The 144,179-nt window shown below is 46.0% G+C and overlaps 1 pseudogene; it reads left to right on the forward strand.

Moving 5' to 3' along the window:
• Window positions 1–55,057: 55,057 nt before the first annotated feature.
• On the forward strand, window positions 55,058–100,952 carry LOC144105158 (uncharacterized; annotated as a pseudogene).
• Window positions 100,953–144,179: the final 43,227 nt, after the last annotated feature.

Here is a 144,179-nt window from a genome sequence, read left to right on the forward strand (position 1 = left end):
TGGTATAAAAGCGCAAAAAACACACTAAGCATGCTGACACGACCTCGGGGCCCCGTATGACGAGTAAAGGACAACAAGTTCAAAACCCTTTAAATAGGTCTGTCACCTCCAGAGTGCTCTCGTACGGTGAGGAAGGTTAATTCTTTTTTCGTAAGGCAGATTGATGCCGCGCTGATGCAAGTCTCAGCTCGCGCTATTTCTTGCGCTTCTACAATTTCCCGGGTGAGCTGATCTTTGTGCTTGTAAATAACAGAGCATTCATTGAGTAGCGCCCTGCACTTGCAGGACCTGCAGTGTTCGGCTAAATGGCCTTCAATTGCCAATTGACGTACCTTCCTGCGATATTCTTTCGGACGCTCGTTGAGGCACCTTCCTGTTTGGCCTATGTAACTGTCCCCACATGTTAGAGGGATCTTGTAAACGACTCCTTCAGAACAGGCTACGAATTTGTTCTCATGGATGATTATGCAGCCCGGCTTCGCTTTCTTGACATGACAGGATTTTTTACAAAGGGCAGAAAGTTTGACAGGAGCGGAACATACCACTCTGACTTTCGCACGAGCTCCGATCTTTTTGAGGTTGTGTGAAACGGCATGAAGATATGGTATCACAGCAACCTTGCTTTTCTTGAGCTCCTCCTTTTTCTTGGCCTTGAGTCGATCCTTTTCTTCATCACTCAGACGGGCCTGTACTTTTTGTTTCCTGTGCAGGCCTTCAGCAACCGATACCCACAAGGGATCCGGATAGCCCGCTGTCTTTAGGCGCGTGACCTGCATACTGAAGCTTCTGTCCATTGCATGATGACACGACTTTCTGAGAGCATCGGTGAAACAGTGTTGCACAATGGCTCTCTTTACTTGTTTGGAGTGGGCTGACTGGTATGGCAGGAGGCCTTTCTTCGCTCTGGGTTCATAGCACCAACAGATGTGGTTGTCCTTGAAGGTCAGACGAAGGTCCAAAAACCTTATAGAACCTTCGCTTGGAAGCTCATGAGTTAGTAGCAGAGGCTGTATGCCTGTCATGAACTTCCTCAGTGTTCTATCAATGAGATCCTCATTTTGCGCGTCCAGTATAACTCACAAATCATCTACATCGCGAAACACTTTCGTCACGCCGGAGCCAAGTTGCTTCACCAGAGCCGAGTCCCGGCGGGCCAAACCCATGTCACTGAGAACCGGGGCGATACACGAACCGATGCAGATGCCTTGCTTTTGCAAGTGGATCGATTTGTCGTGGCAGACGAAAGTGAATGTTAGATAGAATCGCAGAAGTTCTAAAAAGGCAGACGTGTTCACACTGGCGGCGTTTTGAAACTTTACCGGGCCGTGGCGGTCTATGCACTCTTCTACGCAGGACAGAATATCATGATGCGGCAAGGAATAATATAAATCTTATAAAGCCCAGAGCTTTCTGCAACCGTCCGTTTGTAAAAAAAAAACAATTACTGACATGGAATCCATAGCCAGAGAAGCGTCTTCAATTGCTAACATTCCCAGGTTACTTTGTAAGCACAGCGCAACACACTTCTGCCACGGCCCCACCTCCGAAACAATCACACGTAAAGGGCAGTCAGCCATATATGTTTTTTCGCAGAGCAAAACACTTCCAAACAATCTGATTTGCTTTTCCCAATACTCTGCACTAAATGGTCGAGCTGAAGGCGCTTGCAAAGCTTTTTTGCTTTAGTTTTTACTTTGGCAAATGATACATGAGAACACCAGTTGAAAACTGACCCCAACGCACGAGAGGCTTTTTGTTTGAAAATACGTGAAGGTAACACAGCAAACCCACCTTCTTTGTCTGCTGGGAGAAGACAAACACCTTTTTCCTTCAGAACTGAGGAAATCGGTGACAAATGAACACGATGTCGTGGTCTCAGTGATGAAGAAAAGAATCGGCTCAATGTCAAGAAAAAGGAGGAGCTCAAGAAAAGCAAGGTTGCTGTGATACCATATTTTCATGCCGCTTCACACAACCCCAAAAGATCCGAGCTTGTGCGAAAGTCAGAGTGGTATGTTCCGCTCCTGTCAAACTTTCTGCCCTTTGTAAGAAATCCTGTCATGCAACAAAGCGAAGCCGGACTGCATAATCAACCATGAGAACAAATTCGTAGCCTGTTCTGAAGGAGTCGTTTACAACATGCCTCTAACATCTGGTGCCAGTTACATAGGCCAAACAGGAAGGTGCCTCAACGAGCGTCCGAAAGAACATCGCAGGAAGTTACGTCAATTGGCAATTGAAGGCTATTTAGGCGAACACTGCAGGTCCTGCTAGTGCAGGGCGCTACACAAGAAATGCTCTGTCATTTAAAAGCACAAATATCAGCTCACCCGTGAAATTGTAGAAGCGCAAGAAATAGTGCGAGCTGAGAAGACTTGCAGCAGCGCGGCATAAATCTGCCTAACGAAAAAGGAATTAACCTTCCTCACCGAACGAGAGCGCTATGGAGGTGGCAGACCTACTTGAAGGGTTTTCATTTTGTTGTCATTTACTCGCCAAACGGGGCCCCGAGGTCGTGCCAGCATGATTAGTGTGTTTTTTGCGCTTTGATACCAGGTTTCTTCTTGTTCACTTTCATCGAATTTAGCCGTGTTTATGTTGGCTTTGTAGTTTTGTTTTATGCGTCTTGTTTTACACTGAGTCTTGGCGTGTTCTGTTGATGTTTCAGGTTTTATTCTCATGGTTTTAGCCCTTTTAGTCCTCCTTTGTCATTTCCCTGGCTTTGGGACGTGGCCTTCCGTCATACTTTTTCTTCAGTGATATGTTCGTGACTAGTTTAGGTTTTAGCTTGTGTCGTCCCGTCTTTTACCTCTTGTTTTTTGCCAGTTAGTCATCTGAGACAGGGATGTTCCACGTGCTGCGGTAGAGCTTAGTGCACTCGTCATGTTGTTTGCCTCGTGCGATATCATGATTTGCCACTTCGCACATCGCGTCCATGTGCGTCACTGTTTGATTATTGTTCACAGTTTGGGCGTGTTGCTTTGTATAAATTCGGCATATTGGCAGCCAAACAATAAAGTTGTAAGTTGCCGCTTGTGTGTGTTTGTACTCTCCTGCTGTCCTGTCACTTGATCCGCGCCATTATTCAGTTAAGCATTTTGATCACCTTCAGACGGCCATTACGGCCGAAGCATTTGTCGCAGGATGTTACGGATGTTGCCAAACGATTCGTCGTGTTGTGATGCACACGTTTGTAAAACTTAATAAATGATATAATCCGGAAATAAACCATATAGAGCGAAGGATGCTGTTAATCGCAATGAGAGTGCTAAATCCGTGACGTAGATGGCGCTGCTTGCCTTATAGAACGTTTCGTTGATTGACGCAGCATTGCCTGATGCTATGAAACACTGCTATTTCTCGTGGCTGATTAGAAAAAATTTTATTTACATATGTACACATGCCAAGGTTACCGGATACATTTGACATTCACAAGTTGACATGACGCTCAGCATGTAAGGCGAGCCAATTAGAGTGCCAAAACATCTTTGAATAACTAACAGGAATTTCTTGTGTGCGATTTAAAGCGGCGTGGCATGATTATTAACAGTGAGTGATACCGGAAAAATCTGACACGGAAAAAAAAGGGGGGGGGGGGAATAAAGAAGAAGACCCTAGCGCCAGTTTGGTCTAAAGACCAGAACAAGACGTTCATTGTTAACAGAAATGAATGGGCATGACCACTGCCGGAGAAACTCTTCCTCTCCCAAGAAAAAGAGCTCCTCTGACAAGAAACTGATCAGCTCCCTTCTAAGACGGCCAAGTATTGGCCACACAGCTCGGCGTCGAAAGCCACCAGCGACCGCGGTGCATCGATTGCGCCATAAACTAAAAAGACCTGCAACAATTAACAGGCGAGCAAAACGGCCGCTGGGGAAGCGGCCGCGGGAGACAAAGCTCGAAATGCCCTGCCCACGGAATCCCGCATGAACGGCGCGCCAAAAGACACGTGCTACCATGCAGGTGACTGTAGCATGGCGATTAGATTCCGGAAGCGGGCAATTCGGACAGGTACTGGAGCGTAAAACGCCCCACCGCTCCAGCCGATCACAAGTAGGCAGCACTGCCCAACCAAGTTTCCACACAAAGTCACGTAGATGGTCTGGGAGAGGCGTCGATGTTATGCGCGCCCATTGAACGCGGCGCATCGGTGAGCGGCGAGCCGCCGGCACAACAGGCAACAACAGCGAGCCCATAATATTCACGACACGGTCTGTAAGGATGTTGACGTCAGGTGCTACTGCGCTTGCATGCCTGAAAAAGGCCACTGCCGTAGTATATATAGCGGTAGGCTTCTCTGATTGAGGACCATGATTAACTGGGGCCGAGGGATCCAAAAAGCGCAAGGAAGGGCCCAAAAAGTACCGCGCCAGGGTTCGCGCCGGAGACGCGTCCCCCAGCAGGATACGCAACATGCACTTCAATGCTAACAGTGAGGACGTGATGGTCAACGTTGGGAAGGCAAAACCAACTCTCTCACGTGGTTTTCCAAGAACAGCACGAGGCACAAGCTCGGTTCCGCCTGACCAAAAAAAAGAAAAAAACTGTAGTCTGCACCCGCCTTATGACGCGCAGGGGTGGTTTAACAATGTGGCAAAGGTACCAAAAGGCACCCAGCACGACCGACTGAACCAGGTAGCGCCTCTCAAGCAGAGGAAGGTCAAAGGTCTGTGCCCTCTGCACACGAGCTGTAATACCCTCTACGACCGAAGACCACATACCATCCCATACTCCAGCACAGTCGTAGGTCACTCCTAAAATGCGCATCTGCTCACACCACTGCAAAGGTATTGTACTCGTTATACGTCTCTGAGGTGACCCTACAAAAAAGTAATGACTCTTGGAATAATTAGGAGCAGCCCCCGACAAGTAGGCGTACTCTCGAAAAACGTTTAAAACTTCGAGCAGGCTGCGTTCATCAGCTAAGTATAGCGTGATGTCATCTGCATAAGCAGTGACGCGTACACTCTCACTGCCTGGCAATGCCAGACCGCTAATGAGAGAATGGTGATTGACTGCCAAAAGGAAAGGCTCTAATGCTAAGACAAACAAAAGAGGGGAGAGCGGACAACCTTGACGGACGCCGCGGCCAACATCAAATGCGGTACTTTCCCAGCCATCGAGGAACAGAGTGCTTGAAATATCTCTGTACATCTCTTTAATAAGTAGCACTAAAGAAGGTGGGAAACCGAAAGCATCCAGTGTACCGTAAATATACTCATGCTCTAGAAAGTCGAATGCCTTCTCTTGATCTAGAGAAACAAGAAGACCCCGTGCGCGCCGCCGTATAGTATACTCTAGGATATCTCTCGTTACAGAAGATAAACTATGTATTTCACGGCCCGGAATGGAGCAAACCTGGTGGCAGGAAATGAGGGACGGGAGAAGAGCCCGTAAACGGCGGACGAGTAATTTTGCGAATACTTTATAATCTGTATTTAGTAAGGTAATAGGGCGCCAATCTGCCGGGCATGTCGAGAAAGAAGACTTTTTAGGGATCAGAACGATGCGGCCTCTTTTAAATGAATTAGGAAGGACATTCCGAGTGAAACAGATTTTTAACACTTCCTTGAAAATGGGGCCTACTATATGCCAGAATTGTAAATAGAACTCCACAGGAAGACCATCTGGCCCAGGCGTTGAGCCTCGTTTCATGGAATCTAACGCCTCCTTGATTTCATCTGTTGTTGGCGGAGCCATAAGGCCATCATGAAGTTCATCCGCAACCTGCGGCAAGCCTGCAAAAAAAGGGTGTGCGGAAACGTCATCGCGATGAACCAAAAAGTGCGACTGAAATGGACGAAAAACGCACTGAAATTCCTGCCACAGCAGGCTGGGCCACAGCACCGACGGAAGAGGTAAAAGCAGGGGCACCTTGAGCGCACAACAGCTCCTGGCGTGCAAACCGAAGCACCTCTGGATGAGAAGTTGGATTGCGCCGACAACGCCATGCGGCCGCTGTCAGAGAGGATGATCGTAAAAGACGCTGGAGACGCTCTGAAAGTTCCTCTTTCCATGCACACATAAGCGCCGATGGCGACGGGGTGCGCTGAGCTATACGGAGCTTCGCCGTCATAACACGAACCTCAGCTGAGACGCGAGCTCAAAGGGCTCGACCAGAAGCGGCGCAATGGTGACGCCACTGCTCCTTCAGACGATCCCAGTCACCAGGCATGGCCCCAACAACCGAAAACCGCAAGGCCCGCGTTAGTCCTCTCGTGCTGGCATCGTGAAGGATGCGTACATCCAAACGCCATGGTCTGAAAGGAGACACTGCAGCCGCCGGAACCCTGAGCGACAGAAGAAAGGGGCGATGGTCTGATATGTGTACTGGTGAGGATGGCAGCGTTATTACATTAGCAGCACCCACTGTCCTCGAAAGGCCCGTCGGTACGTACGCCCTGTCTAGCCTGCTTGACGACAATCCGCGACGCCAAGTCTACACAAAGACGCCGCCATGCAGGAGCTCATAAGCATCTGTTAACAGAAACTGGTTGACTAGGCGGCGCAACTCGCGCGCATTCCAGCTTGGTCTGCCTCTGCCAGGGCCCTGCACATCATCGACCGTATCGAGCACGCAGTTGAAATCACCCAACATCACAACGTTTCGTCCTCCAAGAAAATACACATCAAGATTTTTATAAAATGAGTTTACCAAATTAGAATGCGCAGGTGCGTAGATGCAAAGAAGTCTCAGACGAAGTGAGTTAAACGTGCAGTCGAACGCCAGCACGCGTCCAAGCGCATCGTAGGTAACATGATGGTCTCGCAGAAGTATTCGGTTCAGAACAAGAACGCCAACTCCGCTAGAACGCGTGCTAGCGTACGAAAAGAAAGCATCGATACCAAACCTACGCTTAAATTCCAACACGTCACTGAGGCGAAAAAAATTAGCTTCTTGCAGGCAGAGGATATCGCAGCCCGATGAAAGAGCGAAAGCGACCACCTCGGTCTGCTTCATAACATTGCGAAACCCTTGCACGTTAAGCGTGATGATGTTAAGTGTAGCCATTTTGGTAATGAAAAAAAAACAAAAAACAACGAGTTGTGATGTCTAAGCAATACAATGCGCGCTACGAACGGCGCCAAACCATCTCACTGTTTGCGTACAGTCGGACCAGAGGAGGCACGAGGCCTCCTTGCCCGACCGGAAGAGTTGTCCGAGTCCGTAGTCGACGTATGTGGACGCTTTAAGCTGGAGCTCAAAGCGACCATCTCAACATCCGAAGAGAGAGTACTAGAAGTGCTGGCGCTAATCCTCGATGCAGAAGAGGACGGCGACTGCACAGATTCCACGTCAGGAGATGGCCTTGGCTCCTGCCCAGGCGAAATATTTGTGCCGACACTAAACTGCGATGACGAAGGAGATGACGACGGCGGCCTCGGCTCCTGCCCAGGCACGATGATAGTCTCGTCGATGACGAGGTTGACTGAAGAAGCTGAGGACGACAAGCTGCTCTCGTCACCATCGGCCTCAGATACACTGGCGTTGTCGCTCAAAACCGCAACGCTGGCTGCGGGCTGCCGCGCAGGCTGCGAGAGCGGCCTGTCCCCAGCATCAGAGACCTGCAGGGGCGCAGTGGGCTCGGCCTCCGTAGCGGCAGGTACACTTGGAGAGACTGAGGCTGACATAGCAGGCACATTTAATGCCGGCTTGCGAGGTGCATCACTGGACGCATCAGCCGTAGGCACCGCTTCCTCCACCGATACATTCAGAGACGCCGAGGAACCACTCACAAAGCCGTTGGTGTCGGAAACGCCGCGTTCCTTGATGGCTTCATCGGCTGCCTGTGCAGCCGGTGGAGGTGCAGGTCGGGCCGCAGCCTCAGAGTACGAGGGCTTGATCGCGCATGCCTCGGTAGCGTGTGGATCACCACAACGTCGACACGGCAGCACACAACCTTGGCCTTGGTGCCCAAAGACGCCGCAGCGGGCGCAGAACGGAGCCGTGCACTGTGCTCTGAAGTGTGATGTCGAGCCACAACGTCGACAAACACGCTGCATGCCTTTGTAATCGCATGTCACGCGGTGGCCAGCGACCTTGATGTAGTTAGGCACGGGCGACTCGGGCTTCATTTCAATTCGGACATACCGCGTCCCGGTGGTGACAGTGGGACGCGACCCCATGATGCCGCGACTTATGTGCAGCACCTTGCCATAAGGAGAAAGAGCCTTGGCAAGGGCATCACTTGGTACTCGGGCGGGCAGAAAAAGAACAGTCACCTGAGTCACCTGGGGGCTGAGGGGAACGATGGGGACGCGTTCGTTGCCGATGATGAGGCAAGACGCATCAACGATTGCAGCCATGGCGGCTTCACTCTTTACGGTAACTTGGTAGTTGCGTCCACCGAAGTGCTGGACACAGTAAACTTCTTCCAAACGAACTACGGAGGCTGTCGCATCGACGACATCCTCCGGACTAGCCCCCTCAGGGACGACGACATCAAAGGCAAGGGCCTTTGTAGGTGGCTGGCTCACCATGTTGAGGCGCCCGCCAGCCGAAGGGCACCGGAACAAAAGATCACTCTTGGTGGTCGAATACCGGCCACCGACGCAAGCCGGCGGCCGGAACGCACTCCGGAACACAGCAGGCCGAGCAGTCCCAAAAGGCAAAGCCAAAAGGCCGAGGCGTAGCTAGCGCTCCCATACATATGGTACCTACCGCAAATGAAGCTGAACGTTCCGACGTACCAAACTTCCACCCTATCCTGCAGAACGCGCTAAAGTGCGCTCGTTGAAGCAAAAGCAATCCCGAAAATTATTTCTAATTTTAGCGTGAACCAATATGAGGGCTATAATACGCATTCCATTCCGCAGGCTGCATAGGGATATAAAATAAACCTGCAATTCAAGCGGAATGGGACGAGAAACATGTTATTGCTAGGAACTCTGAAGAGCCGAACTTAAAATTTCGAGGACGCTTAAGTTTCGCCTTTAAGAGGAGGACGCGACAGCGTGTTGCAGCATTGCCAAGGAATCCACGGAACGCCATCGTCCTGCGGTGGGACACCTTGTCCCGACAAGTTAAGGTAAGGAAACATATCTTCGTGGACACCGAAACCGCGCCGTAAGGCCAGGAACATGAAAATAAATTTTTTAAAGAAAGGAAGGAACGCCTGTCTCACATATCGCGGGGGACACCCGCACCGGGCCGTAAGGGAAGGAAAATACCTTCCCTTACTGCGCTCTTACTGCGCGTTTCATCTCCAACAACCAATTTTCATTTTCATTTTCCGTGCCCGCGCGTGTGTTTCGTTGCGAAAGTATGCTCCCGAGCACAGCTACAATCTTCGTAAAAAGCATACATCCCAAGGGTCTTTCTTCTGAGCCCTTCAGCACGGCTCCTCTTGCATATTCAGGAATCGTAATCTCACGAAGGCGGAAAGTCCTCAATCCTGCCAACCTTGTTAAAAGTGCTTAAGAGCTCCGCTATACGCCTTGGAAGCAAACCCCTTGGGCTGTATACATTTTCCAAAGACTCTATGCAGGAAAAACCAACGCATGTCCTAAGGCATGCATGATATACGCATGCACTCGATCCTCCGCGGTGGTGGGGTGACTACACCGTCCAGCTCCTGAGGCCAAGGCTACGGACTCAAATCCCAATCAATAATCGTGATATGATTGGCTGCGTGTTGCCCAGGGAACGGCGGGAGCGTCACGGAATCGCGGCGAGTGATGTGTGTGACGGATGCGGTGCAGTGGAAAAACTAGAGCACCTGCTCCTCCACTGTGCTGCGTTCGCCGATGCTCGTCGCGATATGCTTGCGGCCTATAGGGCGCTGGGCATAATACCTGACTCCCTAAAGACGCTATTGTGGCCGCAAGGCAGTGCGTGCACCCGTGAGCGAACCTTGGTGAGCCTCTGTGCGTTCCTCGAACAGACGGGTTTGACGTCCCGTCTGTTCTCCGCCAGGTAGTTGCACGCAGTGACCAAACGCTCCGCGAGTTCATCCTTGGACGGTTAACAACTGGACGCCCCACTCCAGTGGTAGTCAACATAGTGGTGTGCGTGTGTGTTTTAACTGCTCCATCATGAACTAATCACGCGAACAACCTGCACACATTTATTATTGTGTGAATAGTTTGTGTATATTACCTCTTCCCATATCCCCTCTTCCTGTCCCAGCATCTTTCATTTCGTTTCTCCATTCTGCCTTTTATCCCTTATTACCGCTGCCCCAGCTCAGGTTCTTCAGTATCGATGGCAGATGCTGGGGTTAGCAGAAATTTTTTCCCTCCTTGCTATTATTTTAATAAAACCACTTACTACTACTACTACTCAAATCCCGGCCGCGGACGACGCGCTGTGATGGAATGAGAATCGAAAAAAATTGGCAGTGGCTTAGCCCGGCGATGCAAGGACATACGTAGCGAAAGCTAAGGCATAGCATGGTTAGCCTTGGTTAATCTTGATTGCAAGTCCAGGATAGTCTGGTTGCCTAGCTATGTTCTTGTCGCATTAAAGACGACACAACTGTGGTTGCGGCGCACGCGAGCTCTCCTTTTCAGTCCTCCGACATGTTATCAGGCATGCGACGAAGCTAGCGAAGAGAGCGGCAGCGAGCGCAACGACGAGGAACGCGGTGTGACGTCATAACAAGCGGCGGCGGCAGTGAGCCGCGCGGTGTGACGTCATGCCAGGTGGCGCGGCGAGCGCGCGAAGCTCAGTAACCGTGTCACATATCTCGGTGGACACCCGAGACAGAGAGGAAAAATTTATTGAGGTCTCTTTAGAGATTGGCGGTTCGGTCTTCGTCTTCGTTGCTGTCGACGCTTGACCTCTTTGAGCAAGGTTGGGCCCCTAGTCCAGGGTTCCACTGAGCCTAGCTGCTTCGCTTGCGTGCTGCGCTAGTGCCCTTTCGGTAGTGAGCTCGCAGCTGGTGAGCCGGCTCTCCCATTGCTCCGCACTCGGGGTTTTGTGTTGGTGGAATGCGTAGTTGCGTTCGCACTACCAGGTGATATGGTATAGCGTGGGGGTTTCCCCGCACCACAAGCATGTGTCCCTGAAATTGTGTAGGATACATTTTGTGTGGGATGTGTAAGTTAATGAAAGTTTCCGTTTGCAGCCTCCGCCAACTAGCTGCTTCTTGCTGTGTTAGAGACGTATGCGTAGGAGAGTATCTAATCCTCCTTCCTCTGTGAAAATTGAATATCTCTGAATATCCGATCTCAACAGTATAGTGGTGACCCACGGTTTGTAGCTGGTCAGCTCGGTACGTGATATCGCGAGTTAAGCTATCCGCCTTTTCGTTACCCTCTATACCCGTGTGTGCTGGAATCCACATTATCCTGCGGGTTGTGGTATGCTTGAGATGCCCTACTTTACGGAGGATATTTACGGCGGCTCTGCAGATTCTACCTTTCGTGTAGTTTCTGCATGCTTCTTTGGAGTCCGTAATGATGTTTAGTGGCTTGTTTCTCCGGTAGCCTTCAGCCGCCGCCAGCGCCACGGCGACCTCCTCCGCCTCAGCTACCGTGGAGCTTCCGGTGGTTGCGCAGGTAATAAGCTTGCCTACGTTGTCTACCACTACGGCTATTGCTGTAATGCATGTTGAATGTCTGTTCCACGGGTGTAATGTTGCGTCTGTGTGCACCATGTTTTCGAGCTTGGCTACCCGAACCGCGCTGTAAAGAAGCGATAAAGGAGGGAGGGAAAGACCTGTACGGGTGTCCACCGAGATATGTGAGGCGCGCGTTGTGACGTCATGTGCCTCCTTGGAGTGCGGCTTCGGCAAAATCCCAAGTTCGCGGCGAGTAATGCTTTCTCTTTAAAAGCCGCCGCTCTGGCTCAGTGGTTAGCACTCCGCTGCTGATCCGAATGACGCGGGCTCGATCCCGGCTGCGGGGGTCGAGTTTTGATGGAGGCGAAATTCCAGAGGCCCGTATACTGTACAAGATGTCATAGCACTGTAAAGTACCCCAGGTAGACGAAATTTCCGGAGCCCTTCACTACGACGTCCCTCATAGCCTGAGTCGCTTCGGGAGGTTACATCGCGATAAACCAGCCAAACCCAAATAACACCCATTCCCGTAGGGATTTGATCCACTTTGGTAAAAAGCTGAGACAGCCGAAATTAATTCGAAGCACACCGCAAAGGCGACCTTTCCAATTCATCTCAGCTGGAGCACCCGGGTTTGGATGCTCGGCTACTGTGCCGAAGTGCCTGAGTTCGATCCCAATTGTAGTATTAAGTGGTTTCATTAAAAGAGTAAAAAAAGAAGGAAACGATTTTTGCCACCCCGGCATCAGCCAACTATACTGGAGCACCTGAGCTGAGGCAGCGGAAATAAAGGATAGCAGGCAGAATGGAAAAATAAAATGAAAGAGGTGAGGGAACCGGAAGAGAGCATATGTGGGAAAGGTAATATACACCGCAGCGGCCGCGTTTCGATGGAGGAGAAACACAAAGGCGCCCTTGTGCTGTGCGTTGTCAGTGCACGTTAAAGATCCCCAGGGGGTCGAAATTATTCCGGAGCCGTCCAATAGAGCACCGCTTTCTTCCTTTCTTCTTTCACTCCCTCCTTTCAATCAATCAATCAATCAATCATTCTTTATTTTTCCCAGAAAGAACTGGAATGGTCTCCGGGGCTAAAAGCTGGGTGAGCAGCTTGACGAGGCCCAGGAGACCGTTACATGGCAGAAACAGTGAAGTTGAGAAAAAAAAATAATGTGAATATAAAGCAATGTACACCATACGCAAAACTTGTTGCGGCAACATAATACTGTATGTAATGCATCATATTCGCCAAAATGAGCTAAAAATAGTTAAAAATAGTACAAGTTGACATAAATAACAGTACGAAATTGTAAACAAAGGAAGCACAGTAGAAAAAAAACTAAGTGTAAAAAATCTCGTGCACCTTTCAATATGTATGCTGCATCTCGCAGACAACAGCAAGACAAACTTACTCGCCTGCCACAACACCCCCACACTGACCAACATGTTTAAGACCAAATTAAGCAAAAAAAAAACGGCCGTGGCTTAGCTTGGTTAAGCCTGGTGATTGCGAAGCAATAGTGTGTTATTCTCGGATCAGCTGGTAGTATGGCTGGTGGTAGTCTTGGGTTATGCCAGTGTTACGGCTTACAGTGAATCATCTAAGAGGAAGTCAGCCGTCGAATCCGTGAATGCCGACAAACATTTCCCTCACCAGCGTGCCCCTTACAAAATCTTCCAGTTTCGATTTGCCGACGGTGCGGTAACACTCCATTTTCTCCGTGTCGTAAGATATGCCCACTCGGTGCTTGCAGTAGCGTTCGTTAAAGTACGGTAGCGTTACGCCGTAATAAATGTTGGGGTTGTTGTCCCCGTCCAAAATGCGATACAGTTTGTTGTACGTCTCCTCGTCGTGTTCACGATGCATTAGCGGTAGCTAGCCTCTGCCGTTTAGTCGCGTTCCAGCGTTCTGAACTAGTAGGAGACTCAATGTCGGGTAAACTCATAATTTCTTCCTTTGCTTCTGCTGTTTCCACAGAGGAGGTTGCACGTTGTCGCCGAGCTGCATACTGTGCACGCCGCTTAGAAAGTCGTTCTTCTTCCGTCTCCGTAGCTCGCTGATGCTTCCTCTTTGCATTCTGCCGAGCTGCCTTGTTCGTAGGCACCATCGTAACATCTGGCTGTATGACTGCCTTCTTCTTCTTCTTCAGTGATTGTTGGGAAGGATGAAAAGGAGGGAGACACGGGCTTGTCTCCTGGAGGACTAGCCTCCACGCCCACTGCCGGCGTGTCGTAGAAAGAGGAGGGGAGGGGAAAAAGATTGAAAGGAAAGGATAGGCGCGCAGCCGCAACCCTAAAACCCCTGACTGCCTTGGCGAGAGGAGCGGAGCTGTTTTATACAGCTGGTGTGACGTCACTCTGACCGTAGCGCCCCTGGTGAGAGAAGCGGGAGTTAGGCCGCCGTTGGTGGCTATCGCCTCACCCCGCGACGGCGTGAGATGGGGCCCCGTTTTTACACAGCTGGTCTGACGTCACTTTAGGTCACGTGGTGTGACGTCACGCAGCGAGTTGACGCTAAAGGTCAATGGTGCCTACCACCGCCTCTCCACGGAACGGGCTGAAGTGCGACCTAAAGTAGTATTGCTTCGCAATAATAAAAAAGGGCCGTCACCATCTAGAAGACGTTGCAGAAACGAGCGTTAGCTGCTTGGTTTACTAGATGAAGAAAGCGAATAAGGACGCGCCGCTCGTCTCGAGAAACGGAATGTAATACCGATTGAAACTGAGTGGATTGCCACCATGCTCGGCTACGCGTGCACGCACGCCGCCTAGCGAAACGATCGCCGCCTAACACCATCTATCAAAGAAATTATGATGCACGTCTACCCATTGTCGAGTTGCACCCCCTCAATGTATGTCCCAAACGGAATTTGCTTCGTTTGGGGGATCAAGTGGGCGTAGAGTTCGGCTTGCTGTGCAATATATGGTTGGGATTCAATTAGTATTGCATGTATACAATGTTTACCTATTATGCAATTGTGGTTTTATTTGCCTTCCAAATGCCGTGTACAACTAACTGTCCCTGGATGGGTGCCAGTTGTTGTTGGAGTATATATCGCGAAAGGAATGTACGCATGTATAGTGGTTCCGTAACGGGACAGTTTTCCTACCCGTTTTAGGATATTTTTTGGCGAGGGGGGGGGGGGAGGGGGAGGAATGAGACTCACAACCATTTTTAAAGGCCGGCATCTTGGATTCGAAAAACCGAAACTAACTATGCCCCATTTCGTCCGCTGACGTCATACTCATATAGTTTCAGCTCTATAGACAATATTGGACCGTGACGTCATCATTGGCACGCGGCAGGTGGTTGTGTCTACAATGCTTTTGTAGATGGCGCTACAAGTCTCAATGCGAGAAGCACTTTTATTTAGTTGCAGCAACAGATGGCGCTTTGATCTCAGTGCGGTTAAAGCCCCTTGATATACAAGTAGCGACACTCTCCTCCACTCCCGCGCTTTCCTCCTCGATTCTCCTCGCCCACTGGCTGCGCGCGCTGCGCATGGCACGCTTCGCAGGCCATCGCGCGCTCGCTGGCCCGATGCATTCGCTGGCACCCGTATTCGCACCTAAGTTCAGGATTTTTTTCTCGCTCTGTTATTAAACGAAACCACTAGGAAGGGATGCAACGTGCTTGACTCTACCATGACGCACATTCATCACCTTCTCGTTTCAGCAATGAAAGCGCTAAACGTGTGCGCTTGCGGCATGAACAATCGTAGCCTACTATATATAGCCCACATCGGCTTTTGATATATTCATACTGTTCACCTCAATAGGGCAGAGCTTTAATTAGCATAGTATTTACTTTAAATTTGTACATTCTTTAATATTTTTCGGCAAAGTGGCGCTCCGTTAAATGCAATTTCAACTTGCGCTGCATTTTCGCGGAAGTACTTTTTATGACATTACCTTTTTGCAGTCGAGCCAGGCAGAGATTGCGGTAATTCAGTCGGATGTCATTGTACGCGTGAAGTTTAAGAAGCAGGACAGTGGCCGAAAAAATGCTGCGAAATTTGCTTTAACGCGATTATGGATTTTGTGTGTGTGTGTGTGGGGGGGGGGGGGGGGCGGGGGGGGCGGCTCAGTCCTAAAAGGTTGGGGGCCTCGGTGTGATGCATATGCCGCGAATTTATTACCTGGGCTATTGAAATTTCACTGCTGCTTGAAAGAGAATAATTTTTTCTAGTGTTTTCGTGCTGTCAAGAGAGATATATTTTTATTGACTACTGTAGAAGTGACCGTAGCCAAGGGTTTGGCTTGAAATTTATGAAAGGTTGCTGACGCCAACGGATTACTAGATTAAGAGATGGGAAGGTACGTGATGCTCTCTCTGTGACTTATTCAGTGTAGCCCATCGAATGCATTCAGTTAGTGCTTCAGACACCCGTGGTGATTCAATATTCAGCGCTGTAAAGGACGATAAGAAAGGATCTAGCCATTCTGTGACTGAGTCAGCTTGAAGGAAACAATTCGTACTGTTTTAGAAACACGGAGTTACAGAATCTGACGTTATTTTGATAGCATATTTAAATGTAAATAGTAAAGATTTCGCCTATGGCGAATGAATGTCCGCCCTAAAAGGCATCTTCGCTTACTATTTCCTCACGTGCCGGTAGACCTTCGCGGTAGGCTTTCGCACTCGCGGCGGTCACACGAAGGCCTTCATCGCTCTTAAGATCCATAGCAAGTTAAGAAGATGATCAAATCCAGGGTTCGACGGAAACCCGTCTGGTCGGGTATGTTCATGGCGGGAAATCTTCAAGCGCCGACCAATCGTTAAAAAGATGACGTTTCGGCCCCGGCTTACGGGGGCCTTGTTCACAATGAAAGAAAGACAGGAGTGAAGGTAAGTTATATAGGTTTCATGGTATGACGCAAGCAGCGGGAGTATATCGGGGGTAGATTGCCTTCGTTGCGATTAAGCGTGTTTGCCGTCGTCTGAATATAAAAAGATTCTAGGTAAAGCCTTGTCGTCTTGTTCTTTTCTTTTCCGATTATCTTCGAAGTCACTGTTTACGAGCGTGCCCACTGACCTGGCCGTGAAGGTTTGCACAGATGCGCTCCAGGCGGATGCAACCCTACCGGAAAGAACACCCATTGAAGTTCCAGACCTCAGCAGACTTCTTCAGTTCTGCTTGTCAAACACCTATTTCACGTTCCAGGAGAGCATATATAAACAGGTTCATGGTACGGCTATGGGAGCATCAATTTCTGTGACCGCTGCGAACTTGACAATGGAGTCACTGGAGTCCCGCGCCCTTTCATGCTTCACGCCGCGCCCGAAAGTCTTTCTTCGTTATGTGGACGACTGTTTCTGCATAATCAAGAAATCGGCTGTGAGTACATTCCTTTTGCACCTGAACAGCATGGAACCGGCCATACAGTTTACCACGGAAGAGGAAGTAGATGGCCGTCTGCCTTTTTTGGACGTTCTGGTGAAACGCGACGGCCCTGGAATATCATTCAGTGTATTCAAGAAGGACACGCACACTGGCATGTACCTCAACTTCAGTTCCGTGCACCCGACCTGTCACAAGAGGTCCGTTGTTGCCTCGCTTGTCCGCCGATCGGAGAGCCTCTGCTCTACGCTGGAAGAGAAAAAGACGGATCTGGACACCGTTCGCCGTGACCTGATGGCTTCGGGCTATCCCAGTTCTTTTATACGAAAATCCGAGAATCTCCTAGCTCACCCGCCGCCACAACAACCCCAGCGAGAGAAGAAGAAAAGGATTCCGATACCCTACGTCCCCGGAGTAAGTGAAAGTTTATCCCGCATATTCCAGTCGTACGAAGTCGACGTCGCACATGCACCCACGCGGAAGCTGTGACACGCGATGGTTACAGTGAAAGACAAGATAAAGAAGAAGTTCCCGGGCATCGTTATATAGGGTTCCCTGCGCTGATTGCGAGCATGTCTATATCGGTGAAACAGGTGATTTCCGGAAAAGATTGCAGCAGCACCACAATGATGTCAAGAATAAGCGCGTGGCAACAAACGCACTGGCTGATCATGCTATCTCCGAGGGCCATGACATCGACTGGGACGGCTCGAAGATAATCGCAAAAGAAAAGAACAAGACGACAAGGCTTTACCTAGAATCTTTTTATATTGAGACGACGGCAAACACGCTTAATCGCAACGAAGGCAATCTACCCCCGATATACTCCCGCTGCTTGCGTCATATCATGAAACCTATATAACTTACCTTCACTCCTGTCTTTCTTTCATTGTGAACAAGGCCCCCGTAAGCCGGGGCCGAAACGTCATCTTTTTAACGATTGGTCGGCGCTTGAAGATTTCCCGCTAAGAAGATGATCAAAGCTTATTTTCGCGAAGTTTTTGTCCTTCTTTTCATACTATTCTTCCAATCTGTGGCGCCCAGATGTCATTCCTTTTTGCAATTCGCCAATAAAGCTTTTTCGTAAGAGCTGGAAAACCTGACAGCCGCAGCCATAACCATAGATCTGAGAGGGCGGCAGGGTTTTGTCAGTTCTTTCAGCTGCTTACTGAAAAAATCGTGCCACCCCAAATCAATTTTCAGACCAAGAGTACAGGTCTGGAGCATAGAATACACAGCCGCTGTGACACACCAACACATATCCGGCCAGATGCCATTTTTATTTCAGGTGGCTCCTGAAACGTTACACGTTACACGGGAAGCATACAGTAAAAATCCATGATGGTACACAGTTCGGAAAATGAAAATATTCGCATTAACCGCCGGTTAGAAGTAGCATAAGCTCGAACACAGTAACATGAAACATTGGATGGTGTTAGCCTCTAGACGATATGCGTGAAAGAGGAACAAATATTATTCAAAATAGCGCACCAGATGAAGGCAACGTTAAATTTTTACAACATAAATAACTGAAGGAAACGAAGCAGTTGATTTGTAGGTTCACAAAGTTTTGGACAGGTGATACAACAGAAAGCCGCGCGATAACACTCATGTAAATCAAATGAAATAAACAAGATTATCACGCAAAGAATTTGAATATCTTTATAAAAATATGACATACAATACTAGAATACATTCAGGCAACACAGAAAAGCATTCCAGTCGACGAAGAAATGAAAGCGTCATATGAATATAATATTAGGTCCCTTAATGTAGAAATGCAACGGATCGGTCTAAGGACAGCAAATGCGCATAAGTCCCGATAGATGCTGCCTTTATTGCTTGTAGAAGCCTGGCTGATGACACGCGCTGTATTGCTGCCATGTGCACCAGTAGCAAATGCTCAAACATTTTACCGTATTCCGGATACCGCAGCATGCATACCGACACTTTTGCTTCCACACTTGCTACTGGCCACGTTAAGTGCCCTCACAGAAGCCTCAGTTCGAACAAAGATTTGCGTTCGCACTCTCAAGAACATATGAACGATTTCAGGCAATATGTTATGACATGAAGGAAAAAAAGTTTGCACAGAAATACTCTGAAGTATTGGTCTCTCAGCTAGGGATGTGCTGACACGGTTGGCTAGCAGTGCCTCACTGTTTGCACGGAAAAAGTTTTCAGCTACTTTAATGACTTCAACCACCCCTGCAGAAGGACCGGTGAGCGACAGGTGCGATGAGGAGTAGTTCTTGAGCTCAATTAGTCTGCAGCTTGCATTATTAGAAGTTAGAGAAGCACTGCAGTTTTCGCAATGAAGCTTCTTTGTTATTTTGGAAATAACGTAGCCTGCTAGGTACACTAGCGACTCCTCTCCTTCCGAGCTTAAGTCTAGAAGGTCAGAGGGAGCTATGACGCTGCCCTCTTCACTCTGTTCTTTTTCTGCATTCAAGCCCACGAGCAAAAATCCTTCATCATCTGAGTAGCTACCGTACCTACTCGGCCTTAAAAACAGTGCTAGTGTCGCGCTCCTAAAGCTGCACTTGAACTCGTAGAGGCGTGGGATGGGGTTTTTTTGCCCGCAGAGTTGAGAACAGGTTCTCAAGTCCATCTTGACTGAACCTACTTAATAAAACATACTCGAAATCGCACTTCTTTATTAGCATGTCTTGCACTTCGAGTGCAGACAGTGTTGACAAAATGATGCCTGTTTGAACAGGCTTCCATATTGCTTTAGTCTGTGCACCAATACCAATTTTAGAAAACAACTCTACTGTCTCATTCAGAAATGATACGCCGTCCTTACAAGTTCCTCCATCTGCTTTGCTAAATGCGAGCTTGCTGATTCGTGATGTCAACAAGCGAAACCAGCGAAAGATCGTTGCGACAAACCATGCCGTCGAAAGAGCATTTTTCGATAGCAATCCTTTCTCTACCAAAATGTGCAAACCAGCTGATGTGTCGTTGTGAAATAAACTGTAAGCCAAACTAACTTTCATTTTGTCATAATGAGTAGGATCGACACATGCAGGATTCAGGTGAGGAGCAAGCTTGAGCTCAGATTTTGCGTCGCGCTGAACCAGAATCTTAATATATTCAATGTTAACAACGTTAGTTGGCAGGCCGTTTTTTTTTAACTACATCATCGGGAAGGTAAATTAACTGACCTTTAGTCAAGTGGTTCCTCAAATTTTTCAGTAAGTGGGGCACATCAGCAAAAAACCACAGCTTTCGTGTAGGATCACAGGGGTGAACACAGTTTGTATGCGGCCGGCTGTGTCTTCCTGCATGAATGCCAAATAGCCTCCAGAGCGCCAGGTTCCCGCCCCCCATGTCGGAGGTCACGGCATGAATTTTCAATCCCAGTGCTTCGCATTTCGTTATTACATTAATTATTTCTTCCTTCAGTGTTACAGCATCGAATGAATTTCCTGTTAAATGATAGGCAATCGTTTGTTTCCACCTAGCGGACAACCCTCCCAACATGAACACTAAGCCGTGAGTAGCTAGCGTATCTTCCGGTAGGGAACCGTCAGATAAAGGCAATGTCGGAGCACCGCGAACACAGCGGCATGAGTGATCGTAAACGAGCCCTGGTGTAACTTGCATTTCGTCAATCATTAAGGTGGCGTGGCGCTCTTCAGGCTTCATGAGGTCAATCTAGGAGGAAAAACACATAATACGCACCACAGGCTTAATACAACATCCACCACAGCCATATCTAAGCTATGATCAATCTTCAAAGCTATAACGTGTAGAGAAATATTGCAGCAACTTTTATAGTATTAAGAGAAGCAAAAGAATACAGAGTCGCTTTAATATATACTCGTAGTAAATCATAATGCTACTAAAAGGAACCTTAATGCCATTACCAATTCATAGCCCTCAATTACCTCTCATGTCTTACAGGCAGATTCAGAACCGTAGCGCTTTTATGTATGAGGCTCATGTATACATAGTTATTCAGTATACCTTCATTCTGAGAGGCTCGATCATGTCTTGAAGAAGCCCAGGCTGAAACATGAAATTCTCCAAATGGCGTTGGAGTGTGCGCTCGGACGGGAACGGGAAACCATGGTTTCTCAGCCGACTGTAGCCTTGGGACCCGCAGGACGGACGCAGCTTGAGTGACTTTACAAGCGTGCGCTGGCCTCCCAGCGCATCCCTTGTGCTGAAAGCCGCTCCATTGACCTCATCTGGTCGTCACTGAAAATATGTTTAAACTTTGACTTCAGCCGTTCTTTTTCTTCTTCACATTTAAGATATCTTCTCTTGGCAGCTCCTAGTTTCCTCTGCGACTCTTCATGGAGGCGCTCCAGTTTTGTTATGCGGTTTAATAGAGCTTGGTGTGTTGCTAAAAAAAATAAAATAAGCAGTCCTTCAGGCACCAGGGACGAATTTATGTATAATAAAAAAGCCACCTAAAGTTTGCAGAATCTCACAAAATCTTACAAGCATGCTCAAGATCAGATGCAAGAGGCTCAGGTGTCGCTATGCGGTCCGCGGAGTGCGTGGCTGTTTCCTGATCTGCCAAAAAAAGAAAGGCCTCAGACAAAGGTAACAACTTTGCAGTCAAACCTAACACTTACCGCCTGGAAAAGGCAGCTTTGTGGACTCATGAACTTCGATATCTTCGGCTTGGACTGAAATCAGGAAGCCAAGCACTGTTGAAATACCGATCTCCTGATCTCAAGTATTTATACCATTGCGAGCATTTTCAGCGAGCAATGTCTGGAACGGCAAGCATCTTGTGACCATGCAACTAATATGTTTGATAAAAAAATCAGTGCCTCTTCCGATCGTGTTCAAGGGTAGACGAAGCAGGACTTGAAGGCATGACTCTGCCATCAGGCAGTTCTCCAGCTGTCAAAAAATCTGCGTGAAAGGACAATGTCAGGCACTGCAAATGGATGCGGTGTGACCAATCTAGTACTAACCGTCAGAAATGCACTGCTCGCCACTGCCATTATGAATCGCGACATCTTCCTCGGGTGGGACTGAAATGGAAAAGCCAAAGCCTCCTGAAAGCCTGAAGCACCGGTTTAGGTTTGCAAGTAAGCGCAATTTTTCAAAAAAAAAGTATGCTCACAGGATGACTCGGCAGGCACTACTGTTGTGACGTTGTTCGCAGGTACGCATGCTGGAGCGAAACAAATATTTCAGATACACCGACAGCAAATTCAATTCCGGAAAATGTTCGCGAGTCATCGGCGCAATGCTAGGTTTTTACTGTGTATTTATGTAAAAAGTTAATGCTTTATTAGACATTTTCCGATCGTGCTGCAGAAAAATGCAACAAACATCACTCACCGCTTTTGTTTGGGAGTGGCAGCCTTATCGCAGGAGGCTTCCTTTGCTTAGGCGCACTCCGATGAGAAAAAATGGTCGGAATCGCATTAGCCTTTAATTTCTTCTTCCCGTACTTTTGCAGTATGAGCGGCTCAAACTGATCAGTATCGAAATGGAGCTGCAATATTATGCAATACTGTTAAGAAAACATGTGATAAAAAAATATACTCGCCCAGAAAAATTCCCAAAACGCTACAAAGTTAATTCCAATGTACCTCGATCGTGAGGTCTTTCTCTTGAATTAATTTTTAAAGGCATAGCTAATATTCGGCTGCTTAATTTATTCAGGACCACTAAAAAAGACACGTGATAAAAAGAGTTTCAGGGCTTTTAGTGATCAAATAAACCAAACTGATAACCCAAAATAAATATTTGAGGTCACGTGTACGCGAGCTAAGAAACTGCTAAATCACCCTAAGGCAGGCGATAGTATAACTCTGCTATAGTGCCAAACGGCATTGTTTTTTCAGACCACAGCAGAGCTCTGGGGAACACGGGAGATAGTCTGGCTTACACGCTGCGAAAATCTACATTCTTCCTATTCTGCGCCACCGTTAGAACCACGTGTATTTGCTGGAAAGAAACATTACGTCCGCGATGGAAACATTTTAGCGGGAAACCCACACCGAGACTCAGAAATTAAGGCGGCTATAATAGGCGCAGCACACAGCAATGCCATCAAATGGAAAGTATAACATGGGAAACGACACACAATGATGAGCGAATTAAGCAAGATTGTCAGCCTCTCGACGAGCTGGCAAGAAGTTTCAAGTATACAGACTAGTTTATGCACCAAGCAAAGCAGAGTACCTCGCAGAGGACGGTGTGGTTCGTCGGAGTGAAGTCCTTACGTCCGATGTTCTGAATCCACTTTTTTCTTTGACTGATGTCGCTCTTTCCTCGAGGAATCGTGAAAAGCATGAAGCCATTTTCACGCCGGCTTGTGCACTGAAATGCGCAGCAACCCGGCATAACGCGGCGCTAAAAGCACGGTTCGAATGAATGAAGCTCCACCCGCGACAGAGGAAGGCGGCCTGCACATGGCGCAGAAGAAAAACAACAACAGAAGCTAAGCGACGCTTTCGCGCGCGTTTCCAAGGCTACGGCGGAAGGGCCAATCATCGGTCAGAAATGCGCCGAGTGGAGGCGCGGGGGAGGACGTGCGAGGGATTGCGGTGTGGCGGCAAAGTTCACAGAATGGCGCTACATGTATATCAAGGGGCTTTAAGTGCGGTATGAGACCTCGCGAAATTTTTAAGCGTGATGAGTAGTTGTTGCCACAGATGGCGTTGTGATCAAGGGTAGTAGCAGACCCCACGAAATCTCAAAACGTGATGAGTAAGAGCTAACGCTCTTAAAAGGAACGTATTTCTAGTCTAACTAATTTTGACCATGTCATGGAATGCATACAGAACAATCTTATACGCAATATTTCATACAACACTACTGTACTGAAAAAAATAGAACGTGTGCGCTGCAATTTACGCATTTTGTAGCGAACTCTACATTGTAGACCAATTCGCAGTTTCTTGATGTTCCCATTGCCACCGTTGTCGCACCGCACCACGTGACCGCACGAAGTGGCAGGGTACGTGACAAACGTGACAACTAGGCAGGAAACCAGACTAACCTGGACTTGCAATCAAGATTAACCAAGGCTAACTAAGCTATGCCTTAGCTTTCGATACGTATATGCTGGCATAGCCGAATTAAGCCACTGCGAATTTTTATATTTAGTCACCTCTCGTTGTCCATTAAAAGTTCTTTCCATTGTTTTCCGGTCATAGTGCTCAAGTCTATATGTCGTTGCTCAAGGCTGTTTAATAGGTATGGTATACGATATTGCAATCTGTCAAATCGGTTATTTGTTCTAGAAAACGTCAATTACTATACTTCTTTTTGCCGTCTGCAATAAGTAGCTGAAATGATTTTTCGAGCTTGCACATTCGAAGAATATACTCATATGTGTGTTTTAAGCTGGTTTTGTACTTTATAAACAGATTAAATATGCATGCATAACATAAATCAGCTTAAGGGATTGGAACGAATCACGTGTGTGGGCATCATATGGGGAATTTCCATTGTGATTTGGCGAACAACTTTTTTATGTATTCAAAGTAGTCTGTGAATGTTTCTGTTTGTGGTTGTGGCGCGAATAAGATTACAGCAGTTTATATGCGGGAGAAATAATGTATTACATAAAAGAAGTTTGAGCCTGGGTGGAAACACCTACTGCAGACTGCGGATCATTCCACAGGCCCTAGACAATGTTTTAGCCAAGAGGCCAACAAGAGCTTGCGAAGATAAGTATTCCTAAAAAGCGACTCCTAGCGTTTGACCTCTTTCACAAGCTCCATTTTAAAGGCACCAAAAGATATATGCAAATTACAGATTATTTGTTTCTGCAGCGAGGCGAATAAAACAGATTTTCGGTTTCTGTGTATCTGCAGCGAATTCACTGTCATCCACTGAAAAAGTCTATTAAGGGTAGTATTAACTACGTTTTCAAGTCGTTTAATGTCCTTGGACTGAAAAAAGATGCTGTTATCGTCTGGATAAATAAAAAAATATGCTTTATTGTCAATGATTATTAAATCATAAATATATAGATACCATAATATATGCCCTCAACAGAGCGGAACTCTGGCCTTCACATGAAGTAAAGATGAATATTCGCCTTGAATAGCGACGGCCTGTTTTCTTTGTAGTAAATAGGATGTCGTTAATGCGAGAGGTGTTCGAGGAAATCCGTTATGTGGCATTTTTGCATAATAATGTAACATGAATAATTCTATGGAACCCCATCGAGAAGTCCACGAAAACGGTCTAGGTAAACATCGTTTCTTCAAATACAGTAAGTATGTATTTTTTTTTGCGCCAGCAGAGCCAACTCAGGTGACATCTGTTTTCGGAAACTGTAATGTTGAGGGGTTATTATAGAAAACCTGTCACATTACTTTGTCACCATCTGCAAATTACTTTTTCCAAAGTAGTCGATGATTTGACGCAATACCGTCTGGTTAGGAATCATGGTGATGAGGATTGCTGGTCGCTGGCCAAAGTCGAAAGAGGAAGTTCGACAAGTTAAGTTGTTGGGCGAGTTGGTTTCTATATTCCATAACTACAGCGCAACGAGCGGGACGTATAAGAAGGACACAGGTAAGGACACAACACAGCGCTGACTCACAATTGAAATCTTTATTAGCTGCCAGCCGGAATAAGCACCCGACTGGCTGCCAGAAATGGAAGGCAATGTACACTAGTCACAAATATATACAAAACTCGAAATAAAGCACATGCGTGTCAGCATTCGCAGTCGAGGTATCGTTTTTCTTTTCTGACAGCGATTCGGAGGGTGCGCTTATACAATGTTTTGGGAACCTTGCTCTCATCTGTGCTTCTAAAATTTCTCTTGTCAGCGAGTCGCGGTTCCTACCTATCACAACGCACTCGTAGTACAGTGGCTTGCAGTCATCGATGTCATTTTCGTCATCATCATCATCACGTTTGCAGTTTATGCAGTGTTTGGCTACGTGGCCTACTATGGAGCAAAGTGAGACATTATAGTCATGCTCCTTTAATCTTTCGTTTATACATGAGCCGGTTTGGCCAATGTATTGCTTCCCGCATGATAGCGGGAAAGAGTAGATGACTCCCTCCTGGCAGGGGACAAATTGTTTTGCATGCATTTTCAAGCAGACGCGTGGTTCACTGTTGGCCTAATTAACTTTCTTCACCAGGCTGGACAATCGAATAGGTGCCGAAAACACAACATCAGCCCCCACATGCTTTCCAATTCTCTTCAGGTTGTGCGAGACCTGATGCAGATATGGAACAACGGGAACTTTTCTCTTTTTCTCCTTGTTAGTTTTGCTATTGTCATCAGACCTCAACATTTTCTGCAGTTTTTCGCCGACTGAAACCAGCAGTTAAGGGTAACCAGCCTGCGTCCAACGGTCTACTTGGCTGTGAAAACTTTGCTCCAAGCTGTGTTCACATAATTTCTGTAAAACATTCTAAAAACTGAATGCACAATTGCTCTTTTCACGAGCTTCTAATGGGCTGTAAAATGTGGCAGGATTGTTTTTTCACAACGGGGCTCAAAAGGCCAACATACATGGGATGAAGTGAATTGCAGTGAGAGATCTTAAAACATTTTAAAATAGTTAAGCGGTACTTCGTGCGTTGAAATCAGCGGTTTCAGGCACTCAGGAAATACTGAAAAACATGAAGGAACTGCTGCTCGAATTCGAGGTTGTCACATTCTAAAAACACGAAGAAGTCTTCTACAATCCTAAAATGCCACAATCGCGGGACCCTACGAACCGCTCATTTAATATTTTGTCGCGCAAAGCCAGGAACATGTCACTAAGGATTGCTGCAAGGCATGAAACAATACAGATACGATCTTTTTGAATGTAAACATCACCATTCCATTGAGCAAAAGTGGTCTCTAGATAACAAGATTGCAGTGCGAGAAAGCTGCCTGTGTAAATCCCGCACTCATTCATGCAACGGCGCCATACTGGTCAATGAAGTGACTAACACAAGACATAATTTCAGCCTGAGGAATAGTGTAGTAAAGGTCTTTCAGATTAATAGAAAATCTCCAATGTTTCATTTGTAATTGCATTTTAGAAACTCTATTCCTTCGTCTGAACTTTTTACCCTGAAAGGGTTGTCAAATGTTAAAACCTTTATTATCCTTTCAAACATTTCGCGACATCTTTCTACCATGTTCAAGTTTCAGAAATTAATACATGAAACGGCCACTACGGCTTGTGGGTTTTTTGGTGTGAAAATCATCTGCAGGCAAATTTTTCGGCTACTTTGTATCACACTTGCTAGCTAGGTAAAATTTAGCCTATTCAGAAGTCTTTTCGCCTTAGTCTTCACTTTAGCCTTTGACAAATTGTTACATTTGTCAAACACGGCATTGACAGCATCTGATGCTATCGACACATACGCATCCTTGTCCAAAACAACTAAAAGCCGCCATCTTTAAAAAGATGAAAAGGCGATGAAAAGGGCAAAAGACGAAATGGCGTTTCGGGAGCACTAGGGCTCCCTTGTTCACTGTGAAGCAATCGGCGCACGAATCCGTTCTTTTGTAGCACCCAGTAGCGTTTTTAATTATTCAGCATAGATAGGATGTAGGATGTTGGAATGGAAGGCAGCCGTCGGTTTCTTCCTCAACTGTGAACTTTAGTAAGGGTTCAATGGCCTTCAGGTTGTCCAGAAAAAGGGCCATGTGCTTGCGCTCTAGGACACAGAAACAGTTGTCCACGTACCTTAGAAATATTATTGGTCGCGGCTGTAAAATGGTAAGGGCTTTCTTTCCGAAGGCTGCCTCCCATTGCTGGACACCACGGTAACGCGAACTCCGACTGGCCTTATATTTAATGTTTACTGCAAACCTACGCACTCTGAAAGATACATTTCAGTTCTGTGCACCCAGTCGCTCACAAACGGTCTGTGGTTGTCTCTTTGATAAACCGTGCCAGACAGGTCGGCAGTAAAGACACCAATCTAAAGAGAGAAATGAAAAGAATAGAGTCCGATCTGCGACGAAACGGCTACCCTCTTTCCTTCATCAGGAACACCGAAAGAAGAATGCCAGCGAAACAGCCGGCCTCGGATGAAAGCGAGAGCATGGAACAACCGAAAGAAAAACGAGCTGCTGACCCATACGTAGCGGGAATTAGGGAAGCGCTCGCACGTATTTTCCGTAAGCATTGTGTCAACATCGCGTACGTCCCCGCTGGCAAGGTGCGACCAGAACTGGTGAATGTGAAGGAAAAGCTCCCTCGTGAAAGAATTCCAGGCGTTGTGTATGAAATTGACTGCGCCGATTGCTCATCAATATATATCGGTGAAATAAAGGACTTCAGGAGACGCCTGAGAGAGCACCAGAACGACGTCCGAAACCAGGAAGTAACAACTAACGCCATCGCCGAGCACATGCAAGATTCCGGCCACCAGATTAACTGGGATCAAGTAAAGATATTGACAACAGAAAAGAACACATCAGCACGGCAGAATCTTCAGTCCCTTATCATACAGACATCGTCTAACACATTCAACAGGAACGACGGAACTCTACATCCTATCTATTCTAAATCATTAAAAACGCTACTGGGTGCTACTAAAGAACGGATCCGTGCGCTGATTGCTTCATAGTGAAGAAGGGAGCCGTAGTGCACCCGAAACGTCTTTTCATCTTTTGACTTCGGCCAGTGACCAACAATCCTCATTACTTTTTCCAAACCTTTTGAAAAAGGGGGCAGTATTGCTACTGGTCGGTAAAATTTTTGCCTTACCCGCCGCGGTGGCTCAGTGGTTAGAGCACTCGGCTACTGATCCGGAAAATCCGGGTTCTAACCCGACCGCAGCGGCTGTGTTTAGATGTAGGCGAAACGCAAGGCGCCCGTGTGCTGCGCGATGTCAGTGCACGTTAATGATCCCCAGGTGGTCGAAATTATTCGGGAGCCATTCAATAGGGTACCTCTTTCTGATTTAACTCCCTTCTTTATCCCTTCCATTACAGTACAGTTCAGGAGTCCGCCGATATTTGAGAGAGATGCTGCGCCATTTCTTTTCCTCAACAGTCAGTTAAATCCAATTTCAATTTTTTTCATCGGACTTACGCATCACTGTACCTTTCACAAGCTTCATTTTGTCTGGTGAAGCACCTGTAGATAACCATATATTAAACAGATGACTGAGAATTGGCATAAGAAGATTGAGCACAAACTTTATACGCCCAGTTTGGAGTCCATACATGTCACTTCCTTTACTATTTCTTAGTGAAAATGAACACTGAGAATGTGTCTTCTGGTGATGCTGGCTTGAGAAAAGCACTATTTCTAACCTCAGCGTCCAGGAGGCTTGAAGCAGTTTCGTAGTGGATGCTTTCGACTGGATTTATAAAACATTCATTAAACTTTTTCCCCAAGTCTTGCCCTTTGATTGTTTCATGAATAATTTTAATTCAAACTCTTCGTTTTCATACATCCGGTTTTTAATCGCAGTAAACTGCACGGCATGCGCTCAGATACAAGCTGTAACACTCTCCCGCCACCCTGATGCGGTCTATTCAAGGAAAAGGTTTTAAAACCCGTTTTAAAATTCTCTTCAGATGTGTACCCCGTTTCTGTGAACATGATCAACTAAAATTTGAAATCGAATTGAGAAATAAACACAGTCAGCTCATCATGCTTTTTCCTAGAAGGCTGTACATTGCAGTGCAAAAATGAGATATAAGTACTATCACCTGGGCCAGCGCTTTCTTTATACTTTAAAGTATAGGGGAGGAGCTGCCTGGGCAGATGATGTCACGTGGCGTGATCATCGAAAGAAAACAGAATGAACGATGTAACTGCTGCAAGCTTCCTGGGCGCTGAGGATAGAAATAGCGCTTTTCTCGAGCCGGCATCACCAGACGACATATTCTCAGTGTTCCTCTCACTAAGAAACAGTAAAGGAAGTGATATGTATGGACTCCAAATTGGGCGTATGAAGTCTGTGCTCAATCTTCTTATACAAAATCTGAGTCGTCTGTTTAATATATGCATCTACAGGTGCTTCTCCAGTCAAAATGAAGCTTGCGAAGGTTACAGTGATGTATAAGTCCGATGACAGAAATTGAATTGAATTAAACTGGCTGTTTAGGAAAGAAAATGGCGCAGCATCTGTCTCAAATATCGGCGGACTCCTGGACTGTGCTGTAAGGGAAGTGACAAAGGAGGTAGTGAAATCAGAAAGAGGTACCCTATTGAATGGCTCCCGAATAATTTCGACCACATGGGGATCTTTAACGTGCACTGACATCGCACAGCACATGGGCGACTTAGCGTTTTTCCTCCATGAAAACGCAGCCACCGCACACAAGAGGTTTCCATTTTGTGCGCAAATATTTTGCCTCCCCTCACCCATGCGTAGCACCAGTTCCCTTCCTTTTTCTTCCGTGCAGTCATCATGGTGACCCAACGAACGCTGTGGCCTATTGCGCCAGTGCCGTGTCTCTGCCAGAACGCTGTCTGCACTAATGCATGCAGGCCACATCTCTCTCACCACCACCACGTAGTAGCTCAAAGCGCGATTGAAGCGTCCACTGACCCAGGGATCCAGTTATGTGCCCTTCCTTTCCTCAAAATCATCGGCGTCCGAAATGTCAACGCCAGCGCCAGTGAACACAATGAATGCCCACAGCTTTGTCGTTGTATATCGTGGAATAGCAGAGATAATGCACATTCAATTTTTTTTTTTCACTTATAAAACTAGCCCTGTCAAAAATATATGCCGCCACCGGCTGGAAGACGTTGAGATATTGAGATGGATGGATGTATGGATGGATGGATACGGCAGAACCCTTTAAGTCGGGCGGTGGCTGAAGCCACCTAGCCATGACTTATGAAATTTTAATCTTATCTTGATCTTAGCCACCAATCAGGTAACCTTCGCTTGGTTACTTCTACCCGCTTAAAATATACTTTCCCTTCACTGTCCTTAAACCCCAATGCCTTGGATAAATCAGCCCCGCTGCTTTCCACTGTTGGGTGAAGCCTTTACAGAAAAGTATGAAGTGTTCAGCCGTTTCCTCCTCCTCTCCGAACGCAACGCACGTGTATCTCATGGTACCTGGCTCTATATGTCTTAGTCCGCAAAACTCCCGTCCTGGCGTCAAACAACAAAGAGCTTCCCCTACACTTATCATAGATATTTTCTTTGGCAATTTCCTGCTTAAAAATCCTGTATGTTCCCAGTCCTGATTTGGTCAGCATCCCTGTTTTCCACAGAGCTCTCTCTGTTTCTTTAACCTTTTTCTTAACTGATAATTGCTGATTTTCTCCCTACTGCTGTCCAGATATTTGCTTGTCAATTTTCTAGTTCGCATTCTTCATTTCGTATGAAAATTCCTTATATACAGGTATCTGAAAACTTTCCTAGCCTTCTGCTTTTCCCACATTTTTTATCAATCGCTCCTCAAATGCTATCTTACTGCTAGCTTCTCTGCTCTCGAACGACGCTCAACCCATATCACCCTGTACCTGCCGACTTGGTGTATTGCCATGTGCTCCCGAAGCTATCCTTCCTACGCCACGATGTTTAATTTCTAACCTTGCTTGAACATCTGGTCTCATGCAGAGGACCGTATTACCGAAAGTCAGGCTAGGAACCATCACCCCTTTCCAGATCCCTCTTACCACTTCATACCTAATGTAATTCCACAGTGCCCTATTTTTCATGACAGCTGCGTTCCTACTAGCTTTATTCAATACATATTTTTCACGTTCTGTCAGATACTCAGCGCCGTTTTTTATCCACACACCAAGATACTTGTACTGTTCCACTATTTCTAGCGTGAACGCCTGTATTGTGTGCTCGCCGACCTCATCATTAAATATCATCACTGCAGATTTTTCATTGCGCAGATGTTCCCTTGCTGCAGCGTTAGCTGTTTGGTAGCGCAATCTATCGTTTATGCTATGTATTACCACCTGATTGGGCTACTTTTTCATACCTCACACATATTTTAGACCAATTTGGGCCGAAAATTTTTTCGACTTTTTCGGGGAATGTTTTTTTTTTTCCTCATGTCAAGGCAATAGTTGCCCGGTCGCCATGACGTATGAATTTGTGAGCTGCCGAGTGCTGACATCACAGCCGCCATGTTAAGCCTAACCGTAAATAAATATAAACTTAATTAGGCGATATTGGTTGTCTAGCATGTTTTACTTATCGAGGCCGTTACGAATACTCAATTAGTTAGATCATGACGCCATCGGTCAGATGATTATAAGCTGTGAAGATGGACATTGTCCCAGCCGCCGGAGGGAACCGGAACATAGGACTGGTGAGCCCACCTGCACGGCTTGGTGGCTGGCGGCTTCGTGCATAGCGGCGTTAGCGGGGGGAGGTAGTGTGCGACTGCGCAGATCCAGGGCGGTAAGGGGATTTTAAACCGAACCTCTACCAGATGTAACGGGGACTTGGTTTAACGCTCAGGCGGCGGCGAAACCACAGTGGCGGCAGAGTCTCTGGTCTTATCAGGTCAGCCAGCGCTCGCTCTGAGCGATGGCAGTGAGGCTGGGACAATGCCCTTCTTCACACAGCAAATAAATTTTAGCATAACCATAACTATACATTAAGTTCATTAGTATTGGTGTCTAAGGTGTACTGCGCATCAAGAGGATTGCAAATATCTAAATCGTTTTATGATGACCGGATTGATGACTTAGTTATAGGCGATTAAAGATAGTCACGTGACTAGTTAATTATGGCATAAACAAATCAGTGACGCCCCCAATAAATCACCAGTTCTCTATACTAATCAGGTCACCACTCAGTCACCAGTTGGGTTGCTATATCGATTTACTATGGGGGCCGCCATCTCGAATTCCTCGGACAGAAAATTTCGCGCCGAAGGGAGGTGGTAGCTGACCCCCAGAAATCGAGAAAGGTGATGAAGTAGAGCTAGCGCACGTGAAAAGAAAGTATGATTCGCGATTGCGAAATCAAATTAGCGTTAGCTAAGTTCTTTCCACCTATGCTATCAACATATTCGGATACCGATATGTACATCGAAAAACGGCCATTCGTTTGGTACCACGCACATCTCTCTGCTACTATGGTTCGCCTGCCACGGCCCTCTGAAGGTCGACCCAGTACGGTTTCGAGGACCAAAGGTCGTCGGAACGAATCCCTCAAACATCATCATCAGAATCATTAGACTGACTACATTCACTGCAGGGCAAAGGCCTCTCCTATGTCTCTCTAATTAACCCTCTCCTTTGCCAGCTGCGCCCACACTATGCCTGCAAACTTCTTAATCTCATCCGCCCACCTAACCTTCTTCCGCCCCTGCTACGCTTGCCTTCTCTTGGAATGCACTCCGCTACCCTTAAGGACCAGCGGTTATCTTGCCTTCGCATTACATGTCCATGCTAAGCCTATTTCTTCTCCTTGATCTCCACTAGGATGTCATTAATCCGCGTTTGTTTCCGCACCCAATCTGCCCGCTTCCGGTGTTTTAACGTTACACTTATCCTTTTTCTTTCCTTGGCTCGCTGCGTTCTTTTAATTTATGCTGAACCATTTACGTTAGCTTCCATGTTTCTGCCCCGTAGGTAAGTAACGGTAAGATACAGCTGTTGTACACTATACTCTTGAGGGATCTATTGGTAAACTCCCATTCTTGATATGAGAGAACCTGCCATATGCGCTCCACCCCCGTCTTATACTTCTAGTTTTTTTTCCCTCTCATGATCCGGATCAGCTGTCACTGCATGCCCTAAGTAGACCTTTGCTACTTCCAGCCACTCGCTGCCAATTGTGAACTGCTTTTCCCTTGCTACACTGTTGAACATTACTTTAGTTTTCTGTATGTTAATTTTAGACCCAGCGTTGTGCTCTGTCTGTGTAACTCATTGATCATGATTTGCAGTTCACCTCCGGAGTGACACAGCAAGGCACAGTCATAAGCGCATCGCAGATTATTTTGGTATTGTCAGTAACTCTTATCTCCAGCTCTTGCCAATTAAGGCCTCAGCATACCTCCTGTACCCGCAGCGGTGGCTCATTGGTTAGGGCGCTCGGATGGTGATCCGGAGTTTCGCGGGCCCGACCGCGGCAGCTGCTTTTTATGAAGGCAAAACGCTTAGGCGCCCGTGTGCTGTGCGATGTCAGTGCACGTTAAAGATCCCCAGGTGGTCGAAGTTATTCCGAATCCCTCTACTACGGCTCCTCTTTCTTCCTTTCGTCTTTCACTCCCTCCTTTTTCTATTTTCTTACGGCGCGGTTCAGGTGTCCAACGATATACGAGGCCGATACTGCGCCATTTCTTTTTCCACAACCCAATTGTTATAATTATTATACCTCCTGTAAACAGGCGGTGAATAGCATTGGTGAGATCGTTTCTCCTTGCCTGACGCCCTTCCTTATTCAAATTTTGTTGCTGACTTCATGGAAGACTATGGTAGCTGTGCAGTTTCTATATATATCTTCCAGTATTTTGACATAAGGCTCATTTACTCCCTAATTGCGCAATGCCTCTATGGCCGTAGAGTTTTCCACTGAGTCAAATGCTTTCTCGTAATCAGTGAAGGATATATATATATATATATATATATATATATATATATATATATATATATATATATATATATATATATATATATATATATATATATATATATATATATATATATATATATAGTGGAAGCAGTTAGGGCTGCTCAACAGGCCAGTGAAAACTTGCACAGTGAAAAGGTCACAACTGGTTCGATTATCTAGGTTTATTCACCAACGGTTTCAGACGGTGGACCGTCCTTCATCAGGGTAAAGTCGAATGAATACACAGATGTGCGCATTTACGGTCCTAAATGCAGAGGGAGAGGAGGCACTTTCTCTCTCTTTCTCTATGTCGGCGTCCACTAAGGGGAAAGGAGAATGGATGCGAAACAAGTTAAAAAAGCTAGTTAAAATACAGAGGTGACAGACATGCAGACATAACTCACTCACCCTCATTTCTGAAACTGCGAAAATGTATCGAAAAACGGATCTGGTATGAAGCTCACGGAACAACACTAACACGATATTCAGAAGAGGGAAACGTACCCAAGGGCTTGAGGTTGCAACTAACCCCCGCGATGACCACCCTTAATGCTGACGAGGAGGCTGAGTGGAAAGGTATTCTACACGACAGTTCACTACGCCTTGTGGACCTAATTATACGGTACAGTCAACGAAAAACTATTAAATTGAAGCACATTGAAAAATGCACCCGTCTCGAACCGGATCTAACGGCGACAGAAATAACGGAGCTAAATGAATTCGAAGAACGAAAGACCAGAGAAACAGGCATGGAGAAGCTTAGGAAACTCCGGCGGGACGGTGTGGCACCAGCGCCCCGTTCGATAAACCCGTCTCCTACTAGAAATACGTTAGCCCCTGAGCAAAACTGCGCCTACTACTGGTCAGCCTTCCATTAGGGCTGACAACGTGGTGAACGTGTCGAGCCTGCCTCTCACTTCCTCGGAACGTGCGTTACTCGCTAAAGGCCTACCCTTCTGCCCCACGACCGGAAAATTCAATGAATTTCAATTAGTAGTAGTAGTAAAGACTTTTATTCGACCATAATTTATAGGCCGAGCATGTCGACCGCCTGGGCGACCAGAAGTCGCTGTTCTTCTTCCCCTTCAGCGCCAAGCCAGTCGAGCCAGGTGGTGATGGATAGAAAGGGTGGGGGGAAGGAACCCGACTGCTGAGCAGCCGGGCAATAGAAGAGGCAATGGGCCAGGTCCGCATAGATGCAGGGGCAGTTGGGACAGGAAGGGTCCGATCGATAGCGATAGAGGAAGAGGCGGGACGGGGTGATAACTGCATTCATCTGAATGTGCCGAAGAAGGCGAGACTCCGGCACCGTGAGTGATGGATGAGGAGGAGGGTAAAGGCGTTTGTCGAGGCGGAGCTCAAGGTAGACCTCTTTTATGGTGCGGCGAAGGGTGAGCCTCCCACCGTCCTCCGAGGGCTTGGGCCAGGGGATCAACGGTGCCCGGAAAAGTGTGTCGCGGGCGAGCTGATGGGCCAGCTCATTGCCGTCAATCCCTGAATGCCCAGGGACCCAGCGGAGGAAAACGATGGAAGGCTGCAGAGCGGAGACCGCTCGTTCGACCTCCTGTTGGAGAGAAGGGGTCAGGGTGCGTTTCTGTATGTGGTGTATAGCGGCTTGTGAGTCTGAATAGACTGTGAACTCTTGGAGAGAGGGAAGGAGGGCAAATGACTGGAGGGCATGCGCAATGGCGAGGACCTCGAGGGACAATGCGTCTGGAGGGTGTAGATACGGCCCGCTGGTGTGGGTTTCAGGAGCAGGGAGGTGTGGATGGTACAGGGCGTAGCCGCAGGAACCTCGAGGAGCCACGAAGGAGGCATCCGTGTAAGCTACACCCTGGGTATCAAAGAGAGGGGAATGGTGCTGTGCGGCCGCGTCAGCACCGCACTTCGAAGTAAAAATTAACAGTGAGATAAAATCTCTCCTCCAAAAACAAAAGATATCAGGATCTAGATAACTTCGCAAGGAACTTACGTCTGCGTGAGTATTTTGAAAACCGCGAAACGAACCGGGAAATCAACATACCAGGGACATCCGACAAGTCATGGACTCCAAACGAACACAGGGATAGACATTTGGATATGTACATCACTGCCGTTCAAAAGGATATCCTATCATCGTATTCAAAATCAAAACCAAGAGCGGTCAACAACAACCTCTCGTCCGGAGAACGCCAGGCCCTTAACTCTTTAAGTCGGCGGTCCGACATCATCATCAAGCCTGCGGACAAAGGTGGCGCGATCGTCGTTATGGACAAGACCGATTACTTAAATGAAGGTTTCCGACAATTGGAAAATAAAAAATTTAACACCGAACTCACCAGCGACCCCACAGAAGACTTCGAAGTAAAAATTAACAGTGAGATAAAATCTCTCCTCCAAAAACAAAAGATATCCCAGGACATGTTTAAAGCAATGAAGCCGGTCAAACTAGTCCCTGGGCGGTTCTACCTCCTCCCGAAAATTCACAAACTAAACCGTCCCGGTCGTCCCATTGTCTCAAGTAATGGCACACTCACCGAAACAATTTCTGGCGTTCTCGACTTTTTACTCAAGGACATTATACCAACTATCCCCGCCTACGTTCAAGACACTAATCACTTCCTCAGAGTGGTGTCTAACATTGAAATTCCCGATGAGAGCTTATTGGTGACAACGGACGTGACGTCTTTATATACAAATATCCCGCACTCAGACGGCATACGCGCGGCGGTGGATGCATACCTGCGGACGGATCCTCCGGTTCACCTGGATGGGGAAACTCTCGCAACTATTCTGGGTTTAGTACTCAGTTACAACCAATTTGAATTTGAGGGAAGGCACTTTCTTCAGGTGAACGGTACGGCGATGGGGACCAGGATGGCACCTGCCTATGCCAATATATTCATGGCGGATCTCGAAACACAATTTCTGGACACTCAACCTTCGAAGCCACTCCTGTACAAGCGTTTTCTGGACGATATCTTCCTCATCTGGCCTCACGATGAAGCTAGCCTATTATCATTTATAGGGAACTACAACAAATTTCACCCATCGATATCGTTCACCCACAGCATCTCCAAAACATCTATCAACTTCTTGGACGTGACAATACAGAAAAAAGGAAACGTACTTAAGACAACGCTCTACAGAAAGCCCGCCGACCGCCCGCAGTATCTACATTTTAAGAGCAGCCACCCGCACCACTGCAAGACGAGCATACCTTACTCTCAGGCTCATAGATACCGACGGATATGCTCTGAGCTCGATGACTTTGACGGCCATGCCGAACAACTGAAGACAAATCTCTTACTGAAAAAATATCCCGCTTCCATCGTGGAAGACGCTATTCGGAAAGCTCGCGGTCTAGACAGAAATAAAATACTGAGTCCCCAAAACTTCCAGCAAGGTGAAAGGCAAACCAACCTCGTTCTCACACATTCATCAACATGCCACGCGTGAACAAAATCCTCTCAAAACATTTTAACATTATCCAGCAAAGCAGTCACCTGTCCCGCATTTTTAAGCAGCCACCAAGAGCGGTATACCGGCGCAGCAAGAACCTCAAGGACATTTTAGTTAAACCCAGAACATCGCCCAATGCTAACCCAAACCCCGGGTGTCAGCCCTGCCGAAAACCACGCTGTAAGGTTTGCTGTCACATGCTGACAACAGGAATTGCAAAAGGTACCTTCTCTGACTTTACTTTCACAATCAAAGAAACTCTAAATTGCGACAGTGCAAATGTGGTCTACATGCTTCACTGCAGCGTGTGCGGCATGTAGTACTTCGGCCAAACTCCGTTCAGGTTGCGATTCAACAACCACAAGGCCCACGTTCACACACTGCCAAACCTACCCTTTTCTAAGAACCTATGTCTGCCACAGCACTAATTTGAAAGCATCCGGGTCATCCTCCTACAGTCGGGTTTTCAAACCGGCCGCCAAAGAGAACAAAGGGAATCGTATTTCATACATAAATTTCGGACATTAACCCACGGCATTAACGAGAACTTGGGCAATTTTGCCTTCCTCAAAAACCTTTCCAATTGAGAAAGAAGCTCCCGTCTGTTATTTTCCATTTGTTTTCCTTTTATCCTGCTCACCATGCGCCCCCGCCCCCCCCCCCCCCCTCTTCTTTACTCCATGCCGGTTTCCCTTTTTCCTCCTTGTCCTCCAAGCTCCCCTCTGGGAATTGTCAGCGGTGGGACGCGCGGCGCAGGCGCCCTCTGACGAACGGCCGGTGGTTGCTTTCTGCGGCGGCTAGTTGCGGGATCGGGTTTCGACACGGCGTCTGGACGACCGCTTTTCCGCCGCTGAGGCGACACGCTACCCTCGTAACGGTCACTGGTGCCTCTTGAACAAGGCGTAATGATGCGGCCTTGACAGCTGACAGTAAATTACTTTACAAGAGTTCTTAACATCTGCACCGCTGGGGGGCGGGTCATGCTATGTGCGCCTTTGTGTTTTGTTTCAGTGTATTCTGGTGTCTTCCTTTTTGTTCTTTTCTTGTTTTCTGTGCTTTCGTTATTTTCCCCTTGTGCTCGAACTTCTCGCTTCCGCAGAGGGAAACCTTTCTTGCTTTAGTCTTCTCGGCGAAAATCCAGCTCTGCTGCATGTCTGTCACCTCTGTATTTTAACTAGCTTTTTTTAACTTGTTTCGCATCCATTCTCCTTTCCCCTTAGTGGACGCCGACATAGAGAAAGAGAGAGAAAGTGCCTCCTCTCCCTCTGCATTCAGGACCGTAAATGCGCACATCTGTGTATACATTCGACTTTACCCTGATTAAGGACGGTCCACCGTCTGAAACCGTTGGTGAATAAACCTAGATAATCGAACCAGTTGTGATCTTTTCACTATATATATATATATATATATATATATATATATATATATATATATATATATATATATCATCAGCCTTACTACACCCACTGCAGGGCAAAGGCCTCTCCCATGTCTCTCCAATTAACCCTATCCTTTGCCAGCTGCATCCACTCTTTGCCTGCAAATTTCTTAATCTCATCCGCCCACCTAACCTTCTGCCGCCCCCTGCTACGCTTACTTTCTCTTGGAACCCACTCTGTTACCCTTAAAGACCAGCGGTTATCCTGCCTTCGCATTACATGCCCTGCCCAAGCCCATTTCTTTCTCTTGATTTCGACTACGATGTCATTAACCCGTGTTTGTTCCCTCACCCACTCTGCCCGCTTCCGATCTCTTAACGTTACACCAATCATTTTTCTTTCCATGGCTCGCTGCGTTGTCCTTAACTTAAGCTGAACTCTTTTCGTTAGCCTCCACGTTTCTGCCCCGTAGGTGAGTACCGGTAAGATTATGCTGTTGTACACTTTCCTCTTGAGGGAAATTGGTAAACTGCCACTCATGATCTGCGAGAACTTGCCATATGCGCTTCACCCCATTGTTATCCTTCTAGTTATCTCCCTCTCATGATCCAGATCAGCTGTCACTACCTGCCCTAAGTAGACGTATTCCGGGACAATTTCTAGGCTCTCCCTGCCAACTGTGAACTGTTGTTCCCTTGCTAGGCTGTTGAACATTACCTTGGTTTTCTGCATGTTAATTTTTAGACCCATCGATCTGCTCTGCCTGTCTAACTCGTTGATCATGATTTGCAGTTCACCTCCTGAGTGACTCAGCAAGGCAATGTCATCAGCAAATCGCAGATTATTTAGGTATTCTCCATTTATTCTTATTCCCAACTGTTCCCAATTCAGGCCTCGAAAAACCTCCTGCAAACATGCGGTGAACAGCATTGGCGAGATCGTGTCTCCTTGCATGACACCCTTCCTTATTGGAATTTTATTGCTGACTTTATGGAGGACTATAGTAGCTGTGCAGTTGCTATATATATCTTCCAGTATTTTGACATAAGGCTCTTCTACCCCCTGATTACGCAATGCCTGTATGACTGCTGAGGTTTCCACTGAGTCGAATGCTTTCTCGTAATCAATGAAAGCTATATAGAGAGGTTGGTTATATTCTGCGCATTTCTCTATCACCTGATTGATAGTGTGAATATGATCTATTGTGGAATATCCTTTACGAAAGCCTGCCTGATCATTTGGTTGATTAAAGTCTAACATTGCCCTGACTCTATTAGCGATTACCTTAGTAAATACTTTGTAGGCAACGGATAGTAAGCTGATCGGCCTGTAATTTCTCAAGTCCTTGGCGTCTCCCTTCTTATGAATTAAGATAATGTTTGCATTCTTCCAAGCTTCTGGTACAGTCGAGGTCATAAGGCATTGCGTATACAGGGTGGCTAGTTTTTCTAGCACGATGTCCCCTCCATCCTTCAACAGATCTGCTGTTACCTGATCCTCCCCAGCTGCTTTTCCCCTTTTCATTGCTTCTAAGGCTTTCTTTACTTCATCTTTCGTTACTGGCGGGATGACGCATTGCTGTGCACTGCTGTTCTCATTAGCGCTCCGATTACACACACACACACACACACACACACACACATATATATATATATATATATATATATATATATATATATATATATATATATATATATATATATATATATATATATATATAGGGGCTGGTAATATTCTGTGCATTTCTCTATCGCCTGATTGATAGTGTATATATGATCTTTTGTGCAATATCATTCACCGAAGCCTGCCTTATCATTTTGTTGATTAAATTGTAAGGTTGCCCTGACTCTTTTAGCGGTTACAGTAGCAAATGCCTTGTAGGCAACGGACCGTAAGCTGATGAGTCTGTATTTTTTTTAAGTCCTTGGCCTCTCATTTCTTATGAATTAAGACAATGTTCGCGTTCTTACAAGCTTCAGGTACGGTCGAGGTAATAAGGAATTGCCTATACAGGGGGCGAGCTTTTCGAGCACAATCTCCCCTCCGTCTTCAGCAGATCTCCTGTTACCTTATTCTCCCCAGCTGCTTTCCCCCTTTCCATTTCTCCTAAGGCTTTCTTTACTTCCTCTTTCCTAACTGGCAGGATGGCGCATTGCTGTGCTCTAATGTCTCTATCATTAACGTTCTGATTACGTTGGTTACTGTATAGACTTGTGTAGAATTCGTCGGTAACTTTAACTATCTTATCCATATTGCTAATGATATTGTCCTCCTTGTCTCTTAAACGGACACATCTGGTTTTTACCTATACCTAATTTCCTCTTCACCGCTTTCAGGCTACCTCCGTTCTTTAGCGCATGCTCGATTCTCTGCATATTAGACTTCCGTACGTCGGCTACCCACTTGCGCTTATTTATTAATTTCGATACATCTGCTAGTTCTATCCTGTCTGTAGGGTAAGACACCCTCATGCTTTGACGTTTCTTAATCAGATCTTTCCTCTCCTCAGATAGCTTGCCGGTATCCTGTCGTACCGTCCTACCGCCTACTTCTACCGCGAACTCTTTAATGATATCTGTCAAATTATCGTTCACTGTATGAACATTAATAACGTCTTCCTGAGTTAAAGCTGAATATTTGTTATGCAGGGATATTCTGAATTCTTCTTTTTTTCCTCTTATCGTCACCTCGTTAATGCATTTCTTCTTCACCAGCTTCTTTCGTTCCCTGCTCAAATCAAAGCGAATTCGAGACCATACCATTGTGTGGTCGTTACAACGCACCTTTCTGAGGACGTGCACATCCTGAACGATGCCAGGTTGAGCGCATAGTATGAAGTCAATTACATTTATAGTCTCACCATTGGGGCTCCTCAAGGTCCAGTTGTCTTCTCGCTTGGGGAAGATGGTATCCATGATCTGTAAATTATTTCTATCTGCAAACTCAAATAGCTCTTCCGAGCTATTCATAGAACATATCCAATAGTTGCCTACGGCCTGGTCGCCAGCCTGCTTCTTGCCCACCTTCGCAGTGAAGCCACCCTGAGTGCAGTGTATTGTGATTTTACTTGGTTCATTGCCCATTCCACGCCTTCATAAAAGCTTTCAACAGTCTGGTCGTCAGGATTGGATGTAGGCGCGTACGCCTGCATCACCTTCAGCTTGTATCTCTTAGTAAGCCTATTTACGATAGCTGCCGTCCTTCCGTTATGGGAAACAGGTCAGTCTACGCTGGATCTGGAGTTCGTCGACGGCGAATTGAAAGCGATGAAGTGACAATCGAACATGGCCTATCATATCACGAACTTGAGTCCGCTTGATTAAGAACTGCTGTACTATCGTGCTTCAACGAAACTCTTTCATCTGTCCATCTGTCCTCAACTTCGAGAGAGCCGATGACACAATTACTATTGACTATCTGTCATTTTCACTCCAAGGATTTCACAGTGAGGCTGAAGCCAAAGCGCTGTGGATGCGTTTCAAGAACATTATTTTTTATTGCTCAGATTCGTTTGTACCATTATTAAAGAAGAACAGGAATCAGCATAATCCATAGATTAATCAAGAGATCTTTCGTCCGAAAAAAAGATCAGCCATCAACGAAAGAAACTAAGAAGAGATCCCGTCGTTATATCAACTTTGTGAAGTCTCTTGCGTATTAAGCTAACAGAAGCAGACGCGAAATACTACGATGAAGTGCTGCCAAGTTTCATAAAAAGATCTCCTCATCGGTTCTGGCGTCATCTGTCACGGCTTGATCCTGTTAACCAGATGATTGTTGTTAGCAATGAAACCATAACTGATAGTGCACGTGTAGCGTCCAGCTACAAGCCTTTCACTCTGTATTTTCTGTGTCACCAAAACAGAATTCTGAACCCGAGGTACCGCCATCATATGTGCCATGTTCAGGAATGCCTGACATAAAAATAACGTACGAGGGAAGAGTGTCCCTCCTGCTCAATGTTGACGAAAAGAAATCGGTTGGTCCAGACGGAATACCGATTGCATTTTTAAGGAGATACGCGGAATGGATTGCGCCTTATCTCCTGGTTTTTTTTGATACCTCACTTAAACCGAAACAGGTGGCGGATGACTGGCATTTAGCTAAGGTAGCGCCAATACAAAAATCAGGAGATCGACAAAATGTCGAAAATTATCGGCCGATCTCACTGACATGCGTCAGTTGCAAGTTTCTGGAGCACATCATTTGCCAATCAATATACGCGTATAGGGAAGAAACAAATGCTTTTTTTTTCTAACCATCCCTGATTAAGGCAGAAAATTTCCACTGTGTATAGAAACGACGAACGGCACGAACCCAGGAAATAATTGATCTGGTTTAGTGCGGTCCGTACATTCATAGGTCCGTTGGGAATGGAGCACCGTGCACTCAGCCAGCTGTCGTTAACAGGCAAGTACTGATACCTGATATGATACATTGCACCCCCCCCCTTTTGGCGTTCGTTATTTTCCATTGGTAATTTGTTGAAAGTCCATGTTGTAGGGTAACCGCATTTGTGGCCTTGTGGGTCGCGTGGACCGCCTCGGCAGTGGAGGCTGTGCGGTCGCACTAGTTCCTGCAGGGTCCGGTGGCGATAATGGGACATGCTGGGTTTCATTTGGTTGGTTCTCAGCGGAGTTGTGGTCATCCGATGAAGATGAAGCTAATCGCTCCCTGGTCGCGAGCAAGTGCTGATGTTTGCGCCTCATAACGCTGTGATCGGCTTGAACAATGTGGGACCGTGGTCCGGCCGGTGCGATGACTTGAGGTTTTCTTGCCCATGAGGTCCGTCTTATGCGCACGACATCACCTTCTTCAAGGGGTGGCAGGTTCCGTAGTAGTGTCAAGACTGCTTGTGGTTGCTGGCCAGGATGATCGGCTGCGGGTGGAAGTCTGGCAACGGGGTGCGAAGGCTCCTTCCTTGAAGCAGCTCTCCAGGCGACCGGCCGTCTTCCAAAGGACTAGTTCTGTAATTTAATAAGCCAAAACAAATCCACATTTCCTTCGCTTGTGTTCTGATGGTATCCCATATCTTGAGAACATTGCGCTAAGTCTTTCGATGACAGTACACGCATTGAGATCGGGCAACTTCTCGACGTCTGGAAAGTTTGACATCGCGTCGTAAGCGCACAAATAATACTTTCCTCCGTACTGAAATATACCGACACCGAGTCGCTGCCAGGCTTGGGTCGGTGTTGAACGAAGCATTAGTGGTTCTGCTGGCTGACTGTAAGCGTACTTTCTGCAGAGTCAACATTTCTGGTTCCTTGCTTCTATGTCAGCCTTTATCCCAGGCCATTAAACGGGTTGCCTAGCTCTTGCTTTGCTCTTAGCGATACCAAGATGTCCTGCATGAATCCGCTTTAATGATTCAGCACGCATGCTTGTGGCAATCATCACTCTAGTGTCTTATATGAGTATGCCGTTTACCACTAGCAGCTTCGATGCAACTGAGTTTAGGCATCTTTCTAAGGGCGTTCCTGTCGAAATGCGTTGTATAATGGGTCTGGCAGCGGCATGACAAACGGTTGTTGGAAACATGTGTGCTTCATTTTGCAGATAGCCGCAAGCATCGCTGGCCCATACTTCCTGAGCAACGTTTCTTCTTCAAGCTTCCTTCGCGGAAACTGCACTCGCACTGGCTCTCCATTCAGTTCTTGCTGAGATTTAAGCCTGTTAATACTTAGTGGCACAGGCAGGGGCATATTGGTTTACATTCTTTTTTCTGGCTGCCCCACCATACTTTTTGTCAACAGATAGATGGCAATGCATCCACAGCCTCATATCCCGTCGATATCCCTCATATCGCCCTAACCTCCTGCAACCTCCTCTGCTACGGAAACAGAGTTACACATTTTTTGTTAGGTCATCCCACGCTTGCCATATGCAATCTGCAATTTAAATAGTCACCGCCTGGTTATGGCCAATCCCCCTTGTGGGTATGTGCCATTTTGTGCGGGGAACAACAACAACAACAATAACACGGATGGCAAGCGAAAGAAGAGGAGAAGGAAGCATGTTAAAGGTTCCAGATTGATTTCAGTCCATTTCGAACTATCTTTGCTGCTATCTGGCTCTCTGGCGAGTGCTATCCAGGCTGTTCTGTTGACGTGGCTCAGCTACCCAGGCTGCGGGGCAGTGGCTAAGTACCTGGCGGTGTTGCGTTAGCTTGCTAAATTTCTCCTTCTTTTTGTCTGTGCCTGTTTGCTCCTGTTCTGCGGTGATTGGGCGCGGGACGAGAGCTTAATGTCGACTTCTTCTCCTGGCCAGGGGTTTTCCCCTTGGTCGGCATCTCTTCCTAAAGACCAGCTCCCACTTGATCTCTTTTTCCGCAGCGGTGTTTCAAGCATTCCAGTCGCATTAGTGCCTTCCGATGGAGGCGCTATCCGACTGAACAACCCGGAGGCAGTGCAGGCGGCCCTTCAGTCCACATCGAAGCACTTTATGCACATTACCGATGTCCGGCAGTTCGGCAGGGGTGGTGTTTTGTGCCGGTCGTCGGATAAAGACTGTATTGAAGATCTTCTAAAGTGCACGACCTTCGCCAGCCACCCGGTGAGCGCATTCATTCCGCCTCATCTAGCATGTTCCAAGGGCTTGGTCCGAGCGGTCGACTCTCGATTGAGCCCTGCGGAAACGCTTGAGAACCTCTCGCCTGCGGGAGTGATTGCTGTCCATCGATGCAGCAGGCTGGTTGACGGAGTAAAAACTCCTACGGAGTCCGTCATTGCCACATTTGCAGGATTATTTTGCCCGTCAGAGATTAAGGTGTGGCCATTGGTTTTTCGAGTAGATGCCTTTACCTCTCGGCCCCTTCAGTGTCAAAACTGCTGGCGATTTGGCCACAGCGCCAAAGCCTGCAAATCGGCCTTACGCTGCTGTGCCTGTGGGGAACGTCATTGCAGAGAGGAATGTCTCGAACAGCAAGAGAAGTGTTGTTTGTGTAGCGGTGCTCATCCTGCTGATTCGACTGACTGTCCTGCACGAGCACAAGAAGTTCAGGTGCTCGAGCTTATAGACAAGCGCAGATGCACGCGGAGAGAGGCTTTTGCCGCAGTCAAGGAGAGAGCCTCAGCCTACTCTAGTGTGGCCGCCAAATGCCCACCCATAATGGATTCTAGTTTGTCCCAGGCTATTACAGCGGCAGTTGAGAAAGCTGTGGCAAATGCAATGGATCGCATTATGGAAACCGTGTCCACGTGCATTTCGCAGGTCATAGCTGCTCAGATGACCAATCTTCTGCAGGCGTCCACCACTCCGCTCTTGTCTTCTTTGGCTTCGGAAGCTACCCCTCCTTCTGTAGTAATCGATTCCGCTCCACAGGGCCAAAAACAATGTGAGCAACAAAAGACCTCTCAGCCCTCTCCTTCGAATAGCGTTATGGACGCATCCTCTATGGACTGTATTGATATGGAGTCTGATCTCCGCGCCCAGAAACGAAGTGGGTCTCCTCTGAATATTGCAGGTCCATCTTGCCCCCAGTCAAAGACAAAGAAAAGTAACGCAAGTCAAAACGCTAAGACCAGTATTCTAGAAAAGGCAGTCACGGCTGCGGCACTTCCGCCAAGATAGGGTTCTTAAGTGTACTTCAGTGGAATTGTCGATCAATATTCTCAGCTTCAATAGATTTAAATTGCCTATGCAATCAGCTTCTACCAGATTTAGTTGCTTTACAGGAAACATGGCTAACTCCAAATTTCAATTATCATCTCAAGGATTACCATCCGTTCCGGCTTGACCGGTCATCACGAGGGGGAGGGTTGTTAGTGCTTATATCTAAAAAGTTTTGCCACAGGGCATGGATTTCTTTTCAATATATGGACAATGAATGTGAAATCCTTGCGGTTGACCTCAGTCTCCCAGGTCAACAGCCCTTTACGGTAGCTAATGCATATTTCCCGTCTGGTGTGCGTGACACTCGGCCCCTTGACTCTCTCATGTCTAGTAGCCGATCTCAGGTTCTATTACTTGGCGACTTCAATTCGCACCATGTGACTTGGTGGTTTAAAACAGACAGCTTTGGTTCTAGGCTATTTGATTGGGCTTCTGGCAACAACTTGATCTGCAACAATTCCGGATTGCCTACGTTTGTTCGCAGTCAATGCCGCTCTGCCTTGGATTTAAATTTTTCCTCCCCAGGAGTCTCCGTTATGTCTTGGGCGCCTGTTGACTGTGCAACAAACAGTGATCATCTACCGATTAGTTTCAAGTTTGCGTGGAAATTAACTCTTCCTGAGCGACATCAGCGCACGTTAATAAATTACAATTGCTTTAAAGACACTCTAAAATCAGCCCTCCAAATCACTTCAGACACTCGCGCTCAGATAAGTGCCGAAAGCAAGCCTGCACATCTATGTTCAGTACTGGACCATGCAAGGCAAAAGTCTGAATTTTTGGTTAAGAAAACAAAGGCTGCAATCGCGAACAATTGGTGGAATGCTGAGTGCACGCGTGCATATAGACGACGGAAAGCAGCTTGGAAGAAACTTCTCATCAATCAATGCCCAAAAAATTGGCTGGATTATAAGTATGTTGCAGCAACATTTAAGCGCACTGTCGCCCGTGCAAAGGAGGAGTATAATAAAAATCATTATGATTTCCTTTCCCAATCGGGAAGTAAACGAGCTTTGTTTAATTTCATGAGGCGCAACAAGGTGATTCCTCCGACTGCCAACATTGAATCCCTCGTTCAGTCCCCTGCTGTCATCGCAAAGGCCTTAGAAGATATTGTGTGTGGCCTAGAGCTTCGCTTTACATCTGCTTTACCTTCTCCTACTATATTCACATGCACCTCAAGTGGTTTCACTGAGGTCTCTATGCCTGAGCTGTCGCAAATTGTTCTGCGCTTATCCCCAGCGGCTCCTGGCCCCGATAAGGTCACTTCATCTATGATCAAAATTTTGTTCAATGAATCTCCTAAAGACCTGTTGGCTCTAATTAACCATTCTATTAAAGGTCCTTGGATACCGCATGAGTGGCGTCTTGCTGAAATAGTTCCATTGCTTAAAAAGCAAGGGGAGGGCTTAACTTTAGACAATATACGCCCTATTTCGGTAACATCGAACCTAGTGAAATTGGTGGAAAGGGTCCTTCTCAGCCGTGTCATGTCATTCATTTCAGAAAATGCTGTATTGAATCCATGTCAAATTGGTTTCAGGCCGGGTTGTTCAATTTGGTGTGCTCATACTGACCTTGAGAGTCGTATTAAATTAGCTCGCAATAGAAAACAGTTTGCTGCGCTTGTCACCTTGGATGTCAGTAAAGCATACGACAGCGTGGAGCACTCGACTCTATTACTAAGATTACAGGAACTCAACTTCCCAAGCTATTTTGTAGCCTGGATTTCTGTTTTTTTAGAAAATAGAGAATTTTACTGCTGCCAAAATGGTATTTCCTCAAGGCGATTTCCACAGACAAGAGGTGTTCCGCAAGGATCAGTTCTCTCACCTGTTCTTTTTAACATTTTTCTAAGCTCAATTCCATGCATTCAAAATGTGAAAACTTATGTGTACGCCTACGATATTGCATTTTTTGCATCAGCAGGTGACATTCACACTCTTTATCGAACCCTGCAAAATTACCTCAATGTTCTTGACAACTGGCTAGGAAGAATTCATCTGTCCCTTAATGTGAAGAAATGCGCATTGTTAGTATTTCCAGTTTCTGTTCCTGTAAACGTCTGTCTGGTCTATAGAAATAACATAATACCTCAAGTTCAGACGGTGAAGTATCTCGGTGTAATATACGACTCTACTCTCTCCTGGCGGCCACACATTGAGCAAGTTTCTGCAAAAGGAGTTCGGGCCATTGGCATCCTGCGCAGGCTTTCTAGTGCTAGGTCAGGCATGAGAAGGCATACGCTTCTGATGATTTATAAAATGTACGTCTGCCCAATTTTGGAGTTCGGGTGTGTTTTATTCTCAGGAGCTCCTGCCTATAAACTTCGCCCTCTTGTGCTTTTGGAGCGTGAGGCGTTGCGCCTTTGTCTGGGGCTTCCAAAATATGTCGCCAATGCTGTTCTGCACCTTGAGGCGCGAATGCCTTCGTTATCAGCTAGGTTTCGCCTTTTAACAGTTCAAACATTTTTAAAATTGTGCGACTCACCTCTTCACGCTTCCAGTATAATATTTCTTAGTCAACCTTCCGCCTTTTTTAGTGCTGCCTGGTCTCGATTTCATACCCCCAGATATGTTACGTGCAGTCCCTCCTTGATCGCATAAATATTCATTTCACTGATGTCCGCCAAATATATAACAACTCCTCATCTGTCCACATTGAATTCGATGACATTTTCCCATCGAATGCAAAGCTTCAGCCCTTCCCGCTTCTTCGGGGTCTATTGCCGGACCACCTAAGGTCCTTTCCCTCTCATGTTCTTATTGCTACCGATGCCTCGCAGGATCGCGAAAAGGCAGGTGTGGGAATTTTTTCACCTTCACTGGATTGGTCTTTTTCTCTCAGTCTTCCTGACTTCACTCCAATTTTTCTGGCTGAATTATTAGCAGTAATCTTAGCCTTACGAAAATTAGAATCTACCGTCTCCCAGGTCGTGGTTATGACAGACTCTCTGTCCATTTGCTCTTCCTTATCCTCACCCACTGACTCTCGGACATTACGCCTATTTAAGTTCCTGATTCCGCTGCATCTAAATTCGGTAAGGTTGCTTTGGGTACCAGGTCACATGGGCTTTCACTTAAATGAGGTTGCAAATTCCTTAGCAAGAGCCTCTCTCAGCGGCCCAATTGTTGCTGTCCTACCATCGTGTGCATATACAGCTGCGGTGAGGTTTCGCAGCTACACAATATTTCAGGAATTTGCTGCCTCGGCTCTTACATCGTCTCCCGAATATCAGCATCTTCTGCATCCTTGGAGTAGCAAAGACTGGCGCTCACGCAGACTAGAGGTTTCTTTCACGCGCTTGCGTTGCCGGGTTCCCCTTCTAAATTTCTAACTTCACAGATCTGGCCTGGCAGCTTCCCCACTGTGCCCTTTTTGTGCCGAACCTGAGACAATAGATCACTTCCTGCTGTTCTGCCGCCGCTTTTCTCATTTGAGGAAGCGTCTTTTGCAAATTCCATTTCATCAACTGGGCTTGCCTGTGTCTTCCGCGGTTGTTTTTTCCATTGGCGCTTCTTTGCTTGGACGAAGCGACAGGAGTGTGCGCTCTGCTGTGCAAAATTTTCTTCAAGAAACGCAGTGACTCCCATTCTAATTTCATTTTCCCAATCTTAGTCAGTAAGACATTGCAACATTACAGGCATTGTGTACTATTATGCACATTAAGCAATTGTCCCGTCTTCGATCTCCAAGTTAGCTGGACCCCTTTCCTTCCCTCTTCCAATCTATCAGACTACATACTATTTCCACTGCTTTTCCCGTCAAAAATTTCCTGTATCCAGTAATTAACCGCCTGTGTCTTGGCCACTCCCCCGTAGTGGGTATGTGCCAGCAACGTCTGAGGCCTTCCTTCCTTCCTTCCTTCCTTCCTTCCTTCCTTCCTTCCTTCCTTCCTTCCTTCCTTCCTTCCTTCCTTCCTTCCTTCCTTCCTTCCTTCCTTCCTTCCTTCCTTCCTTCCTTCCTTCCTTCCTTCCTTCCTTCCTTCCTTCCTTCCTTCCTTCCTTCCTTCCTTCCTTCCTTCCTTCCTTCCTTCCTTCCTTCCTTCCTTCCTTCCTTCCTTCCTTCCTTCCTTCCTTCCTTCCTTCCTTCCTTCAGCAACGTGCAGTTGTGCAGGTGTGTTGGCTCGTGAGTAAACGTGCCTATTTGCAGTTCGCTCACGCCGAATCGCAACCTTCGCCTTCGGGATCGGATCCGCGTCCTTGGGATCTGCAGGCGAACGACAAAGCCACTCAGCATGGCGGTAAGTAGAAGACAGAAAGGAATAAAGAGGGGGGGAAACAAAAACGTGCAGAGGGCACTGAATTACATCACATGTTGGGAATGTGATGTCTTAAAAGCTTGAAGTCTGCTCGGCTTGTTTTTCCTGTATTTTCAATACCGCTAGCCGCGTAAACTGGGCCTGTGCTGCCACCGAGACTCCTCTTAGGTCGCCTTCACCGCAGATTTTCCACTACGGTGGATGCACTCGGAACCAAGCGCACCTTCCAACTGGCGTCGAGTCCGCCACCGCACCCGGCCATGTAACGTGGCCTTGTACACTTGCCACTGCCCTTCCATCATTGAGGAACGTTCTTTGTACTTTGTTAAAGGGAGGCCTTGCGTCTCTTAATAGAAATAGAAAATTATGAAAATAAAATAGACAGCAGTGTCAGTAGCTGGGAACTGTTCTGCAAAGAGAACCGAAGGTGGCTAAAGACCCAACAAGCTAAGGGGGGCTACACTTATGGCGAAACTTATTTCCCGCCGAATATTGTTTTTCTCCAGTGGGGCTTCTCATGCACTGGCATTTAAAATGCCAGTGCGACCCTGCATATTTCTAGGGGATGATAGAATGTTTGCTTTAGACAAGGTATTACGCGACACCATTAACCTCTCGTTCAGCGGAGACGCCACCGTACGGCGGAAAAGCCGTAGTTGGCGCGGCGTTACGTGAAAACCACAATTGATCAAGCGGGTCATGACATCCTGCGTTAATCTGTGGAATGTAAATTATTGAAACATGAAGAAATTGTGGTTAAGAGGACGGAGCATGATTGAAATATAATTATGACATTTGGGGACGTAAACGTAAATTAATTAGGCTTGAATGAAATTTAGGGTTATTTCTTGGGAATCGAGCCCACGACCGTTGGGTTGCGTGTCAGACAAGCTACCCCAGCGGCTTTGAAGCATTTTTTTAAATGTGGTATTTATTACAGTGAAGCAATGTTCTCTGTAGTACATGAACTATGAACAAAAGCACGAAGAAAAAAATTGCAAATCAATACAATGCGTAATACGGGACACCTAAACAACTCAGAACGAGAAAAGATGCGACAAAGGGCACATCACTGCTAGATTCATCACTACAGACCTAAGCAAGGATGCACTAGAATGAGGGCAACGAAGAGCACGTTCGTTCGACTTGATTGAAAGGAATCCTTGTGTGTCTTCTAGCTTACTACGCGGCATAATATGCCCACTGATGTGTGCTAATGCGCGTGTGTAATGAAACAAGAGGTGCTAATTAAGAAAGTAGCAAATAACGATTAATACTGTCGCGTCATGCAATTAAGGCCTAGTTTAAGTCTCCGTATGAGTTCCTAGGATTTTTATCTTAAGTATGTATTTTTTGTGTGGAATCTCTTATTCTCAATCACATCAATCCCCTCCCATTCTTGGGTAGATGGCTGAGCTTCCATTCTTACCTGGCACAAGGTTTGCCTTTCTTGCTTAGCAAGGGCTGCGGCTCAGGATGCCTGGCCTGGTCTTAAATATAAGAATAATTCTGGACCGTTCTTTTAGGCACCTCACTCCCTTGTTTTCTTGGTTATTCCTTCGAAAATAACTACCCTACCAAGAACAGTTAATAGTGCGTGTATTTTTACAGTCACGCTGTGTACATCTACGTTTGCTCTGTCGTAGTTTCAGAAAATGCCAACAAGTGCATATGTGCTGCTGACTGACTCATGATAACAACTCACGTTGTGATTGACGATGTTTTAGCAGTACCCTCGCGCCATAAAAATATACCACCACCGTCATCGCCGTCATCATCATTGAAGCGAAGGGTCATCTAGTTAAGGCGCTTTATTACGTACATTATTCAATCCAGTCGATGACATTAAAAATGAAAGCAGTGAAGGAAACGCATACACCACATGAAGTCCGGAGCTATAGGTGACGCCATGGTAGCGACTCATGGCCTCTTGAAGGGCTATCACGCGCTGCATTCTTGACGGGAGTGAACGAAGCTGTTGTCAGCTTTTAAACGGTCCCATTCTCTTTCCACAGTCTGCCAGAGCCCTTGAGCCGACACTCGCTGCAGGTTTTAGTTGGACAGGTTAATTTTACTTCACTTCATTTACCTTCATTTTACCCCACACGTGCTCGATAATGTTGATATCGGCTCCTTTCGGTGGCCATTGAAGGCTTCGAACGCCGCGATAGGTGAGCAGTTCGTCCACTTTCTTGGCTGCGTGCTGTTGTGCTCGCGCTTCCTTCTTGCTGTTGAGTCCGGCGAATTTGGACATGGGAAGGATTCCCTGAGGACCACCGTGAGGGTCGGTGAGCCCTCTGGTGGAGACGGGGCGGCTGGAATGCCTGAAGCAGCGACGATAATAGCGTCCCTACGTGTTCGAACAGGAATGCCGGAAGCCGCGACCACCATAGAAATCGTTCCGGTCCTCAGACGACGTAGTAGTAGATCAGTGTTGCCCTCTTCAGTCACGCTGGGGTTGAACAATTGCCCGAGTGCCGCAAGTTCGACAGAGATTCCGCGTTCCGGTCATCAGTACAAGATCTTTCAACCCCTGCTGGGAGACAGCCTGCATTTCTGTGTCACGCAGGTGCGTTCTGGGTCCACATGGGCGCGGTCCGGACACACGTGCGCGCCCTCCTGGAGGCCGCGTGGACGACAACGTGACTGGGTCCTGTTCCCTTTGCCTCGGCCGAGCTGCGAGAGAACATCAGGACGGCCGTGCCGTGTGTGGTACCATCAGTGCCATTCTGTGATTGGACATCATTCTTCGAACTGCACTCCCCAGCTAGGGATCTGGGGAATACGAAGAGTATTTAAGGAGCTGCTGGTTTGGTACCAGAAGAGTGCCCCCCCCCCTCTTGAGAGATACCCTTTGCTGGGAGAGACTCCCGACTGCTAAGAAGCTCTCTTTACTGAGAAGCACTCTCATTTTCCCGTACTTGTACATAATGTAAATAGTCCTTGTATAAAGTTTTCCAAGTTTTTTTCCTCCGACCGTCCTCGTCTCTTCTCCGGCCCAGTCACGCTACCTGAATCCCAACAACTGCTGGCAGTGGTGGGATGATGCTACCTGAATCCCAACAGTGCACAGGATACATACAGGTCGTGCTGGAAAATAAAATCGCCGTCCGGGAATGGACCGTCAAGTCCATATGAAATCCGCTCCAGAATTTCGCAGTACTTTTCTGTTGTAATGCTGCCGTCTATACTGAGCAACATGCCAAGTCCGTCGTCGGAAATAGCGCCCCATACATTGACGGCGCATCGCCCACTGAAAGTAACCTCCTGCACATAGTGGGTGTCGTACATTACGTTGTCTGGGCGCCAGATGCGACTTTTGACATCCCAAACAATGGAAAAAGTTGATTCGTCACCGAACATGACTTCCTCCCGCTGGTCTACGCCTTAAGAGGCGTGTTCACTGGAGAACAACATGCGCGCAGTTTTGTTTCTGGTGGACAGAAGGGGTTTTTGCGCCGACACGCGGCTGTGGAGACCACCTTCCGCAGGCCGCCGTTTCAGTGTTGATACGCTGGCGGACACACCGGCAAAATCACCCATTCCTGTGGCAGCTCCAAAGGGCATTACATGTCCGGCAGCGAGAATCACCTCGTCTTCGGAACTTTCGGTTACCCTCGGTCAACGGGCATGAGGAGCATCAGAGATTCGCCCATCTTCTTTATATGCTTGTATGATTCGGTTCACGGTGTGAGTTGACCGTCCCACCATTTCCGCAATTTGTCTTTGCGACTACCGCTTCACGCAGAGCTCGAATATACGCACACGTTCGCCGCTCGGCACCCTGGACATGGCGGTGTCTCCCACACAAGAAAGCGTCGACGATTACTGGAGCGCGGCGTGCACCGCACACATCTGCAACAAGTAGTATTTCGGAGCAGGCGGCTTCTGCAGACTGCCACATGTGTAATATCATCCTTATCCCAGCATGAATATGTTAAAAAATTTCATTAGACAAATATTACTAGTTCTACTTAAAGGTAAAACGTTTTAAAGGCGCAATGTGTAGGAATCGCAGACGGACTTTTGTTGCAAGGCGTACCGTCTGCTACCATGCCGCTGCAGCAGACGACGGTGAACCAACTGGACAATGCAGCGGGTGCGCTGGCACCGAATCCCCTTGAAAGAAGGTCTCGAAACGAGCGGTTTGAGCGTGGCGTTTAAGTTATAACCTAAATCAACATCGGCGCACTGGTTTCGTAACACATAAATATCGCATGCCTTTACGCTCCAGCCACTCGGCGCAACGGCAGTTACCCATTTTGTTTGAAGACGAGGCAGACGAACTCGGCAACTTAATAAGGAGTGCTCGACTCTTACGTCGGCTGCCCGTTTGGCAGGGCTAGGCGCAAGCGTCAAATTCACTATCCTACGTGCCGTTCTGCCACTGCTGGTACAGTGCCATGATGCTTCTGAGCAAATTAAGGGCGAAAAGGCAAATCCTCCTGCTATTTGAATGCGTTTATTACGCGTTGTAAATGCTAATATTCTCACGCAATGGCGAGATAATCGTTGGACAGCTAATGACTGGCATGGGAGAGGGCAGGTAGTTCTGCGGAAGAGTCACCCGAGCAAAGAAACCGCGTCCAGGCCTCCTAGGTGGCATGCATATACAGGCTCTTTCACCTTTAAAAACGTATAAAAATATAGGTTTTTTAGTTGAGAGCTTTTTTCCCCACAGCATGTAAGCGGTGTAGTACATTCGAATGCACTTAAGGCGTGATAACTAGCAGGCTGCTTAACTATTTTTAAATATTCGACTCTTCAGTTATACCTGTTACGCTCTTTAATCATTCGTAGGCTGTATGTAGCCAACCGTAAGTAATATCCATATTAGTTCCTTGACTTTTAAGAACGCAATTACCCAGAGCGCTGTAGCCCAACAAATTTTGGCTACTTCGCCTATTTACGTGCTGTGGAGACATTGCTTTGCCAGAAATCTTTTTGAAAGCGCATGCAATTTGGCGCGATGTAGGTAGAATTGGAGGGGCAACAGCGCCGACAACAGTCCCTTTTAAAGGGGCAACAGTCCCTTTTAAAATCATGAAGTCTGCTTGATCTTGCGACCCCAGACTGACGTATCATCTTTGAGGAGAAGCTTAAGCACCTAGATACACTTGCCAAGGTCCTTAATGAAGCTGCGAAAATGCTATACGAGCCAATGGTAATACATAGCTGTTTCTTTAAGCCGGTAGCGGCATAGATGACCAGAGCTCGTAGTTTTTCAGGGGCGAGCCGGATGCCTTTTTTGTTGACGTGTTCAAGGTATGCCAATTTATGAAATGCAGAAACCCTTCTTTGGTTCTAGCGGTAGGCCTGCTAGATACCAGGTTTAGAAAAATAGCTTGAGTCGGGTATGGTGTTCGTCTCAAGCAGCCGCACAGAATATATGTTGTCATGGAGGGAAACAAGCGCCATTTTCTCCTTTTGGGGGCCGATGACGTTTCTATAAGGCAATTAAGCCTGACTGGTGTATTTCAGAGGTCGAACGAAGTATTACTCAATTGGTTTAGGTCGTTCAAGTGAAGAACCCTTCTCCGCGTCTTTTGGGTCACGCGATACGCGTCATTGTACTTTTTAAGGCGCCAAAACCACACACACACACACACACACACACAAGGGAATTGTACGGGACAGAGCGCCAGTACGCGTCAGTAGCCGTGAAACTGTGCGTTCCTTTCAAGCTGTCCAAAGCGGGACGATGCAGGCTATACACAACACGAGTGCTGCTCTTAGGTTTTATACTGTCCGTGCAAAACCAGACTGACCAGCCTTTCTTAAAAATACGGCTTGTGACTAGTAAGGGCTGCGGGAAAACAGTCAGGCTTCACATATCCAAACAATTTGAGTGAGCAAGGGAGCAGCTGCAGGATGCAGACGCGTCTAAAGGGCCTCGTCTTTTTTGTGCAGGCTTTTGCTGCATGCGGCGGTCCCTCCTACGAAGATACAGCTTCACCGGAATTACCCTGTACCTTCCACCATGGTTTGCGTGCACCTGTCTTGACCATAGTCACAAGTCACAGTTCAGCGTTGAATTCAAGCTTTGCGAACTTATTAGAACATTTCCGTGCGTTTCACGGACACGACAGAGTGACATCGACATCATTGGACGCATCGGGAAACGCCCCCCAGGCGTTCTTCGTCAGTGAGCAAGGGAGCAGCTGCAGGATGCAGACGCGTCTAAAGTGCCTCGTCTTTTTTTGTGCAGGCTTTTGCTGCATGCGGCGGTCCCTCCTACGAAGATACAGCTTCACCGGAATTACCCTGTACCTTCCACCGTGGTTCGCGTGCACCTGGCTTGACCATAGTCACAAGTCACAGTTCAGCGTTGCATTCAAGCTTTGCGAACTTATCGGAACATTTCCGTGCGCTTCACGGACACGACAGAGTGACATCGACATCGTTGGACGCATCGGGAAACGCCCCCCAGGCGTTCTTCGTCAGTGAGCAAGGGAGCAGCTGCAGGATGCAGACGCGTCTAAAGTGCCTCGTCTTTTTTGTGCAGGTCAGTAACAAGCAACGCCTTGCATTTAAAAGTGATTCTTTGTGTTTGGTTGTGCTCCCTTGCTCAGAGGTGCTATGCGAGTGTGTTGCGGGTTGCTTTGACTTATTTTGCCTACTGGAGTTCTTGTTGAGTGGGGACGTTGAAACCAATCCAGGCCCCACCTTGTCAGTGTCTGATCAGTTGGAAACCATTATTGAAAATCAGAAAGTGTCTGCAATTGAGCTGAAATCTATCAGGGAGAATTTGGACGGTCATATATGAGACTCAAACCGGAGGCTGGCTTCTATTGAAGAAAAAATAGAATCTTTCACACAGACAATAAAGAGGGTAGAGGAATGTGAGAGTACTGTTCTGGAGCTGCGTGAACAAATTGCATCATTGTGTAGCAAGGTTGATGACCTGGAATATCGCTCTCGGCGTAATAACTTGATTATCTTTGGGATCAAGGAAGACGGTGCAGAAACCCCGAAGAGCCTTAGGGATGCTGTGTTAACAGAAGTGTTTGAAGAAAAACTAGGTATTACCGTCGGGAGCGTTGAACGCATACACCGCTTCAGCAGGCAATTAGAAGATAAGGATCGACCAGTGGTAATGCGGTTCTTCGATTTTAATGAAAAAATGAACCTTCTTAGGAATGCGAAGAAGCTGAAAGGCTCAGGTATGTCACTATCTGAGGACTACCCGTTTAGAATTCAAAAAGTACGGAAGCTGCTGTGGTCTACCGTTAAAGATAATTGCAGACCTGAGGATAAGGCTTACCTAAAATTTGACAAGCTAGTTTTGAACGGTGACACATACGTCTGGGATGACGAAAGGAATGAAAGACGGAAACTTACCATTTCAAAAGAACGCACGGAAGATTCCGAAGGCGAATATTCTGGCAGTGTCAGTGTTGCCTCAACGACACGTATTGTCACATGGAATCAGAAACGAAAGACTTATAAATGACTAGCTGATAATACCAGACTATTACGATTCGTTTCCTTTAACGCTCAAAGCATCGCAAATAAGACAGCCGAATTCGAAGCACTCCTTTACGACCTGGACCCGCACATTACGTTTCTGACAGAAACCTGGCTTCATTCTGAAATCCCTGATGGCTCAATTGTTCCCCCCGCCTACAGAATATTGCGATGCGACAGAGCGACACGTGGAGGTGGAGTCGCGATAGTGCTTAAAGAAAGTATATCTTCTGTGATGCTGCCGGGTATTCCTAACCACGAAAGTCTTTTTTGCAAGATTGATTTCTGTGGCAACACTATTGTATTAGGCGTAGTATATCGACCTCCTAATGCGGATGTCACCTTTCTTGAAGAGCTGTGCGATTACGTTCAACGCTTCCGGGGCGACCGAGTGAAGTTGATTTTAGGTGGCGATTTCTACTTGCCTGATATAGATTGGATCCACATGAGTGCTATGCGTGCCAATTCTGGTCATTCTGAGCTCCTTTTGGACACTGCTTTCACATGTAATCTGACCCAGATTGTTGACAGACCAACCAGGATCTGTGCCTCTGCATCGCACATTCTTGACTTATTGTTCATTAGCTCTGCCCTTATGTGTGTTTCTGTTGATGTTTTGAAGGGTGTATCTGATCATAATCTTGTTTCCTGTGTTTTTCCCTATCGGCTTATGTTGACAGCAAAAAGCGTCCCATTGTTGTGAAGAATTTTAATTGAGCTGATGATGTAGGAATTTTGGATTTTTTAGAGACCCACCTTGACAGCTTTAGGGCTGAGGAGAATGTAAATGTGTTATGGTGCATGTTTAAAAAGATATGCCTCGATTGCTTGACAATGTACGTTCCTAGTGTTATTAAGAAAAAAAAACATAACCCATGGATTACGCGGGAAGTCATCCACACCAAACGTAAGCTAAAGCGAATGCGGCAGTCAAGTATTCGTAATAAGTCCTAATAAGAGTATGATAGGCAGTCTATTAAGAAATAAGATCAAGCAAGCTAGGGACTCCTTTTTTAATGTTACGCTTGGGCGTTTTCTCAGTGAAGCACCGGAAAAGTTCTGGCGATACATTAATGCTAATAAACAACGCAATGTGTCATTAACAGTTAATGTGTCTCCTCTAACAGGGTCAAAAGATATTGCTGATGTGTTTAATGAGTATTTTCAATCAGTGTATACCTATAAAAACTCGACTTTTCCTTCTAAGCCAGACGGCTACACTTCTTTAATGCCAGATGTTACTATCTCCCGCGAAGGTATTTTGAATCTTCTTCTGAAGCTTGACGTTAAAAAGTCTAGCGGGCCTGATAACATCCCTTCAACTTTTCTCCGCCGTTACGCAGAATGGTTATCGCATTACCTGGAAGTTATTTTCAAAGCCTGTTTGTCTCAGTGCGCAGTCCCATCAGAATGGAAAACCGCACGTGTCGTACCCGTTTTTAAAGGCAATGAGCCATCTTGCGTATCTAATTATCGCCCAATATCTTTGGTCTCGACCAGTTGCAAAATGTTCGAGCATGTGATCTGCCGAGCTTTGACAGAATTTCTGGAGTCGACCCATTTCTTGTGTGATCAGCAACATGGATTTAGGCGAGGTTTATCTACCGTCTCACAACTGATAACCACGTGCCATGATTTTTTTATTGCAGTTAACAACAAACAACAAATGGACGCTGTTTTTCTTGACTTCGCCAAAGCCTTGGATAAGGTGTCGCACACCAAACTCATAGGAAAGCTTTACACTGCCGGAATCAATCCTAACATTATTGACCTTATTAGAGCCTACTTAGAAGACAGATTTCAATACGTTCATGTTGGCGATGAGTACTCTGATGCACTTCCGGTTTCATCTGGTGTTCCGCAAGGATCTGTTCTGGGGCCTATCCTATTTTTAATTTACGTAAATGACATAATTAATGTGGTTGATTCCGAAGTTAGAGTTAAACTATTTGCTGATGACTGCGTTTTATACTCCCTAGTTAACTCCACAGCGGACCAAATTAAGCTTAACAGTAACCTGCAGAAGATCTCAAACTGGTGCAACCAATGGGGTATGCTTCTTAACGTTAATAAATGTTTGGTACTTAGAATTTGTAAAAAGAAAACTGTTCTGACTCATCCATATTGTATAGCTGGCGTTCCACTTCCAGAATCCTCGTCTGTAAAATACCTTGGAGTCCAGATATCTAATCACCTAAACTGGGATGCCCACATCGATATTATTTGCGGGAAAGCACTGAAGACTCTATGGTGTTTGAGGCGTAAACTGCCAAATGCCCCAAAACACGTGAAACTGGCAGCGTATAAGGCTTTGGTGCGGCCTCGTCTGGAATATGCCTGTTGTTTATGGGACCCATTTACTGCCAAGAATATTTCCAATTTAGAAAGAGTGCAAAGAATCGCAGCCCGTTTCATTTGCAACAGATACAAACGAACAGATAGTGTAACAGCTATGATCAAATCTATTGGCCTAGAATCCCTGCAGACAAGGCGCACTGAAGCTAGGTTGAAATTTCTGTACCTAATATATAATAATCTCATTAAAATAAACGCTCATGATTATATTACTCCTGTTTCGAGAGCAGGTACGCGTTTTAACCATGGCAAAATGCTACAAGAATTTCGTGCATATTCTAATACAGTTAAACACTCATTTTTTGTAAAATCGATTACAGACTGGAATGAACTCCCGAAGTGTGTAGTGAATAGCCCGAATGTAGAAATGTTTGTTGACACTTTGAGAGCCTTTTGTATGTGAAATCCTTGTTTTTTGCTTTTTTTTCGCATCATCTGTTCGCTTTTGAATGTCGCTAGTCTATATATATATCTTGTTTATTTTTTACTTGTACCTTTGTTCACCCCTGCTTGGAGTCAAGCGACTCCGCAGTATAAATAAATAAAAAAAAATAAAAATTTCCTTTGCAGGGGGGGGGGGGGGGTAGCGAAGGTGCCACTCGGCGAAGCTGACAATGAATGGAGCCTGGGCCCTAAGAGCCGACGCGATGCTTTGTACAACTGCATGTCGCCCAGTTTCTGCAGGAAAACGGCAGTGCACTGGAAATACTGCTTGAGGAGTGCTGACCCCGAGTACACCTAGTTATCTAAAAACTGCGGTTCAAATTAAACTTTTCTCATGACTGATTAGCACATTGAAAACGAGTATCTGTAGCTTCAGTAGGCAAGCACAGGAGAGAGAAGTGGTAGAGGAACGGCAGGGAGGTTAACCAGTAAAATGTTCCGGTTGGCTACGCTACACTGGGGAAGAGGGATGAGGGGGCGTAAAAGATTAGGAAGTAGAGCAATGTGTTGTGTATCTAGCACGACAAACAACGACAAACGCACGGAAAGTCGCAGGTCGCCGCAGCTGTAGCCTGTACATCTTGAGGGCTGCCGAACGCTTCGATCTGAGGGAACACATCTTCAGTTCCATCACTAATACGAGGCAGACAGGCAGCGCAGACGTTCCAGTGTTTAGAAAGGCTGCTTGCCATTGCGGCTGATAATGTACACACAGGAGACTACTTGAAAGCCTGCTAACATCGGCACCTTTCAAAAGCTTTCAAGAAACACGGCACCAGGATGAATCTGTTCCTCTCGCGACGAGGAAGCACATTTATTTATTTATTTATTCATTACAATACCCTTAGAGCCCGCAGGGCGTTATAGAGGGGCGAGTGAAAAAGAAAAAATTACATAGTAAAAATACAAGCAAAAGGCAAAAAAAGACAAAAATCGTGAGGCCGATGCTTGTTCGATGACATACTTGGTGATACTGAAGACGTTGGCGTGGAAAAACGAGGACAAGCGTAGACAAAGACGAGAGCGCTACTCAAAACTGAAGGTTTATTCCAGATATATGCTCGAATAAATAGTGAAACTACAAGAACAAAAAAAAAATGTCATGACATCACGTTAATCCCAATGATTTGGTCAAAAAGAGATACTTCATATCAGAGAAGCGCACGGAAGTCTGACTGACGCACCTATCTCCACTGATGCGAATATGGAAGGCTTGCAAGAGCTCACGAGTGAGTTGCTCCCTGTGTCTGAATAGGATGGTCGTTTTATCGAAAAGAGGTTTGCACTGGATATTCTTTTTCTTGTCGTTCGTGCTATACGTGCGGCAATGTTTAGGGAGATTACCAAGGGAATCTCCCCCGAGTAATCTTTGGTGCTCTCCTAATCTGTCGTTGACGCATCGTCCAGTCTGGCCGATGTATAGTGCGCCACACGATAGCGGCAATTTGTACACACCCTCCCTGGCACAGGTAACGAACGGGGCTTTGTGTTTGATGCTGCATTCATTTTTGTTTTTCATGCCGTTCTTTCGCCTTCTTTCATCCGGCTGTGCACCGGTGAACAGACTGCTCCCAACATTCGAGGTACGGAAAACAGAACTGGAATGCTGCAATCCATAACTACAGCGCAAACGACAGGACAGTTATGGATCATCGTAAACACCAACTCGCCCAACAAATGCTTTTGTCGAATGCTGCAATGCCCTGCTACATTTTTAAGCCCATGTGCCGGCGTGTGCACGTATGGTATGATGGCGAAACTTCGACGCTCTGTTTCCCGGAGTTTAGGTCGCGTCCCATCCTTGACCCACCTTACCAATCTTCCACAAGCTTCCACAATTATATGCTGAGGGTACCCGCTTTCTTTCAGCCTCTTCACCTGGGACTCGACGCCTTCCTTGATAGCATGAGAGCAACACTTGGTGATGGCCGCTTTTAGACAGGAAGTGACTATTCCGTTCTATATGACTTTGGAGTGACCGGATGAATAATCAAGCAATGCTTTTTTGGCCCTAGGGTGGTATGCCCAACAAACATGTTTGGGGCGAAAATGCAAAGACAGATCTAGGAACTGGAGCCTTCCATCTCTTGGTACTTCTACTGTGAAATTGAGACCAGGGCCGCACTCCTTAAAAAGATTTAGCACATTGACGACGGTGCGTTGCTGGTTGGGCTCAGAAGACAATACTAAGTAGTCATCAACATACCGACATGCCTTCAAAATTATCCCTCCTGATTTCTTTTCTATGGCTTTATCGACCTTATCCAGAAAAATGTTGCCAAGGATGGGGGCTACGCGAGACCCGATACAAACACCAGTTCGCTGTACGAAAAATTTCTCGTTCCACCCTATGACCGTTGATTTGAGATAAAACGTGAGTATCTCCAAAAAAGACCCAACAGATACACCACATCGGGACACGAATGCGGCCTCGTCGTTGTGCTCCATAATGCATTCCTGGACACTTTTTATCATCTCGTTACTTGGCATTGAGTAGTAAAAAATCCTCAATGTCCACGCTGAAAGAGTTACACTTTCCTGGGTTGCTGTTGCTGAGAAGACTGACCACTGCCTCAGAATTTGCAACCATGAAAGGGTCCTACACGTTCAGGGTCGCCAGATGCTTCTGAAGGTACATGACCATCAGTAATTGCCACGTGTTCCGCGGGGACACGATTGCTCGGAACGGAATTCCTTCCTTGTGGAATTTTGCCGTAAAAAACGCAGCTAGGTGAGGATCTTGAGCTTTCTTGATGCCACTCGCTAGTTTCTCTAGGTTGTGGCGGAGCACCAAAGCGACAGCTGCTTCCTTTATCTTCTTCTCCTTGTCAATTTGTCTTAAGTTCTTTGCGATAGCTACCTCGGCTTTCTCCGCGAACAATCCTCCAGGAATCAGCACGAATCCACTTAGCTTACCCGCACAAAGTACTCGCAACCCAGCAGATGTCAAGAAGTCGACAAGCCGTGCTTTGCTTCAACTTTTTCTTTTTTTCTTCGCATGGGTGATACTTGGCGATAAGTGGTTTGAAGGTTGACGCGTTTTCAATGCAGGCGATATGGGGTGGAGGGTGGTTCCACTCAGTGCTAGTCTTCGGTAAGAAAGAATTAAAAAGCGCATTCGTTTTACAGGTTAGGATGGCAACTTTATGCGGATGATCAACACGTGATGATACGTATGAAGGTGTAGAAGAAACAATCTCCTGTTTTAGTGTCTCGTTATGAAATAAAATGCTGTGGAAAAGACTGAGGCGTGAAATCTTTCGACGAACTCTGAGATTAGTCAGGCCAAGTTTCCATTTCATTAAAGAAACATTAGCCGTGCAAGAATAATTGGAACGGATGAAGCGAACTGGCTGATTCTGAATAGATTCTATAGGATCGACTAAGGTGAGTTGTGCGGGGTCCCATATTTATGATGCGTATTCTAGCTTTGGCCGTATTAGTGTTTGATATAAAAGTAACTTCAGATCAGATGGAGCCTGAGAGAAGTTTCTGCATCTGTAACCATGGGCATGGTTTGCGTCGATAATAAGATATTCTGTATGCATGCACCAGGATAATTTGTTAGTGATGTGAACACCCAGATATTCATAACATATTTATAAGATAGGTTCACCTCGAACAGGGTGTCACTGATGATGGATAATAGGCTCCTGCAGTACCACTGCACAGGTCACACCTACATCTGCTTCATCAGTTCATCAGGTGCTGTTTTGATGCTGTGCCGAATTTGCATTTAGCAATGAGGGAGTGCTGAACCCGGTACACTTCAGGGTGCTGCTAAAAGACCATGCAAATGTTGGGCACCGGCCGTAGCAACTAAGGGGAGCGCATTGCCAGACACCTCTCAAAGACATTCGCAGTCGCCTCGAATCAATACCAACCAGTTGGTTTTATCGTGCGAAAGAACGCAATCACATCGACGAGGGAACATAGTGCGGTAGGTGTTGCTGAAGTAAGTGAAGTGAGTTCACATTTTGATACTTTACCTGTGCGCATTGCAAGTGAATGTGCACCGCAGCAGCTTTGAAGTTTTCCTTCAGTATTTATTTAAGAGCTCGCTGAGTGCAGTCGCAAGAGTAATGGCCACAAGAGAGGAAACTATATAACTGATGTATCATACCGGTACTCACCTATCGGGCTGAAACGTGGAGGCTAACGAAACGGGTTCAGCGACAACGCCGCAAGTAGTGTAATGAAAACTGATAGCTGTAACGTTAGGAGTCAGTAACAGAGCAGAGCGGGTCAGGATACCAACGAGAGTTGATAATATTCTAGTCAAATCAAGGATAAATGGTCATGGGCAGGGCATCATGTGCGAAGGCTAGGTAACCGGTGGTCGTTAATGGTAAAGGATTGGTTTCTAAGAGAAGGCAAGCGTGTCACGGGGCGGCACAGAGACAGATGGTTGGATAGGATTAGAAAGTATCAGTGGATAAGCTGCCTGGAGCTGTAACAGGGCCAGGTTAATTAGACGAATATAGGAGAAACATCGGCCTTGCAGTGGACACTGTTAGGGTGAAGACGATGTTAATGAAGATGACTAAAGATTAGGGTAAGCAGCATAAATTCGTGGAACTTTCAACATCAACCTTCGTCAAGTAAGAGTCATACACTCAAAGTGTGGTGTCGTTAAATGTAGAAATTTTGTGGAACAAGGTAGGGAAGAGGTTCCGAACGATTCTGTGACAGTGCCACCAGCACAGCGATGCGGCTTCTCTAAAGCGCTAATTCTTTTTTTCAATGAGGCTAACACACAGCTGATATCCGTACCAGACCACGTCACACAATGCTATATGTTACTAGCCCTCAATTTCATATCACCAGAAAGTAGCTGGCGTAAAGCTGCTACGTTGCTAGACGGCTAGGAGTTCACCGTTCTTATCACAGCATAAGGTGGTACTCCCCAAAGCTGTCTTCCTCAGAACGAAATAGGCGTCTGAACGAGGCACGTCGCAGGGTTTTAGCTGAGGTTGTTGCCTAAACAACATTGAGGGTCACTTATATTTACTCCGCTCACGCATCATTTAGTCTAATAGTTGTGACTGTTTTCACCCCGTTTAGGAACGAGGTGCAAACTGCATTCCCATATTCAAATGCACTTGCTCCACTTTGCACCGGACTAGTCCCGAGCAAGACAACATCGTATCATTCACAAAAATGTACAAGTTCATGTACATATCGATTTCTGTAATGTTGTTATAAAAATGTTTGTTGCGCTTCTGTTATGGGTCACAACATTTTCGCGTAGTATTGCGTGCCGGCAAATAGTTGTTCAATTTAGTATTTGATATTAGTAAGTCGCACCGACTTTAGTATACCGAATTTAGTATTATACCCCTGCTACTTCGAATGCCTTCCAACCTAATGTCATTCGACTCGACTGCCGAACTTACGCTGCTACATGATGTTTCTCAACGGCATTCGGTTCGGATGACATTCGAGTCGACGGAGCTCGGCGGAGACATTCCAGATTTTGGAATGCCGTCGAAACGCGAACGCAGCCCGAACCGACCAATAGGCGTTGCCGCCGCCATCGCTTCGCCCCGCCCACAGCCGCGCGAGTGCTTTCGGCTCTATGGCTGCTCATTTTGATACCTGCTGCTCGCTTTTTCCTGCTCTTTGCTTAGCAAATAGCTCGTGTTCTGTCTACGTAAGTGCTTGAAGATAACAGTGCTCCAAAGAACATTTACCGCGTGAGCATGAAATTTCTCCAGCAGTGTGCCGATGATGTAAACTAGGAAGCGCAAAATACCGGACGATGGACAGAAAGGGACAAAAAAAGCAGGTTCACGAGCGCTAGTTTACAACATGCATCACCAACAAGCCCGGCAGCTTGCTCTCCTGTGTGCCGATGAGGACGCCTGCGCGCATATACTATTGTTTACATCGCTGCGTACGAACAGCTAGCGCTCGTTTGCATGACTTAAAACACATTCTGCGCTTTAATTCTATTAAATAATCTCATCTTTTTTGTACTGGTTGTACCCGTGGCTTGTTAAGGCAGTGCGACGATCTGTGGGAGGAAGCGCCGATACGATCGCTCGCCTGAGAAACACTTGACAGCTGGGCTACTGGCATCGTGTACGATCGGCGCTTGTCGCTAATTGTCCCGACTTCGTCCGATGCGATCAGTAGTTTATTTTAATCTGCTTTATTCAGAAGTATGATTGGGGACCAGTAGCGGTAATTGAAAAGGCATAACTTGTTATCCACAAAATAGCAACGGCGACGACTGCTGCAGGTCGTAAAGCAGTGCTCGGCGGTTTGGGTCACACCGGCGCTTCCCGGTCATCGTATGCGCGCCCTGCGAAGTGAGCAATAGTTGATTTGAGGTCACTGTTGTCAAAACTACACTCGTCGATTATTTGCGTTCGCTCAAACTTGTGAATTCGCTCTTCACAACCGCCGAATTCGAAGACGTAACCCTGCGGACTCGCTAGGCCTAGTCGTCGCGGAAGGGAAGGGAGTCGCCGTCGATTAAAATTAATTTGGCAAGCGCTTATAGCTGGTGAGTGTTCGAGAGTGCACATGTGAAATATACCCGTTCCTTTCGCTTATTAACAATATAGATAAGGTAGAAGGGCGAATATATTCACATCGTCGCCTCATCAGCGTGTTTTCGCTCAGCCGCCGGCCTGCCGAGGACATGAAGGCTGACAGTCCGCCGGTCGGATTCGTCGGATTCGTTGGCCTCAAAAACTTGTCCCACTACATTCATATATGCTGCTGTTGACTGTGATAGTGTCGTTGTCGCACTAGTGTGACCACCGCCATCGTCGTCATCGTACACTGAAAACGGTCTGAGGAAATTTGAAATGCGTTTGGAAAGTGTCGTGTAGCGCCGCGGAAGTCCGTCGAGTCCGAATGCCATTCTAAGTTGCGAATGTCATTCGAATCAGGTGTCATTCGAACGTGCCCGTGTAGCACAGGTATTAGCCTTTCTCGCGATTGCCAAAGACGATTTCTATTAGCGTTTGTCGTGATGACGCTCTGCCGCCTTCATATTAGCAGCAGGATTTTTTTGTTTCATAGAGATAACATGCCAATTTTCCTCGTAATAAGGTGCACGTGCACTTGCGGATCTTATAAACCTAATAAGTACCACAAGAAATAAAATCCTGAGACTCAGTTTCAGTTTCCCTACTTTTGGTTTCACCCCCCCCCCCCCCCTTCCCGCTATCTTCAGATAAATGAAATCGTTTCCTAAAGTATTGACAAAATGTCTCCATTTGTCTTTCATTTAGCACAAAGGATAACTGATCCATTTGAAAGGGTACTCCAAATGACATTGTACCCTGGAGCCTAAGAGGAATCTCAACGAGGCCTGTCTGCGCGAGTTCACATCCCAAAGGAAACCATCGAATCGACGCCTCCAGTCTGCCTCTGAAGAGATCGTGTACGAATTTCAAAAAAAAGCTGTCGCTCAAGTGGTCTCCTGAAGGTGAAACTTGACCAGGACATTTATCGATGGGCTTTTCACGGGAAAGGCCAACCATTAGAAAAAAAATGGCTACTCTGTGAGGAGCAAGACTTCTCCAGGCTCCAACTTCCGTCTGCATGGTCGATACGGGAAACGAAACTTGGGAACACGGCGGCGATTGAGTTTCCAATCAGAATTAAGGGTGGGGTAACACTTCAGAAGTCCTGCAAGAGGTTTCCTTGCGGATTTCCTCGTGAGACCATGAAGGTTTTTATCGTGACAAAGATCATTGCTGGCGCATCGTAATACAGTAATAAGTGTTTATTCCCATGGAGTTCTACTTTTGTTCTATTTGTTTTGTTTTCGCGTTATTTTGGCTTGTTTTCTACAACGTGTCACCTGTTTAGCTCACTGAGTGTTACTGTCTCTATTCCACTGCTATGACTCCTTGTTCGTCAAATTTTCTAGTTTTATTTAGTTTGTTGTTTATAGCTCCACGAAATGGCCACGCCAGATAACCATACAATCTTGTCTGCTACCTTTGACAGTTGCAGTGTCACATTCGCGCTGACCAATGAGACAGCTATAAAGACAAGACACGAGAAGGACCTTCTTCGAAAGACATACTTTGAAACTGTGCAATCATTTTTGCCCCTGTATGCAAGGCTTCCCATTATGGGTAAATATTTTGAAGACCGGTTTACGTCACTCTGCAATATTGCGGATACGCGCTACAGTAATTTGACGGGCCGTGCGAAAGCGTCCTTCTTAAAAAATAAAAGTTCATAAAGATTCACTTCGAGTCTCAATCTAGCCCACCTGAAACGAATACCGGAGAATCCATAGGGAGCATCATAATTTCTGCGTTGCAAAAAGAACTCGAAAGAGTAGGAACAGTTTCAGAAAAGGCCATAAATGAGCTCAGAGACACCGTCTCTGCCTCTAAGTACTAAGCTTCTTAACCTAGAGCAGGAGAATGAAAAGCTGAAATCCGAAAAAACTACAATGCTACTGAACAAAGGAATAATGGTAGGCGAGGGGTGCAAAAAAACAGACCGAAGGAAGCTTAATGCCGCTGGATATTCTTCCATCGCGCAAGCACTTGACGCTGTACTGGAGAGCTACGGCTTAGATGTATGCCAGCGTCTCGTAACTGACTTAAAAGGCCTGCTGCATAAAGTAACATTCAATGAAAATGGCGAAATTATTTGTGATTGCGGTGTAAAAAGAGGTTTCTGCAGCAATGGTCAAGTTAACTATAATGCCCTTTCTTCTCCAAACAAAAAAAAGCTTGCGAGAAGTTGCAGCCCTCTTGGACGTACATTTTGTCAGTAACGTTTTCTGGGAGCACCTCTCTGCGAGCGTCCCTAATCTGCCGACCATAAGGCTAATAAATTCTTACAGAGAGCACCTAGATAGCAGGATAACTGTCTTCAAGACACCAGGTACCTCACCTGGCGCTCAGGTTTCGTTTGAGGAAGACTTGGCGTTAGGTGCGCAAGAGCTAGGTAAAGATGTAGGCATAAGTGTGACAGAAATCTCCACCGAGGCACTCCTTGGAAAAATAGAGGGTGATGGCTGCGTTGTGAGTAGACGCATGACCTGGACAACATTATCATTCGTCATCATTTGCAAAACGCGGCAGCTACAAAGCCATAACCTTCATCGCCTTCTCGGTGTTGCGAAGATCTCGGAGGGTTATTTTGAAATAAGAGAGGCTTTTCGGGATTTGATAAAAGAAATTAAGGTTGTCGCACGAAGGGGTAGCATATCTGTAGGGGACCACGTGATTCCGATTCGCATCTGTCTAGGGTCAGATTTGGCATTTTTGCTTCTTGTTCAGGGTCTGCAGTCTGCTGCATCACATTATCCTTGTCCATTTTGTCGAGCAAACCCACAGACAAGGTGCTCAGTTCTGACAAGTAACAGGAGCTTTAATGAGCCTCCTTTGATCCGCACTTTTGAGAACATGAAAGCTGATTGCTGCGCAGAGGCGAACGGGATGAAAAACGTGCCATTGTTTAACTTCGACTCTGGTTTAATAATTCCTGATGTATTGCACATGAAGTTAAGAATAGTTAACCGCCTTGTAGATGGATTGCTTTCAGAAGCAGAAGACAGAGATTACCGTGAAAAAGTCCGCAACCAACGTTGTATGACCATACACGTTCAGGACATCGTTGACGCCATAAATAACTGTGGGATTAAATTTCATGTCTGGGAAGCCAATGAAGGAAACAAGGGAAAAGCATTCACGTCGGTTTCGGGGGGCGATTGTGAGCGCCTGCTGAAGGCTTTGCCTGAAAAACTGGCCGGGAAATTGCACCCTCAAACAGAGGAAAAAACTTTGCTCCTTTGAAAGCTTATGCGGAAAATTTTGTACCACCTGGAAAATGATGTTGAAGGTCGCAGCATAGAAAGAGAAACCTCAGAATTCTTTCACACGTTCTTAGAATTAGGAGCCCAAGGTTTCGAAGGCTATGGTGGCGATAGAGTTACGCCGTACATTCATATTCTCGCGCACCACCCTTCCGCAAAGCACGAAAGGTTCAAGTGCCTTGGTTGGTTTTCAAGCCAAGGGTTAGAGAAAATACGACGTGCTAAAGCATCTACACCATGGGAAGTCTAACAAGTGGAATGCAACCGCTGACGCTCTCAAGCTGGCGAAAAGGCTTGAAGTGAGTGAGAATATCAGACTAAGCCGTGCATATAAAAAGCGGGACCAAGAGTATTGGTTTGAGGGACTTATTCAAGAGACACGGGCGAAGAGGCTACGCTGTGCAGAAGAAAAAGTGAGCGAAGGAAACTGTCTACAAAATGTGGACGACATGGATGCAGGAGAATTGCGCACTTAGCTTCAGCCTATGGGAATGTCGACGAAAGTCAAATCAATAGAAAAACTTCGCAACCTCGTAAGGAAAAAAAAAGAATAGCAATGATTGTAGCCATAGGAGGAGATAACAATTATGTGGTGAGATGTGCCTTTTAGTTTTGCCTGTTTCCTCCTAATTTATAGTGCTGTGTTGTACCTCTAGTTTAGAAAGTGCATCACTGCTTGAAGATGAAGAGTACTGTTCCTGATTCCTTATGTAACCTGCCCCTAAAGGAGTGTTCGGTGTGTACTAAAAATAGTGTATTTGTATTATGTGACTCTTTACCTGCCATATATGCCCTGAGCAATTTTTTGGTGTAATATAAATGTGATATGTGTGTTTTGTAAGTGTTGCCGTTGCCACTTTTAAAATGATCTTTTGGCTTGTCTTTTGCGTAAGAAAATTCTTTTATGTAAACAAACCATGGAAAACCGATTTATAACGCAATCAATACAGCTAGAAAAAGTACTTGGGGGGGGGGGGGGTGCTTTGAAAATGAACATTCACACACGCCTTTAAGTTCTGCGGGGCAGCAAAGAAAGATTTTGCAGCGAATTTAAGAAAACTGATTGGGCGTATCGGGCGTAGATCATATGATACTGGCATCAAGTGCACAATGCGCACAAACAGGCTCGAGAAAAGTGACGACAGCAGTACTACGCACATTCAATGCCATCATTTATGGTCATTAGTAGTCCTTCTTTGCTGACTCATTTTGTTTGGCAACCGATTAAAAGTTTGCCTTGTTCTTTATTCTTTTCGCAAAGTATTGCTTCTTTGGTATGCCATGTTGCTGTGAAGTGTGTTTAGTTATATTCATATTCGTTACGTTTGGAGTGCATCGTTCTGGTTGTACATGTAACATGAACACAAGGTAATGATGCTATGTGATTCTGACTGTACAGATTTTGTTTCCAAATGTTGTATAAAAAGCGTATAATAAAATATTTTATGTCGGCACTATAGCCCTTGTCCTTGCCTTTTTGCGGGGAAGTTATAACCCCTTCCGCACCAGCTATCAGATAGTGTGACAAGTGCAAGTTTATTGACAGCGACGCCATGAAAATAGGCCTATTACATTTGCTCGATTTCCTCCCCAAAGGTGCAAAGGAGGAAAGAAATATAACCTCCAGTGCTTCGAATATTACTGTAAACGTAACAGATCACTTCCCATGAGTGTTATCGTTACGAAGGCTTCCCCTTCATTCATGGTAATTGTTTGACATTGTGCTTTCCGCTACGTGCTATAATGACATCCCCGCCTGCTATAATGACATCCCCGCCTATTTGATATTCTCATTAACTTTGTAACATAGAATGCAATTCGTGACTTATTTTATTGTTATACATTCCTTTTTAGCGTCTGGTTATTTTTGTTGAGCTCTACCTCTCTATTAAAATTGTATTTGGTTTGATTTACCAAACGCTGCTGCTTCCAAAGTAAGCGATAGTATTGTTCAGTGCAGTATAATTAGTTTTTCACGTGACCACAGAAATCAAAGCTGCTGCAGGCAGAGTAATCTGGGAACTGGGAAAAGCTACAATGAAATGATACAAATTCGTTCCATTACGGGCTATGAGGGACAGCGCACTGGAGCGCTTCCAACTAATTCGACCCCCCGGGGGTAAACAGCCGGAGCGTTGTTGCATTTCGCGTACGCTGAAATGTGGGCATAGCGGCTGGGTCCTGAGCCGGCCTTACATCACCCGGCACCCTGTGCAAGACTTTGCCACCCCCCCCCCCCACCCGCCTCTCTCTCTCTCTTTGAATGTATTTGTGGGGGTGTTTCTCTTGATTTTTATTGACCGTCCTAACGGGGGGCACTTCTAGTTTTCATTCTTTTAACAGTCTCAATGTAGTATTTGTACTGGCGTGCGCAGGACACTTAGTTGTTTTTTATTTTTCTTCCCCCTCTAATTTATACCCCTAGACATCTTTTGATCTTGCTATTGGCGGTCAATTTTTTACACGTTTTCATAGCATTTTGAAGAAGATGAATCTTAAAAGCAAGCTGCTTGCGATAACGCAACTCATCTATTATACTGGTGAAATAGAAAAATTTATTGCTTAAAATGAGTACAGCCCAGCCTCAAAGGACAGATGCAAACGTTCTTCAAAGGAGGCTCTCAAGACAGTCGCTTCAGACGATTGATATGACATCGCGAATAACCCTGTTAATCCGTGGTTAACCCTCTTGCACCTGGCGGCCCCTTGCGATGTCACTCTGGGAGGTGCGGGAGAATTAACTGCGATATCATGACAATCGGCCGACGAAGCAGCGTAGCAGCGACTGGCAGCGTAGCGGCTGGCAGCGTCGCAAATTGCGACAGCCACCATATTTACCATTTATATATACCGTTATGAACTGCTTCCTTGATGACGTCCATGTAAAAGCGCTTTTCCGTAGCACAGAAGTGGACACAATTAAATTCACCAATTTGTTTGCAAAAATGGAAAAAAGTTGGCGGTATCTTGCGGTATCTTTAAAAGCGAAGTTTCGTACCTCAAAAGCGAAGCCTCATTTTTTCAGTTGTGTTACACAGGATGGATCCCGGCAATACCTCATGCATGCATATTACAGAAGTCAGAATGAAAGGACCGCAAAAAAAAGTCACCGATAGCTGCAGCAATAAAAGTATGAATAGTGATCATGCGTGAAATTTTTCATTCATACATTCATACTAATATATTTTCTATAGAAACGAGCACATTTATTAAAATTAGTTGACCGAAACAAAAGGTTCTGAACACAGGTTAGAACTCTAAGTGCAAACTCGAGTCACCATATTCGGACAACGCTAGAGTCACTAATTTGAAAGCATTACAGGTGAACGTGACAGTAATAACCAGAACGTCTATCTAGACGCTATTTGCTTCTAGACTCCGAATTCTGTGTTCTGCCCGACAACAGCTCAACAGCTTCAGAATGTTTCTGAGTAAAGCTATATCAAATTTTCTTAAATAAGTAATAAAAGAATAAACTTAAACATTTATATCCGCGAATACTTTTTGATGTCGGCCGTTTGAATGCCGCTACGCTCTTTAAAAGCAACAAGAATAGCTAAAATTCAGGCGAGCTAGCTCTCATACCCTAATATATCATGATAACACGCCCCAATAAACTTTTTAGATAATATCAAAGGGCTGACAATTTGCAAAGTTGCTCCACGACAAGCATATATGAACAGCCGCGATTACTTTATGTAGCTGCGTTAATGCATGGTCATCGTAACAACCTTCTTTATTTAAAGCTCCGGTCGAGACACTGGGTTCGAGCTCTGACATGTGTTCTTGTCTGCAAGGCAAAATTCACCCGATAAAAAGGTAAGCGTCGAAATGGACGCAACTTCAGCAGTCCGAACCATTTCTGCAGCGTAGCTCGCTACCGGGCACCATCTTTCATATTTTAGGCAATATCAGGCTTCAATTAAAAGGCCTCAGGAAGCTTCTTGATCAGAGCTATGCCAGATCGTTGCACACCATTTCAAACACAATATATTTTGGCCTCCTCCCGCAAGCAGTATCGTATAATATTCAAACGCGCTGGGAAGCTGGTGTATTAATAGCATAGGACTGAAACTTCGGCACATTCCTCAGCTAAGTGTGTATTACACAAATCCCCGAAGCATTTATGTAGGTTTTTTTGTTCACGTTTTACAATTTTTTTTTTGCACCCCTTCCCATTCAGTTACGCTCCCTGTCGCCGCCACTGCCGGTAGATGGCGCAAGCAGTAGGTGTCCCAGAAAGCTGGGCATGTGAATTCGCATGGCGAAAAGTACTAATGATTACCTGATTCGATTTCTATATATTGATAACCAAGCAGTGATCAGAAAACCATTTAGTTTGATATGCGTCCCCAGTCGGTAGGAGAAGACTGTACTATAATCAAACGTTATTCGAAATGACCAGCGCGGAAACAGACAGGGACACGAGAAGAAAACACTGACGACCCCCGTTTGTTTCCGCGCTGGTCATTTCGAATCATGTCCCACCAACTAGCCCAATCGGCAATTTTGATTGATCAAACGTGGTTAGGTGGCTACGATTGACTACTCTATTTAACATAGTTGTGATGCAAGTCAGTGACGCTGGAGGCACAAAAAAATATTGTGAGGTAACAAGAGCTAATATGAACAATCATGCCTTTAAGATATTTTGTCAATATACATCTTCCTGATTGAACTAAAGTTATCCTTAGAAGCATTCAGAGGAAGACAATTTTGCTAAATGCAATCTGCCAGAATAGGCCCTTTATAAACCAGTTGCAAGTGTAAAGAATCTTACTTTAGGACCAGGCTATACATGCTCTAACGCCAAAGTAGTTGCATACAAGCAATTTGAATACTATACCCCTAATTTTATGCTGGGTCTGTACTGCACAATTTTCACGCAAAGTAGCGGAAAGTATGTGCCATAAAACAGACCTCTGCTTGCTGAAACCTACAAATAAATACTGGGTTTTTAAGGCAGGAAATAATTTAAAAAGTTACTTCTGCAGGTTTTGAACTTCAGGCTAGTTATTTCAAACATATTCCCTCACCTGCAATGATTGAAGTTTCAGCAAATAACATTTCCATTGTAACAGTGGAAACGCTCTCTTATTTGAGGAACGATTTTTCAAAAAGCCTGCGTTTTTTGGCGGCTGTCAAGTAGCCCTGATAAAGAGAAACCAGTCACGACACACAACCAAGCCCCCGTAGCACATTTTCAACTATACCCTCATGATGTAGCTTTAAAGTAAGCGTTAAGCAATACAAATACAAATCCCTTGATTTTCTTCATGATTTATTACTGGTGTATACATACAAATATAACCGTACAAGATGTGGAGTGCATGGTACAGAGAGAGCAGGCAGATGGATAACTAAGTGGATAAGATAAAGACGTTTGTGAGGTTAAGGTGGCCATAGCTGGAACAGGACATGATTAACTGGAGAGGTGTAGGAGATGCGTTCGACCTGCAGTGAATGTAGTCAGGCTGCTGCTGATGATGATGATGACAAACACTGTAGTATTGCTCCAGGGGCGGCCGAGTGAAAGCAGCCATGACTCAGTGGCTTGAAAATGACGTAAGAGGATTGACTGGACAAAGAATAGGAATTTATAGACTCAACGACTATTATGTGTCTTACGAGTGCATGCACATGAGAGGTGATAGCAGTGCGGACGCAGCTGCCATCGAGTTCTGAGTCTGTCGAGATAACACATGGGGGTCAGGTATTCCCTGCTTTGCTGCCGAAGGCAAAATCGTTAGCGAGTGGAGTTGCCTTGCTGTTCATTGTCCATATCTACTGCTCAAAGTAAATGAAACTACGGTATAAAATATACAGCATTTCATATTATGCTTTGGCCAACTGCAGTGAGAATGAAACAGACTAGAGACTTGTCTTATGATGTTTGCACTCTTTACGTTGCACCAGAGGAAATTAAATTTGTATACAGTTGACCTACTGCTTGCCAGTGTCCTAGAAGAAAAGAATCCATATCTCAGAAAGTCTATCGAGAGAATACTGATGCTGCATGTGCATTTCTCTGAACTGTTCTGAAATATGCCGAAGTTACCAATTTTTTTACTGCCCCATTAAATACTGTAATCTTTGCAAGGAATATGAGGTTAATGGACTGGGAAAAAAGTCAGGAATGGTACCTTTGGTACTCGGCACTTGGACAAACAGCTGACCCACTGGGCGTCCCCAGGGGCTCTGCTACCAGGCGCCCCTAGCAACAGTAGCCAATTGTGCAGATCCAAAGGAACCATGCGAATGATTGCCGAAAAGTAAAGTTTATGGACAACAGATGCATGAACACAAAACAGTTTTCCAACGTTGTTTCAGTGAAATGAATGGTTTCAAATTTCTAGACCATATCTCGTAGTAAACAAATTATCAGAAGACCATCTCGTGCGCAGAATCATCTCAAAATATATTCGACACGCAGTACCAACATGGACAGATTGTGCTTAATTGAATCCAAAAGTTTACGCTGATCGACCAATGTTACTTCAAATAGAGACAGCAAGCGCATGCACGTTGTACTGATGTTACCGTTAGCATAACATGCGACGAGACGAAGGGTTACAATACAAACAAAAACCGCTTTAAAAATTTGAAAACAAAAGGCTCACCTGCTCACAAGCTCGCCAAACCGGAGACGGTGCCGAGTGGCTGCCGCCAAAGGCACTCGCAATTCGCAGAAACAATAAAAATGCAGTGCCGCTCACTTTCCTTGAGCAATTTCAGTCGATTAAACTTCCAACTGTTCGCACCGACTACACAATTAACCTCTGCAAGCATGTCTACAAGTTGGGCGCGCAGGCACTCTATTTGCAATTTACAGAGCTGCACGGGAAATTCATAGCGCCATTCGCGTATTCTCGTTCATTCTCACGTTGAAAACGTCGGCAGAAACATATAAAATGTATTTATTTGTACGGTAGCTTTTTTAGCTGACAGCCTGAATGGTTTGATATATTAAGTATTTTTCTTTTCGTTGCATGAACGTTATTACCACCAGCTGCAGCGCAGCTTGGCCATGGCTAGCTATGGCGATGTCGAAGCGCTAGCCAAGCCCGCAGTCGGAACCATGCGCGCAGTTAGCGCAGTGTGGAGTTGAATGAACAGGTGCTTTGGAATGGTTTTTGTTCTTCCGTGTTCGCTGCGTGCGTCCTGCACGTTGTGTGTCGTTAGTGTATGTGTATGTGTGTATGTGTGTGGCCCGAACGCTGCATTGGGGTGTACAACCGCTTGCTGTCCCGTGCGGCATCGGTGCGTAGTAAAACGATCATGCAGAATGTGCGTTACAATGCCAGTGGCCCTGCACGAAAGAGGTGACTAGAAGCCGACGGAAAAGCTGCTCTCCCTCGTGGGACTGCAAGAATCTGGCGAGTAACAGTCGACGCGCGCTTCGGTGGATGATTTCGTTTACCACGCCAAAAAAATTCAGCACTGGCCAATAGCACTGATGAGCTGCTGCCGCATCATGATAAACACCTGTGTGATGTTTGTTACAGGCTTGTTGGATGTGAATGTGGCCATGAGTGGTATTCGTCGAGCAGCAGCCCTCAGGGCGTGGCACCAGTGGATAGCTGAAGACGATTACTGTTTGCCCGCACCCTGGCGCCTCGCATTCAACCGCGTGCTTTGGCGTTAATTATTTATATCTGAATTTCACATGTAGTTGAACTGCCCCAATTATTACAGCTGCATCGTTCAAACCTACCTTCTCAAAAGTCCCCTTTTTCATTTTTTTAGGGAGGGGGTGGTGGTGTAATTACCGTCTGCTCAAATTTAATGCCACTATTATTTTTAGCTTATTTTCTAAACATGTGCCGTGGTGGCACATTCTCGCCTCTTGGTTGCACTGTAAGCAATGCATTTATTCGGCAGAAGTTTATTTGCTGTTGCGTTCGCACAAAGTTAATGATTGTCATTGTAATGTGGTGCCATGTTCAAAGAAAACATATTATTGTACACTCTCCTTGCAGAATGTGTAATGAGGTAACAAATTACTGAGCAGCGAGTATGCACTGTGGTAAATGCGAGAAACGTTAGTGAATTTCTTCACACTTGACCTGTTCAGTTGAGGTTAGTAATTACGTATCCCTTAGTGCCTGCTGCTTTCCAGTGTAGGGGCGAGAGGCATATCAAACTCAACTTAGCAGCTTTTTCCTCTCAACTCTCGACTGGTCAACATGGTAAAATAAGCCGAACATAATTCGTGCTTGCTCAGACCTAGCATAAGACTACATTTCACTTATTTACTCTCAGGGCGGATCAGCGTCGAAGAGAGGAGTGAGTGACTAACATAAATACATGTGTGGATAGATTAATTAAGATGATTATACAGAGGAGACTTGAAGGCATCGGATTGCGTGATGGACACAACGAAGGGAGAGAAGATCTCACAGTTGGAAACATAGAAAAGTATAGATCTGCGTGAGTTTGTACGCGACTTAAGGTGAACACTACGAAAAAATTAAGCCGCCGAGGACTCAGGCCAGAGTTAAAACTGTAGTTTAACAGAGGAAAGCACCTCCCAGCAAGACAAAATAAGCACATGCAAGCAGTTATGTGAACACAGAACACCGAAATGAAACTCCTTTTTGGACAGAATTAAAGGTAAGGTACATTGCTTATTGTGATGTTGCTTAAAAAGTTGGTGTCTAGTTGTTCCCCTTCATATCTGGTCAGTAGCGTGGCTTTTGGAGCTTGTTGGTACATAGTTACAATACACTGTAGCGCAGCAAAAGACGAAGACACAAGTCTCTCGTCTCTTGTGTCCTCGTCTTTTGCTGCGCTACAGTGTATTGGAGTCATATCTGGTGCTTCCACACTCAGCAACTGAAATGCCATCAAAAAAGAGCATCTCCAATCACTCTAATGACATGGGAGGAACACATCTCCAGATGTCAGAGGCTTGGTGTCTCATCTGAAAGACTAGCTAGTTTGGAAGATATAAACTTTACCACATTTAAGAGGCATGCGGTAGCCTTGTTGGGGGAGTATTTCGTAGGTGTTACAGCCTATTGTACAGTGCTGACATGTTTTGTTAATTACATCGCAGTAATACGCTAGCACAGGCTAGAAAGTTTGTAAGTGAACAGAAAAAAAGAATGTTAATGCTTATCTTAGCCACATTCTTAGTACCATATAAAATATAGTTCAAATAAAGAATTCCTCATGTTTTGGTCGCCTTTTTCTTCTTGAACATTGATCTTTTGCAAGTTAGCATGGTTCTACAATCTTCTGTGCCTATCGGCTGGCCCGCTTGTTTGTTAATGCTGCCGAGTACACAATGGGTCGTGTCAGTGCCAGCTAAGTAAAAGATGGATAGAAAATTCATGCTTTCAGAGTATATCCAGACAAAAACTGCTTTATTTTCTACTGAGAATAGGGGAACAGCATCGATGGTGCACATCCTCCTTGTTACTGCAGCAATTATGGCTGCTCGCTGCTTTTTGGCGGCGTTTCATTTATCTGCAGGAAGAGCAGGCATGAATGGGCGGCAATAAGTACCTACTAAACATTGCAATGAGCAATATTTATGGATTACAGGCGCGAAAACAGACAGACCACAAGGTAGATAAACGGGACGGAGCGCCACTCACAACTGATTTATTCGAAGGCACGACAAACATATATATACCAGCTGACATGCAAGGAATACTATCATGTTCCAATCTGCTATGACAGCGAACGCGTGAAAAAATCGTTCTCTGCCCTATACAACGATATGGACGTGTCGCTGACACACATGCTTCTTTTCTTAGCAATAAAGAATGCTTCGATTAATTCCCTGGCTTTTGTGTCTTTACTTCTTGATAAAATTCGCACACCAGAAAAACATGACTCACAAGAGCTTGACGGGCAAGGCCTTATATGCTTAGGCAAATTTGGCCCTTCCTTATTTTGCTCCACATTTCTTTCAAGTTCCCTGATTCGCTCATTAACGCAGCGTCCAGTTTGCCCTATATAGGAGCGGCCGCACGAGAGGGGGATTTCATAGACCACACCTTCGGTGCACTTCATGAACGATCGCCCATGTTTGGTGCCATGGGCATTCCTGAGGAACATGATAGTATTCCTTGCGTGTCAGCTGGTATATATATGTTTGTCGTGCCTTCGAATAAATCAGTTGTGAGTGGCGCTCCGTCCCGTTTATCTACCTTGTGGTCTGTCTGTTTTCGCGCCTGTAATCCAAAGATGTACCAACTTGCCCAGCAAGACGTTCTTTTGAGCAATATTTAGTTATGTTTGTGCTTTTTTTATCCATGACGGAGTTAGCATTTTTTATTGATGGTTGTGTAGCTAAGATGTAACTGCAACATTGCACTGCATTCACAGATTTTTTTGCCCGTGCAAACAAATTTCTCAGTGGTTCGTTTCTCAGGTTTTCTCAGTGGTTCGTTTACGTACCAAACGGCAAATGAAAATTCGTGTTTCAACTTGTGCACTTTCATCATGTTTGGAATGTACTTTCAGCTGGTGTTCAATTTCACTTTGGAGAAGTTGTCCAACCATTGTTTGTGTCTAAATGTTTTCTAACAGGTGACCTAATTATTCAGCATTTCTCGCAGAAAGCAAATGTTGCAGTAACATTTTTATTAAACGGTACTCTGCCGCGTGGCTAGCAACGCAGCGAAAACATTTTTTTATCAAGTCAGCTTTTAACGTTATAGCAAATTAAGGCCTCTCTTATTTAGTGCTGCTCAAAATTTGTACCAATCACTCAACCTTGAAGCAACATGATGCGTTCTTACCCTTCCTCGGATCTTCACCTTTGAAACATGGTGTTAATCTCATTATACGTGCTCACGGTCATTCGCCATGCTAGTGTGCGGGCAATGTAGGCTAAGGAAAAACCAGACAGATCATAAATGGGACGTCATGTGACGCCTATCGTCCGCGGGCCAACGGTTAATCGTGTAAAAGTGGCGTCACATCATAAGCATATTCTGTTTTTGCTGCTTTTAAGCAAGTTATTAGTGCGTTTGCTGGCACACAAGGTCGATGGGGTCAACCGTCATGTCGTGTTAAGTTTTGATCCCTAAAATTCAATGTGTAGGTTTTTTTCCCCAGCAACGACTACGGCGGAACACGGACGTTTCCCTTCATTACTGGACTGAAGTACGGTCATTCCCTACGTTTCATTCAAAGCAAAAGTGGTACCATTTTTGAAACGTACAGAGTCTACGTTATAGGTACGGAATTTTTTTACAGTGTAGGAGACGTATCACAGCTAAGCATCTTGTCCCAAGAGGTGGACACAACCGAGCAGGTTGTCTGCACCGCATCGGGCAGTCAACATCGGACAATCGCCGCAATCTAAGGGTTTGCGGCCGCCGCTTTTCCCCTGATACGTACGGCTATAATCCCTGCTTTGTGCAGCAATCTAGCGTCGACATGAAGCAGCTGCGCCTCCAATCCGACGCGTTGCCGAGGCTGTTTCTCCCCCGAATGGTAAGTTTTTTGGCTATGGCGAGTTGCGCCCACACGTGCAGCTATTGTTTGCTCGCGAGCACTTTGCGCATGTGTCAAAAATAGAACTCAGGAACTGTATCCAAGCGAGTTTTTTCAAATATAGGAATTTTGCATGCAATCAAGGTTGAATGAGCCGTACCCATGTTTTGCGACCGCATACCTCGCGCACATTTTGTACGTGGAACTGCTTTGAGGATGTATTGACAGCAGCTAATGACTGAGCCAGAATGAGTTTCGCGGCTCATACGACACGAGCACAACAACAAATTACCTGCAAATATATAAAGCTAGCTTGCGCCCTGCGTACTGTCTCATCAGGGAACTCAGAGCGCGGATTTTCCGCTTCGATCCGAAGTCGCCATATCGCTGGCGCGTTCTGAAAGTGCATGGTGCAGAAAAAAAAATAGAATGCCGCAAGGTGCACATGGCAGCACAAACATACAATGACACACATAACGCGATAGCAATGAATCGCAGTAATTGGGCAGCTTGGTGACACAGTGCACTTATGATACAGACCTCCGAAAAGAAATTGCCGCTTCTGAATCTACACTGCGTGCGTTCAGTAAAGTCTGCTTTTGGAGTTAAGCCACTACAACATGATTAGTTCTTTGCCATTTTTTAACATCTCTATACATGTCATTTGTCAAGTGCGCTGTGTCATCAAGCCTTGCTGTGATCGTTGCGATCGCGCTGTTTTTGTTTCTTTGTTCACTATGCACTATTACATCGCGAAAATACAGAGAATGAAAAATGCTATTTGTGTGTCTTTGTGTGGTGATTGCAAAAAATTTCCTTTCCTGCCAGGGTGAGTCATCTTCACCAGGAGGCCTGAAAGAAAGCAGCACTACACAAGTTCTTACTGAACAGGTTAGCACTGTGACCAGTTTGCAAGCATTCATAGCTTATGTACATCCTCAAGAGTAAGCTGTACTAAACAGCACTGCACTGTATGCTGCATAAGATTACTGTATTGCTGGAGCATAAGATATGGAACTTAGTAAAACAACTATTTGTCATGTTGTGCTTTCACGCAGCTGTGTTGAGACTTCACTTAGATGTGCTGAAAGTGGTCTGGATGCAGTAGCTCTTCCTAAAGAGGCGAGTATATTTTCGAAGTTAAAAGAACAGTTCTTTAAAGTAGATTGTTTTGGCCTACGAATGATGCAACGTATATAGTGTGCACTGCCACATCACGAGAAGAAAACCTCAGAAAATGTGCCAAAAGTAGTAGCTGCATTAACACGCCGACATAAAGTTCAATGTAAGTTGCTGGATTGGCAAATACAACAGAGCAGTCTATTGCCCCTCATTGTTGATTTCTATTGTTTCTGCGGCTAATATGCCTTTGAATGCCGACTTGAGTGTTTTATTACGAATGTAATTAACCCCTAGAGGATACTAGGGGCACGACAAAGATTCACGACAGTTTTGTGTGTGCAAATTTTTTAGCCATATTAGAATGGTCTGAGTTTTCAGTCCCCTCTCTAGAGTACCTGACGTCAGAAACATGAAAAATAAATATATAACGTTCAATATTTTCATGACCATCTTTATCTAGGAAGCAGCACAAGCATGCCTCGCAGCTGCCGGAAGGCATAGTGTCGCAACACAGAGAACACGGAATACCAGTGAGCTGGTAAGTGGTCAGTGAGAAAGCTACAATGTTGAAAAAATGTATTTTGTACTTCAAATACAACTTACAGTTAAAGAAACGTTAGAAACTGCTTACAGCCATAAGTGGATTTGTCCCCTGCTAACTCTAAGCAATTTTGTCAGCTACACAGGTGAGTCTTGGGGTGAAATCTCTGGTTTCTGCAAAGGTGCCGACAGAGAAGCCTACCACGAAAGAAGCCGGAATACAGGCCAACCAAGAAGCTAAGACACCCAGCTGCAGCGACCTCTGATCCGCTACCACCTCTGCCAGCAAGTTTCAAACCTCCTCGTGGCTCAACACCTATCCTAATGGAAGTGAATGAGTCCCACTGCACTGAATATGGCGGCCAGGACCAGCTAACTGCAGAAAAAGACATCAGCTGTGTGCTATCATCTGACAACAACTTCTACAGGTATTCACAAAAACGCTCTGAATGCACCGCATTGTTTATAAGGAACCTTAAATAAATTTGATGGTCATATTCGAATGCAAAAAAATTTGTAGAGGTAGTGTTTGCGAGTGTTTCAGTCAAGTTTTATAGCTCTGCGATGAACCTGTAGTTTACACATGATTTTTAAAAGCGCAGTCATAGCTTCCACTTTGCTGTCTTGTTTCGCAGATATTTGAGCAAGCTGTGAATGACCTTAAGAATATTCAGCTTGGTTCTGAAAAAAAAAATATTTGCAAACCCCTAGTGTGTAGTTACTTTGCTAGGGTATTTTATCTTTCCTGTTGTTAAAAGGAGGAAAGAATTGCATGTCAACTCCATACTTTCACAGCAGCTTTATTTAGCACACCTTTTTATTGCCACATTCTGTTGCAAACAATTACTGCTGCCACTTACTGGCACAAAGTAACAATCGCATGCTATCAATCGCCGATACAAGTGCTCTTGCTTTCCAGTGACCACTAAGGAGTGCGTCAGTCACTGACTGAGGCTAGCCTCCACAAAGAATAAAAGTTCCTCGTGTTTGACGGCTGCCTGCGGCAGCTACTTGAGATCTGCAAGAGAAAGTGCTCACTGCAGCACTTCTTTATCTGAAAAGCTAACCATTGGTCGCAGATAAAGCAGCAGGCAACATCCTCCTGGGTGCAGGCATCTTTTTTTCTGGCTCCGGGGTCACCTCAGTGGTTCGGTTCCTGCAATCCATCTAAGTACAAGACATTGCGCAAAGGACCTATTACAACTATCAACGTGCATACTTGCAGCTTGCTATAAATGAGGTTTGGCAGTAATGATGTCTCACATACAATAAGTGAAATTACGTGTCATTCACGTCTACACCTTGATGTATCCCTTCATAATGAGAACTGGAAAAATGCAGAGCACTGCCACTAGTGCGGCACCTACGGGGTCATGGGCTTTGCCTTTAGACATAACTATATTGTGTAGTATTGAAGTAATTGGCATTTTTATACTGTATTCATTGTCCAGAAAGTGTGCCGAGAGAAACTCAAAGGTAATGAAGCACCTGAAGAAACACATAGATTTGAAACTGTACCTCGTGCTAATATGCTTTAAGGCAAGTACAGTACTATGAAGTGTGTAGCATATAAAGTGTACATAATCTCCTTTTCAGCTTTTTCAGCAAAAGAAGGCAGAACTTGCCAGTAGCCTTCTCGGTATGAAAATAGACCTTGCAAGAGATGGGCGCTGCGACTCCACACGTTACAGCACCAAGTATATGGCGTACAGTGTGCTTGCTGTACAGAAAGAAACAATCCTGCATACAGCACAATTTCAAGTTGATGAGGTAAGCATGGAGTGTGTAGTCTCAATATTTTGTTACCATTTTAGAACACTTTAATTACTGTTTACTTGCGCAGTCTCCAGAAGCAATGAAGTGAAGTAGCAGTCACTGACCATAGTCGAAAAAAGAAAGACGTTTCGAAACCCGTACGGGTTTCTTGTTCACAGTGAGCAGGACAAGAGCGGTGGCGAATTTATATCCGGAGAATGTGACGTAAAGATCGGGCGTAGATGCCTGGCATAGGGCCAGCGTTCTTGTTTAATGTTGCTTGTGATGTTTGGATGAATAGCGATTCCAGCAGAAGGCGCGTCGTCAGGTTTCTTTCCTTAGATAAGATGGAGGCATTGCCCCAGTCAATCTGGTGGCCAGTGTCGTGTGCATGACCCGCCAGCGCATTTGTGGCATGCTTTTCGTTTTTCTCATCACGTTGGTGGTCCTTTATGCGTCTTGAGAACTTCCCTGTCTCACCGATGTAGGCATGATTGCAGTTCAGGCATGGTATTTTGTAGACGACTCCTGGAAACTGCTCATTTGGTAGTCGGTCTTTCACATTCATTAGCTGATTCCGCAGCTTGCTGACAGGCATGTGGGCCACGCGTAAGTCGTATTTTGAGAACACACTAGACAACGCTTCGCTGATACCAGGCATGTATGGAATGCCTGCTCGTGTTCGATACGTCCTACAATCAGTGGTAGCTGGATGTGCAGCTCGTTCTTGTAGCTTTGTAATGAAGCGGCTCGGATAACCGTTGGCTGACAGTTCTTCGTGCACTCTTTTTAACTCCTTTTCTTGATCTTCTCGGCTTTTGCAGACACGTGTCGCACGTTTGGTCAGTGATGTGACGACGGAGGCTTTGTGCGCAACTGGATGATTTGAATGAAAATTTAAGTACTAGGCTGTGTGCGTAGGCTTTCTGTACACAGAGAACGAAAGGCGATTGTCCCTCCGCTCGACCAGGACATCCAAGAAGGGAAGGCGGTTTTCTTGCACAAACTCGGCCGTGAACTTCAAGCTTGGTTCGACACTGTTTAGTTCATGTAGAAACCGCGACGCGTCCTCTTTCCTTAATATGCAAAAACAGTCGTCGACATACCGGTAGAAGACCTTGGGTGCTGGAGTGAAAGCATTCAATACCTTGTCCTCCAGTGCTTCCATGACGACGTTTGCTGTGGTGACCGATATGGAAGCGCCCATCGCAGTGCCTTGGGTCTGTCTGTAGAACTTTGAATTAAAGGAAAAATACGTATTGCTTAGGCAGAACCGTAGCAGTGTGCTCAGCTCTGGAACGTCGAAGGGCGTACGACTTGCCAGATTGCGGTCCTTCTCCAACGCTTCCTCGCACGTGGAAACGGCTAGGTCAACCGGGACACTGGTGAAGAGTGCCGTGACGTCGAAGGAGACCATTACGTACTCTGCGTCCAATTCCAAGTCATGCAGTTTCTGAACAAAATTTGAAGAGTTCCCGATGTACGTCCTAGTCTTTCCGGATAAAGGGCTGAACACTTCGTGGAGGTACCCCGAAAGTCGATACAGTGGCGACCTTGTGAATTCCACTATCGGGCGTAGGGGGACTCCAGGCTTGTGGATCTTCGGTAGACCGTATATAGCAGGAGCCGAACCATTTGTGCATAGGAGGCGGTAGTAAAGTTTCTTGGTATCCGCGATCACGAGCTTAAATAGGCCCGCCAGCAGTTCTTGCAATTTTGTTTGCAATCTGGCCGTAGGATCGCGTGGTACAGACAAGTAGGTGCCGTCGTTCAGTAAACCGATCATCTTGTCATTGTATTCACTGCGGTTGAGCAGGACGGTAGCATTCCCTTTGTCTCCCGGTAAGATGGCAATCTCCGGGTTCCTTCTGAGGTCGCGTATGGCTCGTTTCTCAGCCACAGAGAAGAGGGGCTTATGCCGCCACTTCGAGAGAACGCCAATGGCGCGAGTGCGGGCTTCATCTCGGACGTTCATAGGTAGCAGGCTTACCGCACGCTCTACCGCACAGATTACCTTTTTCTTTTCTGGTGGGCGATCTGTATTAAAGCTCAAACCGCGGCAGAGGACAGAGGTTTCAGCTGCGCTTGGCTTGTAGGAGGAGAGGTTCACCACAACCTGTCTTTTGTTCTCTTTCCTTGGAATCCGAAGAGCATCAATCTTCTTCTCATGCGATGCCTTACAATGCCGTTCTCTTACTGCTGCCGTGTAGTTGGCGTGCAGTTGTGCGTCCGGAAAGCGCTCTTGGACAATGTATTCGAGCTGTCTCCGCGCGAAAAACGAGTCTGTCTCGAGGCGCTTTATCTTCTGCCGGCATTCCTGAACACGTGCAAGTACCAGTTTTCTTTCGGCGTGTTGAATGATCTGGTGGCCCCAGACGGAGTGGACGGGAGTTTTGAGACGGAGAGACTTCGGTACCAGGTTCTCCCACCTGCATGTCAGGTTGAAGTCTAGATGGGTCTTGAAGGCTGCGACTCTTGAAGTTAGTGAAACAAAGCGACGAATCTTGGTGACCACGTCTTGTGCGTAAATGCTCCGAAAGTTCATGTAGTCAAGAGTTCGACGGAAATCCGTCTGGTCAGGCATCGTGATGCAATGAAGTGAAGTAGCAGTCACTGACCATAGTCGAAAAAAGAAAGACGTTTCGAAACCCGTACGGGTTTCTTGTTCACCGTGAGCAGGACAAGAGCGGTGGCGAATTTATATCCGGAGAGTGTGACGTAAAGATCGGGCGTAGATGCCTGGCATGGGGCCAGCGTTCTTGTTTAATGTTGCTTGTGATGTTTGGATGTATAGCGATTCCAGCAGAAGGCGCGTCGTCAGGTTTCTTTCCTTAGATAAGATGGAGGCATTGTCCCAGTCAATCTGGTGGCCAGTGTCGTGTGCATGACCCGCCAGCGCATTTGTGGCATGCTTTTCGTTTTTCACATCACGTTGGTGGTCCTTTATGCGTCTTGAGAACTTCCCTGTCTCACCGATGTATGCATGATTGCAGTTCAGGCATGGTATTTTGTAGACGACTCCTGGAAACTGCTCATTTGGTAGTCGGTCTTTCACATTCATTAGCTGATTCCGCAGCTTGCTGACAGGCATGTGGGCCACGCGTAAGTCGTATTTTGAGAACACACGAGACAACGCTTCGCTGATACCAGGCATGTATGGAATGCCTGCTCGTGTTCGATACGTCCTACAATCAGTGGTAGCTGGATGTGCAGCTCGTTCTTGTCGCTTTGATATGAAGTGGCTCGGATAACCGTTGGCTGACAGTTCTTCGTGCACTCTTTTTAACTCCTTTTCTTGATCTTCTCGGCTTTTGCAGACACTTAATAAAACACGTTGCGGGGCTAGTTGGTTATGCATATTCTTTCGTTAAAATTTAAGCAGCGCTAACTTTTAGGACGAATACACAGAAGACATGACAGGACGGGCGCTGACTCCAACTATGTTTATTGAACACGTCTTTTCGTAGAACATATAAGACAAAACGAACCGTGAGCGCATGTGCATCTGCGACAGACCACAAAAAGAAAAGGCCAAGATGACAACGATGACCGCTAAGGTAGATTAATGAGGGCGGCACGCATTTCGTCCCATATTTTTAAGCAATCTGAATTCGCTGGCATGCAGGGAGACAGAAGTGGTGCTGACACACGTGTCGCCTTTTGCCTTGATGAAAAATGCTTCGGATAATTCCCGAGCTAATCTATCTTTGCTCCTGGCTAGAATTTTGATTTTGTCAAGCCGTGGCTCACAGTTCTCATCGTTTTGGTCCTTGCAAGAAAGGCAATGAGCGGGTAGATTCAGGCATGAGTCTGATGCGTTTCCCAAACTTCGTTCATGTTCCCTGGCACGGTCGTTAACACAACGCCCTGTCTGGCCAACGTACACTTTGCCACAAGAAAGGGGGATCTCATAGACCACACCCGTGGCACACCGGACAAAGGGCTTGGCGTGTTTTGTTCCACAGCCGGATGTTGCAGGGCCACTGCTGCTGACCTTAGGGCACATCTTAGCCAGTTTACAAGGCGCAGAGAACACCATCGGGACGCCGTACTTGTTGCCCACCCTTTTTAGGTTATGGGACACCTTGTGGATGTATGGCATAACCACTGGTTTGGCATTCCCGGGTCTTTCTTTTCTACGTGTCTTTTTCTGCCTTCCCTTGAATTTCTGTAGGAGTGCTTCGGTCACAGCTGTCAACACGTGATCAGGGAACCCTGCTTTTCGCAGTCTTTCTACCTCGCCCCGAAAGCTCTCTTGCATCATGTGAGGGCACGACTTAGCAAGTGCGGATTCTAGAGAAAGGGTCGCAATAGCCCTCTTAACAGTTTTTGACTGGGCCGAATCAAAAGGCAAAAAATCTTTCTTGGCTCTAGGGCGGTAGCACCAGCATACACACTTTTCTCTGAGCATGATGTTCAAGTCCAAAAACTGGAGGCGGTTAAGTACAGGTAACTCGTAGGTAAAAGAGAGCCCTTTTCCATGTTGTACAAATTGTTCTAAAATATTCATCGCAATTTCCTCATACCGGCCTTGGTCACTTTTCTTTAAAATTACTAAAAAATCGTCTACGTATCTAAAAATCTTCAGGACATTGCCTTCGTCAGTTAGTGAAGCCAAAGCGTTGTCGAATGATGCAAGAAAAATGTTACACAAAACTGGAGCGACACATGATCCGATGCAAATGCCCTGGCGCTGTAGATAGCGCCGGTTGTCAAACTCGATAAAAGTAGCGTTGATATAAAATTCTAAAAGTGACATGAAGTTATCTTCACTTAAGCCGGCTGTATTCAGGAATGCGATAGTACCGTTTGCTTCAATGCACTGTCTGACAGCAATAAACAGGTCGTTATGTGGTATAGAATAAAAAAGATCTTCAACATCTATGGAAAAGGCATATCCAATCTGCTCTCCTTTCAACACACTGGCAACTTCCAATGAATTCTTGGTGGCAAAGGGATCAGAAAGAACCAGATTATTTAAGTGCTTAAGCATGAACCTACTAATATGTTGCTGCCAGGTACCTCTCTCGCTAACAATCGTCCGGAAGGGTGCATCGGGTTTGTGAGTTTTCACCGCAAAGAACACGGTCAAGGTGTTTACTCGAGAGTCCACAATGGCTCTTGCAAGGCTCTGGAGTTCCATGGATTTACATAGGCCAACTGCCTTAGTCTTGATACGGGTTGCAGACGGTTTAACTGCCACAAAGTTCTTTTCTATTGCTTGTGTGTGGTCTATGGTGTGGTCTATGAGATCCCCCTTTCTTGTGGCAAAGTGTACGTTGGCCAGACAGGGCGTTGTGTTAACGACCGTGCCAGGGAACATGAACGAAGTTTGGGAAACGCATCAGACTCATGCCTGAATCTACCCGCTCATTGCCTTTCTTGCAAGGACCAAAACGATGAGAACTGTGAGCCACGGCTTGACAAAATCAAAATTCTAACCAGGAGCAAAGATAGATTAGCTCGGGAATTATCCGAAGCATTTTTCATCAAGGCAAAAGGCGACACGTGTGTCAGCACCACTTCTGTCTCCCTGCATGCCAGCGAATTTCAGATTGCTTAAAAATATGGGACGAAATGCGTGCCGCCCTCATTATTCTACCTTAGCGGTCATCGTTGTCATCTTGGCCTTTTCTTTTTGTGGTCTGTCGCAGATGCACATGCGCTCACGGTTCGTTTTGTCTTATATGTTCTACAAAAAAACGTGTTCAATAAACATAGTTGGAGTCAGCGCCCGTCCTGTCATGTCTTCTGTGTATTCGTCCTAAAAGTTAGCGCTGCTTAAATTTTAACGAAAGAATATGCATAACCAACTAGCCCCGCAACGTGTTTTACTAAGTGAACTTTCTTCTACTGTGGGCCCTTTCTTTTGTGTTTCTTCTGTCAAGCCTGACCCTTTGAAGATTGTGAGCGCCATCGCAGTCGCCACCTGTAGAGCAAGGTTCATCGCCTTCTGTCTCAGGAAAGGACGCATACCTGTGGAAGTGAGTGCCCTTTTTGGGTCCATTACACCGTCTTTTGGGCATGCAAGACGCGTAAGCAAGGTGCAGAGATATGGAGGCAAGTGCGTTTGTTGCAAGACTGGCTAGACCTGGTGTGTTTTAGTGAAGACGTGGAATGGTTGGCCAAAAGGAAGCTACAGTCCCTACGGCGACAGGCAGCCCGGACCACTGAGTCGTTATGGGCGTGCATGTTAAAACAAGCCCTCCACACTGGTGTGAAGCCTGCTGGAAGAGAGGATGCTAGGAAGGGACCAGTAGTGCTAGGCAATGTTACCCTACCCAAAGACATCACGGACGTCCTTGAAAAAGGCCCGAAATACTGCTTTGAGCCCAGCGTGTCTATTCATGAGCTGTTGGCCTTTAATCGCTGCGTAGCAATGAAGGCGGAAAGAGACAGTGAAGACAGGTGCGTCCTGGATGGTGTTGACAGCTTGGCAAGGACCACATTGAGACAACCCGCCACAAAAGGGAAAGCACAGACTGAGAAGGTTGTGGCGTATTGCAAGAACAGCGGACTGTCCCTCCTGCAAGCAGACAAAGAAGGTTGCTTCGTCGTTGTACCGTCTGGCATTTACAGCGAGAAGGCGATGCAAGCAATAAAAAAGAACTTTGTGGCAGTTAAACCGTCTGCAACCCGTATCAAGACTAAGGCAGTTGGCCTATGTAAATCCATGGAACTCCAGAGCCTTGCAAGAGCCATTGTGGACTCTCGAGTAAACACCTTGACCGTGTTCTTTGCGGTGAAAACTCACAAACCCGATGCACCCTTCCGGACGATTGTTAGCGAGAGAGGTACCTGGCAGCAACATATTAGTAGGTTCATGCTTAAGCACTTAAATAATCTGGTTCTTTCTGATCCTTTTGCCACCAAGAATTCATTGGAAGTTGCCAGTGTGTTGAAAGGAGAGCAGATTGGATATGCCTTTTCCATAGATGTTGAAGATCTTTTTTATTCTATACCACATAACGACCTGTTTATTGCTGTCAGACAGTGCATTGAAGCAAACGGTACTATCGCATTCCTGAATACAGCCGGCTTAAGTGTAGATAACTTCATGTCACTTTTAGAATTTTATATCAACGCTACTTTTATCGAGTTTGACAACCGGCGCTATCTACAGCGCCAGGGCATTTGCATCGGATCATGTGTCGCTCCAGTTTTGTGTAACATTTTTCTTGCATCATTCGACAACGCTTTGGCTTCACTAACTGACGAAGGCAATGTCCTGAAGATTTTTAGATACGTAGACGATTTTTTAGTAATTTTAAAGAAAAGTGACCAAGGCCGGTATGAGGAAATTGCGATGAATATTTTAGAACAATTTGTACAACATGGAAAAGGGCTCTCTTTTACCTACGAGTTACCTGTACTTTTGGACTTGAACATCATGCTCGGAGAAAAGTGTGTATGCTGGTGCTACCGCCCTAGAGCCAAGAAAGATTTTTTGCCTTTTGATTCGGCCCAGTCAAAAACTGTTAAGAGGGCTATTGCGACCCTTTCTCTAGAATCCGCACTTGCTAAGTCGTGCCCTCACATGATGCAAGAGAGCTTTCGGGGCGAGGTAGAAAGACTGCGAAAAGCAGGGTTCCCTGATCACGTGTTGACAGCTGTGACCGAAGCACTCCTACAGAAATTCAAGGGAAGGCAGAAAAAGACACGTAGAAAAGAAAGACCCGGGAATGCCAAACCAGTGGTTATGCCATACATCCACAAGGTGTCCCATAACCTAAAAAGGGTGGGCAACAAGTACGGCGTCCCGATGGTGTTCTCTGCGCCTTGTAAACTGGGTAAGATGTGCCCTAAGGTCAGCAGCAGTGGCCCTGCAACATCCGGCTGTGGAACAAAACACGCCAAGCCCTTTGTCCGGTGTGCCACGGGTGTGGTCTATGAGATCCCCCTTTCTTGTGGCAAAGTGTACGTTGGCCAGACAGGGCGTTGTGTTAACGACCGTGCCAGGGAACATGAACGAAGTTTGGGAAACGCATCAGACTCATGCCTGAATCTACCCGCTCATTGCCTTTCTTGCAAGGACCAAAACGATGAGAACTGTGAGCCACGGCTTGACAAAATCAAAATTCTAACCAGGAGCAAAGATAGATTAGCTCGGGAATTATCCGAAGCATTTTTCATCAAGGCAAAAGGCGACACGTGTGTCAGCACCACTTCTGTCTCCCTGCATGCCAGCGAATTCAGATTGCTTAAAAATATGGGACGAAATGCGTGCCGTCCTCATTAATCTACCTTAGCGGTCATCGTTGTCATCTTGGCCTTTTCTTTTTGTGGTCTGTCGCAGATGCACATGCGCTCACGGTTCGTTTTGTCTTATATGTTCTACGAAAAAACGTGTTCAATAAACATAGTTGGAGTCAGCGCCCGTCCTGTCATGTCTTCTGTGTATTCGTCCTAAAAGTTAGCGCTGCTTAAATTTTAACGAAAGAATTTGCAGACACGTGTCGCACGTTTGGTCAGTGATGTGACGACGGAGGCTTTGTGCGCAACTGGATGATTTGAATGAAAATTTAAGTACTGGGCTGTGTGCGTAGGCTTTCTGTACACAGAGAACGAAAGGCGATTGTCCCTCCGCTCGACCAGGACATCCAAGAAGGGAAGGCGGTTTTCTTGCTCAAACTCGGCCGTGAACTTCGAGCTTGGTTCGACACTGTTTAGTTCATGTAGAAACCGCGACGCGTCCTCTTTCCTTAATAAGCGTTGTCTCGTGTGTTCTCAAAATACGACTTACGCGTGGCCCACATGCCTGTCAGCAAGCTGCGGAATCAGCTAATGAATGTGAAAAACCGACTACCAAATGAGCAGTTTCCAGGAGTCGTCTACAAAATACCATGCCTGAACTGCAATCATGCCTACATCGGTGAGACAGGGAAGTTCTCAAGACGCATAAAGGACCACCAACGTGATGTGAAAAACAAAAAGCATGCCACAAATGCGCTGGCGGGTCATGCACACGACACTGGCCACCAGATTGACTGGGGCAATGCCTCCATCTTATCTAAGGAAAGAAACCTGACGACGCGCCTTCTGCTGGAATCGCTATTCACCCAAACATCACAAGCAACATTAAACAAGAACGCTGGCCCCATGCCAGGCATCTACGCCCGATCTTTACGTCACATTCTCCGGATATAAATTCGCCACCGCTCTTGTCCTGCTCACTGTGAACAAGAAACCCGTACGGGTTTCGAAACGTCTTTCTTTTTTCGACTATGGTCAGTGACTGCTACTTCACTTCATTGCATCACCATGCTTGACCAGACGGATTTCCGTCGAACTCTTGACTACATGAACTTTCGGAGCATTTACGGACAAGCCGTGGTCACCAAGATTCGTCGCTTTGTTTCACTAACTTCAAGAGTCGCAGCCTTCAAGACCCATCTAGACTTCAACCTGACATGCAGGTGGGAGAACCTGGTACCGAAGTCTCTCCGTCTCAAAACTCCCGTCCACTCCGTCTGGGGCCACCAGATCATTCAACACGCCGAAAGAAAACTGGTACTTGCACGTGTTCAGGAATGCCGGCAGAAGAGAAAGCGCCTCGAGACCGACTCGTTTTTCGCGCGGAGACAGCTCGAATACATTGTCCAAGAGCGCTTTCCGGACGCACAACTGCACGCCAACTACACGGCAGCAGTAAGAGAACGGCATTGTAAGGCATCACATGAGAAGAAGATTGATGCTCTTCGGATTCCAAGGAAAGAGAACAAAAGACAGGTTGTGGTGAACCTCTCCTCCTACAAGCCAAGCGCAGCTGAAACCTCTGTCCTCTGCCGCGGTTTGAGCTTTAATACAGATGGCCCACCAGAAAAGAAAAAGGTAATCTGTGCGGTAGAGCGTGCGGTAAGCCTGCTACCTATGAACGTCCGAGATGAAGCCCGCACTCGCGCCATTGGCGTTCTCTCGAAGTGGCGGCATAAGCCCCTCTTCTTTGTGGCTGAGAAACGAGCCATACGCGACCTCAGAAGGAACCCGGAGATTGCCATCTTACCGGCAGACAAAGGGAATGCTACCGTCCTGCTCAACCGCAGTGAATACAATGACAAGATGATCGGTTTACTGAACGACGGCACCTACTTGTCTGTACCACGCGATCCTACGGCCAGATTGCAAACAAAATTGCAAGAACTGCTGGCGGGCCTATTTAAGCTCGTGATCGCGGATAACAAGAAACTTTACTACCGCCTCCTATGCACAAATGGTTCGGCTCCTGCTATATACGGTCTACCGAAGATCCACAAGCCTGGAGTCCCCCTACGCCCGATAGTGGACTTCACAAGGTCGCCACTGTATCGACTTTCGGGGTACCTCCACGAAGTGTTCAGCCCTTTATCCGGAAAGACTAGGACGTACATCGGGAACTCTTCAAATTTTGTTCAGAAACTGCATGACTTGGAATTGGACGCAGAGTACGTAATGGTCTCCTTCGACGTCACGGCACTCTTCACCAGTGTCCCGGTTGACCTAGCCGTTTCCACGTGCGAGGAAGCGTTGGAGAAGGACCGCAATCTGGCAAGTCGTACGCCCTTCGACGTTCCAGAGCTGAGCACACTGCTACGGTTCAGCCTAAGCAATACGTATTTTTCCTTTAATTCAAAGTTCTACAGACCCAAGGCACTGCGATGGGCGCTTCCATATCGGTCACCACAGCAAACCTAGTCATGGAAGCACTAGAGGACAAGGTATTGAATGCTTTCACTCCAGCACCCAAGGTCTTCTACCGGTATGTCGACGACTGTTTTTGCATATTAAGGAAAGAGGACGCGTCGCTGTTTCTACATGAACTAAACAGTGTCGAACCAAGCTTGAAGTTCACGGCCGAGTTTGAGCAAGAAAACCGCCTTCCCTTCTTGGATTTCCTGGTCGAGGGGAGGGACAATCGCCTTTCGTTCTCTGTGTACAGAAAGCATACGCACACAGCCCAGTACTTAAATTTTCATTCAAATCATCCAGTTGCGCACAAAGCCTCCGTCGTCACATCACTGACCAAACGTGCGACACGTGTCTGCAAAAGCCGAGAAGATCAAGAAAAGGAGTTAAAAAGAGTGCACGAAGAACTGTCAGCCAACGGTTATCCGAGCCGCTTCATATCAAAGCTACAAGAACGAGCTGCACATCCAGCTACCACTGATTGTAGGACGTATCGAACACGAGCAGGCATTCCATACATGCCTGGTATCAGCGAAGCGTTGTCTCGTGTGTTCTCAAAATATGACTTACGCGTGGCCCACATGCCTGTCAGCAAGCTGCGGAATCAGCTAATGAATGTGAAAGACCGACTACCAAATGAGTAGTTTCCAGGAGTCGTCTACAAAATACCATGCCTGAACTGCAATCATGCCTACATCGGTGAGACAGGGAAGTTCTCAAGACGCATAAAGGACCACCAACGTGATGTGAAAAACAAAAAGCATGCCACAAATGCGCTGGCGGGTCATGCACACGACACTGGCCACCAGATTGACTGGGGCAATGCTTCCATCTTATCTAAGGAAAGAAACCTGACGACGCGCCTTCTGCTGGAATCGCTATTCATCCAAACATCACAAGCAACATTAAACAAGAACGCTGGCCCCATGCCAGGCATCTACGCCCGATCTTTACGTCACATTCTCCGGATATAAATTCGCCACCGCTCTTGTCCTGCTCACTGTGAACAAGAAACCCGTACGGGTTTCGAAACGTCTTTCTTTTTTCGACTATGGTCAGTGACTGCTCCTTCACTTCAATGCATCACCATGCCTGACCAGACGGATTTCCGTCGAACTCTTGACTACATCTCCAGAAGCACCGAATAGCGCCTCGATGGAAATACAAGACCTTATCAAGTGCTTGGCAGCAGTGGAAGAGATGGGACTCGGTATTTGCTCGCTGACTACATGTAACATTCAAAGTTCATGCACACGGTTGGCTGCATGCTACAAAACACACATGACAATGCAACTAAAACAAATGTACTTTGCCACACTGTTGTGAACACTTATAATTACCACACCGAGTGCTGTCTGCCTTTAGTCTAGTAAGATATATGTTAGTATCAGCTTGCTGATTGCATTCTTTATGAAGTAATAATCACAAAGCACTTAAATAGCAGGTCCAGATTACTGGCCATAGTGATGGCATGAATAAACGAAATGGAAAGGGTGCAAACACTGTGAGGATCAAAGGATGACGCTCGTTTGTTTTGCGCACTATGAAGTCATTAGCACTTACACGAGTGGCGGCTTCATCGCTGGAGGGTTGCATGTGAAGAAAGTTGCCCCCAAAACAAGAAGCATGATTCAGTAGAGTGGAGGGTTGGGCAAGTCGGTACATGTTGGCTAAAATAAATATAGTGGAAAGAACACAGACACAGCAAGGAACATATTTTTTTACTGCTCCTTACTGTTTCTGCTTTTTTTGCGCTGGTTTAATCAAATGATGCAACTTTCAACTCTAATGACATGAATGTTAGCCCTGAGGTTGCAATATCGTCATTACAAACTTCTAAGCCACTCAACTCTGCTCTTATAACGCTTTTAAAGAACCAAATAATAGGAATTCATTTCTTTTTTAGACCGGCAATCTGGTATAAGGCGGTACTGCAGGAGAAGAAGGCCAGATTTCAAGCATTTGTTCGATGTCTGGCATATTGCTAAAGGTAAGTAACCATATTGTTTCCTCTCATTGACAGGCTTACAGGTATCTTTCCGGAGCCCTTCACTACGGCGTCTCTCATAGCCTGAGTCGCTTTGGGACGTTATACACCGATAAACCAAACCAAACCAAGCTTACAGGTATCTCTTTCCTCATGCAATGGAGGTCTCAAGAAAACACTAATTGCTGCTGACCGCGAGCACCCAGTTCTAGGAACATGGATCCAATGCATCGCCAACCATCACTTCTGGGTAGCTGGGGCGCCCAATGGTGACGAAGACCTTGTGATCATCATGTGGAGGAGCTTGCTTATTCACATATGCAACAAGCATAAGGGTCACGACGGCCCTTACAAGGAGTGTCTGTATTAGCCACTTGGAGACAGACAATTGCTGAAACCAAGTATGTGGCAGTTGAAACGGTGTATGCAATGCTCGTACACCACTTTTAATAGTGATAATATAAGGTATTAAAATAAGATGGCTAATAACCAATTATCAACAATCTAATTCAAGCATCACTAGCATTCTTGGAGCTGAAACAAATCGTGGACAACCCACTGCTGCTGCATGACATGGGCCAAATCTCTCCAAACGTACATTCTCTTTGGAGTCATTCCACAGTGTGCTTAACCGATTTGCTCCTAAGTCCAATGCTTTCTCAGAAGAGGGGTTGCAAAAACGTACATATGCAACAAAAAGCAGCCAGTAAACAAATGTCACTCCCTCTCTCATTCTTCAGGACACGCCTTTAAGTGCTATACTTCAACGAAAATGCTTCATGAGAGCGAGCTTTCGCCCAGGCTGGCGAGGAACGCTGGAAAGAGAAGACGTCAAAGGCGAGGAGAGGCCACTTCACTGTCAGCCAATTGAAGGTGGAGCAGAGCTACGGTACGCAAACCCAGCTATGAAAACTTATCACTAGTCAGTGCAAATATGCTAATGCACAGTGCATTACTTCCTACTAGTAAGCCCTAATGCATCCACAGGCACTATTCAAAAGACAAATGTACTACAGCAACAAGTGCAATGTAAACAAGACAGCTAAACATGAAGAGTATCTCGTGCCTTGCACTTTTCTTCGACGTGTCCTCCTCGCCATAAACGTCCCTCATGGTCTCCGCCCCGAGTCTCTTGAAACGGCTCGCGAAAGAGCGTGCATCTTCACTAAAGTTCTCGGGCGCGTACAAGAACTTTTCAACCTTTGTGCTCACCGGTTCATTGTCGAAACGCTTCAATGCGAGCGCTTTAAAAGATTTGAATGTGGTTGCACTAGCCACCTCCTCATCTCTCCATGCGGAATCCTGAGACGCCGCGACCATTTTGCCCCGCGCCATTCCAATGGTTTGTTTTTCCTGCCATCCTCCCATGTCATCACCTGTTCTAAAATTTGCAGAAAGTCCCTGATTTTGGGACCCGTGTGTTCCCCTGTGAATGTCGAAATTATACCGCCCAGTGCACTAGCTCCTAACGTTCCGTCGTGAGAATTCTTTTATTGCGGTAGCGACATGTTGGCTCTTTCTCCTCGGGTGCAAGGGTGAATGTCTCGCGCCACAACTTCAGCAAAATCCAACCGCTGCCACCACTTCTGACGTTACCGCCTGAAGGGGTCGGTCACAGAATCTACGGGTCTTGCTGAAGCGAGAAGAATTGAGCCAACAAGGCGGTAACACGGCAAAGCATTATTTATTCTTCTCTGCCTGAAGGCGAAACTGGTGGTCCGCTCGGCGCTGGCTTTTAGAAGAGTTGGTTGTCGGTCCGGCAGGTCGGGACTCCGCTCCGCTCGCCTTGCGTCGGCGGGCCGCGCTTCCTTTGGCTGTCCCGTGGTCTGCTTCTCTTCCCAACGTCTCGGCTGGCAGTGCTTTGAGGGGTCGAGGCCTCAGGAGTCTTGGGCGTCTCAGCTGGCAGACATTTTGCTACGGTCCCTGAGGTCCGGCTTCGCTGACTGTATACCAGCGCGATCTTGCGTCCGTTTGCCTCGCCCGTCTCTGCTCGACCTCTTTTCTGTTGTCCCATCTGTCTCCGCCGCATCTCTCCGGGAATTACCTTTCTCTCTCTCGGGTAACCCTCGCCCAATAGTTTTTGCCGTCGCTGCTCATTCAGCTGATCAAGGGCACCAGCCATATTTCTAGGAACCAGCGGCCGTTACGATGGGAACGCCAATGGCCTCGTAAAAGATGTGTTGAAGGGGACCAGGTGTCCCTCTGAGGGCAACGCTTCCCTGGAGTCGGTGTCTCGCCTCCTCTGCCGGCAGCCCGTCTGGTGCCAGTTGCCGGCCTCCCCCGCCACCTCGGGCCGTTACGCCGTCTGTCGTGTCCGCCTGTGGGCCTGCACACCCAAGTGCACAAACGTGACCGTCTAGGTCGAGAAATTTGAAGACAGGCAAAATGACTTTGGCACTAGTCGGCGGAGTGAGTTCTTTTCAGTAACGCTTGGGCCTCCCGTATGCAGCCCTTCACACCCAGTAGATACAGCAGGCAGTTGACAATCAAAGAAAGATGGAATGCTCAGGAATGACAGCCGGCAAGAGGCAGTACATGGGCAGTGGCCGAGACAGCGGCTAAAATAAAGTGTTTGAGAGCCTGCAATAATGTGCCTACACTTTGAAAACAGCTAAGAGGTGCCAGTTAGTCCCACTCTGAAATAAACAGAGAAACACAGTGCAAGTGCAGTTGCATTAGGCTGAAAATTCAAATTCATTTTCTAGCTCAGCAAGCACAGGAAAAAGAGTTGCAGTCTGATCAGTGCTACGCCTGCATTACCTTTGCTAGAATGCATGTGTGCTGTGCCGTGTTCTGTTGTCATGCATACACAGCAAGTGGTGTCAACAAACAAACCCTTGTAGACTTGCTACGTCGCATCATAATAAGCACTCACATGTTAACAATGGTCTATCTACATTATCTACTTTGCCTTCTCCTGTTTTTGTCTTCTCAGCACGAGCGTCTGCATATTATTTTTAGCATCCTTTTTTCAGTGGTGTGCAACATTACATGCCAGGTCCAGCATGCAGATAAAACAAATGGTTCAGGAGTTGGAATAAGCACAGGCATTTGCTGCATACACTAAGACAACGAAGCATACTCACAAAAAAACTGTTCCACACAAAGAGAATAAGCATGGACACTATAAGCATATGTGAGAGTGGACAAGAGCACGCATGAAGGAGGGTGGCCACTAACTTGTGATCAAATTCTTGGGTGGTTTATATGTCCGTGCAACACCAGCACATTCATCAGGTGTACATCACTACGTACCAAACCACAGACTAGATCTCTTAGAACAATTGATCCCAGGGCGTCATCAAACTTTTGTGTGGAGTGAACATTGAAATGAAGAAATGCGCCCTAAGACATTTTCTTTCTTACTGTACTATGCAGCCTACGGAAAACTCACTTGATGTGCCGGTGCTCTCAATGTTGCATTATGATACATCGTTCTGGCGCACGAAAAGCACGGACGAAGGAAGAACAGACACACAATCGCCGGACATCAACTGAAGTTTATTCACAGAAACCAGTCCTATATGTACACATGTGACCACCAGGTAACTGATATCAAAAGCACAAAATCGGGAAAACCAAAAGGCAATCAACCAGAGCCACAGGTTCCATATCGCACACGTGCCTTCATGCAAATCGCCCACAATTTCTGTGCCTAGCTGACACGATCAACACCGTTAGCCTTCAGATAATCTAGTTCCTTTCTTCTAAGCACAATAGAGGGAGTACTGACGCAGTGATCTTTATCATTGGCAATACAGAGTGCTTCAAAAATTTCCCGGCTTTTCTGAGTCCTGAACTTTCTTAACACACTTGTTTCTTCCAAAAACGCCTTGCATGCTGGCTTATACGAACAACGGCGAATGTGGTCAGCTAAATGACCTCCGCCACTAATCGAAGTTACTGTCCTGCGATGCTCTAGCAAGCGTTCGTTGATACAGCGCCCGGTTTGTCCAATGTAGCGTTTGCCACAGGCGAGAGGGATGTTATACACCACGCCAACCTTGCAGTCGACGAGGGCTTTGGTGTGCCTAATTTTGCAGGCAGACCTCTTTTTGGGTTCGTTTACTAGGCGGCACAGGCGTCCCAGCTTCTCCGGAGCTGAAAACACTACACGGACGCCGCACTTGTCCCCGACCTTCTTGAGGCGGTGCGAGACCTTGTGCCAGTAAGGCACAACGACAGGTCGCTGTTGCGGGCGTGTGTTATCCACCTGCCTGTGCCGTCCACCAGATTTTACTTCGCTAATCTGGCTTTCGACCACTGAGGCCACGATTTCTCTCTGGAAACCTGCCTTCTCCAGACGCCTTAGTTGGGCATGGACACTTTCCCGGACTCGATGCTCACACGACTTGGCTAGAGCAGAGCGGATGCAGTTTTTTGCAATAGCTCTCTTCACGAGCTTAGAATGAGCCGATTTGTAGTTAATAATTTGTTTTCTCGACCGTGGCTTGTACTGCCAGCACACGCGCGTTTCCTCAAAAATAAAGCACACATCTAGATACTGGATGTGCCCTTCCTGCGGCAGTTCGTGCGTGAACTTCATGCCAAAGGCGTTGCAAACAAAAATGTCAATAATGTCGTCCACGACAATACCCCTATCCCGAGCCTCAGTCGCGTTCATTACTACAAGGTAGTCGTCTACGTATCTAAAAACTTTCAGCACGCTGGCGTTGTAAAGGGACGCCTGAATGCGCTTGTCAAGGGTGGATAAAAATATATCGCTTAAAAGCGGTGCTAGGCAAGAGCCTATGCACACTCCTTCTTTTTGGATGAGGCAACGATCATTGAAGGTGACAATGGTGGATGAAAGATAAAATCTTAAAAGCTCTAGAAAATTGTCGGCAGATAACCCTGTCATATTCTGAAAAGCCACAGGCCCGGCGTCTTCAATGAAAGTTCTGACCGCGCAAAACAGCTCAGGATGAGGTATTGAGTAGAATAAATCTTCAACATCAATTGAAAAGGCAAATCTTTTTGGGCATGAAGCTTCTACGCCAGAAAAATATGCAATGACTTGAGTGGAATTTTTTTTACCAGAAAAGGGTCGTCTAAAGAAATGGCACTAAGGTGCTTCTGCAGGATCCTTGACAAGGAGCCCTGCCAGGATCCCTTTTCCGTAACGATAGCGCGGAAAGGCGCAGATTCTTTGTGGGTTTTTACCGTGAAGAAAACACTAAGGGAGTTTACATCAGAAGCGGAGATACTCTTTCTTAATCTTTCAAAGTTCATTTCTTCACATAAAGCGATGGCCTTTTTCTTCACCTTGGCTAAAGACACCTTCCTATCAGCAAAGTTTTTTGTCAAGGCCTCGTTTGCCTTCTGACGGTACGTAGAATTTGGCATCACCACGAAGCCTCCCTCTTTGTCCGACACTAACAAGGCAAGATCGTTGCTCTTCAGAAAGTTGACAGTTGATCTAACTGGTATTTTGGGGGCAAAAGGTGCACCACTATACCTCAAACACTCTACACCTTCAGCAATACAGCGGTCCTGTTCATCTGAGCTTGCTGCCGCCGCCACGTTCCTGACCATGGACAGTAAATGTACAGGTTCTTCTTTTGGTTCAATACAGAACTTAGGACCACGAGATAGTGCAGCTTCAACCCTTTCGGGCAAATTACACTCACCAATATAGGTTACTTGGTTCGTTGCCAGTTGCTGGTGCACTGGCGCTTTCTTTAACGCACATAGGTTTGCAAGACACATGTTCCACAGGAACGCGGTGGTTTTTGCAGCTTCACGAGTGAACGTCCGGAAAAGGTGTTCACAACTCTGTCCAGGCACTAGAGAAGCTGAGAAGGCGTGCAGGTAGTTTTGCAGATGCCGAATCTGTCTCCACAGCTCGGAGCGCATGATCTTCATCATTCTCGTGGCATGACGCGCAGACGGGAAGCACGGCGAAAACAAGGCATGAACACCCGGCAGGACAAGGCGATGGTCGAGTGCAAACGTGAGTTCCCTTGCACGGCATGTGGTCACAGCTAAAAGGTTGACGAGCGTCGTAGAAGGATTCGCACAATGATAAAGCTCACTGCGTCAGTACTCCCTCTATTGTGCTTAGAAGAAAGGAACTAGATTATCTGAAGGCTAACGGTGTTGATCGTGTCAGCTAGGCACAGAAATTGTGGGCGATTTGCATGAAGGCACGTGTGCGATATGGAACCTGTGGCTCTGGTTGATTGCCTTTTGGTTTTCCCGATTTTGTGCTTTTGATATCAGTTACCTGGTGGTCACATGTGTACATATAGGACTGGTTTCTGTGAATAATCTTCAGTTGATGTCCGGCGATTGTGTGTCTGTTCTTCCTTCGTCCGTGTTTTTCGTGCGCCAGAACGATGTATCATAATGCGACTGTGAACCAACTAGCCCAGCTGTCTACGCTTAGCTCTCAATGTTGTTTCTACAAAATTCTATCAAATCATTATCGCAGAGAAGCATATGCCGATACAGGCCTCACCAAAAAGTGGCATCTTAGACTTGTGCTTAGGCTTGCCTGTATCCTAGTGCTTTGTTATCTAGGCATGCCTTTTTAAGATAGATTTGAATCTGCTTCCTAATGAATATTACAACGTTCATGGTTAGTTTCAGAACTTTGCTGCCTGCTCATCTGCTAGTTCCGCGACAAGCACGCAATGTTTTGGAACGCTTTATGGGAATGAACTGTCTTTTCTTGAACACTGACACAAAACAGAAGCCTGACGAAGTAAAGCCTGAACAGAACCCTGACTCTGCGTCGCTGGTTAGTTAAAAGGTCACGTGGCCTCTGCGCCAATCATCAATTTGAGCCCGACCTGCCACGGTAGGGAGGTTGCTCACAGTCCGATGGGGCAACTGCCACCTGTCACGGTGGGAAGATTGTGAGGACGTCAGTAAGTCACATGACCTCTCTCCACCAATCAAGGAAATTGAAAGATAAAGGCACCGGCGCTGCCCTCTTGAAAACCTGGCATAGTGATGCTTTCGCTTCAGTCCTGAACAGGAAAATTCAGTCCTTAACAGGAAGCGAACCTAGGACCCCCATTATCGGCCATTACGGCCCGTTCTTGTGATTGGCATTTCCGCGAAGGATGATGCCGACGACTTTCGTTGGAAAACGAAAAACTTTATGCATATTAAAGCAGCACGGATGATACAGTCAAGACAGAATACAACAAAGGGAGAGCAACAACAGAGTGGAGCCGCCAGAGCTCTCCCGGTCAAGAGCTCCAGACGAGAACCCCCAGATTCCCGCCAACATCTCTTCTTAACCCGTCATCTAATCGTTGATTGGGCCAGTCCCCTCGTGACGTAACAGTCGCCTGTGGCCGTGTATTTAGGCGGGCCCACAGTGCTTCCAGCGAGGCGCACGTGACTGAGATAAGGCACAAAACAAGAAATACACAACGCAAACGTAAGACAGCATCTCCCCCTCAGGAAGTCGGACTGCGCTGACGCATCGAGGCAGGAGTACACGCGCACACATGAACAGAACCGCCATTTGCCCTCTTTTCCTCGAAACGGCGTTAGCCAGCAGAAACAAAAACAAATGGCCAAAAGAAGAATCGTCTCAGCGCCGCGGTTGACTGCAAGTTCGGGCAATGAGCATAGCTGAGGTGCATATCTTTCCCCGCCTCTCTGGAACTATGGCATGCCGCCGCCGGAGCCGCCCGTTGACTTCAAGAAAAAGAAACCTAAAGGCCGGTGTTCGGAAAGCGCGCCACTGACACTGACCAGGCAAAATCCGTGTTCCCGGCTTCTTTCACTCCCTCCTTTATCCCTTCCCTTATGGCGCGGTTCAGGTGTCCAACGATATATGAGACAGATACTGCGCCATTTCCTTTCCCCCAAAAGCCAATTATTATTATTATTATTATTGTTATTATTCCCGCGCGTCGCCCAGAAGCGGTGTTCTCCTGGGTAAATACGCGGTAAATACCCGGTAAATAGGCGCACTCGGTAGATACACGCACAAAAAAAAAGAAAAGGGAGCGTTTCCCCGAAAAGCGGTGCGGGTGAAAGGGCCGCTTAGGGTTTGCCGAGGCAGGGATCCTCCAACGGGACCGAGACAAGACTGCCGGCGCGCTATAACTCACGTAACGTGTACCTACTGTTGGCGGTAACGCGTTACAGGTAACGACGTTACCGGTAACACACTACTTTTTTCGGTAACTTAGTAACGTACTCGTTACCATTTCGCAACTGTAACAGGTAACGTACTTCCGGTAACATTTTTCTGTAACGTGAGGTGTCACGTTACTAGTTACTTTTTTTGTTAAAATTGTGACCCACTCCGCCCCCTTTTTTACCAAAAAAAGCGCAGAGCACCTGAAGTGATGCTGTAAATAAACAAAATGTACAGGTGCTCTCGACGACCCTTGTTGCGGATCGCATGCATGCCAGAAAACACCTGCCCTTGACAACGCACCCAACTAAAAAAAAAGAAACGACAGAATAGCCATAAAGCACGAAACACGTGGACGAAAATGCATTCACACTCTTGCCTTCACCTAACTTCCCTTCCAAAGCCACTCAAGCACACAACTCTCTAAAGTGTGAAAGTATGCGGAGCATTTTGGAACAGCACATTTTTAAGAATTACCTTAAATTTGTTGAGAGTTCAGCGATATTTTCTTCCTGAAGTTAGCATTGATGATGAAATGTCACTTCGTGTTTAATATCGCATTCAAAAAATGGTTTCACCATGTGCCACAGAGCTAGAAGCAATCACATGTAACTCTACAGGCAACTTTAGGCCACTATAACATTGCTAAGCTCCTGCACATTTGTGCAAAGTATTTTTGTTAAATCAGGATTTCGCGTAAAATATTGCTTGGGCTAGAAGTTTTATTTGAAATGTGAGCTTTATAAAATTGTAATTGAAAGTTCTTAAGGAAAACACTAATTAAAATTAATGGCCATGAAGTAATGGCGAAGTAACGTGCGGTACTTTTTTCCGGTAACGGTAACGATAACGCGCTACCTTTGTTTGTAGGTAACGTAGGGAGGTAACGCGTTCCTTTTTATTTGAGCGTAACGAGTGACGTACTTAGTTACTTTTTTTCAGTAACGCCTACAACACTGCATGGTGTGCCCGACCAGCTCCTCGGCTCGATCGTGTCGACCGTGTCGGCAAACAGCTCGCAGGCCGAAGGGAACACATTTATTTCGGCGGCTGCGTGACGGTCTTGAGCTCAGTGGCTCTACAGTGGAGCATGTATGAAATTTGTGAAACACACCTATGAAGTGCTTGATTGCAACATGGCCAGTTTTATGTCTGGGGAACGACCACATAGCAAAATGAGGCCTCGTGATCATGAGCACTTGAAAATAATTTTCTACTCCGCTACATTTACGATGGTTTCAGAACAGTCGAACGGGTCCACCAATTGAAGATACAATCGTACGATACACGCCTATATTTTTGCGTTACAATAGAGAGGCAAACGGTCCAATCTTGAAGGGCCAAATCGGGAATGAAACAGATTGGAAAATGGTTTTATCTGCAGTATTTTGACGCATTCCAAAAAATGTTTCTAATAGGGTAGTTCGAATAAAAAATAAGCCAGTAATATTGTGTGCCTCTTGTGTATTCGTCAAAACCGAATCCGCAAGGCATCGAAATGGTTCCTTCACAGATTTAGGCTTTTTTCAAGGAAGAGATTATGTTTTTGTCTGCCATCTTATCTTTCATACTTCATACTTATATTCACGAGATTAACGGCGACTCTTCGGAGCTATTCGCACTTGGCAAATATTTTGCAAAATTTAGTTCTTGCATTTTAAAAAACATCGGGAATTTTCCTTCCATTCAAGCCCCCACTTTGTGATGTCGAGTTCGTTCAACTAGAAAATGGGCATAATTTATTGATGGGCAAATAACAACGACATAAACATATTCGCATCTTCGCCGCTGTGGCTATATCTTTTGGCTCCTGTTGTCTCACACAAATATACCAGCGCATTAACCCATAACAGTATCCTACTGATGCTTTACACTGCAGGCTGTAGACGTACAAGGTGCAATGCAGCAGCGTAAAAAAATTGTCAAACGTGCGGTCTGAAATCTTATGTGGAACGAGTGAGAAATAAACAGAACAAAATAAGTTCAACAGCCAGCAAGTTCCACATAAATCTACATGGTTCGCTGCAGTCCAGCCTGTGCCACATAAAAAAAACAAATACAAATGAAAAAATCTTATGGCTCCACCTAATTAAGCGTGATCCAGATAAAATCCTTCTTGTTCCAGTAAAACTGGCGAGCTGCCTCAGTTTATGTAGAGCATAAGTGGAACCAGATTAAGGGTGTACAGATTGTAAAGAGCAGACCGGAGTGTCCCTCTGTCACATTTAATATGGAGTCTAAAATAAAATTATGAAGGTAAGAGGTGTGAAGAAGATGATGTGGATTAACCGAAGATAAAGAAGATGAAGAAGCATTCGGTGAGGTGGAGAGAGATGATTGGAAGGAAGGAAGGAAGGAAGGAAGGAAGGAAGGAAGGAAGGAAGGAAGGAAGGAAGGAAGGAAGGAAGGAAGGAAGGAAGGAAGGAAGGAAGGAAAGAAGGAAGGAAGGAAGGAAGGAAGGAAGGAAGGAAGGAACGAAGGAAGGAAGGAAGGAAGGAAGGAAGGAAGGAAGGAAGGAAGGAAGGAAGGAAGGCCTCAAACGTTGCTGGCACATACCCACTACGGGGGAGTGACCAAGACACAGGCGGTTAAGTGCTGGATACAGGAAAGTTTTGTCGGGAAAAGGAGTGGTAATAGTATGTAGTCTGATAGATTGGAACACGGAAGGACAAAGGTCCTGTTAACTTGAAGATCGAAGAAGTTAGAATGCCTTAATGTGCATAATAGTACACAATGCCTATAATGTTTCAATGTCGCACTGACTGAGAGTGGGAAAAAGAAATTAGAATGGGAGTCGCTGCGTTTCTTGAAGAAAATTTTGCACAGCAGAGCGCACACTCCGGTCGCTTCATCCAAGCAAAGAAGCGCCAATGGAAAGAACAACCGCGGAGGACACAGGCAAGCCCAGTTGATGAAATGGATTTTGCAAAAGACGCTTCCTCAAATGAGAGAAGCGGCGTCAGAACACCAGGAAGTGATCTATTGTCTCAAGTTCGGCACAAAAAGGGCACAATGGGGAGGCCGCCAGGCCAGATCTGTGAAGGTAGAAATTTAGAAGGGGAACCCGGGAACGCAAACGCGTGAAAGAGACTCTAGTCTGCGCGAGCGCCAGTCTTTGCTACTCCAAGGATGCAGAAGATGCCGGTATTCGGGAGATGATGTAAGAGCCGAGGCAGCAAATTCCTGAAATATTGTGTAGCTGCGACACCTCACCGCAGCTATATATGCACACGTTGGCAGGACAGCAACAATTGGGCCGCAGAGAAAGGCTCTTCCTAAGGAATCTGCAACCTCATTTAAGTGAAAGCCCATGTGACCTGGTACCCAAAGCAACCTTACCGAATTTAAATGGAACGAAATCAGTAACTTAAAGAGGCGTAATGCCCGAGACTCAGTGGGTGAGGATAATGAAGAGCAAATGGACAGAGAGTCTGAAGCTGATTACTCTACAGGTGCGTGTCCTGCGCATATTTGAAAACAACCGCTGGCAACTACAATAATACCGACAGATCCATTATTCAGAAAGTATTCCCTGATAAAGGCTAACCAATCATACAGTTATAGGCTCTTGCAACATGTTCAGAACCAGAAACATTACAGCGCAGCAAACCCTGCTGCAGAGTACTGCTTCCGCACACATAGCAGAAAAATCCCTATAGTCAGGACAAATTACGGTAGGCAACACGTACAGTTACAAATACCGTCACTCCTAAATCGCACAGAAAAACTACTTGATTTTAGCCAGCCAATTCCCAAAAAGTTCCTGAACAATGTAATATTCAAAGAAAACGTTGAATTCATTTGATTTATTTCTCTTGTTTTTTGCTAGCATTTATGGCCTTTCAGTGTTGCTTGTTTTATCTCTTTCGTCCTGTAAAGAGGGAATCAATTGTTCGCAATTGTAGTATATGTAGCTCTTGTTCTATTTGTTGTTCAATTTGTGGTTCTATATGTAGTTCTTGTGTTTTTGTTAGGATTTATTGCCTTTCAGTGTTGCTTGTTTTATCCCTTTTGTCCCCTAAAAAGGGAATCAATTGTATGTTTGTGACGCCTGTTTGCTGACTGCATACGGAGCAGAGGCCTTTGTCAGGCTTCTTGCCTTTTGCCTTGCTCCAGTTTCTGTAATTCAGAATGAAACAAATAAACTGAAAAAAAACCTTCAAATATATAAGACTGTTTCCAACCTGCAAAGGGATGACGTGCAGGCTTGGAACTGGAGCGCCTTCCATCTGCCGATCATGCCAAACCCAATAAAACCATATAAGTACCAAATAGTGCCTGACAGAAATAGTTGTAGTAGTAAGTGATAGTATTAGTTAGTGACAGTAACATTAGCATCAGCCGCCGCGGTTGCTCAGTGGTTATGGCGAACACCTGCTGACCCAAAAGACACGGGTTTGATCCCGGCCGCGGCGGGCGAATTTCAATGAAGGCGAAATTCTAGAGGCCCGTGTAGAGTGCGTTGTAAGTGCAAGTTAAAGAACCCCAGGTGGTCGAAATTCCCAGAGCCCTTTGCTACGGCGTCTCTCATAGCCTGAGTCGCTTTGGGACGTTAAACCCCCATGAACCACACCAAGAATAGTATGACGTAGTAGTGACGACCGTCCGGCGTGCACGAAGGAAGGGGAAAGGGCTTACAATAAAACTCTTCATATGGCTGACTCACGCCCACAAATGACTGAGTGACTCGGCGGCCGCGTAGCAACAAGCGTGCTCGGCAGTCATCGAACAGAATGCTTGCTGCTCTGCGCCATACTCAATTCAAATCTGATAGCCAACTTGCGACATACTGTGTGCAAAGTTACTTTAACATTCTGGAACAATGTAGAATCCGCTTCGCCTTATTGCGATCAATTGAAATAAATATAGTGGCGTCTTGCATCACAAACAAAGCCATAAAGCCGCAGGCCTGAAGCTTTGAAGAATCAAGAAACAAACCGCCGAAAGATTCGCGGCATTACTCCCCCCTCAAAGATGCAGTGACCTGATGGATTTAAGCAAATAAGGTTACTACATAAAAATGAAGCGGACAGCGCGCGATAAACACCGAGTGTGGAAAAGTAGTTTCCTTAATTTTTAGCGCCTATAATAGGGCTTTGTACGGACGACATGGACAACTTCTTGTCGAAGGGGACGTCGCGGGATGTGTCATTTTGTCAGGGACGACTTCATAGTCCAGTTCACCTAGCCGACCTTGTATGGACCGAAATAGGGGCGCAAAAGCTTTTCACTCAATCCGCGGCGGCGAATGCGCGTCCAAACCCAGACTTGGTCTCCTGGCTTGTATTCCGCGTTGCGTCTTCGTATGTTGTAACGTCTGGCGTCAGACCACTGCTGATCTTTGATCCGTAATCGGGCGAGCCTTTGAGCTCCTTCTGCGTGTTGAAGGTAGGCGGCAACGTCGACGTTCTCTACTTCCGTAACGTTGGGCAGCGTGGTGTCTAGCGTAGTCATGTACTCCCTACCATGGACGAGCCTAACAGGCGTCATCTGGGTGGTCTCCTGCACTGCCGTGTTCTAGGCGAACACGTTGGAAGGCAGGATGACGTCCCAGGTTTTGTGCTCGGCATCGACATACATGGCGAGCATGTCAGCGATGGTTTTGTTCAGGCGCTCAGTCAGTCCGTTGGTCTGCGGATGGTGTGCAGTTGTCCGCTGGTTGCAGGTTTTGCTGTAACGCAGGATGGCTTGCGTTATTTTTGCCGTGAACTGTCTTCCTGTGTCCGTGATGGGCGCAGTGAGGTGCCGTGTCGCAGAAGAATGCACTCCACGATAAATTTGCGACTTCTTCTTCTGTTCTTTTTGGTAGGGCTTTTGCTTCGGCGTAGCAAGTCAGGTAGTTAGGCACAAGGATGATCCACTTATTTCCAGACGTTGACTTTGGGAAAGGGCTAAGCGGGTTCATGCCGATTCATGCCGTGGGCTAGTCGGTGCGGCATCATATAGAGGTGCAGTGCAAAGGAAACAAGGACGACGTAGACACAAAGTGCTCGTCCTGCTTCCTTTGTGTCTATGTCGTCCTTATTTTCTTCGCGCTGCACCTCTATATGATGCTGGAAAGGCCTTGAGAGGGGCTCAGTAGGGTTCAGAAATCCGGCTGGTGGAGTGGAAGGGGTCTTTCCTCGCTGACGGTCTGGGCAGGTTTAAACATAATGAGCGACAAGGACAGGTAGTCGCGGCCAGTAATACTTGCCTAGAATGCGGCTGAAGGTGCGAGAGCAAACCCGAGATGTCCAGCTGTCAGCTCATTGTGTGCTACCTGCAGAACTTCGTGAAGACTTGCAGGCCCAACAAGGCGGTACGCCGTTTTGTTTGCTGCGAAATTCTTATCCGCGATGACAAAATGATAATCACAATAATAATAGTTTATCTCCAGCCAAGTGTACATGATATAAACTAGCCTGCTTGAGCATTGCTGCTTGTGAGCGTCGCTTGGCATTACAGCATGACTGCATCAGGACGAAGCTTTGCACAAAACATGCATAATATTGAAAGCATATAAATGTTCAAACAGAAATAAACACAGATCTTTACATCATTCTGTAAAGAGAACAAAGACAATCCACGTTATATCTAGGCGGGGGTTGAAGAAACCTTGCTTCCAAGAATTTGATGATGAGGCCAGGGTCCCAGAGTTGATGCTGTGCAAAGGACATGGAGCTTACGGGCCCCAGAAAGGCGTCCTCACCGCCGTCCACCGGCGGTGCGTATGCAGGGACTCGTGACAGGCAGTCGGCGTCAGATTGCTTGCGTCCGGACTTGTAAACGGCCGTGACGTCAAACTCGCGGAGGCGAGGCTCCATCGAGCGAGGCGACCGGGAAGGCCCTTCTAGCTGGCACGCTAGCATAGGGCGTAGGGATGCTGCCAACCTGGAAGGTTATCCGTACAGGTAGGAGCGGAATTTCATCGTAGCCCAGTAGATGCCAAGGCATTCTTTCTCAGCAGTGGAATAGTTAGTCTTGGCCTTAGAGAGGGAATGACTAGCGTAATCAATTACTTTCTTAAGTCCATCGGGGTTTTTTTACCGAGGATGGCACCTAGGCACACGATGCTTCAGCTCAGTGTTTTCATCAAAGTGGGCGAGGATCGATGGAGACTGTAAATGACTCTGAAGTTCCATGACGGCTGCTTCCGGCATTTCCCATTTTTATGGCACGTCTACCTTTGTCAGTTGGGTCAGAGGTTCGGCGAAGCACGAAAACTTTTCTGCAAACCGTCGGTAACACGCGCCCAGTCCCAGGAATCTGCGCAGAGCTTTCTTATCGCCCGGTGGTGGAAACATTGCGGCAGCAGATGTTTTTTGTGGGTCTAGGCGTGCTGCCTCCTCGCTAAGAATATGTCCTCGAAAACAGCAGCTCTTCACAGGCAAAGTGGCATTTCTCTACTTTAAAGATTAGGCTGGACGACTGGGTTGCCTCTAGTAACGTTCGAACTCTTCTCAGGAGCTCTTCAATGTTGGAGGCGAAGAATACGACGTCATCTGAATATACCCGACGAATTTCGCACTTCAGGCCTGTCAGCGCTGTATCCATTACTCGATGAAACGTCGCTGGTACAGAACAGAGACCAAATGGCATCACATTGAACTCGAAGAAGCCATCCGAAGTGATGAATGCGGTCTTTTCGCGATCTCCTCCGTCGATCTCAATTTGCCAGTAGCCGCTCCTGAGGTCCATCGATGAAAAATACTTGGCGTTACAGAGCCGGTCCAGTGTGTCGTCAATGCGAGGAAGGGGATGGACGTCCTTCTTTGTTATGTTGTTCAAGCGGCCGAAATAAACGCAGAATCCAAGTTCGCCGTCTTCATTTTTCGCTAGAACAATCGGTGCCGCCAAGGGCCTTTTCGGCGGCTGAATGACGTCGTCGCGAAGCATTTCTTTCACTAAGTCCCAGATGGCTTGGCGTTCTCGCGGCGACACACGGTAGGGGCTCTGGCGGAGAGCTCGGGCGTGCTGGTTGGTTATAAGGCGATGCTTGGCAATCGGCGTTCTTCGAACCTTTGGCGATAACGAGAAGCACTCGCTGTATCTTGGAGGCGACTGCAGGTCTGGTCTTCGTTGTTCTGGGGCATGGCTGGGTTTGTGCCGAAGACGTTTTTGTGATCTTTCCTAGGTGAATCTTCTGGGGCTGGATTCGTGACGGCGGAGGCGTCGTGAACGTCGGATAGTTCGTCCAGGGAAGAAATCTTCGTTCGTTTGTTAATGTGTGGGTATTCGCTGAATTTCGTCAGCAGCACTTGAACTTGACCATTGCGAAAATTTGCAATGGCTATTGCTATACCGATACCGGATTTGGTCTTCCAACTCCGCGAGGCGACTCCGTGTTCCCATCGATAAGAGTTCCCGTGTTCTTGGCGTCCGTGGCACCTAAGGTGACCATGACATTTAATCGGGGTCGGACACTTGTTCATCGACGACACCATGTCCAGCTTTCTCGGTCAAAATTTTGTAAATTGGGAAACTGTAAGAAACTCTTTAGAAAATATTGAACGTAATGGTTCATTATTCTGATATGTAGCAAAACCTTTCTTTTACAGTGTTTCTATCGAACGCTTCGAATAATTAAGACTGCCATAGAGAACCAATGGGGAACGCTTTTGACGACAGAAACAAACTTGAATTTAAAAAAAAAACAACACTGCCCTCTTCTGATCTGCGGATGTATTGACTGCCATACTTAAATTCTACATTATATGAAAAAATTGCGTTCATAAAGGGCTTCCCTCTCGAAAACGCTTTTCTCCAGAATTGCTGGGTATGTGAGGGCAGCATGCTGCTCCACGGTTGTCTTAGAAGGGATGGCTTCGTGCGTCGAAAGCGTGATGAACGTGCATCGAAGGTATGGTGTTCATTAACGAAATTCATGCCCAGTATGACATCACTGGAACATTGCTGTAACATTACGAAGGTCACTGGATAGGCATGTTTCCAGACGATCACTGGCGCTGGGCATTTTCCTGATGGCGTAATGATGTGGCCTTCTCCGGTGCAAATTTTTGGGCCGTCCAAAGCCCTCGTGAATTTTCTCAATTTTGCAGCGAATCCTCCATTCACCACTGAATAATCGGCCCCTGTGTTTAATACAGCCGCAGCTTTCAGACCGCCGATAGTCGCCTGTAAGTGAGATGTCCTGGCTCTTGCGTTGCATGTAGTCCTCAGCGCCGGGTCACAGCTTCGTCGGGTGCATGAATCGTGGGTAGCGTATGTCGTCGGGGGTGGCGTCATTCTGCCCAACATTTAGGACTGCTGTTAACGCTTGCACAATCTAATTCCCACCCCTTATGTAACACCCCATTTGGGGTCTTTAAGGAAAATAAAGTGGTGAAGTGCAGTGAATTCCTCCTGTTTCGTTGCCGAGTTCATGTTGGTGTGCGGAGTGTATGCGGCGTCTTCATGTGGCGTGGTCGGTGAAGGATCAGCATCCTTTCACTGGTGAGCAGCCTCACCTTCAAAGGTTATTTTAAGTGGCCCCTTCGTGGGCTGAGGGGCCTTCTCCGAAGAACCGCTGCGTAGCTGCGGCCCGGTGATGCAAAACGGTGATGCAAGACGGTGACGATGAGCGGGAGAGACGGCTCCATGACGCGTACTCCTCTCGGCGAGAGTACTCGTCGATATTCGGCGGTCTTTGGCCTTGATGGGGCTTGGTGCATCAATTGAGAAGCCGCGCGGAGACACGCGAGCCCATTCTTTTGTAGGGGCAGTGCCGAAGAATGTGGCGGGGTTCGCCGCAGTGGAAGCAGAGCGGGTGGCGCTAGCTGAGGGCCCTGCAGAGGTCTCTTTTTCTAGTGTGAGCTCGCTACTTAGTTGGGCGGCCGTCGATTGGGATCTTTGAAGCGGTATATACGGCTCCTGGCGCTGAGTGGGAGGACGCCTTTGGCAGCGCACCGTGGCGGCGTAAGCCTTGGCCTCGGGTTGTGTGGCCGTCGGAGTCACGGTGAAAGTGCCTGTGGCACTTCTCGCACCATGCATGTCTATGAGGGTCTCTGCTTCTGGCTGTAGGGAAGTGGGATGCAGGCGTCGTAGTTCCTCCCGAACGATTTCGCTGATAACTACCTACAAGTTGTCGCTGGTAGTGGCCATCGTGTCCGGGATAATTGCACAGATGTGTGGCTTAGCGATAAAAGTCTGTCCTAAAAATGCATTTCGAGCACGTTTTATTAATTTCATATTAATTTCGCATTTGGTTTCGATATATACTTAAATTGCAAATATGACTGCTTTCCAAATATGCTAGGAGTAATATTTCGAGCATTCTTACAAATGCGTCAGACATATATTTTCTGTCCGCTTAGTATGTTTATTATAGATTAAAAATATACTAAAATATACAATAAATGCATTAAATATACTAAAAATATTCAATGCATACATTAAAAATATAATAACAATAAAAAAATACATTTAAAGCACTTAATATACACATTAAATACGTTACATTACATAAAGAAATACACCAAAAATATACATCGTCATCATCATCATAAACCTGACTACACTCACTGCAGGTCAAAGGTCCTGTCCCATGTCTCTCCAATTAACCCTGTCCTTTGGCAACTGCGCCCACACTATGCCTGCAAACTTCCTAATCTCTGGAAAACTGGAAAAATTGCAGCGCAGCAGTAACAAATACGAGACGAGAAGGACGCAAACACAAGCGCTGACTAACAACTGTGTTTTATTGCTCTGAGCCAGCCTATATAAGAACTAGGTACAAAACAACAAAACAGAAACCAACACATCACCTCACGCATTCGTGGCACGATTATCGGAATTGTCTCCCGTTCCTCCAATCTTTTGTCCTATCATTGGCGTTCAGAAATGACATTTCTTTTCCACTAAGGCACACAGAGGGGTTGCTGACACACTTATCTGCGCATTTTGATATCGCCAGAGCTTCTGCTATCAACCTCGTGGTGGTGTCCCGACACTTACGCCCACCTAACCTTCTTCCGCCCCTGCTACGCTTGCCTTCTCTTGAAATCCACTGCGTTACGCTTAACGACTAGCAAATAATACATTAAAAATATATTCACTTCGGTTTAAAAGGTGCACTAGTCGGATTAACCGGATAATATTGATCAATGTTGTCAACAGCAGAAGTAATGACTGAACTGGCTATAAGCATGAGGAGGCAGACAAGCCCAATGTTTCAATCAACGTGTCAACGAACACTTGCGGAATGTGAGCAAACAACATGCAGGCTTCCTTGCAGACCACTGCAAAACTTGCAAAGAAGGACGTCCGGAACTAAACAAAAATTTTTGAAGAGCGGAAAAGACAAATTTGAGCCAGAAACAGTAGAGGCATATTTTATAAAGAAAGCGGGAAGCGCTTGCGTTAGTAAACTGTCCATTTCAATCAGTGACGCTGAGGTGGCTTTTCTCGAAGGGTGTCTTCAGGCTTTAATGTGTTGAAGTTTTTTCTGCAGAGTTTGTTGTTCCTGGATGTGTTTTAACAGCCAAACGAGAATTCTGTAGAATCCAATACCTTTAGTTATTTGACGCTGTGAGGATTTCTTGAAGGTTTTAAGTTTTGACTTGTTTTAGTGCCCTGATGCTGAGAGGATTTCTCGAAGCTTTTAAGTTTTCATGTCCACCATTTTTTCCGAGTTTGTTGTTGGTCATTCTTTCCTTTTCACACGATGTGTCAAAGCAAGAATTTTCATATTGTGATCTGTTTGCATTGGCCAAGCATGCGTCTTTGTTGTGAGGATGAATTGCTTTCCTGTTGGTTTTGCGCTCGGATAATCTTGGGACTTAGTCCAAAAAAAAGTTTCCTTTTATCAGGAGTGTAGTGCTGAATGCATGAATGTATATTACGGTCTGTAAAAAGTAGCGCCTACTTCCTGAATTCTGATTATTGTTTACAATCTCTTATTCTTGTGTGATTGGCTTCTGCGATACGGCTCGGGTGCTTCATAAAAAGTAAGGGTTGGGGTGAATGAACCTCAGTTGCAAGTTGGCGCCTGACCTGTTGTGTTACTGTGCCTCTTTTTTCCTTGCTCTTTTCGCGCCGTCCTGACATCATCCAGAAGCCCAGAGAAGTCTCGTTGTCATCAAGAAGTCTTTGTCAGTGCAAGGTCATGTGACGGCACCTGAACGGGAAAGATGTCGCCACGCAGGAAATGCCCAGGGAAATTGATGTCAGCAAACAGGAACTGCTCCGACAGGCGTGGTGCTTGGCTTGGCTTATATGTATCCTCCGAAAGAAGACACATTATCTCGCCCGGTGAGGTGCTTTTGCACAAAGACTATGGGCCCCTCAAATTGTCGCACAAGCGTCGGAGTGGTCGCGTTCGAATCTGCGGTCTACCTAGAACCGAATTCTTAGTCGTAACTTGCGTCAGGCATCGGTCATTTTAGAAAAAGTTTTTCATTTTCTTTTCCTAAGTCATCTCGGGGTCGGCGCGACGAAAGAGGCGCTTCATTTCCTCGAAGTAATCACTGACGGGTCGTACGGAAGCTGGATCCTGGACTCGAGGAGTCGTTCTGCTCTCTCTTAAGACACTGGTGAATACCATCAAAAGTTCCATCTTTAAGAGCCCCAATGTCGTTAGGGAAGACTCGCTGTTTTCGTACCACGTAAGTGCCGGACCCTCTAGTGAGAAGGACATGTCCGATTTTCGCCGCATCATCCCGATTGTTTAATGACGCCACGCGCTCAAATTGGTCCAAGCATTCTTCGGGGTCTTCGCCTAGGGATCCACTGAAAGTTGGCGACACCTGCGGCTGCTGCAGTATGATCGGGATCGACATATGTGGCGAGGATGCGGTGCTCGTAGCAGCGTCTTCTCACTAACGGGTGCGGCCCGACAGGGCCCCGAACTCAGGCAGCGCCCCTTGGAGACGTCGGCTGGCTCGGTGAGCTGGTGACACGCCCTCCAGTGTGAAGCGCAGAGGACTGGCGTCACGGCTTGCAGGGGGTGTCCGGTGCATGGAACGGGGCGCAGCACCTCCACCAGATGTCACGTAGTATTGCCGGCAGTATGGCGTGCAAGTAGAGAGCAAAAAAGGGTTCCAAACGACACTTTATTTGGAATGACTTGCGCCCCAAAAGAACTGAATGACTTGGCGAAGGTGTAGCAACAAGCGCGCTCGGTGGTCGTTGAACAGACGCAACTTGCTCTAGGCCGTGCTCAATTCAAAACTGATAGCGAATTTTCAAGATACTGCGTGCAAAGTTACCACAAAAGCCTGCAACAACGTAGAATCGGCTCCGCCTGGATGCAATCAATTCAGACAAATCTGGTAGCGTTTTGCATCACAAACAAAGAGATAGAACAGCTTGCCGACAGCTTTGAAGAATGAAGAAACCTTACAATGATTCGCAACAATAGTTATTGACAGGAATAGTGGTAGTGACGTCACCAACGAGTCACATATGCAACCCAACAAGTCACATGATTGGAACATGTCTAAACCAGAAGTTGTCGAAGAGTTGTTGACGGCACAAAAGACCAAAAACATGCCAGACACGAAGTTGCGTCTCTCCCTGTTCTGGAGTGCAGACACGCGAGGTACTCTGAATGCCTTCTCGTTTCCGCACGGAAAGCTCTTGTCTTATGTGTCTGCTTGTATATCTTGTTTATCAACGTATAGTACTGTGTAACTTTTTTTACAAAGATCCGTCACTCTTTGAATAAAGGCAACTTTTATGTATAATTAGGGCCCAATGCATTTCAACTTCTGCGGTTGTGCTTTTTCAATATATTATTTCGCATTCGCACTTTAAGGGGGTCCCGGTGAAGTCGTGAGCAATGGGATTGCCTTCTGTATTTTCAGTTTTGTAGTAGGAGGAAGCGTTAAAACGCAGCAGTTAAAATTGCCCTCTTAATGTAGAAATTGCTGTGGCTCCCTTGAGAGCCTCCTCCGGGGGTGTGGGTAGGTCTCCAGCAAAATGGTCCCGTCGAAGTCAATTCCTGTGGTGACGTGCTTGGAACTTATCGGCGACCGCACTCCGACTCCTCTTTATTTGCCCGACATCAGCTTTGTGCTGCTTGATTCTTTAGGGGAACTTCAATTTTCACCTGTGTACGGTCCCGAAATCTCCGAGCAGGGTAATTTGTACACGAGACCTAAGGCCTTTACTTTCCTATGAGCGTTTTTTGGTTGGAGAGAAGACGTCTTGTGTGAGCTCTGCACCACTTCTTTTCCGAGAACGCGAACGAAGGATTCGCTGGTGGCTTTTACATATAAAATGCATACTGGTTTTTCCGATGGCATGTGCTTGGCCCATAGGTGGAATTGTTTTTACTTCTGTTTAGTGTTTCCTGGTTTTGTACGATAGGTCTAATGAACCTGGGGTATCCGATTCTTTGGCAGGCAAGAGTCGGTTTTTTCCGCTTCTTCTTTCCTCTTGCGAGGAGCCAAGAGAACTCCTGCGGGAGCCAATGAACTTCGATGCTATAGAAGTGAATAGGTAGGCACGCTGGCAAACATTATTACGTATGTCAGTAAACAAACACTCGCTAAGGTAAAATGAAGCAAAACGTAACACGGAAAATATAGCACGGAATCATGAAAGACGTGTACCAGATACTGCGCTACACGCGCCATCATTAAACTAACTTTTTATGTGGATCCGCAGCACATCTGGAGGCCCTGCCCGTGCCTACCAAGGCTGGCAGTATCGAATAAATGAAATGAAATGTTTCACCTAAGATTTTACACAGTGTAAAAAAAAAGGCTTTTTGAGTTAGACGAGGTGCTTTTCTTCGGCATATAATTGTCAGCGGTGAGTTCGATCAAAATAAAGCTAAGATGTGCGAACTAGCTGAGTGATTAACTAATATCGAATAGGTAACTTTTTAACTACTATTGTTAGGTTCCTTAATTACCAAGAGACGTGTAGTCCAGTGTGACTAATGTATATCAGTTTCTAAAATTTCAACAACGCAGGGTATCTCGGCAATGTAGCCAAACGAATTTCGCCAACATCATGCTCATATAGATACGATTCCCAGAAGCTTGCAGCCAAACCAACTTCTCCAGTGCACGTAAGTCCTCGAAATACCCAAAATTTGATGGGCCACAGCGCCGGTAGTAACCACGTTTTCGGAATTCTAAAAACTGATAAGAACGTTTCCTACGATGGGCTACACGCCTGTCAGAGATGAATGACCCTAACAGTAATATTTAAAGAGTTGACTATTCCGTATTAGTTAAACAGCCTGCTAGTTAGCACGCCTTAGCTCTAATCTGATGAGTTTCACCGCTGACAATGCTATGCTGAAAAGTGCCCTTCTAACAAAAAGCATTTTCTTTAGATTGTCTAAAATCTTAGGCGAAACACACTGCATACAGATCTGTATCAGTAACAGAAAGACTACCGCAGAAAAAACTGATGGAACGCTGCGATGTGCAGTCTGCGCCAACTGATGAAGCTCCCTCCTTGATAGCGCCAAGCACAGCGTACTGGCGTATTCATCATCTGGTCGTGCTATCTGGATAGATTCCATGATTTCCTTAGTCTGGCTGTTCGATGACGATACTTCAAACATCTGCCGGTTTGACCGATGTAGTACCTGTTATATCAAACAGAAATTTTGTAAGCAACGGCCCGCGTGCAGGGGACGCATGCTTCTCTGAGTTCAGTGCTGCAGTCATGTTTATGTGTTCACATGGGGCACTTGCACAGACTCAAAAGCTTTCAAGACGCCGTAAAATATCTTGATTCGCGTAGATAGCCCTACGTTCGTATTCTAAGAAATTTCGTGGAGGTACGGAACCACTCCTAACTTTTCTTCGTCGTTTTTTTGTTTCTCTTATCTTCCGCTGTGTTCGTCGGTCATGCAAGACTTAACGTTCCTCCATCGATACAGGCCTTCAATGTCTGAGAATAACATGTTTTGGGTAAGCCGTGGCCTCCAAACGTGTGACCTGCATTTGAACACTCTTCCTTAGCGTGATCGCATCACTTGCAGAGAGCGCTGCAGCTAATAGGAAGAAAGAAATGGAAAGTGCGCGGGCCTACTTACTGGCTCAAGCCGAGCCACGCTCGCTGCCGCGTGCTGAAAGTAGGAGAGTTAAAGGATAGGAGAGCAAAGATAGCAAGAAAAGCGTTCTACTTCTCTTTACCAACTTTGACTGTGGGAGCACTACCGTAAAGGAAGTTTTCTGGCTATCGGCTCGTGCAACCAACACACGGGAAACACAACCAGAAATCTAGCAGCCTAATGCTGTCCTGCTCGGGCAATTCACAGGTAAAATTGAACGCTTTAAACATCCAACAACACACTCTAAAATACTTAAGGCAAGAGGGTACATAAAATCAAACGGACAGCTTAAACGAGTTCCGACGATAGGGTCATTAAACGCAGATCTTTTTAAGACAAAAAAACTCATCAACGTATCGAAAATATCTTAAGGGGGCCATGCCATGGTCATTGTTCATATTGCAGTTTTGTGCTTCAGCAACTAATACAAGAGCTTATGATTCAGTTTCCGAAATTTGGCTGCCCTGGACGCACTGAATATTCCAAAAAATGCGATCGAAATTGAGACCGGGAGACTCCTCCCACCGGCAGCGACCGCCATATTGAAAGCTCTAGTGACGTCACAAGCACACGCACGGAGCAACGTCGTCTGCTCTCGTTGCTGCAATATGCGCAGCGGGTCTCATTCCTCCGTGTACTTCCGCGGGCGATCGAAGTAGCAGTCGTCCCCCATATATGAATGACTGGTACCGCAAAAGCGATAACAGTAATGCAGTTTTTCTTCGGTACAGGTAGGGTCCGGTCACACTATAGGCCGATGCGACGGCGATCGACGCTCGGTAGGCTGATAGGTGCGCAAATTCAGTCGCTGACGCAGTGGTCTGTCACGCTATAGACCGACGGCAACGCCAGCACGATCAATGATCGCGTATCGTAATAATGTTAAGAGTCAGCTTAGTGGGAACCAGAACAGATTGGTAGGGGACAAGTTGGTATGACATTCTATAAAATTAAGAATTGTAAAACTTATTGGACTTCATGCTAGCCACGGCGACATGCGCGATGTGCACGCACCAGCGAAGATGTGCTTTCAATCGGTGCTTGCTCATAGAACCGAGCTGCGAGAAAAGCGACACGGGCAGAAAACGCCGCGCGACGGTGCCGCTCGTTGATCGCCGCCGTCGCCTGGGCCTGGGCGGCCGTGTGAAAGCTACGCCCGGTGAGGCGACGGCCGGAAAAACTGCGCTTCTGTACTTAATTCGTATCGAAAAAAGCGAAACGAGCGGTTACATATATCATCACACTTTCTTACTAATCAGTGAGGAACTTTGCCATATTCTTGAATTTCGGTCGACGGACCACCAGCCCCTTTCGTGACGAGGCCTAGCGAGTACGCACGATTCGCAAGTTTCAGCTCCTGCGAATAGCTGTCAAGCGTAGTTTTGGCTACAGTGCCAGCGACGACCGACTACATCGCAGGACGTGAGTGCAATTAGGGGGAAGTGCCGTTATGTGACCCGGTCTGCATAGCATGTGCAGAAGGCAGCCGGTAGCGGCCGTCGGCGTCGACTGTGGACAACAAAACTGGTTGTTTTCATCAATTCATGTAATGTCCGAACGTAGTTTTAGCTAAATCGATCTAAAATTAAATTCTGGGGACATGATATAAAACAGATACAATTAGCGGAAAGCGCCGGTATCCTACGCGAAGCGTTTCCCGCGCAGGCGATATAGCATCATCGGCGCTTATTGCAGTGTTATCATGGCGTGTAAATGAGTGAAAGTGAGATTTGTGAGCAAGGGTACGTAATATTTAAGATAAGGAGAACCCACCTAGCATTTTATGTCAAGCAAACTAGTAGGACTGTTCGCGCACCGCCATGTAAACAACCTCAGCGCGGGGCTCCAGTTGTCGTAATCGTCGCACTCCTGGGGCAGGCACAATGCGCTCGCACGGCAAAATGCTAAATCCTGTACTATTATTTCGAAGAACTCATTTAGACGGCGGCGACTATTCATATCGGTGCGGGCAGTGAAAGCATTCGAGTCGCGTAGGGTTCTGCAAGCGGCTAGGTTCCTGCAAAAAGGTTCTACGTGTTGAAGGAAATGTGTGTTCGATTTACAAACGCGTACATGTATTGGGGAAGTCGTCCCAATCGGCACTTTTTCCTGCTCCTTTCGTCCGCCTCAAGGTTACTCTAGTGCCACCTTTTGATAATTTGGGTTTAATTATCTAGCCGATGAATAGCGGACAAGAACTTGGTAGCTAGCTGCAAAACGCCGCTGCTTTCACGGCGCACATCAGTGAAGGCATGCACGGCACGTGCCGCTTTTCACATACGAGAGCACTTGACTGCTCAAAAGAGACCGCACTCATAACATACGAATAGCATGCTTCTAAGCGTAAATAATAAAATGGGGGTGCATCTATTCCTGTCTCAACAATCGAAAAACGGGCGCCACGAGCAAGTCCGCTTTCCCAAGGATCACTCAGCTCGCGTACTAAGTTGAAGGCTTCCCTAAAAAGAACACGAAAAATGCATTTTATTTCCCTAAGCTAAAATAAAAAACTTCGAGCGACCGCTGTCTACAGTGTCAGGCAGGAGCCTATTGGTTTACATTCTTTTTGTGGCAGCCCCACCATATATTATGTCTACGGTGTGCATGCAAGCACCTCAACAGCTCACAGCAGACGACGCGGGACGTGCATGCCCTCGTGACGTCAGCGACCAGAGGTTGCCAGACCAGCTAGCAGTTCGCAGAAGAAACGAAAAAAATTCGTTTTCAAAAAATATCCCGCAGTGAATCAATTCGAAATTCAGGGAATTGTAATTTAACCGGTTGGGAATTCAAGGCAATAAGCAGGGTATGCGTGAAAATAGGCTGTCATGACCCCTTTAAAACCAGAAGATCTTCTAGCCACTCAAAAGGAGCCTTTTCACCTCCATATATAAAAAAATCACTTAAAGCAGGCTTAATACACGGCCGCATGGAAACACCGTGCATTTGCAGGTAAAAGTTATGTCGAAGCAAGAAAGGAAGACCTCAAATAGAACGATAAAAGCTATAAAAACCAACCATACTCACATCGCAGGCATTCCGAGAATTCCCAGCTTTTCATGCAAGAGTCTGGCAAGAAATCGCCCATTTCATTTTTCAATGACCATTAGGGTCAAGAAAACCTCAGAAGACGCATAAATAAAACTCGTGACCGCTTTTCAGGAGGAAAACAGAAGCGCTAAAAGAAGCCTGCGTTGAGGAAGAGGGAGAAAAAGAATATTAATTTTCGGACCGTGCTCTGGGAAACCGTTTCAAGTCGAACACACGGAGCCCATATCGTCTGCGATATGGGCAACGTGTACCACAGTATTGGGTGGAATGCTGCAGGAGGAGAAGCCCAGCTGTCTTAAGTATGTACAGGGCTATCTGGGTGAAAGAAATTGCTTTTACCAAGATGCTCCAAGATATTGCTCAAACACATCAGACATGTGGTATCGATATACGTAGCGTAAAAAATAGGAAAATGTGTATGTGCATGGCCCCATTGATGTTAATCATGTTTTACCTCCGACAATGAAGGAACAACTTCACGCCACTGTATACTAACACGTGATTGAATCCCTTTCTCAGGGACTTCATGAGTAGTTCATATCAGAGGATTTTGGCCTCACTTGTGCCATCAATAGCGTTCTGTGGATTTCTGCAAGCGAGAGACAAGTTTGCGAAGTGTGTATTTAAATGTTCATTTCTGGAAGTGCCAATCATCAAACATGTGGATAGGCTATACTTTTTATTGTTGCTGCATCTGCCGATCTACAAACAACTGTCACAGAGGGATTAGGCGACATCAGCTTCATTGGCTTCTGGGTAGAAGTGAGGCGAAACAAAAAATTCAAAAGACTATTACAATTCTCCCTAACGAAAAATTTGAGCTTAAACTCTGTCGGTGACTCATGCTCTGTTAGCTCATTGTTTTCTTTGCAGGGTCGTCGGCAAGTCCGACGGCGATATTAGATCAATAGTAGTATTAGATGAAGAAGATGGCGTTGTGCAATACCCAGCGCACGAAATTGTTTATATTAGTTCAAGAGCAGTACTAGTTGGATGCGACGACGTTGTGCAATGCCCAGCGTGTGAGTGTGTTGCAGTTTAACACGCGCCATCGGCCTCGGCTACAGCGTAGTGCTCTCTTGCAGTGGCCAGCGAAGCTCAACTGTTCACGGCAACGCGGATTCGAATCCCAGTCGCGATTATGTTTACTTTTATACAAATTTGCCTTGGCTCGGTTACACCGACCGCGGCGCCATGGCTCGACCCACGACGTGGCGCTTAAAAGACCATAGACATCTAAATTTTGGGTGCGCGTTTTCTTGCTTGCAGTGATGCGTAAGGCATTATTATACATGGATTACCACCTGGTATTCTCCTGCGGCCGTCAAATAATTTATAATCGCATCTCTTTTTCGTGTTGTTTCTGTTTCAGTTTCGACAGCCGAAAAGGAACTGTGACGTCAACGTGTACTTACAGGTCACGTGAGACATGAAAAAACTGCAATATAATCGCTCCTTCCTCACTCGTCATTCTGACTCTTGAGGAAGGCTGGCTTCAGCACTCTAGTCGATTAAAACGATGAAGCGGCGATTTTATGAACGTTTTTTTGTCTAACGTGACAAAAAGGCCACGTCACACCCATCGTTCGGCTGTTGAAACCGAAACAGTATGACAGAAAAACTTAGATTATAAATTGTTTAGCGGTCGTAGGCGAATATCACATGGTCATTCATGTGCAGCAGTGCCTTCCGAATCATCATAGAGAAGAAATCATGCCGCCAAAATTATAAGTCTATACTCCTTTAAGAGGTGGGCTCTAAACAGCTACATAAAGCAGCATTTTACAAAATGCTAGGTTCTCGATTCAAAAGCAAAAAGAACACATATAGCCCGGCAGTGTGACAAAAACCGAAATCATTCTCGCCATCCTTAAAATATTTCGCTGAAACAACGACTGCCACCCCCGCAACTTAGTAGGCAAGCTTGAAAGGATGAAAGAGCTAGGAATTAGGTTTGGCACTTCTCACTGCAAACAGCCTTTCCCGCGTTCGAACCCTTTGTATGGACCGAATAAAAGTTTTACACAGTGGTATAGGGGCACGTTTTGTTGCAACACATCTTGATCACTACTTCGAAACAAGAACTTCGGCAAAAGGAACTGCAAACTGTGAGAAATTTATTTATTTGCTTAAATTTATACAAAATACCCCTAGAGGCCCTCAATTTGAGGGTATTACATAGGGGGGGGGGGGGGGGGTGGTACAGGCAAGTAATCAAAAGAAAGAAAGAAATAAGCCAGAAATTCAAGAAACTAGAAACAAAAAACAGATAAAATCATATGGGTCCTTGGAATAAAAATACAAAACCGACATAATTAAACATTGAAGCGTAAATGGCAAAAAACAGAAACATGAACAGAGCAACTGACAGTAAAATTAATACGTTATAAAATGTCTACCCACAACGGCATGAAAATAAAACAACGAGAATCATCAATAACACAAGTAAAAGACAAAAACATAATGCACTGGTAAGTTAACATGTACTAAAAGATGTTACGCAGAAGTAGTGGCAGATATTAGTTTATAAAATTTCTCCGGATCAGTGGTGGTAGCAACATCTGAAGGGAGAGCGTTCCAGTTGGTTATAGTACGCGTAATGAATGAATGTGCATAGTTCGATGTACGGCATGACAAGCGCTTAACGGATGGTCGCGGCGGTCAAAAGTGGAAGAGGGCAAAGGATAAATTGTCATTATGAAGCGTTCAGTGATGATACAGTTTACGAAAAAGTGATAAGCGTGCAACTTTACGACGGAGATATAGATCTTGCAGATCAGCGCGCTTCTTCAAGGCTGTGATGCTGGAATGACGTGTATAATCAGATTAGATGAAACGAGCTGTGCGATTCTGCAAAGATTCGATGTTTATGGTTTATGGGGGTTTTAACGTCCCAAAGCGACTCAGGCTATGAGGGACGCCGTAATGAAGCGCTCCGGAAATTTCGTCCACCTGTGGTGAAAACCACCTGACATCGCACAGTACACGGGCCTCTAGAATTTCAACTCCATCAAAATTCGACCGCCGTGACCGGGATCGAACCCTCGTCTTTCGGGCCAGCAGCCGAGCGCCATAGCCACTCAGCCACCGCGGCGGCTGGATTCGATGTCATTTATTAATTATGCTTGACGAGGGTCCCAAATAGCCGAAGCATATTCAATTTTGGGTCGAATAAGAGTGGTGTAAGCACGTAATCGGAGGAGAGAGGGAGCATGCTTTAAGTTATGTTTTAAGAGGCCTAATGACCGATTAGCAGATGCGAGAATAAGTTTAATGTGGTGGTTCAATGTTATGTCTGAATGAACGTGAAGACCGAGGGATTTATACTTGGTTACCAACTCGACTGGAGTGTTGTTTAAAGAATACGCTGTTTGAAATCAAGACATTCGGTTAGTAAAAGACAAATTTTGTTTTGGAAAGGTTAAGTTGCACAAGCCAAGTCGAACACCGTGCTGTTATTGTCTCCAGGACAGATTGTAAGACGCAATCGTCGGTAAAAAGTCTGATTCGGGAAAAATGGAGTGAGGTAAATCATTAATAAATATAAAAAAGCAAGTGGCCAAGCACGCTTCCTTGTGGGACGCCAGAATGTACTTGGCTGAGAGACGAATTATGGTTTCTGACACTGGTAAGCTGAAACCTGGAACAGAGAAAATCTTTAACCCATGCAATAACAAGCGGGCGAATATTAAGAAGTGTTAATTTGGTTAATAACCGGTTATGAGGTACCCTGTCGAAGGCTTTGGAAAAATGAAGCACTATGGAGTCCACTTGAATTCCAGCATCAACAGATGAATGAATTTCGTGGATGAAACCAGCAAGTCGCGTTTCGCACGAGTACCCTTTACGGAATAAATGTTGGTATTTAAAGATGATGTTGTGTTGTTCTAAAAAGTTAAAAACCTGCGAATGAGTCACGTGTTCAATGAGTTTACAAATCGTGCTAGTTAATGAAATTGATCGATAATTGAGTGGTAAAGAACGATCACCGGACATGAAAATAGACACAACCTTAGCTAGGAGCCAGCCACGTGGAACCAAACCAGATGAAAGGGATTGCAAAAAAATAGCGGACAAGATGCGATGGATACCTTCAGATGAGTTCTTGAGTACTTTGTTATTAAAACCAAGGTGATCAGACGCTGATGTCGTTTTAGGTTTCCTTAGTAAAGATAAGATGCCAGTCTCGCTAATAACTATTTCGGACATTGAGGTATTAGAATGATTCGTAGTAGGAGGGACTCAATAAACCTCTTCTCCGGTAAAGACTGATGTGAATGCGTCGTTAAGAACTTGTGCGCATTCAGCCACAAGAACGCTGCCGCCTTTGACATTGGTAAGAGTTATAATAGGATGATAGGAAGGGTTGATCGTCTTCCAGAACTTACGAGGGTTATTCTTTAAAATTGATGGTAAATCGTGGGTGAAGAAATGGCGACGAGCAGATTTAAGCGCCGTCTGATATTATTTATTGCAATTTGTATTGTTGCCAGGAATCAGAGTACCTGTTTTTGTCGGTCTGTCTGTCAAGACGCTTTTTCTTATTATTCAGGCGACGCAGGTGTCTATTAAACCAGGGCGCGGTGTTAGTGTGTGGTATACTGATAACAGGTATAAATCTGTCCTTAAGTGCAGCATGTTTGTTGCTGAAAAGGTTGTATTTGTGCTCCACTGAACGTGTTAAGAAATCGAAAAGGAAGTCCTCAGCAAAAACTGTCATCTGAGCGTTAATTTCATCGAAGTTTGCTCGGTTGCAGCACCTGATTTGTTTCTTGCGAGTTGTTTTCTTATGGAGCATGAAGTTAATCTTTTCGGTGATTATGGAATGATCCGAATGTCCTTCTAAGAGCGTAATATTAGAAAAAAGGTAAAGATTATTGCTTGAGACAAGATCCAGAACATTTCGAGAAGTGGCGGAACAACGCGTGGGTTCAGAAATTGATTGCTGCAATTAGGAGTCCAGGCAAGACTGGAGGAAAGCCCGACCTTCCTGATCATTAATTGGAGCAAATAGTGAGGACCAGTTAATTGTCGGAAAGTTAAACTCACCTAGCAACAGGAAGCTTTACTTCGGAAACCGAACAGAAAATTCGCTTAATATTCGATAAAATTCACTTAAGAATGAAGTGCTCATGTCAGGAGGCCGGTAGACTACACCAATAATGATAACAGAAGGGCCACATTGCAAGCGAACCCTCACTGATTCGAGGCACGACGCGACGTCAATAAGCAAAGCAGTGATCTCTTTCTTAACTGCTAGAAGCACACCACCCCTAGGGCACACGCGGTCACAACGAAATATGTTAAATTCAGAACCACAGGTGAAAAGGACATTTATGATAAACTGCACATCTCCAACCAAAATTTTAACTTTAACCCAACGTTTCGAAGCCGACTCGGCTCCTTCATCAGGGGTGACTGAGGGCAGTAGCTAGCGTCTTTTAAGTATGGAGAGGAGGGGGGGGGGTCAAAAGAACAGCTGTGTCGCGAATGGCGCCGGGGAGGGGGGTTTAGGCTGTTAGTCACGCTCGCACACTGCAGGGAGGTGCTGAATGGCGACTTTTTTTCATTGCGTTGAAGAGCGAAGTCCCTGGGCATATACGGGGGGCAGATTTCCTTTGTGCGGTTGATATTGTTCGGGGTGGTTTGGATATGCCAGGATTCCAGAAGGAGCCTCTTGTGGTAATTTGTTTCGGTTCCGAAAATGCGGGTTTCTTCAAAGTTGTTTCTGTGGTCGGAGTCCTCGGAATGTTCGGCTACTGGATTGCGCTCTCTTGCGAATTTGTGGATGTCGTTCTGATGTTGCCGAATTCTTTCTTTGAAATTTTTGGTTTCGCCGATGTAGCTTGCGTCGCTGTCGGCCCATGGAATTTGGAAGACAATGCCTTGGGCTCTTTTTCTCGGCGGCCGGTCTTTGGGAACAGGTAGGCAAAGCACAACAGTGTTTCTGGGCTTGTGCGCAACCTGGAGACCCGATTTTTTTAGGATTCGGGCGATAGTCTCGCTGACACCTCCGACATAAGGTAAAGTGACGTATGTAGGTGGTGGCGTTGGTCTTTGTGCGTTGATTTCTTGACGAATGTTGTGTTTTTGACGTCGAATGGTTTTTTATATAAAGTCTTTTGGGTAGCCGTTCGTGATGAGTTCTTTGAATATCGTGCGTTGTTCTTTTTTCTGTCAAGTTCTGTGCTGCAGTGTGTCTCAACTGTTCTGAACAGCGTCTTCACCACTGATGCTTTATGGACTGTCGGGTGGTTCGAAGAGAAGTGGAGATACCGGCCTGAGTGGGTTGGTTTGCGGTATACGGAGAATTAAAGGGTATCGTCGTTTCGGGACACGAGGACGTCCAAAAACGGCAGAGAGTTTTCTTGTTCCACCTCTAGCGTGAACTGAATGTCAGTTTCTACGGAGTTTAAATGACGAAGGAAATTTTGAGTCTCAGATTTTTTGATGACGGCGAAGCAGTCGTCGACATACTTGAGGAAAATCTTTGGTTTCGGTTGGAATGAGTTGACGGCTCGTTGTTCGACGTGTTCCATTGTTAAATTGCCCAAGACGACAGAGGTGGATGCTCCCATTGGTGTTCCTTCCACTTGTCGGTAAAATTCCCCGTTTGACGAGAAGTATGTGTTTGATAGGCACAACTCCAGGAGGCGGAACACATCATTTACACTCAGCGAGGTTCGTGCGCTGAGCATGTCGTCGCGTTGTAGGGCGTCACGTTGTATAGGGTAGTGGCTGTGGGGTCCTTCTTCAATTTTGCATATTCTTCACTGCTCATTCTTGAGGACATTGTCAGGAATCGTGTCATTTAACCAAATCTCGGTAAGCGCGATGGTCGACGAACCGCACAAATCGGTTAGTGAAGAAAGAGCCACGTTTTTAGAGAGAACACTTCTTATGTTGGTGTAGAGGAAGTTTGTACCCAAAACAGCGCAGCGCCGTGCAAGTGACCACAAGGGTGGTTTGTCTGCCAATTTATAAGAACTTTAAGGTCTGCGTCACTCTTGAGACACCCGCACTGAACGTTGTGTTGTGTTGTGGTGTTTTATGGCACATAGGCAACTGAGGTCATCATGCGCCAAGAACAAGGTATAGGAAAAGTCTCTTGTTGAAAATATAGTTAATGTAAGAATTCTCTCTGGTGTAGAGGCAATCAAACGATAATACTGTTCAGTGAACACAAACACAAATTTTTGAAATGGCTACTTGTAAAACCTTTACAGAGGGCTGGGTAACCTCAGTAGCTTTCCTTGTCTGTGCAAGGATATCGAGGCTCCCAACGAATCAAAATAAAAGCCTCAGCCTTCTTCTTAGGCATGAGAAAGTGGCTGAAGTCAACAAAAAATTCAAACAAACCAGTGGGTAAAAAGTTAAGGGTCTCTTGAGAAATCCCGTTTCGTTAAGAAAGCTAAAGACACGTGATATATCAACAATTGCATCATCTCCTAAAAGCAGTGCGGGATGAAAAGGAATGTATTCATTATAAAACTGAGTAAAGTACTTTTTCCTTAGTTTTTCTAGTTTCGCACAACAACTTAAAATGTGGTTAATCGTAACCTTATGTCCGCATTTTTCGCAAACAGGTTGATCTTTTTTTGTCAGCAGGAAATTGTGTGCGAGGTGCATGTGTCCTATACGAATACGGCAGATAATCACTTCCTTAAAACGTTCCTGGGGGGGGGGGGGGGTGCAGGACTTCCATTCATTTATAACTGGTTTTACATTGTGTAGTTTGTTTTTTACTTCGATGTCCCACGCGGACTGCGATTTTTGTCTTAAGCTACGATGTATTAAGTTAATGCAATCTTAATATTTACTTTCTTGATTTGTTGTCACGTGCTTCAGCAGCGCAGAAGTCTGTTCTCTCGTTGCCTCTAATTCAGATATGACTTGGTACCCAGCAGAGGTTTAGGTTTTGTCCTTTAGCTGTGGCTGTTGGTATGTTGTGTATGATATCAACAAGTATAGGATTGACTGCATTTCTAGAGTGGAGAGCTGTAAGCAAACTTAGAGAGTCTGTGTAAATAATACTGTTTGCGAGGTTCTCTTTTACTATTCGTTCAATGGCTACACATTGTTGCACAATGTGGTAGCCTCACTATATGATTGCAATTGCCTTGTACGACTGCACTTCCAACGTAAAAATCTGTTTTTGAGCCATCTGTATAAAAAGCTGTGCAAGTGCTGTATTTTTCCTGGAGTGTAAAAAATTTTTGCATTATATGCTCTGGTGGAGCTTGTTTTTTGCCGAAATGTGTAAGAATGAGATCACAGATTTCCGGGAAATTGTACCATGGCGGCAGCGGATCTCGTCTTCCAGCAATGCCAGGCAATGTGTCCAGTACGCCGAGATTTTGGCACATCTCTTCAAAACGCAAGAGCAGTGGCCTGGTACTTTGCGGTTTGTTGTTAAAAAGTATTGTAGATGGACACTTTGTGCCTATTTGGTTACTGATGTGTTCAGGTAGCGAACGGATATTTAGAATGTAGGCACACGTGAGCATCGTTCTTCTGTCTGTAAGTGATGGCACGTTCGTTTCTACATACAGATTGTCTATGGGCGACGTCCTATATGCACCAGAGGAACGACGCAACCCTAAATTATGTACTGGATCTAGCCGTTTAAGGTACAATGGCCTCGCTGATCCGTACGCTATACATCCATAATCCAGGGCGCAGCGGACTACAGAGCGGTAAATTTGTAAGAGACATGTCCTATCGGATCCCCAGTGTTTTGTCGACAGCACTTTGAGTAGGTTTAGGAATCGAGAAGCTTTCTTTTTGAACGCATTTATGTGAGGTAGGAAAGTGAGCTTTCTCTCAAATGTTATACCAAGAAATTTATGCTCATTTTTCACTGGCAACACTATTTCGTTCGGGTGTAGGGTGGGATCTGTATGTATGCCTCTTCTTTGGTACTAGGCGCGAACACACACAGAAAACAAGGAAGGAAACGGAACAAAGCGCCACTTACAACAGCTTTATTCGGAGGCACATCACACACACTTTTTTATACGCAAGGAACACAATCAAATCAGGATCGATAAGCACGTGCACTGGTTAAAAATTTCTTTTCCGCCTTATAAAAAGATACGGATGGATCACTGACGCACATGTTTCCTTTCTCTCCGATAAAAAAAGCTTCAATTAAATCCCGAGCTTTCGTATCTTTACTGGAAGCTAGAATCTTCGCCCCTGAAAAATATGCCTCACAGGAGCGTGACAGGCAGGATCTAATATGCTTGGGTATGTTTGGCCCTTCTTTATTTTGTTCTAGATTTCTCTCATGTTCCCTAATGCGGTCATTGACGCAGCGTCCGGTTTGCCCTACGTATGAGTGACCGCATGAGAGGGGAATTTCATACACCACCCCTACGGCGCACTTCAAAAACGGTCGCCCATGCTTAGTGCCGCATCCTTTTTCCTCTTCACGTGCTCTTTCAATACGCGAGCACAGGCTTCCGAGCTTTTGGAGGGATGAAAACATAAGCGGCAACCCATGCTTGCTTGCGACCTTCTTTAAATTGTGGCCATATTATGTACATAGGGCACCACAACCGGTCTCACCACCTCTTCTCGAAAGGGATCTTCCCCAGCTCTAACCGCCACAGTCTTCATTTTTTTGCAGCAGGCTTTCGGCGACTGCCATCACAACCGAATCAGGGAATCCAGCTGAAGACAGCCTGACCAATTTGTTCTGAAAGCTAACCTGCATCCTGTGAGGACACGATTTTCTGGGGGCGGATTTAAGGCAAAGTGAAGCAATTCCTCTTTTTATCAACTTCGAATGGGTAGAGTCGTACGGCAGGAGCCCTTTCCTTGCGCGAGGAGCATATCCCCAACAAAGCTGATCCTCACAAAACTGAATATTTATATCTAGAAACTGCAGGCAGTTACCCTCCGGCACTTCACAAGTGAATTGCAAGCCATTTCCATGCTGTCGGAATAAGGTTACAATATCATGCACACTCTCTTCGACGTTCAAACTTCCGTCCTTAGTAAAAAATATAAAAAAATCGTCCACGTATCTGAACACTTTAAAAACATGCCTAGACGGTAAAACCTGATGTAAACCTTGATCCAGTTTTGAAAGAACAATATTACACAATACCGGCGCCACACAGGATCCTATACATATGCCGGCTTTCTGCAGAAAACACTGCCGGTCAAATGAAATGAAAGTCGATTGAAAGTAAAACTCTAAAAGGGTTTAAAAATTGTCAATAGAAACTCCCACAGTATTCTGAAAGGAAATGGGGTCGTTTTTTTCTATACACTCTCGGGCTGCAGCAAATGGGGCCTTGTGAAGAACAGAGTAAAATAAATCAACCACATCCACGGAAAAGGCGCGCCCCATATCACATTGCGAATTCAGGAAGTCACAAACTTCGTCAGAATTCTTTATAAGAAATGGGTCGCCTATTTCAAGTTTACTTAAATGCTTCAACAAGAACTGGCTTAGCTCCTTCTGCCACGACCATTTTTCTGTGACTATTGTTCTAAAAGGCATACCTTGCTTATGGGTTTTTACTGAAATGAAAGTCTTCACAGCATTATTCTTACATTTTGCTATCTGTTTGCCAAGACGGTCCATACCAAACTGCTCACATAGTGCAACAGCTCTGTTCTTAACTCTAGTTGTTTTTACTTTAACAGACACAAAATTCTTTTCTAGTGCCTGCGCAGCTCTTTCCGAGAAACCATCTGCAGATAACACAACAAAACCGCCCTCCTTATCGGCTTGTAAGAGTTTAAGGTTGTTACTTCTGAAGTATGTCACAATGTCTCTGGTTGAAGTTTTCTTGTGACGTGAACGCACCCGGTCGCCGGACTTGAGAAGACAGTTAACGCCTTCAATTAGGCACATCTCTCTCTCCTCCGATTCCGCCTTGCTGGCAATTCGTCGATTGATGGCAAGCAGTTCATGCGGCGGCACTCGCGGTTCAAGTCCATACTTGGGTCCCTTTTCCAAAACAGATGATATCTTGTCGGGCAGATGAATGTCTCCTTCAACCACCACCCCACCCTTGTTCATGTGGTTCTTCTTCTTACTTCTTTCCTTCAGCAATTTGTCTAGCATGCAGACCCACAGTTGTTCAGTCATTTGGGAAGCTGACCTCTTCACGGACCGAAACTTCTTCTTGTTATTGTTTTTGACAGGCGATGCGTAGGAGATCGTTTAGCAGGCGAATATAACGCCACAATTCAGACCTGGGGATCCTGCTTATCCGCTTCACATGGCCCCAGGAGGGTAGAACTGGCCGGAAAAGAGCACTTACTTCGGCGGGTACCAATCCATTCCTGATACAAAATGCGATGTTCCTTGCGCGACAGGTGTATGCGACCGCAGATAAAATCCACTGTTCCATGAAGCACGGAGATGACACACACAAAGAAAGGCCAACTGTACGAGAGATATAGCTTAAAATAACGTCTTCTTGGGTGAGTTGGTCACAATTCATCTTTGGTACTATAGGCGCGAACGCACACAGAACACAAGGAAGGAAGCGGGACAAAGTGCCACTTACAATTGCTTTATTCGGAGGCACATCACACACACAAGGCTTTCTTTTTAGTAAAAACCCAAAAGCAAAGGTACGCCATTTGAACAAGAGTCACAGAAAAATGGTCGTGGCAGAAGGAGCTAAGCCAGTTCTTGTTGAAACATTTAAGTAAACTTGAAATAGGCAACCCATTTCTTAGAAAGAATTCTGACGAAGTTTGTGACTTCCTGAAATCGCAATGTGATGTGGGGCGCGCCTTTTCCGTGTCTGTGGTGGATTTATATTACTCTGTTCCTCACAAGACACTATTTGCTGCAGTCCGAGAGTGTATAGAAAAAAACGACCCCATTTCCTTTCAGAATACTGTGGGAGTTTCTATTGACAATTTTTTAACCCTTTTAGAGTTTTACTTGCAATCGACTTTCATAACATTTGACCAGCAGTGTTTTCTGCAGAAAGCCGGCATGTGTACAGGATCCTGTGTGGCGCCGGTATTGTGTAATATTTTTCTTTCAAAAATGGATCAAGGTTTACATCAGGTTTTACTGTCTAGGCATGTTTTTAAAGTGTTCAGATACGTGGACGATTTTTTAATATTTTTACTAAGGACGGAAGTTTGAACGTCGAAGAGAGTGTGCATGATATTGTAACCTTATTCCGACAGCATGGAAATGGCTTGCAATTCACTTGTGAAGTGCCTGAGGGTAACTGCCTGCAGTTTCTAGATATAAATATTCAGTTTTGTGAGGATCAGCTTTGTAGGGGATATGCTCCTCGCGCATGAAAAGGGCTCCTGCCGTACGACTCTACCCATTCGAAGTTGATAAAAAGAGGAATTGCTTCACTTTGCCTTAAATCCGCCCTCAGGAAATCGTGTCCTCACTGGATGCAGGTTAGCTTTCAGAAACAACTGGCCAGGCTGTCTTCAGCTGGACTCCCTGATTCGGTTGTGATGGCAGTCGCCGAAAGCCTACTGCAAAAAATGAAGACTGTGGAGGAAGCTCTGAAGCCTGTGCTCGCGTATCGAAAGACTACGTGAAGAGGAAAAAGGATGCGGCACTAAGCATGGGCGACCGTTTTTTAAGTGCGCCGTAGGGGTGGTGTATGAAATTCCCCTCTCATGCGGTCACTCATACGTAGGGCAAACCGGGCGCTGCGTCAATGACCGCATTAGGGAACATGAGAGAAATATAGAGCAAAATAAAGAAGAGCGAAACATACCTAAGCATATTAGACCCTGCCCGTCACGCTCCTGTGAGGCATATTTTTCAGGGGCGAGGATTCTAACTTCCAGTGAAGATACCAAAGCTCGGGAATTAATTGAAGCTTTTTTTATCGAAGAGAAAGGAAACATGTGCGTCAGTGATCCATCCGTATCTATATAAGGCGGAAAAGAAATTTTTAACTTGTGCACGTGCTTATCGATCCTGATTTGATTGTGTTCCTTGCGTATAAAAAAGTGTGTGTGATGTGCCTTCGAATAAAGCAGTTGTAAGTGGCGCTTTGTCCCGTTTCCTTCCTTGTGTTCCGTGTGTATTCGCGCTGAGTACCAAAGATGAACTGTGAACAACTCGCCCAAGAAGACGTTCTTTTAATGTATGCCTTGTCTGAGTGAGAACAGAATCGCCACCGATTTCTGCGGGCAAAACCTGAAAACATTTCTGTCCGCCCATGTTGCCAGTTTATTCATTGTTATTTGTATTTGTCTTTCACATGTTGATACATTGGAGAATATACAAGCTTCCTGAAGGTCGTCCACATAGACCGAGTACATAACAGACCTTTGTTTCTATTTTCGTAAGAGAGCTCATTTTCACAACGAAGTGAGTTGTGCTTAAAATACACCCCTGAGGTACTCCGTTTTCTTGAATGGAATTCCTCGAAAGGGTTGTAGCCAGGCGGACATGAAATGAACGGTTAGATAAGAAGTCTTTAAGGCAGTTCAACATTCTTCCTCGGATGCCAATCTCGGCAAGGTAATGAAGTATCCCGAACCACCAGGCCGTATCGTATGCCCTTTCTAAATCGATAAATACAGCGAGACAGTGTTGCTGATGAACGAAAGCTTCTCGAACAGTATTTTCAAGACGGACTAGGTGATCTGTTGTGCAGCATTCCTTTTTAGAACCACACTCATGGCCATCAAGAAGTTCTCAAGATTCAAGGACAAAATTTAATCTTATATTCACGACACTTTCAAAGGGTTTGGCGAGGCAACTAGTCGGGGCTATGGGTTTATAACTGCTAGGAGAGGTTGCGGGATTTTCAGGTTTAAGGAACGATACAATAATAGCTTTTTCCAGGTTTCAGGTATTTTCCCCGAAACCCATACTTTGTTAAAGAAGTTGAAGTTGAAGTTGAAAGTTTATTAATGCATTCAAAAATAATGGTTACACGTTTGTAACCATTAAACACGTTAAAAACGGTTACAAAGGTTACAAAGGTACAAATGTTCAAACAAAAGGTTACAAACAAAAGTGCCTCTACAGCAGGCTTGGCAATATGGGCAAGCATTTCATAGTGTTGATGCAGATTGCTGGTCACTGGCCAAAGTGAAAAGATTTTCATTTTTTCATCTTTCGACTTTGGCCAGTTACCAGCAATCTGCATCACCATGATTCCTGACCAGACGGTATGCCGTCAAACCCTCGACTACATTTCACAGTGTGTTTGGCCGGATCCTGGAGCAGTGTTCTTACCGGCAGATAGTACAGTGTTGATTTCTTGGAGTGTAATAATTCCATTATATTTTTCATTAGCACCTCCACTTTTTGGAGCCTTTGTTATTCGGCTATGTTTCTGTATTTTAGAAATGACTCCGTATAGTGTGATGAACCGGACACTACAGCGAAGTGCTTCCAGAATATGTCTGCCTGTTCCCCTAAACTCGTTTGTGTACCAGGTGTTGCGAAAAGAGGAATTGTGAAAGCTAAGTAGTGGCCATTTAATTTTTTAACTTGCTCCCACATTTTTTTTATGTGGTTGAGCTGTTTATAGGAGAGACATAAGTTTGCCATGATGTTTTCTCGGCCTTGCGCCGGACACCCGGCGCTTGTGCTCTCGCCTTTTTGAAAAAAGTAAGGTTCTCAAGAGTTGGGTATCTGCGAAAGACTCCTCAAGCGTTATTCTGCAGTTTTGTTGCCTCCTTACATTCTCGTGTGTAACAAATTTTGTGGTTCTGGCGCATCACTCCTGTGGATTTACGAATTGAAACATGTGCAGCAGAAAGAGTGCCTGTTGTGAACATTTAATTTATGTCATCTATGCTTTGGTTTTCCAAAATTACATCCTGTAAACTGGCTTTTCTTTTAAACAATGCCCAATCAGCTAAATGCAGTTTCCAACGCTGCTGTTTTGTTGGAATAACTGTTGGCGAGGATGACAGACCTATTATAACAGGGAGATTATTGCTTCAATGTGGATTGTCTAAAACACTCCAGTTAAAATCGGTAAAAACAGACGGTGAACTAAAAGACAAATCTAAAGCACTCATTCTCCCCGAGGATAGGGAACAGTATGCGGGTTTACCCGAGTTCAGCAAAGAGACATTAGTGGATAGAATAAAATCCTCGATTAGCTACCCTCTAGCACCCGTTTTCTCGCTTCCCCAAAAACGAGAATGTGCATTAAAGTCGCCAACTACCAGGTATGGCTCTGGTACCTGATTTAAAAGACCCTCTAAGTCAAGGAGTGTTACTTTCAACTGTGGCTCAATATATACAGAGCACACTGTAATGGTTTTATGTACAAGCAGAGTAGCTGCTACACCCTCAAGTCTTGTTTTTAGTTTAAGCTCACTAGCCGGGACACCGTTTTTGACTATAATTGCCACACCTCCTGACAGCCTGCTCGCCTGTTCTCAGTCGCGGTGGAAAATAGCATAATTCGTAAGAAAATTATGCTTTGAGGCCTTAAATTTGTCTCTTGTAGACATAATAGTTAGTTATATTCATTTTAATGCCGCAAAAGCAACTGAGGCTATGATGCGCCAAACACACGGTTAGAGCTTTTGTTAAAGGTTACGCTTTTTATAACTAAAATTTGTTTAAAACATTGGCTTCTCTGAGAAACTTAAAAATGCTTGAAAAATCAAACAGTACTTGATCTCCTAAAAGTAACATGGGGTGTAGTAGTATGTATTCATTGTAGAATGTTGAGAAATATTTTTTCCTCAGTTGTTCCAGTTTCGTGCATACAATTAAAATGTGGTTTACCGTGAGTTCATCGCCACACATTTCGCAGAGAGGTTTGTCTTTTTTTTGTCAGTAAGAAGTTGTGTGTAAGGTGTGTATGTCCAATGCGAAGTCGACACAAAATAACTTCTGTAAAACGCTCCTGATGTTTACATGATTTCCATTCTCCCAAAACGGGTTTTATAGAATGTAGTTTGTTGTTTGTCTGTTCGTCCCATGCAACCTGCCACTTATTTCTGAGTTTACTGTGCAGTAATTTAGAAAAATACCTCTGTGGTATGCTAACTTGTTTTATATGACCAATTCGAGCTTGTGCTGTGCAAGCATCTGCTCTCTCATTACCTAAAATTCCAACATGGCTAGGGACCTAGCAGAATATAATGTTATGTTTTTGCTTCGTGATTTTAACTATGTTATGTAGGATTTTTCCTATTATGGGTTGAGCAGCATTTGTAGGGTGCAGCGCTTGGAGCATACTCAGTGAATCGGTGTAAATGATGTTATTTTTTATGTTTTGTTTTACTATTTGTTCTACGGCTACGAGAATGGCATAACACTCCGCAGTAAATACCGATGCATACTGTGGCAACCGTATCATTTTTTCGTTTTTTCCTTGAATTACTGCACTTCCGACATGACTTTCTGTTTTTGAGCCATCAGTGTAAAATTCAGTGTAGGTGTCATATTTTACTTGTAATGCAAAGAACTCTTGCAGTGTGTGCTCGTGTGGCATTTCCTCTTTGTTTACGTGTGTCAGTGTGAAGTCACACACCGAAGGGAGGCTGTACCATGGTGGCAGATTATTCATGTCTTTGTGCAATATTCGGTATGGCGTCCAGCACTGCTAACTCTTCGCATTTATCTTGAAAGCGCATTATTATTGGCCTGATAGAATGTGGTTTATTATTGAATAATCTTCTCGATGGGCACTTGGTAACAATGGGATAGCAGAGATGTTTAGGAAGAGAACGGGTTTTTAGGATGTACTTGCATGTACGTGTGACTGTTCTATCCTCTAATGTGGGCTCATTAGCTTCAACATAAAGACTATTTACCGGGGATGTTCTATATGCTCCAGTTGATAGGCGCAGACCAAGATTATGAACAGGGTCCAGTCGTTTCAAGTAGGATGCTCTTGCCGAACCATATACCACGCACCCGTAGTCCAGCTTGGAGCGCACCAAAGAGCGATATATTTGCAATAGGCATGCTCTATCGGACCCCCACCGTTTTCGCGAGAGTACCTTTAAATACATTGATGGCTTGGGATGCTTTCTTTCTAAGGTTGCTAATGTGTGGTAGAAATGTTTGTTTCTTGACAAAAGTGACGCCTAAAAATTTATGTTCTTGTTTGATTGGCAGTGTGGTCTGATTCAAGCACAGGTTGGGATCAACCTGTAGGCTTCGTCGTAATGAGAACAGAACAGCTACTGTTTTCTGAGGAGAGAACTTGAATCCATTTTTCTCTGCCCAAGCAGCCAGTTTATTTAGTGTGATTTGTATTTGTCTCTCGCAGGACAGTATGCTGGAAGAAGTGTATGCTATCTGTAAGTCGTCTACATAAACTGAATACATTACAGACTTTGGTATTACTTTGGCTAAAGAACTCATTTTTACTATGAAGAGTGTCATACTTAAAATGCATCCCTGGGGTACGCCATTCTCTTGTGTGAATGTCATTGACAGAGTTGCTCTTAGACGGACTCTGGATGTGCGGTTAGTCAAGAAGTCGTTCAAGCAGTTCAGCATCCTGCCGCGGATCCCTATATCTGCTAGGTCATGTAGGATGCCGAACTTCCACGTGGTATCATAGGCCTTCTCCAAATCGAAGAAGACCCCAATACAGTGCTGTTTGTGGATGTACGCCTCCCGGATGGTGTTTTCTAGACGGAGAAGGTGATCAGTGGTCGAGCATGCTTTTCTAAATCCACATTGATGTACATCTAACATGCGACGAGATTCGAGTGTGAAGGTCAGTCTAATGTTTATTATGCTTTCGAAAGATTTAGCAATGCTGCTGGTGAGGGCTATCGGTCTGTAATTGTTAGGACTTGTTGGTAGTTTTCCGGGTTTCAGAAAAGGTACTATTATTGCTTTCTTCCACTCCTCAGGTATATTCCCAGTTGTCCATATTTTGTTAAAGAATTTCAACAATGCCTGCACGGCAGCCTCAGAGAGATGGGCAAGCATAGTGTAATGCACATTATCTGGGCCTGGTGCTGTCTCTTTACCACAAGATAATACCCTAATCAATTCCTGGAGTGTGATGGGTTGATTGTAGTCCTCGTGCATACCTGCTGCAAATGGAAGTTTTTGTTTTTCTGCTATTCTTGTAGACATAACGCAACAGGAGCGTGTGCTCCAATGATATCTTTTATGTCACTGTAGTTATTCATAAGTGCTCTACAGTTTCATTGCATTATGAAACGCATCTTAATTTTGTTTTCCTATGCAGTAAAATCTAGATCAATTTATTTATGGCTCCTTGATTCGGGGCCTGTCTTTTTTTGATCGATCCAGAGAGCTCCGCCGACCACCCGACGTGGATGGCACGGGACTGCCCTGGGTCATGTTCATCGCCTCTGCAGAGGCGCTGGGCGCGAGAGTAGTGTTACCTACGCCACATGGCGGCGCGGATGCCCCCGCCACAGGCTCACTGCGAGTGGCCTGGGCAGGTGCCGAAGCCTGTTGTGGTGGGCCGAGCCCACGCACCACATCAGCGAAGTTTGTTTTTGCTG

The sequence above is a fragment of the Amblyomma americanum genome, chromosome 9 (assembly GCF_052857255.1).
Source record: "Amblyomma americanum isolate KBUSLIRL-KWMA chromosome 9, ASM5285725v1, whole genome shotgun sequence".
Taxonomy (NCBI): Eukaryota; Metazoa; Arthropoda; class Arachnida; order Ixodida; family Ixodidae; genus Amblyomma; species Amblyomma americanum.